General features: G+C 31.8%; 2 protein-coding genes and 1 long non-coding RNA gene across 5 annotated transcripts; all 3 read left to right on the forward strand.

The window, feature by feature from the left end:
* The first annotated feature begins 255 nt into the window (after window positions 1-255).
* Window positions 256-19,230, forward strand: LOC143058852 (transient receptor potential cation channel subfamily M member 1-like). Its single transcript, XM_076232328.1, has 9 exons — window positions 256-499; window positions 1,173-1,346; window positions 2,777-2,917; window positions 5,795-6,040; window positions 6,713-6,887; window positions 7,313-7,469; window positions 15,894-16,081; window positions 17,542-17,659; window positions 18,237-19,230. Exons 1-9 carry the CDS (start codon window positions 302-304, stop codon window positions 18,283-18,285), a joined length of 1,446 nt encoding a protein of 481 aa, XP_076088443.1. The 5' UTR covers window positions 256-301; the 3' UTR covers window positions 18,286-19,230.
* A 14,220-nt stretch (window positions 19,231-33,450) lies between these two features.
* Window positions 33,451-75,778, forward strand: LOC143058662 (transient receptor potential cation channel subfamily M member 5-like). Of its 3 annotated transcripts, none has more exons than XM_076232122.1 (22): window positions 33,451-34,335; window positions 35,899-36,061; window positions 36,359-36,471; window positions 37,178-37,256; window positions 38,303-38,471; window positions 38,849-38,987; window positions 39,999-40,080; window positions 41,406-41,530; window positions 43,250-43,405; window positions 45,799-45,840; window positions 46,662-46,755; window positions 52,605-52,715; window positions 54,366-54,465; window positions 55,205-55,430; window positions 61,309-61,527; window positions 63,376-63,516; window positions 65,890-66,159; window positions 67,062-67,236; window positions 67,833-67,989; window positions 69,194-69,378; window positions 71,038-71,167; window positions 75,387-75,778. In XM_076232122.1, the coding sequence occupies exons 2-22, from the start codon at window positions 36,049-36,051 to the stop codon at window positions 75,565-75,567; spliced, it is 2,907 nt and encodes a 968-aa protein (XP_076088237.1). In that variant the 5' UTR covers window positions 33,451-34,335; window positions 35,899-36,048; the 3' UTR covers window positions 75,568-75,778. The 3 variants fall into 3 exon arrangements, with proteins under 3 accessions (XP_076088237.1, XP_076088238.1, XP_076088239.1); XM_076232123.1 differs by having other exon boundaries at window positions 37,184-37,256; XM_076232124.1 differs by lacking the exons at window positions 33,451-34,335; window positions 35,899-36,061; window positions 38,303-38,471 and having other exon boundaries at window positions 36,425-36,471.
* Window positions 75,779-96,682: 20,904 nt separating this feature from the next.
* LOC143058995 (uncharacterized) lies at window positions 96,683-109,609 on the forward strand. Its single transcript, XR_012973325.1, has 3 exons — window positions 96,683-96,768; window positions 99,812-99,843; window positions 108,224-109,609. It is a non-coding gene; the product is annotated as an uncharacterized LOC143058995 (long non-coding RNA).
* Window positions 109,610-110,291: the final 682 nt, after the last annotated feature.

Below are 110,291 nucleotides of genomic sequence, written 5' to 3' on the forward strand. Positions count from 1 at the left end.
CATACAGGAAACTCAATTTGAAAAGCTCATGATTAGGTAACGAATTAAACTACATGATATACATTTTGAAACAGCAAACATTGCTAAAAATGGCAACATTTGAACAAGGTGATAACCACATTACCCTGTTTAGAACAGATATGGGTACTACTAGTAACTGTTGTAGACATTTATAAGTATTTCTTGCTATTATTATGTACCAACTGAAAGCGAACTGCCTTTCTAGAGCAAGTATGATCTTGTTATTATAAGTTTCAAGAAGATACTTTTCAGGCAATATGAAGACCTTGCATATAATGTGATGACAGAATTATATTGCAATGATAAAAACAGGGCTAGGACACTATTGATGACAGAGGTGGAAGGATATAACTATACCACAATATTGGAAATAGCTGAAAAGTTTTCACTGATGAAGTTTATGGGACATGCAGCATGTCAAACAAGGCTGGATAAGATTTGGAAAGGCGAAAAGCTCAGTTATACATCGAATGTTAAGGTAAATTGCCTATGAAAATGTAACAACAAAAATAAATCTGATAAGCTCTTAAATTATTCTGTTCATTGATGTCATACACACAAATTGTCCACAGAAACAATCCGAGAGTTTATCATGATCATCTATTTAAGTTGTTCTGTTATATATTACTTTAGGTATCTAAGAACAAAATATTAATAACATCTCAAAAAGATGAAACTAGTAAAAGTAAAATAAATGTAACAGAGTCGATAAATTTAATTAACATTAAAATGAATAAGGTCATCACAGTCATGTTGAAAAAAAACCCAAAGCACTACTAACATACAGAATTTTGACATTTCTTTAAATATGAAGGTCGACTTGTCTAAATGCATTAATATTTCCCCAGTTCTTACACATGTATAGCAAGTATAGTTACTGAATACTATCTTAAAAATATGTTTAGTGAGGCTTGTCATTTAAATCTTAATTCTAAGACTAATCATTTGTCATTTGTTATGTGTATCTTATAGTTGTTTTTAATATTATATAAGGGGGATGTTACGGAGATTAATCATTCTGTATTACTGGTGGTCGATATTTAATTTATGTCTTTCATTTAATTAATAAAAGTTGATGTCAAATTGTTTTTAACAAAATTATGTTGTATTGAATATCGTCTATGCAAAAATGGTATGTTTTGTATTCATAGGCAATAGCTGCTGCTTTTATTCCAATGTTGATAATGTGCTTTGTAAAGATAAATGATAATAAGGTTGAATCAATAGAGTCACCTGGAACGTCGTGTCAGCATGAAAAACGGCCCAACTGGATGATAATATATCACTTTTACAATTCACCTAGGATCAAATTTGTTTTCCATCTTGTAAGTCTACATGTTCAAAATGTATAAAGAACGTTTATCATGTTTTTAATTTACAAAACAAAAACAAAATAAAATAAGGTGACTTGAATATAAGTTAATGATAGACGAACACTATCTAGCAAATCCAACAAATATCCTTCAATCATAGCCTTTGTTATGGTCATATAGGTCATTGATAAAAAGATAATATATCTCTATCAACTATATATACACATGATAAAGGCAACAGTAATATATCGCTTTTCAAAACTCGTAAATCGATGGACGAACGAACAAAATCGGGGTAACACACTAAAACTGAGAAAAAACGCATTTGATATAAGAGGAGAACAAAGACACAACATTAAAATGTAACACACACAGAAATGGACTAAACATTAGTCAAAATCCGATGAGAATAACAAATATAACATCAAAGCCAAATACATGAATTTGGAATAGAAAAGTACCGTGACACGTCTTATAGTAATGTGAATTCACACTCAAATATAAGAAAAAACATACGACACAACGGAAATACAACGTTAAAATGTAACACACACAGAAACGAACTATCATCATTGATAATATAACAATGACCATATTCTTGACTTGATACAGGACATTTTTAAAGAAGAAAATGGTGGCTTGAACCTGGTTTTGTGGCATGCCAAACCTCCTGCTTTATATAAACATATAACATAAAAGTGTAATGATTTTGTGGTCTTTTCCAGTTTGCAACAATTAATTTTTTGTTGGCTTTTTCATAATTTATTCCGATTTTTGCTATTGATAAGAATAATGCGATAGGATATTTTCTCCATATTTCCAAATCGAAAATGAACAAATAAAAATTCGTATGAACATATCAAGCCAAGAATTTGACAGTTTGTTTATTTGTATGATGTGTTTTATCATTTGATTTTGCCATTTGATTAGGGTTTTTCCGTTTTGAATTTTCCTCGGAGTTCATTTTTTTTTTTGTGATTTTACTTTTGAAAGGTTTTTTTCTTTAAAATGCACATATAAAACAGAAACCAATGGTGTTACAAAATATGTGCAAACTACATAATTGTTTCTTCATTTGAAAGGATACATTGACCCAACGTTGCATGTGATATATAATGTACATGTATAACATATTTTTTTCATTTTGAATTGTTCAACTAAGGGCACAATAAGACCCACAAATACATATGTCCTCAGCTCATCAATAACCAAATCATTTAAGACGACTTTTGACTGTTGTGGTGACAAACGTTCGAATACATACAACTATATCAACCTTGAATAAACGATTTTTACAGTAATATAACTATGAAATAATAAAGTTGGCTGACTTTTCTTTATGATAAGTGCGTTTCATGCATGAATAATGCTCCTGCTGAACGGATACGCCAACTATAGACTTCTTTTGTAGTTTACAAATGTTCTGTTTGTTCTTGCAATAGATGGCGTATATGGTTATGATAGTAATGTTTTGCCTATTTATACTGACGGATCTACACCCAATGTCAGATACAAATCCATCAATTTATGAATATATGGTGTATGCAATGGCAGGTTCATTAATGATAGAAGAAATCAGACAGGTAATATACTAGATAATCTATGTATTGTTGATAGCGGAACACGCTTTTGTTTTGCGATCAGGGGTTTCGGTGGCAGTAGTCAAACTAATGTATCACTAGCCTGTTGTCTCTTATGCTATGAGTTCTAGGAACAGGTGCTTTTGACTCAATTCTTAATTGACTCGGAGTTTCCTACCGAAAGCAGCCGGTTCGTCTCGAGAAATCCGGTTTCCTATCATCCACTCATTAAAAATTACCACCACGAAATAGCAAAATAGTGCTAAAAGTGGCGTTCTATACAAATTAATTAATCAATCAGTTGTGTTTGATTTAATGTTACATGGTTTTCCGATCCAATAATCTTGAATTTACATATTAGTAAATTTAGAAGTTATTTATTATTGCTAAACATGATACAGGGTTATAATCGCAATAATTAAAACTTGCATTTTGATATTTTTTCTATGAATTAAACAGTTCCTTTCTAAGTATCACATAAAATAAAATCGAATTTCAGTCTAAAATGACTTAATTGCAATTATAAATGCATGCACTAATGTCTGAATTTACAGTATAATACAGTCTGAGAATTAAAAACGGGAAAGCATATGTTAGGGCTGCACCGTTTAAGCTAATCATAATCCTTATACCTCTGATTTTTTTTATAATATACACATGGAAAAAAGTATTGCAACACCAAATTGAAATTGAAATTAAAAAAACACTCTTTATTTTTTTGTGATAAAATTTGGTAAAATAGAACTAGTTAAACATTATTTAAGTATCACCTGAGTTTAATAAATAATTATCGACTATGGGTCATCGACAACTATTAACTGCAGCAAGATGGCAGATTATCAGCATGAGAGAAGCAGGGATGTCACTGTAACATTCCACTATAAGTCAGAAACCAAGCAATAAACGACGTTAAAGACCTTCCGAGATAAAGAAGACCTCCTTTACCATTTGCTAGGGAAAATCAAACATAATGAAGGTTGGTCAGAAGGAAACCCATTGCATACAATACAATCATAAAAAGAGAGTGGTGAGCATACAGGAGTCTTTTAACAAGAACTGTTCAAGGTCGACTCATCGCTACTGGTTATCGTGCGATAAGACCATTTCGGAGACCTTTGCTTACGAACAGACACACAGTTTTCTGTATCAAATGTAGTGCAGAGCTCGCCAAAGTTGGAAATTAGCATCGTGGAGGAAGATCCATTGTTCCAATGGAATTCGGATCGTCTTCCTTGGCCCGATGGTAGCCCGGATTTACACCATATCGAGAATATATGGTACACTATTGGGTGGGAAATGACACCCCAGTTCAAACACATCATGAAATGCCCTTCATCAGAATGGTTGCTGCTACCTTAGCAACAAATTAGTCGATTTATGGCAGGAATCAGAAGACGTTAAGATTGAAATAAACAATTAATTTCCCCATAGGTGACAATGGTAGCCTTTTTCGAGATACAGACTTTAGAAAGCTGATTTTTTTAACGAAACCTTACGAGAATCAAAGAAAAGTTATTAGGACAGTATTTTTTCGGTCCAAAAAATATAGGTTCGTGTTGCTTTTCTTAGCGTATTTTGTACTTATCTTCCATGCCTATCAATTTTGCCCTTAAAAATACGTGTCTTGTCCTAGCGTTGAAAAGTCATCTCAGTGCCTTTAGGGCTACGGAATAATTTTTATTTTGCCTTTTGTTTAAAGCAGAGTGCACGAAGTCCCTTATAATAAAAAATAACGGGCGCACGTATCGACCAATCAGGATTAGCCATACTCTTAATTCTGAATACCATGTTATGCTCATAAAATGGCTGCGCCCATAAAATCTAACGGTGTATTGTAACCTTAAGATGCGGTTGTCTGTTTGAATAGAGGCTGCGCACAAAGTACTAATTCTTTGGCGTATAACGATCAAACATGATGAGCACAGTCATATGAAGATTAATTTTGAAATTTCTGACATTGTAAAGTTCGACTACAGTAAAAATTGTAAAATGCATTTTTTTTGTACAAAAAACACTTCATTTTGTTATCAAAATTGTGGTTACATAAATCATTTTTTTTTTAAACATTTTTTGTTCGTTTAAATGCCAATGTTATCATTAATTATGTTTCAATAATATTATACAAATATTTTACTATATTCTATCCAAAAAAAGAGGCTGATTTTTCAAGTTTAAAAAAATCAAGGTGTTGCAATACTGTTTTCCATGTGTATACATGATTTGCCTGTAGCTAATCACATATCAGTACATAAGAGAGAAAGACTACTGTTTTCACTTTATTTACACATTTTTGCAAATTTTGATAGTGTTGAAGATTATAACGCAATGCAGACTGCTGTACTCTATGTTTGACATGTTTCTATAATGTCAGTTTGTTTTGTTTAGACATGGTTATCAATTTATTGGAATGTTAAGCATCTACTATACAAGTTTAAGGCCCATTATAAAACAAAGTTTCATCCACCATTTTCTATATGAGAAAAAAGTGAGGAATATGATAGTTGTAACTCATTCGCTTGATGTGTTTGAGATTTGATTTTGCGATTTGATTTAGGACTTTCCGTATTGAGTTTTCTACGGAGTTCGTTTATTTTTATTGTTTTACTTTTTTTAGCATATCAACATTTTATTTAACAAAGCGAAAAAAGTAATACGAAATACGTGCGTTTTTACTGAAACACCAAAAACACAATTATGGAAGGACTCCTTTAATGTCGCCTCGTCATGCTATAATATATGGATATAACGAAACGCGTTAAATCTGTTTGGACCCGCGTAACAATTCAATGTGTTTTGGTTGATTGATACAACTGGTTGCTGTATAATCGGCGAAAATTCTACATCTAGTCCAACATTTAATTATAATAAATTTATTTTCAGGCTTTCGTTATCAAGCAAATGTCAAGGAATTTAATGACCTGGTTTAGTTTCTGGACCCTATATGAAATTGTGATGTACAGTATGTTTTTAACTTCGGTATTTCTAAGATTGACCTTGTCAGCGGATAAATTCTACCATACTCGAATGATGTACGCAATAACACTAGGACTATTCATTGTCAACGGTATGCAGTTTTTTCTCGCGTCTAAACATATTGGTCCGAAAGTGATCATGATTGGAAGAATGGTAGGTTCAGATAATAGATTTGTAGGGTTTACTTAGAAAGTAGGATATTCTCAGAAAGTAGAGTTCAGAGGCAACATTACTTCACCTTAACGTTTAATTAAGCGATATGTTGTACTGAACATCACTATATGTTACCATAATATCTTAAATACCTATGTTACAATAATACCATTTGTCCAATAATTTGATACATTGTGTACCATCCATCAGATGAATAAAAGAATGAAATTTCACTTAATTGAAGTGTTAATACACTGATGAAACATGGGTATATTTGATAATTATTTCATAGTTTTCAATTGCTAAATACAACTGATTCACTATGCACTCTTCATGTGTAGAGAAATTTCATTTCTAGAACAGTTATTAATTTATTTACCTCCTAACAATCTTTTTTTAAGAAGAATAGGTACTTTCAGACATATAAATGTAACATGCATACAGTCATTTTAATTCCATTCCCAGATTGTTTTTTTTCCAAAATTTCATAGTCAAAGTGGCACTGTTGTAGCTAAAATAAGAGTAAGTATGGGAAATTGCATTGTCTATATTTAACAGTGCAATTTAAACATTGCTTTACAAGGTTTTTCTTCTGAATTAGGTTGCTGTTTAGCATTCATACTTGTTCTCACATTTTGTTTCGTATTTTTACAGTTCTTACTTTCATTTTAGATGTACGACATCCTCTTTTTTATATTGATATTTGCTGTATTTGTTTTTGGCTTTGGTGTCGTTTATCAAGCAACGATGTACCCAAATTCTAAACTAGGATTTCAACTGTTCAAGGAAATCATTTACATGCCGTATTGGCAGTTGTATGGAGAACTGTTTTTACCGGAATTCGAAGGTAGTTATTCGTTATTATTACTCCAGAACACAAGTTAGCTTAATATGTCGGCGCTGACGTAAGTTAAAATATAATTCTTTTTTCGTTAACGTTTTTGGTCAATTACAAGTTAATTGTACGAGAAAATATAATCTCCGTCATACTAAGTTTACCTTACATTAATCAAAAGGTAAGTCCCTCAGAAGACACGTTTTTATCTTATTTAAATCTTCAAAAACCCGTTTAACTCATCTTATCAGCCACAATATTACTAACTTGTACTCAGTGCAATTAATAGTATTTGGTGGTAGAAATTAATGTTAAAATTCGATTTTCGATTTGCCAGCCTCGAATGTGATTACTTATTTTTTAGTTATGTGCACTTTACTATAGCATTTTTTTTAATTTTTGTAATTGCTAGACACTTTTAGTTGTGGATTTTATAGGAAAAGAACCATCAACCTGTTCGCATGATGTTACAATTTATTCTAAAGGGAGTATTGCTAGATGCCCAGAGGTTAACCAAATCAACACCTTATTGTTGGCTATTTACATGGTGGTAACACACATAATTCTTGTCAATATTCTCATTGCAATGTTTTCGTAAGTATAATATTTCAGAATTATTAGGTCTTTCCACCTTTCTGTGGAAAGACCTATTGTATTTCTTCTGATTATTAAGTCTTTCCACTTTTCTGTGGAAAGACTTATTGTTTTTGTTCTGATTATTATTATTATTAGGTCTTTCCACTTTTCTGTGGAAAGACCTATTGTATTTCTTCTGATTATTATTATTATTATTATTTTTTTTTTTTTTTTTTTTTCTTCCGCCTAATTTTGATATTGCGACAAATGTTTGTTTCGCAATATGTCGCTTAGATATTTCTCATATTGTATCGTACAGTTTATGCGCTTTTACATTTAACCCTGCTAAGCCGAACACTTTTCGTTGTAAGAGTTATCTCCCTATTCACTGTTTATCATCAGAGTGCATCTCCTTTGTAACAAAAAAAGATAGCGACAAAATTCTTTTTACAAATTGTTCGTTACATCCTGAAGAAAATTTGGCTTATTTGGAGCGAAGCAATTCGATGAAATTTTATATGACTTATCTACCTTTACAAAATTATTTTCTCAATATGTGTTATTAACTAATAAACCGTCAACCGTATAACCCTGGAATGTATTTATTTGAGATCCCTAGGCCCTGTATTAGAAAATGGGGTCAAGGTCAAAGGTCAAGGTCAAGTTCTAAATTCGGAATTTTCCATGTTTTTGCATTTTCTCCAACCCTTGAAAAGGTACATATTAAAGAACAAGTGCAAAATGATTGCTATATAGTTATGAAGATATGTTACATTTGGTCTGATACAATTAAATAGCATCTAATAGGAGTTAGTGCCCCTGAAATGTCTTGATATGAGGTTATTTGATTATAACTTCAACTAAGTGCATTTCAATGGCATTTGACCTTGTGCAAAAGGTTGGATGATAAATGACCTTGAAAAATGACTACCGGAAGTGACCTTGAGAAAACCGGAAGTAACCTTTTTTTGCAATTTTTTCGTATAAAAGTACTCAGAATCGATATATTTTGTCATATAGATACATAAACTGATTACTGAAGACTAAAAATGACTTCCAACAAACCGGAAGTGACCATGTATCTCCCATTCTAAATACAAAAGTATATAGAAACTATATATTTTTGGAATCAGTGTGAAAGAAGCTATCATATTAGACCGGAAGTGACATTCATTTCACCGGAAGTAGCATATTATCTCCTTTTTATCACTTAAAAATATGATTAAACCATTATTTATCGTATCAGTATGAACAACTATCTTCTTATCAAAATTTCTTTGATATGGAAAGACCTTCAATTGTTCTCTGAACAATTGGTTTTTAATTATTATTATTTTTTTTTTTTTTTCCGCCAAATTTTGTTCTTGCGATAAATGTTTGCTTCGCAATATGTCGCTTAGATATTTCTCATATTGTATCGTATAGTTTATGCGCTTTTAAATTTCACCCTGCTAAGACGAACAATTTTCTCTGTAAGAGTTATCTCCCTATTCACTGTTTATCATGTGTGTGCATCTCCTTCGTAACAAAAAAAGATAGCGACAAAATTTTTTTTACAAATTGTTCGTTACATCCTCAGAAAATTTTGGCTTATTTGGATCGAAGCGATTCGATGAAATTTTATAGGAGTTATCTATCTTTACGGAATAAATTTGTCGGTATGTTTTTTTAACTCATAAACCGTTAACCGTATAACCCTGGAATGTTTTTATTTGAGTCCCCTGATTCCTAACTTAGAAAATTAAGTCAAGGTCAAAGGTCAAGGTCATATTTTAGATTTTCATATCTCTTTGATTTCCCTATAATTCTTGAATGGTTATAGATACAGAAAATTTAAGCAGTGAAAAATGTTAAATACTTCAAGGGGCAACTTTTTCACATTATGACTATATTGATTTTACCATCATGTAAGGGACATAACTCCCATCGATGGTTTTTAAAAAGCCATTTTTAGGCAAAACTCTTAAACAAAAGGTCCTTGACCCATAGGGTCTTTTGCAATGACCTTGTGGAGCAATGACCTTGACGAAGGTCACAAGGTCAAAGGTCAAGGTCATCAAATTATGTGGTTTTGGCACTATTTAAACAGTTTTATGTGTGTTTGAATTTCAACCAACCAACCAACCAACCAACCAACCAACCAACCAACCAACCAACCAACCAACCAACCAATCAATCAATCAATCAATGCATGTTTCCGTTTCATGTGTTAAATACGGGATCCGAGATGGTTTTTTTTCGCTCGTTAAAATTGAGCCTATCAAACGTGTTTAACCAGCCAACGTGTTTAAACTACGTGTTTAAGCAACATGTTTACAACGTGTTTAACCAACCAACCAACCAACCAACCAATAAATCAATGCATGTTTCCGTTTCATGTGTTAAATACGGGATCCAAGATGTTTTTTTTTCGCTTGTTTAAATTGAGCCTATCAAACGTGTTTAACCAGCCAACGTGTTTAACCAACGTGTTTAACCAACATGTTTAACCAACGTGTTTAACCAACCAACCAACCAATCAACCAATCAATGCATGTTTCCGTTTCATGTGTTAAAAACGGGATCCAAGATGGTTTTTTTTTTCGCTTGTTTAAATTGAGCCTATCCAACGTGTTTAACCAGCCAACGTGTTTAACCAACGTGTTTAACCAGCCAACGTGTTTAACCAACATGTTTAACCAACGTGTTTAACCAACCAACCAATCAATGCATGTTTCCGTTTCATGTGTTAAATACGGGATCCAAGATGGTTTTTTATCGCTTGTTAAAATTGAGCCTATCAAACGTGTTTAAACTACGTGTTTAACCAGCATGTTTAACCAACGTGTTTAACCAGCATGTTTAACCAACGTGTTTAATCAACCAACCAACCAACCAACCAACCAACCAACCAACCAATAAATCAATGCATGTTTCCGTTTCATGTGTTAAATACGGGATCCAAGATGGTTTTTTTTTCGCTTGTTTAAATTGAGCCTATCAAACGTGTTTAACTAGCCAACGTGTTTAACCAACGTGTTTAACCAACCAACCAACCAACCAACCAACCAACCAACCAATCAACCAATCAATGCATGTTTCCGTTTCATTTGTTAAATACGGGATCCAAGATGTTTTTTTTCGCTTGTTTAAATTGAGCCTTTCCAACGTGTTTAACCAGCCAACGTGTTTAACCAACGTGTTCAACCAACATGTTTAACTAACGTGTTTAACCAACCAACCAACCAATCAATCACTTAATGTATGTTTCCGTGTCATGCGTTTAATACAGGATGCAAGGTCTCTTGAGGTTTTTTTTCCCTTGTTCTAAGTGACCCTATCAAACGTGTTTAATCAACCAACCAACCAACCAACCAACAAACCAACCAACCAACCAATCAATCAACCAACTAATCAATCAATCAATATGTATGACTGTTTATTTATGACAGTATATTGAAGGAACAAACTCTCAATTATTCAAGAAAATTTTTATTTTATTATTGTTCTTACGTCTCTTCTGAAAAAAAATCCACATATTCTCTGAAACTACAAGTCCAATCGACCTGAAAATTTGCAGTCAGCAGGGCATACATGTACTGAAGGTTCATAAAAAAACTTTTTGCAGATATCTCTCAAGACTTTTCCTAGAAAAAAGAAATGGCAATGCAGTAAAAATCGCTTGCTAGGTCCGTCAATCTCAGTAAAAACCTACAATAAAATGTCCGCTCCGAGATTGAAATACTAATCTGTGTTACAAACAGGTGCTGAAAAATGGACATTATCAAAAAATAATCATTAAATGTGTTTTAAAGTTACACCGGATCGATTAAATCCAAAACATGCACTGCTGGTGAACTGTGATCAAAATGTCAATTTCCTACAATGACAAAAGAAATTACATTGTGTACATTCCGTCTCTATACATGTTGTCTGTTCAACGTCTCCACCTAAAAAGAAATAAAAAGACTAAGTTTTTCTTAATATAAACCCGCGTCACGTGATGTCTCCTCAATCTTGCGCGCGCGCTGTATCTAAAATAATAGAAAAACTTTCCAAACTAAACATGAAACTTCTCCGGTAACATAATAATATAGACCCCATACCAAAGCAAACAAACAAACAAATAAACAAATACCCCCCCCCCTTTTTCCAAATCAATCAATAAAAAAAAATCAATTATCCATTCATCAGAGGGGATAGACTGCCTAACAATTGTTTTCAAAACAATTGCTTTATATTTATTATTTTTTTTTTTTTTTTTTTTTTCTTCCGCCTAATTTTGATATTGCGACAAATGTTTGTTTCGCAATATGTCGCTTAGATATTTCTCATATTGTATCGTACAGTTAATGCGCTTCTACATTTCACCCTGCTAAGCCGAACACTTTTCTTTGTAAGAGTTATCTCCCTATTCACTGTTTATCATCAGAGTGCATCTCCTTCGTAACAAAAAAAGATAGCGACAAAATTCTTTTTACAAATTGTTCGTTACATCCTAAGGAAAATTTGGCTTATTTGGATCGAAGCGATTCGATGAAATTTTATAGGAGTTATCTACCTTTACAAAATTATTTTCTCAATATGTGTTATTAACTAATAAACCGTCAACCATATAACCCTGGAATGTATTTATTTGAGATCCCTAGGCCCTTTATTAGAAAATGGGGTCAAGGTCAAAGGTCAAGGTCAAGTTCTAAATTCGGAATTTTCCATGTTTTTGCATTTTCTCCAACCCTTGAAAAGGTATATATTAAAGAACAAGTGCAAAATGATTGCTATATAGTTATGAAGATATTTTACATTTGGTCTGATACAATTAAATAGCATCTAATAGGAGTTAGTGCCCCTGAAATGTCTTGATATGAGGTTATTTGATTATAACTTCAACTAAGTGCATTTTAATGGCATTTGACCTTGTGCAAAAGGTTGGATGACAAATGACCTTGAAAAATGACTACCGGAAGTGACCTTGAGAAAACCGGAAGTAACCTTCTTTGCAATTTTTTCGTATAAAAGTACTCAAAATCCATATATTTTGTCATATAGATACATAAACTGATTACTGAAGACTAAAAATGACTTCCAACAAACCGGAAGTGACCATGTATCTCCCATTCTAAATACAAAAGTATATAGAAACTATATATTTTTGGAATCAGTGTGAAAGAAGCTGTCATATTAGACCGGAAGTGACATTCATTTCACCGGAAGTAGCATATTATCTCCTTTATATCACTTAAAAATATGATTAAACCATTATTTATCGTATCAGTATGAACAACTATCTTCTTATCAAAATTTCTTTGATATGGAAAGACCTTCAATTGTTCTCTGAACAATTGGTTTTTAATTTCTGTCTTTAATTGCATTTAAAATCAAACCGAAGTGCTTAAACTTTCTCCTTATTACACTGGATATGTCTTTAATTACGAATATCAATTCTTTGGTATTTACCACTTGGATTTAGTCTGAGGATTAGATAAGGCCAATTAAAATTAATTGATAGATTTTCATCCCCGCCCGCCCCTCTGAAATCTTCCCGCCCCGATTTTTTTTATTTTTGAAAAAATTACGATTTCCGGATTTTGTTCATTTCCGTTACCGGTAACCGTCTATAACTTCGTTTCAATTAAACTTCCTGTTTCACAATTTCGGTTTTCGTATTTCTTAGAGTATTCTTACTAAATTATTAAGTCGATATATTCTGCTGATCTATGATGACAACATCATTTACCGAGAATAGAGATTGATTACGAGAAAGGCGTGAAATATTCGGGTTACGAGTAATACGCTGTGTCCAAGAACGCAAATCGCCGTATGTCACAAATGTCACGTTGTGATTTAATAAAACACCTTGGATTTTATTATATTTATACAATAACTTTGTGTCAAGAAATTTGGACTGTGAATGAAACCCAAAAGCGTAAGAATCGTGGAACACATTGGTACAAAAAATCATGACTGGAATAAAGGAATTGACACAAACATGAACTTGTTAGATTGATGACCGTATATTGAGTTCAGAAAGTCGACAAACATACGCATTTTTAATTTATCAATTTATCGCAAGCCCTTAGATTTAGATTTAGCCATGCCTTTCGATTTTTGTAGACAAACAGCAAACATCATCTGTCCCAATACCCACAATAGTCATTAAACAACTTTGTGTTCTACATTCGCATCTTGCATATTTAAAAGGACCAATCTTATTTTTCAACACTGTTTGAGTTTTCATTTTATTCTGTACTTATAATACTTGTGTTGCATACCAATGCATTTGCTTCATTTTATTAGGACAACAAACGATTGCTTAGAAAGCAAAATAAAGTTGGTGTAGGTAGTCCAACTGAAGAGAGCATTTCTCCATGTTTCTGCTGTTTACTATAAAATAGTTTTCTAAAGCCGCAATTACATGTAGAACAGTGGTGGCCAATCAGAGATATGTATTTAAAGTATTTTGATGTTGGATGTGTACGGATTGATAGTTTAGTGTTATGTAGCAGAAAGAGCCCGTTATTAGTTAATGTTTAGCTCCCTTTGGTAAAACTCTAAATTTCATATTTGATGTATTTCATTGTTAATTAATTTACATGAAGCTTATTAAGGATATATTTGTTAAATTACATAGCTTTTGCTATTTTAATTCATTGGTTAAAGATATTTATTTATATTATAAAGTTTAATATTTGCATCGTTGCAAATTCTTTGGTTACCTTCTGTGAGAAATTTATATATTTTATATAACTAGTTTTAGATTCTTATTATGAATCCTCTAAGGACTGACCTTCAGTCCAATTAAGGAAAGCCGAGCTTCCCAAATCGTTTAGGTTAGTGCATTAGCTACATGCCTCCATAGTGCGGGTTAATTAGAAGTAATTGAATGCTCCAATTCTATTTCACCTTTGGCTCTACATAATAAAAGTTGTACTTTGTTGAATAAATTATATATTGTTTTCAGTTATTGGTTTTCATTTACTTAGATATATTATAGCGCATCACTTTTGTCATCAGTCGTTTTCCGCACACATCAGTTTACAAACTAGAATTAGCTGTGGTCCGCATCCCCGAATCTTAGGCAGAATTGTTCCGGCTACAGTTAGATGTATGATTTTTTTTTATTAGTTGTTAGTGGCTTTGAACTAGCTGTCAGATAACTACGAGTACTCTCAGATCTGTTCTTAGTGTCTTTTTGTTATCGGGATCATAAATGAGACCGTTAGTTTTCTCTTTTGAATTGTTTTACATTGTCATATCGGGGCCTTTTAAAGCTGACTATGCGGTATGGGCTTTGCTCATTGTTGAAGGCCGTACAGTGACCTATAGTTGTTAATGTATGTGTCATTTTTGGTTTCTTGTGGACAGTTGTCTCATTGGCAATCATACCACATCTTCTTTTTTATATTAAGCATTTGAAAAATCATACAAAATACCTTATGCATGTATTTACATGATATAAGCTTATTATTACACTTGCATATATGAATAACACGTGACAAGAAGGTTTCATATGAAATAAAATTTTAAAAATAAAATCCTCCCACCCGCCCCATTTAAAAAAAAAATTTGGATGAAAATCTACTAATTAATTTTAGTTGGCCTAACATACACATTATATTATCTAATCCTCAATATTACAGCTATTGATTAGTATTCGATTACAGCCCTTCATGCTTTCCCCAAAAAGACATATATCAATACCTTCAAGAAGATTGCAAACATTGATTATTTTAAGAATACTGACGATTATCCTGACTTGCTTAAAAAAATCTGTCATCGTTACTCATACATGTGACAAAATGAGTCATTATGATTCATTGAAAAATACACGTAACACATTTTGATATACAATCAAATGTAACAGTCTACACAAAAGTACCTCAGACATTAAAATTCCTAACTTATCGAAATGGACTTAGATAGATTCCACCGACCATTTAGTCCTACAAATGTTATTTTCTTTGGTTCAACCTAGACACAATCTTACAACTGTCAATATAAAGCAGAATCCGAAAGAATATGTGTATTAAATTTGAATATTATAAGTATACTAATCTATTTTAAGAAATAATATATTGTCACATTTGATTTTACCATTTTGTGTTTTCAAAATATAGTAAAGTGAAATTTCCTACATTTTTTTTGTAAATTCCATATGTCAGTATTCAGCTCCTATTATGCGTCGTCTATTCTTCACATTCAAATTGGTTATCTATTGAGAAAGTTGCATTATTGGTTGAAATAAGTCTTTTTTTCCAAATTAATTATTCAACAGTAAGGGAAGTTTATAAAAACAAATTATAGGAAAATAACAACAATTTAGCTCACCTTTAATACTGCTTTAAACTATAAATGTCAAAATGATTTAACGTTAAAGTGGTTTTGATATATTACTTGCAGTATTATCATGATTATATTATATATATATCATGTCTATAGTTAAATGATTTGATTATTTGCTAGGAATACATTCACCAAAGTTCAAAACAACAACGAACTGGTTTGGAAGTTTCACAGATATTCCCTCGTACAGGAGTATTATGATAAATCTATGTTGATACCTCCTTTGATTATCTTAAGTCACATGGTCAGCATGGTTCAGTGTATATATCTTAAGTGTAGAGGTATCACACATAGACATAACATGTTCAGTACGTATTATGTAAATGAATTAGATTTAAAATTAAGTTATTATGATTATGATTAAAAATAATTTTGATATGTTGGTTCAAAATGAACATGTCTGTTGGTGTTGCTAACTAGGACTATAAATGGATTCAGTTTAACAATAAAAAGATGTAAGAAGATTTAATTTGATTGCCAATGAGACAACTCTCAATTCAAGTAACAATTTATAAAAAATAAATATATATGACACTTTTGATTTCATATAAGTTCAGCGAAAGTGTTAACTAGTTCAATTATAACAACAATTGTATAGTCAAAATAGTTTTTCAACGTTTGGTGTAAAGAAATTGATATATATATATATATATAATGCTTAGCTTAGTTAACATAAGATGATTTGCATGGTGGGCCTTTTGAAACCAACTATACGTCAGCTGTATATCTCCCGTTTCTGAAGCTGTTTGGCTGATTATTATTGCTAACAAACGTTTCTTTGTCACGCTAGTGAATACTTGTCTTACTTTCAAACATCCTAATACATTTTTTTCTATTTCGTTTTTGCTGTCTAATCATATTGCAAAATTTAGGGTGCTTTGCTGATTGCATAGTGTCCATTTTGCATTATCATGACGACAGCCATTACAATAGAGTTGTATATGCCCCTTAAATAAAAATGAACATTTGCCTTTTCTTATGCTTTATCAACAGTTTGTCAACAATTTGTTCGCATATAGGTCAATTGTAAAATTGAGAAAGGAAATGGAGAACGTGCCAAAGCGACAACAACCAGACCATAGAGCAGACAACAGCCAAAGTCCACCAATGGTTCTTCAATGTAGCAAGAAACTCCCGTGCCCGTAGGCGTCCTTCAGCTAGCCCCTTAAAAAATATGTATACTAGTACAGTGATAATGGACGTCATACTAAACTCCGAATTATACATTTTTATAGGGTTCTGTTCGTATACCAAAAGAAGATAAAAAAATTTTAGTTTGAAAATGGAAGCGTTAACATTGTATAATTGCTATATAAAATCGCGGGAAAGCAAGGTTTAAAACAGAAATCATAATATCTTCAAGATATTTTACATAATTTGTCCACATATGGGGAAACACTTTGTAGATTGAACTTAAAAGTTAAATAACTTTCAACTTACCTGTTTTCTTAAGTTTTCGGCCAAATTCTTTTAAAAACATGATGATTTTAACCTTCCCTTTGCAAAGTCACATTAGTTTTAGATCCATGACGGAGAAGGACTAGATTATCCGAAAATTTAATATAATATTGTCGATACTAAACTAAGGGAAGTAATTCACTCACAAGGGTCAAGGTCATGTGGTACAAATCATATGAATAACGTGTCTTTGATTTTGCTATATGTATACATAAACACACAATCCTACTTCATTTAGCGCTGTGAAATCAAACAGAAAACTCGTTTATTCTTTGTTAATACTGTCACTATAAACAATATTAAATTTCAGAGATGAAGCGAACCGATTTGTCAAACAAAGTAGAAGAGAAGGCAGTTTACAGATATTTCAATCTGCCGACTCGGATGAGACGATATCATGCCAAAACCATGGAGGCCGAAAAAGACGAGTATTGTTCAATTTTCCTATTTTCTTGAGTGTTTATTTATTTATATTATATTTCTTAACATGTTGAATGTATGTTTGTAATAATAACTGTTTAATCTTATTGATTCTTTCTGATATACATTAGAACCAATTTAAGACAAAGACTTCATATTGATTCGGCCTTCACCTGTTTTAACGGCTTGCATGAAGTGAGGGAGAAATTTATTCCATATGTAAATTATTTATTTTCACTTCGGTAAAACCAAAAAAGCCAAGGTACAAGTGTTCCTTCTCTTTTCAGATTAGAGTAAAACTTTTTGATAATTCATGTATGCCAAAGGTCTATTACTTTCCACAGGATATGTACCAAATAGAAATTTAGAAATAGTTAACTGCAAACTAAAATAGAAATTTGTACTTTTCAAATTTATCAGTCTGTAAACAAATGTCATGACAGGAAACGGAAAACGACGAAGAAAGGAAAATTAATAGAATACAAATCACAAAACATGATAAAATACTTAGTAGCAAGAGCCCCATTAAAACAAAGGGATGATCTATGATGATATTTTGTTTATTTTTGTTTTTGTTTTTTTCAGGCTTGAAGCTAGTTATGAACAAGATAACGAACTCAACTTACAAGAGTAATTTGATTTACTTTCGTCTGAAATGGATTCAATGCAGGAAAATCAGTTCAAAACTTTGCTGGCTATTAACCAATTGAAAGAAAAACAGCAGAAGCTATTGATAGTTGATGTTAATTCCAAAACACATGGCCAAATATTTGTACCAATGGAAGTGTCTATAAAGCGATAAAAAACGTGAGGGTACCCAAGTTGCACCAATGTTGACCTTTTTTTAACCTATGATAATATATGCTCCGTACACTTTGTGTTTATTTTGTAGATGTATCATTATTAACTACATGTTTTCACCTATTAAATTTTGAATCCATATCGAATCATAGGAAAAAATGGTCTGAACTGACCTCCAAACCATAAATGATTCTGTAATAAAGAGTACCTAAATTGCATCGTCAACAGAGCTTTTGTTAAATTTCTTCAAATATTCTGAACAATTGGATATACATCCATTATTACTTTATGTTTCGTTATGAAAATGAAAGCTTGTAACATATTGTATTTAATTATTTTAAAACGATGACGTTTTGATGACGTCAAATGGCGACGGTTTCATACATTTTTTTCAGTAAACACTTCATCTATAGATAAATACTGCGGAAGATTTGTGTATATCTAAATATATATTTCTATGTTTAAAGACGTCATAGTATCAAATCACAAACATACAAATTGTTTAGGCTCTAGGTAATCTTCTTAGATTTCCGCTGCTTCTTGTGCTAAATAGGTGCAATTTGGGTACTCGATGCAATTTGGGTACAGTTACGTTACCCTTTTAACGCCTAAATCTTTAATAACATTTTCAGTTTTTGACATCCAGTTTCAATAACGCAAATGTACATTTTTTACCATACATTTTCTCAAATATTCATATAAAACAATATCAATCAATGTAAATATTAGGTGTGGAATGTAGTTGACCTTTTGTTTTCTACTATCATAGTTTTATGCATTTTAGTTGTCACATTTCAAATTAAAGGCCTCATGACTAGTTCTCATGACTTGTTTGTGATTGTTCTGAGTGGTATCGTTTGCAGTGATTTTTAGACATTTAATTTCTCATGCATCTTAATATGCACTAGTGAATCATGTAAGATCTCAATAGCTGTTAACTAACTATATTTCAGTTGTTGTCGTTTGCTGAATAGGTTCATCATAAGTGTTTCTCTTTTCTAATTTTATATCGATTAGAACAATGGTATTAATTTTTACATGATTTAAGATTAGTCTTTTTGGGACTCTTAATATCTTGCTGATCGTTGTTAGCCAAGACCCGTGTTGAAGGCCTATGTTTAACCTATAACGGTTTGACTTTTTTTACAAATTGGACTTAGATGGAGGGTATCTCATTAGCACTCATGTCACATCTTTTTTATATCTATTAACAGTATATTATTTAGGAAAGTCGAATCGTTCAGACAATAATAAGTCTCAATTACCGCTGTAAATGCACTTCTGTTTGAAAAATCGTTGATTTAATGTTCAGTACATTAAGTAGAAGCTGCTGAACAGTACTGAGTTTATTAGTTCCTTATAGTCTAAAAAGTAATGACTTTGCTTTAGTGAATAAGAGTGAAAGTCCAATAAGAGACTAAACACTAAATGATTTACTATTAACTGTTTTCATATGATATTAAAATCACAACGACCGGTTTAAAGTTAAAACTGTTACTGGTGAATTTTAGGGTGTGGTAGATTTTTTTATTTATTTTCTCTTCTGGTCCTTGAAAAGAAATTCCTAAAGTCTAAAAAGTACTGAAAAAAAGTAAGATCACAAAAATACTGACCTCCGAGGAAAATTCAAAACGAAAAGTCCCTAATCAAATGGCAAAATCAAATGATAAAACACATCAAACGAATGGACAACAACTGTCATATTCCTGACTTGGTACAGGCATTTTTGAACCTAGTGTTTTAGCGCTTAACCTCAAATTCTGTTATTTGTACAACGATGCGTGAATAAAACAGACAAAATCGGTTAAATAGTCAAAATATGGTAACAGCAGTCATCACTTTGTATGTGTGATACAATCTCAAAACAAGCAAACATTAACAAAGAAGCACAGAAAGAATCTATCAAATTAAAAAAAAAATAGGGATGGCAACGGGTACTTGAGTACTCGGGTACTCGCTCGGAAGGTCGAGTCCTCGAGTACAGTTTTAGTAGTCGGATACTCGTTTGCCTGTTATACATCTCGAGATATTTTTCCTCACATTTCCACTTACTTTAGTTCCGTTGAAATATCCCCTTCAAAAACTTTATAAAGTCAATTAACAACATAAATATGTTTATCCTGAGGCTACTATTTGTTATAGTAGTACCAGCAACGTCCTTTCCTTCCGAGGGAATGTTACATGTGCACTACTTGTAACGAAAATAGATAGTCAAACCGTCTTTCGTCTGAAATAGCTGACCAGATCATATTTCAATACAAGAACAAAATCAAAGTGACCTGCAGTGAAAGCTACACAACTGATAAGAGACATTTTTAACGGTGTTTGAACACGGATCAACACTTTCATGGATTAATAATTAACTCATCAAAAGCCTAAAAAGTTACCTTTGTTTATTAATCAAGACTTCTATGTAATCGTTATTTGTATGCGATTTACATTTAAATTAATTTAATTAGCCGGTATTTGAAACTTAACTATAATTGTTTAATTTACAATTTAGAAGTACGAAGCGAAATTCAAACCCAAAAGTCGAAAATAAACTGACAAAAAAAAGGAAATCAGACAATAGAATAAAGCACAGAAACAGTAAGACCGAGCAACACGAAAAAGCACAAATAATTTGAAGTCCAATCTATATTGTTGTGGACAAATTAATGGACAAGTCGTATTATAAAAATACCAACTCCTTAGGTACAGATGATACATATACTGTCTACATTGTCGGACTTTATATGGAAATATTTTTCATTTTATTAGAATGACTAAAGGTTCATGAACACGTACACAAACGATAACTGCTATTAACTGCTATTATGATAAGTTATTTGAAGAAACGGCAGTCGGTAATTCGTTGTTTAATTGACACATCAAACAGAGGTGCAAGCTATGCTATTAGAACGTTCGTCTTTCGTTAATATGTTTACGATAGGTTATAACAAAAACCCTGCATCCCATCTAAAATCTTAATCTTTTTATAGACGTTTAAGATTCATCCGAGTACTCGTGAGTACTCAAGTATCATAACCGAGTATCCGAGTATTAAAATTCAGATCTTTTGACATCCCTATAAAAAACACATTCATTGTTTTGCGTGTTTGCCGTCAGAAAATATAAACAGAATTTCACATTGGGAATCCGGCTTACTATCCTCCACTCATTTAAAATTGCCACCACGAAATGGCAATATAGTGCTGAAAGTGGCGTTTAACACCAATTAATTAATCAATCAATTGTGTTCGTATTTTATGTTTTGTGGTTTTCCGATTCCAATAATCTTGAGTTTACAGATTAGTATATTGTAAATTTAGAAATTATTGCGATGTTTTTATTATTGCTAAACATGCGACAGGGTTATAATCGCAATAATTAAAACTTGAATTTTCAAAAAACAAATTGTGTATTAAACAGTTCTTTTCAGAATATTACAACAACTAAAATAAGATTTTAGTCTAATTGCAATAATAAATGCACGCACTAATTTCTATATTTACAGTATTATAAACATGTAAAAAAAAAAGAGGAAAGAATAAGTTAGGGCTGCATCGTTTAAGCTAATCAAAGAACATAAGATGCGTATTATACATGTTATAACATATGAATTGTCCAGAAATATCTGGTTGCAGGGAAGCCAATCACGCTGAATATACAAATCTACAACATTGTGACATATATCTACACCGCTGATACCATCTCTTCGTTCCTCCCAACAATTATCAGAATCCTTATGATAGACAGCTGTACTAAACTAGGAGCAATATTTGTCTTAGTTTTCTTATTACACTGCCCTATTTTCAATTTTAACAGGATATAATATTTTGTTTACAATGGTTTGCGCTCACAAGAAAGATTTGATATGTAATAGGGCAGTTGTCATCTTAGACGTTGACTAAACTAAAACATCATTGCCGTTTGACATTTTTTTTTTATTTTCACTAGCACGTCTAACACAAATAATTCTGGTGTAAGCTGCTCACAAATGACTCATCTTAGATCGTTTACTTGACAACTGTTATGCTTAGAAGAAGTGTTTGACATCCTGTTTAGTAAATGATACTGGAGAGTCATTCAGTAGAGAGAATTTGATGTGTTAACTGTTTCATACTGTACAATCGTTTCTTTCAATAACACATATTGAACGAAAATCATCCTCTACAGTTTCCCTAAAACGATAACACACTCAGACAAAAACAACCACAGTAGAGGTTTAACTTTTGGTGAAAGAGTTACACGCTTACCTAAGTGCTACTTTTGAAACGCTCGCTTCTGAATGAATGTAAAAAATGTATCACATTTTGACAGTATATGTATAATACCTGTACTACATATTTAGTCATGTACAATCTAATTTGGTGTTTTATTTATTAGATAACAATACTAAATAGACAATTAAATTAGTACTTGATCTATGAATTAAAAAGAGAATATTAAAAAAACAATAAATATCTCTTCATTAAAAATGCATACACTTAAATAAGAAAATGTAGATGTGTGTGGTGACCACAGTATTAAAGATTTCCTTGATTCGAAATCACCTGCAGTAGATGACATTTAATTTCGAAATGTATTAATTCATTAAAAACACAGAAAAAAAAGAAAAAAAAAACAATTTAAAAAAAACATCAACTTCTCTGGTAGTAAGACTGGCTAATCTGAAAAATTGGATAGGCAATGCTCACATTAATTCTGTACCGATACAGTGTGTTAAAAGTCTTCTTGTTTTCTTAAGGAGTGAGATACAAAACATACATAAATTGTACGAAAAAGGGAAAACTTATAGCAATTCATAACCATCAAAGCTGGTATATAGCCCAAATACAAGTTACATTAAATAACAAAACAAAAACATTTCAAATAGTATTAACAGGTCAAATGAACAAGCAAGTACGATTTGAAGTTCACTTAAATCGTTTTGTTTTTGAAAAATACAATATTTTAAATCAATAAATATTTCGAAACAAAATATACTTCTTCAGAATCATTAAGCTGCAATTAACCGTGTGAATGCTTGAATATTGCTTCTTACTTTTCTGACACACCCATCCACTCAAATCAATCAATGTTTTCGTAGATAGTAGATGTTTTTGTGTTCTGTTAAATTGTTCCTTTTAAAATTGTTATACGATGATGACTGATGTACCCATATTTTGACTATTTTATTTATTGTGGTTGTTTATTTAACGCATCAATGTAAATATAACGGAATTTGATGAGACTGTTATTAAAGTGAGAGGGTTAGCGCTATAGAACCAGTTTTAATCCACCATTTTCTACATTTGAAAATGCCTGTACCAAGTCAGGAATATGACAGTTCTTGTCCATTCTTTTTTTATGCGTTTTGTTATTTGATTTTGCCATGTGATTATGGATTTTCCGAATTGATTTTCCTCTAAGTTCAGTATTTTTGTGATTTTACTTTTTACAAAAATAAACGATATATCTTTACATTCTACTGGAATAAATACAAAATATACTGTACATTCAGTTTTATTTGCGGGATATCAGTTTTTGTGGATTTCATAAGTTTAAAACAACGACGAATTGTATGTTCAATGAAAAACTAATTTATGTGATTACGGCTGATTTGCTCATATGATTTAATGATTTTAAGTAATTCCCTTCGCATACTATGTCACACTTAGATATACATTTGTAACAAGTAATTGGATGAAAACTAATAAGTAATATTGTTATTTGATATGGATTCAGACAAATTATTCAGTAGTTTCTGTATTAAAGTGTTTCAACTTTTTTTTTACAGAATTTAGAGTTTCTACGAGATTCTACGAGATTCTTCTATATTATATTTACATCACAACACAACTAACTAAAATTGTTCTTGTAAACGTGGATCTGTTTCTTCCTCGTAACTAGCTGCAAACCTGAAAAGATCACAACAATCAGAACAAACCTTTTAATACCTCAAAGAGTAAACTAGATGATTTATTTATTCTTTGATGATAAACAAGGGGTAAAAAAAAATGAAACCTAATTTGCACTCGATATCAATTTATCCTTCAAATTATTGATAGTTTATTTAAAAGAAAAATATAAATGCTTCAAAACTTTGCATATCTAATGGCCAACTCAAATAATGTTTTTTTTTTTAGTTTATTTAGAAAACAAAACTGGTTGCAGATAAAAATAAGAAAAAACAATACCTGTTTTTTGCAGCCTCCATGTTTTCTGCATCCTGTCTTCTAACATGTCTAAGACGGGCTAAAGCATTAAGATAACTACTAACAGCTTCTTTTTCTAGAATAACTAACTTTTCATTCGCTGCATCACTCCGCTTCTCTTCTGTAATGATATACACACGAATGCAGCGGTATTTCTTTTTCAATTTTGTTGAAAATTGGAGTTTAGTTTTATTTCTTTCAATGTTAAAGAACACACTGAATAATTACATAAAACAAAAAACATCACGACAATACAAGTGGAATTATGTTTATCTAAATGGTAATATAGGTGCAATATCACATGTATTTATGTTCTAACAATAGTCAATGTCTTATATTATATCTTAAAATTGTTGCTTCAATAGTGTAATCTTCAATTGTTTTTGTTTATTAACATCAATCTTGTCATTTGTTAGATAACTGACCTGATTTGTATGCCTTCATCATAACGCTTTGGACTAGATATTTGTATATTTAGAAATAGATTACCAAACACTTAATCTTTTTTCATATTAGACAATAAATGAAATTTATGATTGATTATCGTATAATTTAAACGACAGGGTGTGAGGTTTTGCCATTTTACAAATGACCCCAAAAATTGTATGATTAATATTAGTAAAGAAAGAACGTTATATATTGTTGCCAAACATCTCTTCATGTGTTTCTATATTATTGTATCTTTGGCTTTTTAACATTCGGTTTTGAGGTGAAAAACATTTAAATATTTTTTCTTTTAGTTTTCAACACAAAAATTTGCAAATTTAACAAAAGATACCAGTTATGCATTTTTACATATTCATTACAGCAACCGTGCTAAATTCCAACGGCTAAAACACGCGATAACAAGGAAAGCCGCTTGTAATGCCCCACTTACGATAGTGTTATGTTTTCTGGTCTGTGCGTCCATCTGTGCGTCCGTCTGTGCGTCTGTCTGTGTGTCTGTCTGTTCGTTCGTTTGTTCGTCCGTTCGTCCGTCTGTCCTGCTTCAGGTCAAAGTTTTTAGGCAAGGTAGTTTTTGATGAAGCTGACGTCCAGTCATCTTAAAACTTAGTACACTATTTGCGTATGATATGATCTTTCTAATTTTATAGCCAAATTAAACTTTTGACCCCAATGTACTTTCCACTGAACGTCGAAAATGAAAATGGGAGTTTCAGGTTAAAGTTCTGGTCAAGGTAGTTTGGGATGAAGTTGAAGTCTAATTAACTTGAAACTTAGTACACATGTTCCCTCTGATAAGATCGTTCTAATCTGAATGCCAAATTAGATTTTCAATGAAATTTTACGGTCCATTGAACATGGAAAATGATAGTGTGAGTGGGGCATCTGTGTACTTTGGACACATTCTTGTTTTTACTTTTGTTTTGTAATCGACTACCAGGATAGAATATTATGTGAGTTGTTTAACGCATATAGCCAAGATTCCGACTAGTGACATGATACTGCATATATCTTTGGTTTGCATTAGATTTTAATATTGTCTCACTATGAATTATCGTCCCATCATTACAATTGACCAATATAGTTGATAAAAAAACACTTTACTACGTTTATTCTATAAAACACATAGTCGATAATGATAATCGGTCAGTGATTTGTGCATTGGTTATTGCCACTCATTTTAGACTTACTCAGCACAACTTAGAGTTTGATATATGTCATTTATTGAAGACCATGTTGACTATAATCATCTTTTGTGTATTAGTGTAGTTGCTCATTAACGTATATCTCATATTCGACTTTTAATAATTAAGTACTTACTAAACTTTTTATTTCTTTACATGTATTAAAGTTATAGATAACAACCTTCTTAACATAACTGAAAATAACAATCCATTGTAACAACGAGGATTTATCAAAATACTCCTAAATGAGTGGAAATCTGCAGAATTTCCAAACCAGATCGTTGTTGTGTTGTTCCTTTGCGAAAGTATGCCTAGGTTTAAATAAAGTCATAATGTAAATTCAATAACTCTAATTCAGTATCACTTTAAGTTACCTTGCTTATTGACATTTTGGCGCACAATTCATTTATATATATATATATATATATAAACTTTAAATAATACAAACGAATCGTTTTTACAAAAAAAAAAAAAACATTAGATCAGCTGAGAGTTACATGTTAAAGTGTTTAAATTAGCAAGCTTTTCCAGCAAACATACATGTGTAAGATTATGAAAAGTGTTGGCAATAACGATATACAGTGAAAGATATTGTAAGTAGTACATGTAGTTATAACCTTAATCAAGTAAAATAAAAACATACATCATGGTCAGTGGAAATCAACTAAAAAAAGAACATAAATGACATAACGTGACACCAAATATAAGGTTGAGCACAGCATGGAGCCTATCATAAATCAGAAGTAGCCAAGGGACACTCATGTTACCCTTCGTGTTACTCATTGTGAGTTTAAACATTGTTATGTCTGGATATGTCTGTCACAATCTGGATATAACAAAATGGATTGTGGTTACACTAACAGAGATCTATACTATAACACGACCTCTAGAAGAAAAAACATTTTCGACTTATTGCTAATAAAAGAGTTTTGTTTTTACATTGTTTGATATGTTGGTTAAATAATATTTTATGGTAGTTCTTTCAGAGTGTAAATTTCAGACATCCGGCGAGAATTATTCTAATAACACATGTATACATTACATCAACTGAGAAAAATAATACAGAAACGTATGAAAATAGGTATACTTATAACATGTCAATCCACGGTATGTATGGACGACGACATTAGATATTTGACAGTTTTATAAAAAAAAAACCTGTACAAATGTACATATATTACACATACATAGTGACTGTATTCTAATGAAAGCGTCCTTTACATTTGTACAGTGATGCAACATTGAGGTAGACCTCATTTTCAGTGTCGCTTCTCTTTCTTCCACAATGTGCTAATCGTCATGCCTCTGTGTCTTATATGTACCATGCATAGTCGCATTCGTCATTTATTCTTATGATGTATTCATGTTGAGTTAATTTTTTTTTTGGGGGGGGGACAAAAAAAAGGCGTCTGGTCGTTGTTTCCGTCATCAGACCGACTTTTAAGTTATGAATAAGACTTCCGGTTTTAAAGTTATACACGATGTTCAACAGTACTCGGAAAGAGGATATATTTTCAAGTTTATCTACATGTATACTAGGATTATACAAATATAATATATAGTGCCTGGCTGGTAGTTAATAGCAAATAAACTGTATTTATAATATACGTAATTAACTGTGTTCATAATATACAGAAGGCTTCAGCGACACATTGATTCAATAAATATACATTCTAATAAATTGAGACCAATGAACGAGAACGATTAAATTGTATTTCAACACGAACCACTCTTTATATGCAAACAGACGTTTAAAGAATTAGTCTACAAGAACAAGGTCTTTAAATATTTTTGAATGACGGAAATATGTAACAGGGCATATTAACTGTGATTTAAATAGTCTTACATTATTCCAGAACTATTCAACAGATACAAATGACATTTTTGATTGAATAAGATGAAGGATTGTATTTAACTTTAAATTAACCTTAGACATTGAAGAATAATATTTTGATGAATCCATGATGATGATTTTGTATTCTTAATATCTTCAAAATGAAACAGAGGGCAACACATCAACTTTAAGAAGAAAACAACGAAACAACAGAAACACCTAATTGCAACAAAAATACAGAACAATCGACCATGTAACATACACAAAAACGATCTATAAGATAACTGCCATTTTCCTAAATTGGAACAGGGTATTGTGAGAGAAAATGATGAGTTGAACCTGGTTTTGTGGCTAGCCAAACATCGCGCTTGTCTGACAATATTAGATATAACAATTAAACGACAGCATTACATGACAGGAGTACGGTTAAAATAAATGCAAGAATATTCCGTACAGAGAAATACACAATAATACATTTTGACATGCTAATAGCTATCAAAGGTACCAGGTTTAGAATGTAATACGTCAGAAGTGCCTTATACCTATATAGTACTCATCAGTGACGCTCAGATCAAAATAGTAAGAAGGTCAAGCAAGGTTAAGTCACAAACGCATTGTTTGTGGTAGTTAGAAATAAATGTAATACAGTTTGCTATTTCAGTGCAACATATTGGCGTTTTCCTCTCTCTTAAGCGATCACTCTACTGCTCGCATCTTATACCATTTATCCACCATAGTTTAAGTATATCCTACAAATGTATGACAAGCATTGACGTAAATACGACGAAATTTGTTTCCGTTGTTTGTTTGTTAAAAAATATTATTCTTTACTATTGACAAAAATTATATAAAAGAAATAATAAAAGTTTTTTGTATCGATTTTCACTTATAGTTTAACGCACATGAATTATGTACAAACATTTATTATTTTTTTGATAATCCTTAACCCATCTTGACTTTCAGAATTAGAGAATACAAAACATACATGTAAATTAAGTTCTTCACAAAAAAAGAGTATTATACAATGATGAAATAAATAGACATTATTGTAAATTGAAAGCAATGAACGGGAACGGTTTAAATTCGATATTTACACAAAACACTTTTTTATGTGCAAACAGATGTTTGAAATCTGTGTCAACAAGAACAAGGTCTTTAAATATTTCTGAATACATAAATTTGTTAATAAGGTAATTAACTGTCATTTGAAGTCTTATACTTTTTAAGAACTATTGAACAGTTGCATATTTCGTTAATGGTTTGATCAAACATGAAGGATTGTATTTGATTTAAAATTAACCTTAGACACTTACGAATAATATTTTGAATAATCATTGACGATGACTATTTATCTTTGAAGAGAATACAAATGTTGTATTCTCTGAATCAAATTGTTGTTCTTTCGTGAAACATTTCTGTTTTTTTATTCGGATAGTTAAATTAGGATTATGTCTTAAAAGTGAGTACTATTATTTTTTACTTCAAATAGATCAATTTGTTTGAATAACAGGTTCATGTGTTTATTTCATATTTAACACAATTAAATAAATTGAATAAAAAAAAATCACAAAAATACTGAACTGATTTCATGCATGTACTAATACCTTTTTTGTTGGGAATGGATATCATTTTATTGAGGGAAACACACTAAAAAAATTTGAAATAGTTCTTGTAGTTTTGTAGGTCAGTTGATACAATAATTAATTTTCAACCTCTTATCACTAAATATACTATATGTTGAGCACCGTCATGAACATTGAACATTAGTATGTACCATTAATCAAGCATGCAAAGATTTCAATTTTTAAATGTGATGGGCTCAATGTTTTTTTGTTTTATATACACATTTCTGATGACTAATTGATAAAAAAAATCGACTCTGATATTTGTAATGAAATGCATAACGTCCGATAAGTTCTAAATATGTCACGTGTGATCACTATTATGGAATTATTTTGATCTTATCGAATCTTATTTGCATTGTATCGTTAGACTTGCAACGAGATGCATTAGTATGATGCAATAGAAACTTCAATATCTACAACAAAAAATATGCCAAACATTGTTTTATTTTCAGTAAACTGTTTCATTGAAACCGGATTTGGTCTTCGATTATTTTCGACTATTAACAATGTTATATAGTTGAATTTATATATGAACATATCAGTATGGCAATGCTAACACACAGTTTGACGTTGGTGTGTTTTTAACAATTAAAGATATGAAAAAAGTAAAGCCAAATACATTTGCGTGTTTTTACTTGCAATTAGATTATATGTAGTTAATAATATAAATACCGATCATTTTCTAATTTCAAAGTGGTTTAGTAAAATGTACAAATGTAATAAGGTAAATGTATAGTCATTGACTGCACTCTTTATATTAACAGAAAACATACACATATAAATGAATTATCTAGAACTGTACAAAGCATTTAAAAAACTTCCACCATATATAAAGATTTTTAAAGAAGATTGTGTCAACTCGAACAAGGACAACTATTTTAATCACAGGTCTGCTTTCATTTAAATGACAACATCACAAAATCATGTCTATAATTATTAAAGATCTGTATTCTTGACATCACAATATATTTTTTCTTATGCAGTGGTTTTTTCCAACGATCGATAATTGTGAAACAACGGATGTTGAGTTACTTTGATATACATGTTTTTCGTTTAAGAATTTTAATTTGCTGATTTTTGAAGAGTCATATTATTTTTGTATATTTGAGTATGTCAATTTGAATTTTCGTTTTCGAAAGATTTCTGTTCTTGAATTTGGACATTTAACCAAGGATGATTTGCTATAGGTGAGTATATTTCGTATGCGTTAATATATTTGCGGACTACATACATGAAACTTAATATTTTATCCGCTGTTTTGTGCAACTTCATTATATAGGTTTTCGATACGGCTTGTTTACCAAATCGCCCCTTTTTCTTCTTAAATAATTGATATATGTTTTGGAGTTAGAACGTTATTGTTTGATTCTTCATATAAAACTTTCAAACATTTTTTAGGAGTGATATAATCCTTACTATTGATTAAATCGGGTTTTTTGTAGTGAATATAACTGTACTCTGTACATGTACCTGCAGTATTTTTAATATGTTATGAAGTTTTCATTCGTTTAATTTATATACTAATATGTAATTATACCTTATTGAATGTAATAACATTTAGTTAAATGTATATGAGAATGTTAATATTTTTTAAAAAGGCCAAGTGCTTTCGTTTCATGTTATATTTTATTCTCCTATACTACGCTCTAAGGATTTATATAAGGTACAGTATATTGCACTTATTGTCCTCAATACGGTTCTTTGTTTTTTTAGAGCATAGGTAGCGACAAAAATGCAATTGCCCATACCATATACACGTAAAAGGAACAATGATAATCATACAATTCAAAACGAAAGTAAGCAGGTTTAAACGAACAACAAAGGAGGGGGCATGGGGGGGGGGGGCATAGTATTTTGTACCTCAGATAATCTGATTTACATTTAATTTTATAACTTGCTTACTGAATATTTGATACTGAATGGTGGCATGAACGCAAGTGTCGATATACTAATTTTTTACAACTGTATTTATGTTTTATTTAGATTTTACTAAATTTAATAACTCATGTAATGAGTATGCAAACTAATTCAATATTTTGTAAACGAGTTTAACTCCGTCACATTATGTGTGTATGTCCCAAGTCGTGAAGCCTATAATTAATTAGTTGTTGTTTGTTGCTGTGTTACATATTTGTTTCTCGTTTTGCTCATAATTTTCTCGTGTGACTAGCTTTACATATAATTTTGTGGAACATTAAATGACTATACTGTGTTTATTGTTGAAATGTGACCTATACGTGTTCATGTATGGGTCATTTGGTCTCTTGTGTAGAGTCTTCTTATTGGAAATCAAGCTATATCTTATTTTTTATATTAAATAGAACTATAATACAAAAGGTACATACAGTTTCTCACACTGATCTAGATAACCAGTTGAAGACAATTTAAACTTGTATAACAGTTCACGATCTGAAGTAAGGAGCAAGTGGTAGTAATAACGTAAACGTTATTAGTTTACCTGCATGAAAAGCGAATTTCGAGAATCGATTACACTTCAATTAGGGTATAATGCCCGTATTCTACAAAGATATGGAAGAGCTTATGAACCAAAATTGACAAAATATATCTCCATAGCATGACAAGGAAATAAACATATCAATGCCTGAATGAAATTTTTTTTCTGAATAAAGAAATATTTGTAACAACAATTTAAAATACACTAATCTATTTTTCTGGTAAGTTTGACAAACAGTTTACTGGGTTGGTGAATCTCTAGAGGTGCCGGATCAATGATAGAAACACCATTATTGATGCCAATTTTTAGTCACCATAATTATAATCTAGCAAACATGCACAATATTGAACATATTCCAACCATCAGTTTTAATATGACTATCAAACGATATCATCTATGTTTATTTTGTTTGCTTAATATTGCTATAAATATATTTTTTATAATTTTGAACATTCTACTCAATGATTATTGCATAATGAAATGTTTAATGTTAACTAGGAAATGGATTTTTATAAGTTAATAACTTTTCTCTGGATCCTTCTACTAACTCAATTGTATTGATATGTTAGTGCCAAATTGTGTACATTTTAACTGTATATATAGTAACTTGAATGTAGTTAATAAAATAAGTTTACGCTCAAATATGTTATACATAATGCTTTTAAATGTTGACAAATTGAATGGTATTTTCAGACTACCTGTACTTGAAATAGAAATATGACATCAATGGCTTCTCGTACTACCTCCTATAGGGCAGAAACTCCTCCATCGAGACACAGTTTTGAAAATGGACGGATGAACGAAACTCGAGGAGATGCATCAAAGAAACGAGAGGTATTATCTAAGAGTAAAAAGTGCATCCTATTCTAAAACTTTAAGACTCTCAGAAAATAAAATAACATATTTTGAATCCACTCAAAATGAACTTTGGTGGATAGCTGTGTCATTGACAATTATACCACATTCTCCGTGGAAATACATGTGAAAAAGTGTGATAGTTAACAGGTAAAGTTATACATCTATAAAGCCTTTGCATGCGTAGAATTAAAAAGAAAATTGCTTCTTTATATTGAATAAAACACACCGAACATATTCTGGTTTATTGGTAACACTGATTGACTTTGTCTATATCTGCATAAAAATTGAAACATCTTCGTAAAATTTAAAAACAGAGAGATATATAGATTATCATCATAAAACGTTTTTGAGTTATAAACTAAAGGTAACATTTTAAATTTTATTAATACAGTTTTTCTTTTTTTTTCTTTTTCAGTGAGTATTAAAACAACTATTATACGTGAGTAAGATAAAATAGTAATTAAAAAGAATGACTGCGATTGAGATAAATACTAACATCGTATTTATTAGTCAATCGAACCGATGATTCGGATATTTAAATGACATTATAAGGCTTTTTTGGCAACCTTAATATTATTTTTCTAAGTCATTAATTAATTATAGTGATTTGTATGATACATTGTTTGGTCGATTTTATTTTATCAAAGGTAGAAATTGAAATGTCCCAAAGAACACTAAGAACACTCAAAGAACACTACACTATGGTGTTGGCTCTCTGTTGTCAAGGACCTCACCAGCTCTTAATTTCTATGAAATATAAATGCATTTATTGTTTCCGGAAATGATGTTTATGGTATTGTTACATCTTTGGGCGAATGAGACTTTTGACGTGACTCGGAATTTGTGCATCTAGCTTTAGAGATGTTTACTTAAGACGTTCCTATTGCATGACGTCAGGGTGTTTGCACGGTTTGTTTAAAAAAAATTACGTTGTTTCTATATTTCAATTATAGTTTAATTATATGCAATTGTTTGTGTTCGATAACAGTTATTCTTAGATTAACCTTTTATGTCCAATTTGATTGCATACCTAATGATGTCAATATGGAAGAACAATAAACATAGGTGATAAAGGTGGGAGGTTAGGCTACCTTTATAAAAAGTCACTCTCATATTTTTTGGAAACTTGGTTCAAATATATGTTTGCATTTTTTATATTGAAAGACATAACGCTCAATGTTTTTTTTTTATTTTCATAGGCATTACTGTAACTATTTTTTGTTTGTTTTGTATTTGTTTGTTTTAGGAGAAAGCGAAGGGAAGAATCCGGTTACAATTTACAGAACACATCGGATTGTCCACTTGTACGTATCTTAATATAAAACAAATGATTAGGTCTCATCAATATGGGTCACATCATAGCAATACAACTATCTTATAAATATAACTGTGGCAATGGCAAAATATACAATGTATCATCATAAAAATGTGTACCGAAATCTAGCATTCAATGGATGGAGAAAAGAAGGGGTTATATGAAATGCTGAATTTTTTATCATATTAGAGTAGACAACGCTTATATTTTATATTCTCTTCAATTCAAATCACTGTTCAAAGAACTTCATAAGAGCGTAATCATATCTGACAAGCAAAATCAAATAGGAGTGTTTACATATATATTGATTAAACCTTTCGACAGAAATAAATGATTATACATAGTCACATCACCGGATTCTTTATATCAAGTTAAAGTTACATGACTGTGTGTATGTGTGTATAGTGATAACGATCATAACACAATGTTGACTACTGTCTCTCTATATGTGACATTTTTACCTTATTTTAACTCTATTTTAACTCTACGAAATGCATTTATCAATTGTGAATTTCTTAAATGTTTCCGAAAGATGTTCACTTTATGTTATAGTTCATAATACGATATTTACAGTGAACGGTAACGTATTGTTGCCAGTGAAACCTTGTGAATAGTAAATTACTTGATTTCGGGTGATTTTTTTAAATATTTGTTGGGTTTCCTATCTTTCTTTCTGTCTTTCTGTCAATACAATATGTGTTTGTATCTTCATATCAGTCTATTTTCAATTTTAGAATCATGTTCTTTCATATCCTATTTTTTTATCAGATGTATGGCTCATAAAAATCCCATTTTTGACCAAAACAATGATGAGTTTACACACATTACATGTAGGGTGTACTAATAACATGAACAACACAACGTGTGCAACATTTGAAGTAGGATCTGCTTACACTTCCAAAGCATCTGAGGTCACCACAGTTTTTGGTGGGGTTTTTGTTGCTTAGTCTTCAGTTTTCTATGTTGAGTTTTGTGCACTATTATTTGTCTATTTTTTTAGTCATGATGTCGTCAGTTTAATTTCGATATATGAATTTTAATGTCCTTCTGGTATCTTTCGTCCCTCGGTAAGTTTTGCAGATTTCACAAACTGAAAAGGAAAAAAAAATACCTTCGAACAAGTACAAAATTACAAATGCGGATATTGATTCAATTAATATGTTCTTATTGCATGTCCGGTTTTATTTTGCATTTTTATTGTAACAATACAGTGATTTGCTTAAAATAATGAATACAAAGGGAAATTGAATAGAGGTTCGACTTGTATAATGCACTTGACATGTATAAGGTCATGGCAAATTCAGTTCATATCGGATAGGAAATCAAATTGAGTTCGTCAACAGGCCATTTGAGGACCCAAAGAGTTAGGGATGTCGACCATGCAATTGGATAGTAGCTAGTTCTAGATTAAATCAACAATATACTCATTTAGTTTTCATAAGAGCAATTCCTTGCAAGAAATAGAACGTAAATTAATGCATTATTTTGGCAAATGTATTTTGTTAGTAATTGTAGTCAGTTAATAAGATTAAAAAATAAACTCTTTTTTCAGTGTGTTCGATTACTCAAGAAAACCAAACACTTACTGAAGAACTGGAAAAGAGAAAAACCAGTTGCTGTGTTGTCTATCATAGGAGAGACTAAAAAGTATCTTCCTAATGAAACAATTAAAACTCAACTTAAAAGTGGTCTGCTTGAATTAATGAATACAACAAGTAAGCAAATGTTTTGTGTTATTCATTTTCTTTGACTTTGTATATAATATTTCTCTTCGAATCTTTCTATTCGGTTAAGAAGCGGATATAAACTGTTTATATATTTAAGAAAGAAATAGTATGGTGTGATGTATTTATCTTGAATTAAAAAAAAACAGTGGTTTTATTTTGTTAATTTGCAGTTTACACTCGAAGCCATATTAAGCGAATATTTCTCTTCACACATATTGTCTTACTTGATCTAGACTATATAATTATTTCAAAACTAGAGCAATCATCATTATTTGTTACTTACAGATATATGGATAATAACTGAAGGACAAAATACCTGCATTGGGCAGATTGTTGAAGAATTGATTCGAGAAAACACAGGCAAAAGTCAATCATGCTGTTGCCATAAGGATGATATTGTATGGCATATATTTTCAATAAACTATAGAGTAGCTTATAAAACAATTTGTTTTTCAAACAAACTAAAATTTCTTTCAAGTATCTACAAACAGTAAACAGTTAGTACATATACTTATTCTTGTCTTTATAAATATTTCAATTGACAATTCGGTAGAATCACTTGTATGTCTATATATTTATAAAAAAAAGTAAATTCACTTCTTATAAAAATAAAAAAATACTGAGCTCCGAGAAAAATTCAAAACGGAGAGTCCCTAATCAAATGGCAAAATCAAAGGATAAAACACATTAAGCGAATGGACATCAACTGTCGTGTTCCTGACTTGGAACAGTCATTTTCAAATGTAGAAAATGGTAACTTATTTGTTGTAACGCGTCTTCTGATTGGCTAACGTTAATTTGTTATGAGCCCATAGACATAATTTAGTCATGTGACGGTGACGTCATCAACGTTTTTTCATGGTTTTTAACGGTTTAAAATGGAATTTTGAATTAAATTATAAAAAATGACTTTAATATTTTTTCTGTCTATTCGAAATAACATAAAAAATGTGGTACACACTGTTACATTACCCGCTTCGCGCGTTATTCAGTGTGCACCAAATTTTCTATGTTATTTCGAATAGACAGAAAAAATATTACAGTCATTCTTTAAATGTATCAGAATTAAAAAGGATATTAATTAATGCGTGCATGATATTAAAGTTGCAGGCACGAACCAGGAATGAAAATGGAATCACAAAACTTCAACAACACGAAGGTAACCTAGAAGTCTGCATTAAAGGTGAGGCAACATATTTTTTGATATAAAAGTAAGGAGATGTGATGTGATTGCCAGCGAGCAAACTCTCCACAAGAGACCAAAAAGACACAAACATTAACAATCATAGGTCACCGTACGGCTTAAACTTTGGCAAACACATGAAACAAATAGTCAATTATAAAAGGTCTCAAAAGAAAAATGTTAAACCATTCACACTGGAAAACTAACGGCCTTATTGATATAAAAAAAATGAACGGAACATTAAAATGTTTAAACAGCAACAAGCGACAACCCCTGAATCGTAGGTTTTTGTCTCGGGAGAGGCATATACGGAATATGTCGAGGTTAAAATGTTTTGAAGAAGCAAACTGTCTCCCAACAATAAAACACCAACACAATCATACAAGCAATCCGAGAACTATTGTTGGCAAATGTGCATATGATGAAATCATAATCTTTCAGTCAGTTTAATTGAAGTCTGGAGCTGGCATGTCAGTTAACTGCTAGTAGTCTGTTGTTATTTATGTATTATTGTCATTTTGTTTATTTTCTTTGGTTACATCTTCTGACATTAGACTCGGACTTCTCTTGAACTGAATTTTAATGTGCGTATTGTTATGCGTTTACTTTTCTACATTGGTTAGAGGTATAGGGGGAGGGTTGAGATCTCACAAACATGTTTAACCTCGCCGCATTTTTGCGCCTGTCCCAAGTGAGGAGCCTCTGGCCTTTGTTAGTCTTGTATTATTTTAATTTTAGTTCATGTGTACAATTTGGAAATGAGTATGGTGTTCATTATCACTGGACTAGTATATATTTGTTTAGGGGCCAGCTGAAGGACGCCTCCGGGTGCGGGAATTTCTCGCTACATTGAAGACCTGTTGGTGAGCCTCTGCTGTTGGTTTTTATTTGGTCGGGTTGTTGTCTCTTTGACACATTCCTCATTTCCATTCTCAATTTTATCTTGCAATATTGTTAAACAGATCTGTTCGTTTGACTTTGTACAAAAAAAAATCAAAAGATTTAAACTTTTTGTTAAAACATGTGTTATATATGTTTTACATAAGAGCATTTAGCGATCCCGTTGATAGTTATGCTTGTTGGTGGCGAGGAAGGCTCGTTCGAAGCTGCATTGGTGAATTTAAAAAGGAGTGTTCCTATTTTGGTCATAGATGGGTCTGGGAAAGCGGCAGACTTTATATGTAAAGGATCCAGAATGGGTATGAATATCAGCAGGTAAGTGATATATCTTTAAGTAGGAACTGGTTTTGAACTTACTTTCTGTACCGATGATAAACTGATTGTAATCTGTTATGGATTATTTCTGGTTTTCGTAATTTTGTAGGTTATTGTGCATGTTGTGTGTGCTTTACATGTTCATCCATCTGGTGAGTCAAGATATTAAAACCGATTCCTGAAGTTTGCTAGTTTATAGTGCTCTTGGATTGTTGTCGTGGATACAAATAGGGTTTAGCGATTGAAATATGTTTAATTGTTACAAGGTTTTACTTTTGATGAATCCAAATCCAAACAAATTGTGTCTTTATATATGCATGTATATGTTCATTCGTACGAATATATCCACCATCACTTTGTCTATCGTATATTTGTAGTGCGGAGTTTCAATCTGAATTGATACATGCAGCAAAAATGCTTTATGGTTCAAATGACGAAAAGGAAAATACAATACAAACTAAATGTGAAAAATTAATAACGCAACTTGAGGATGAAATGGCAGAACACCCGAAATCGGTATGCATTATTCATTGATCAATGTCGATATTGACACATACAAGATAACATTTTAAAAAATTACCCAAGCATTAGCATGGGCAAGAATAATTATCATTTTAAATGTAAGAAACCATCACATACTCTCAGTTCAATAAAATAGTTGTTGATATTAAAATTAGGTATTTCGCTATGTTTATGTGTGAAGTAGTAGGTAGAAATTTTGAACTTTTGGAAAGAGCATAGCATTTTGTGATTTTCTAATAGATAACTTTATTGCTGTATTGGCTATTCAACAGCGTACTTTATTTGACATTTTAAACTACAAATGTATCTTGAATCGAGTTTCACCGATGAGTCTTCTGTAACAGAAACGCTAGTCTGTCGTTCACAATTATAAGCTAGGTATGTATGTTGAGTTTATCTATATGGTTTGTTTATCTGCTTTCTTGGTAATTCAAGGAGAGGCTATCAATGTATGTTACATCCAGTTGCATACGAAACAGGCTCGTAAACAAATTTTCCCTTGAATTTGACATTTGTAGAATATTTATGTTACATTTCGTTCAAGTAAAAAAAAAACTGGGTCATCAACATATATCTTGGGTATTTTATATGAACCATTTTTTATGGGGTTTCTATAAAATATTTTGAAAACCTAAGGTTACATGGTTACTTATGCTTGTACACAGGTTAAAAAGAGGAAAACATTTAACCGGTTAACTTCCAGTGATGGTTATTTTCTTAAATAAAGTGAAATGTTATGCCAAACTTTGTTTTTAGTAATTGTCAGGATAAAGATTTACTCGTATCAAGTATTGTTTTATTTAATATACAAATTCTGCACAATTGTTTGAAAAGTGCACTTATAGACGAAAATCCATGGTGGTATTCCACCTATCAATTTTAATAAAGTCGCAGAATGAGAAACATGTTATGACGCAGCTGTAATTGAAAGGGACAATGTTGCTTTATGTCATAGCAAATTTATAGAAAAAATTAAATGTATCCTTATATTCTTATTATTTTCAGATCCATGTGTACTCTGTTCATGAAACAACATATACCTTAGACAAAACAATTCAGGATATATTATTTGACGTCTTTTACTTAGGTTTGATTACTATATTAGCATATGTTTTTAATGAATTGTTTACATCATTTATCATTTATCAAAGTGGAATGCCCATATATTACATTGTATTTATGAAGACTGAAAACATTTTACTGAAAAATACGAAATTCAATATATTTACATACACGTTTTATCTGCATCCCAAATTTACTTATATCATCTTTAAAAGATCAGTAGTCACCCACTAATAAGTATATATATAAAAGGGATCAAACAAATCAATGCAATGCAAAAATTATATGTATAAATAACATAAGCATATGCCTGTAATGAGTCATTAATATGACTGTTGTTGTCTATTCGTTTGATCTGTAGATTATCCCATTTGACTAGGTATTTTTCGTTTTGAATTTCCCCCAGTATTTTTGTGATTTTACTTTTTTCTGCTTTTATACAATACCATAAATGAAAGGATATAATACGTTAGAATAAAGTCTAAGCAACCTAATAGAAAAACAAACAGCGCATCAATTTTTTGACAGTATATTAATTTTACAATGGAGCTTCAGTACATTTACATTGTTAACGCTGACTTTTCATAAAAATCAGATTTGCCAGTCCAGTGATGTATTTTCATTTCAAAATGGAATTATTTTTATTTTGGTTATCTAATGTTAGAGTAAAGTGTTGATTCAAGTACGTTTCTTATCATATTCAACACTTTAACCTTACATTGATACAAAGAAGCATTCAATTCCTATGTATACTTTATCTACAATTATATAATTACGAGTTTAATAAAGTCTGTCAAACGTGTTTCTATAACTTATATGAATGTGGCCAATATATGCATTTGCTTTTTGCATCCACATTGAGTCTTTTCTAAATGTTAACAATGTATTCTGAATGAATAGTTTTGACATCTCAAAAAAGATTGTATTGTATTCAACAAAAGCGGTTTTTATGAGATTTTTAAACCAGGTTTAATCCACCATTGTTGCATAGGGAAATAATCGCACATGTCTTATAGACCTACAAAAAACACATTCGTGAAAGAGTGCATGATTTGCATCTGGAAATAAAACAATTGTTCGCAATCGTTTCTTTGATCGAATTAAGAGGACACATAAGAATATCAATTATCATTGATGTATATATCGTTATGCTCTATTTGCAGAGCGTCCATATATAATTGGGTACATCAGGTCATGAACATTTTGAAAACATTGAAATACGTTGATACACCATGTTTCATTTATACAAATATTTAACCACCGAATCAAGACTCTTTCAAATAAATGTTTAATGTAATTGAACAGATACAAAACATATGATGGTAACATACTAAACTGATTTATATTTAGACGAACAGAATGAAGACAACCTTACCGATAACATATTACATTTTGTTGATTTATGGAATAGACCTGACATTGCAGAGAAGAAAATATTTAAGTTAGAAAACAGTAAAGTTTTGGAAGAATTACAGGTAAATGTAATTGTTACAGTTTGATTTGTTATCCACTCCTCGCTAATAACATCTAATATATATCATGTTCCATCTTTGTAAACTTCTTGTAGCTAGACTGAGTCTGCCTCCTGACAAATAGAGTGGTATTAATTCGGCATAAGCTCAACAGTTTTACTGCTTAATCGTGCTGTAACATCAATCCTTTATCTCAAACAGTGTTTACAAAAGTAATACTATTTGCTCAGTGTGGCAGGCCTTAAAGTGACAATAAATGGTTTGTGATTGTAATTAGTGTATGTTTTTTTATGAACAAAACTTTAAAATTTATTCAATTCGATTTAATCTGCGCGCGATGTTTTGATGAGTAGTGGATTAGTTATAATTTGCAGGAAGATATCAAAGTCATAAACGAAGATATTTGAGCGCAGATATTGATGCCTTGTGTCTTTTGTATATATGCTTTTTGTGTCTGTGCTTCGTGCAAATCTAAGTAGTCTATATTTTCTAAATACATTTTGCATTTCGTTCTTCATCTATATTGCTACACCAATGTCCCAGGTTAGGGAAATGATTGAGCATTCAAAATATATAGCTTACCATATTATTAATGTACTTGAGTCGAGAGCATGTACCTCTGTAATTGCTGTTGGTCGCTGTCTGTGTTTCTTTAATTATTATTTTGTTGATTAGGCCTTTGATTTTTTTTTAATTGTTTTATAATTAGTCATTTATTGATTTGTATAATCGACTCTATAGCATAGAGTTCGGTTATTGTTGATGGCTATACAGTTATCTACTTCTCTTTAATTATACCCCCGCTTTAAAAAAAGGGGGGTATACTGTTTTACCTCTGTCTGTCCTTCCGTCAGTCCGTCAGTCCGTCAGTCAGTTCGTCCGTCCCATGAATAATTTTCGTCGCATTTTTCTCAGGAACTACAATACAAGGATTTCTGAAATTTGGTTTCAGGGTTTATCTAAGTCAGCTATACCGTGTGATGCGTTTTCAGATTGATCACCCGACAACTTCCTGTTTACCGAACACTTGTATGATTTTACACATGATAGCCAAGTTGAAAATTTTCGTCACATTTTTCTCACGAACTACAATACAAGGATTTCTGAAATTTGGTTTCAGGATTAATATAAGTCAGCTATACCGTGTGATGCGTTTTCAGATTCATCACTCGACAACTTCCTGTTTACCGAACACTTGTATGATTTTACACATGACCACTTAAAATTGAGAATGGAAATGGGGAATGTGCCAAAGAGACAACAACCCGACCATAGAGCAGACAACAGCAGAAGTTCACCAACAGGTCTTCAATGCAACGAGAAATTCTCCCACCCGGAGGCGTCCTTCAGCTGGCCCCTAAACAAATATACACTGGTTCAGTGATAATGAACACCATACTAAACTCCAAATTGTACACAATAAAACTAAAAGTTAAATTGCATATTTTTACACTATTAATATTATCCACTTGCGGCGGGGGTATCATCAGTGAGCAGTAGCTCGCAGTTTTACTTGTTTTTAACTATTTTCCAATGCAAGAGATCTCCTAAACCTATCTGTACCCTATTATGTTCTGCTTTATGTAAATGATATTTGGTTTGTTTCGGAATGTTATAGTGTTAAGACTATCTGATTCGAAATACGTGTAAATCATATCCTTAACAATCTATATTATTCATTATATATTTAATCATAAAATAAATGTTTTTATATTTTAATAGAAAAAACTAGGCAGAAAAGGGAGCACACTGTCAAAGCTGTTCACCAATGCATTGAAGGACGATAGGATTGACATGGTTAGACAAGTGCTCGAATATATTTTAGACAAGACCCTCTATAAAAGTTTCTTAGATAACTCACTTGAAGGCTTATATCAGGTAAGTTAAAATTCATGTATTGTTATCACGCTTGTATATCTAAACAGAATATTTTGATACCATTAACAAAAGATGCGCCGCAAAGCACGGCCATGTGTCAAAATGTATACATTTATGTTTTTTGTTGCAAAATCGGTAAATAAAATCAAATAATGTTTTTAAACTGATAAATTCCGATTTAATTATATGCAGAGAACATTTACATGTAACATATTTAAATATTCGTCGATTAAATGATATTTTTAGATTATGAATTCGATAATATTCACAGTTCAAGTATACAACCCACAGTGCTATTATTATTATCGTGTTCTTTTCGTTATGTTGATTAATATTATGATTATTGTAAAACCAAGCTGGAATAATCGTTTGGAGTTCTTCCTATATTTTTTTTTTAGTTAATGTTTTTATCTTTTCCGAAGTAAAGAGAGAGAAAATAAACAGCTGCGCCATGAGCGCATGATACGCCCGACGTCTTGTGTGGAAGTTCTATGCAATAATCATAAATAGTTTCTGAGGAAGTTTTAAGCAATAACCATTTATTGTTTTTGAGACACGGCGGGACATGTGAACCCCCCCCCCCGACCCTGTTTTTTTTTTACAAATATCACTAAAATAAAATATTGAATCAAACTAAAAAGTATACAGATCTTTAAATTAGTATAACAAAGAAGTGTGTACAGTTTCAAGCAATAATCATAAATTGTTTTTGAGATACGGCGCGACATGTAAAAAAAAACCCTCCCCTTTTTTACAAAATACTCAATAACTCAAAAATAAAATTTTGAGTCATCACCAAAAAGTATACAGATCTTTAGATTAATATAACAAAGAAGCGTGTAAAGTTTTAAGCAATTATCATAAATCGTTTTTGAGATACGGCGCGACATGTAAAAAAACCCTCCCCTTTTTTACAAAATACTCAAAAACTCAAAAATGAAATTTTGAATAATCACCAAAAAGGATACATATATTAAGATTAATATAACTAAGAAGTGTGTAAAGTTTTAAGCAATAATCAAGAAACGTTTTTGAGATACGGTGCGACATGTGAAAAAAAAAACACTCCCCTGTTTTAGTTACAAAGTGCCGTAACTCAAAAAGTTTAAATCTTATTTTCACCAAAAAGTATACAGATCATTTGACCATTATAAGAAACAACTATATTAAGTTTCATGAAATTTGGATAAGTCGTTCTTAAGTTACGGTGCGACATGTTTACGCCGGACAGACGGACAGACGGACGGAAGGACAGACAGACAGACGGACAGACAGACAGACGGACGGACGGACACCATATGTCAAGCTAAAACACAAGTATTTCATGAACGTGTGTTCAAGTTGTTAAGGTAGAATCATTACGAAAACTGTTTTGACACATTTCTGAATTTTCACTTGATAATGAAATGTTAAAGTGTGTAAATTTTATTTGTAAGAATGATACATGCACAAACATGTTTATTCCTGTTTACTTGTAAACCACAACGATCATAATATTTAAAATACGTGTACACAGATATTTCCGTAATTTAAGTAAAATTTTAATTTACCTGAAGGATGTTTACTCCTCTGTTAAAAAAATTAAAAACAAAAATTCCCAAAGGTTGTTTCAAATTATTAGTATTCAAAAGTAAAATCACAAAAATCCTGAACTCCAATGAAAATAAAATCGAAAGTCCCTAATCACTTGGCAAAATCAACAAAACACATAAAAAAACTTATTTGTCAACAACTGTCGTATTCTTGACTTGGTACAGGCATTTTTAAATGTAATAACACAACAAAACTTAGAAAGAAGATTAAATATGACATGTCCGTGTTCTAGTTTTTACAATATAACCATATGAAAATTACTCTAGGTTTTGTTTTTAAAATTTTGAATTGGCATATTATCTTTTAAATAAATAGATGAAAAAGTTTATCGAAAATGTCTATCTGTATTTAAATTATAAAAATTAAACGCAGGGGTAAGCAGGCAAAGTGTGTATTGGCACTACGTCATTAAAACTAGAAGACATAAAAAATCTGACGAAAAAAGAAGCGGACATTCTTCAAGTTTAGTGTATTGAAACTGCCTAAATTAAAATCATCTTACATTGGGCTAAACATTTTTTCATACTGAATCTTTGAAAATGTATTTTAAGTGTATTTTGAATACTCAAAATTTTATACAAAGGACAAGTATGAATGTCCTTAAGACGAAAGGTCCCGTAGATATTTTTTTTTTTGTAATTATTCAATTAAATAAAGAAAGATTGACAATAACTTTGTATGTGATAAATGGTACATTCAGTTTGGTTTTAACACACCTGTCTCACAGTGACCGATTGTAAAGTTGATACGGTATTTGCCATATGTCATATTAATATCAATTACCACTTTGTTTCTTTCAGACCGACGGCTGTCTTGGAAAGTATCTTTTCCCAGAATTAAAGGTACAATCATATGATAACCGTAATGTTCTCAAACATGTACAAATAACAACATCATTTTATATTTGATTTGTATTACGTAAGTGTCCTACTAGCAATCTGAATACTACAAAACATATTACGTTTCCACGCTCCATTCACAACTATCTACCAATAATTATTTCTACTTACTTTGAAATTACACAAACGAATTGTTAAAGGCTACAAAATATTATCAGAACAGAAAATAGACGCGTGTGTTGTCAGAATCTTTTAAGCTAGGTGTGGATACAGTTTTACGATCAGATTGTCCTCAGATCCCTTTAAGCTAAGTGTGGATACAGTATTAAAATCAAGTTTGCCTCAGATATTTTTAAGCTTGATGTGGATACAGTAATAAATCAGATTGTCTTCATAACATTTAATGCGTTTCTTTATAAAATATATCTCCTGTATCTATAGCACCTACACGATCTATTGTATCCTATAAACGTGGAGAAATACAAATCATGCTTGTGTGGAGGCGACTTGAATGTTGCTACATAATAAAAAAATATTAATCTTTTTATTCTGAACTACACAGCTTGCAACTATAATTTTCGAGAACATAAAAGATTGTAGCCTGTTACAAATATTGAAGTGTTTGGAAAAAAAAGAAGTATAAGACACTGATAAGAATTATTAAAGGCAGTTTGGTCATCTGTACAAATGCTTAACTATCGATGATATTGTATCAATAATAAAATGCACAGTTACGTTTATCTACCTTTGACTGGAACCTGCTATATTATTGTTATCTGAGAAAATCCTGCTCATGATTAGAGCTATCACTAAATATATTTCAGGATAAAACAATCAAACAAAAGAAAATAGTGGAAATGGTTAATGATGCTGTGGTTAAGATACTCGGAAGCGAAGACATGAAGCCATTTGAGAAAGGTATTGCTAAAGTATTAAGTGAAAATGAAATTAATATGTATTTCCGAAATTTGAAATAATTGTATAATTACTACTAATTTATCATCGACATGTTTTATTTAAATTACATCTCGAGTTTTATAATTAAAAACTCATCTGCTTACTCTACCGGAGCCCGTTATATCACCTCCAGATTTTGTGTTAGTGTTTGTTTGTGTTTGTGCCATGGTGTTTTCAGTTTATGTATGACTTTGAATGTTCAGCTGGTATATGTCACCGTTGTTACACTCATCTTGTAAACGAAAAATCCATGAAACAACCTCGAGCTTTACTGTTGCTACGTATTTTTTACAGCTCAATTAAGAAAAGAAATAGATTGCAATATCCAAACTGATTCCTCTTTTTCAGCGGACTATTACTAACATTCAAGGTTTTTTCTTAAATTTTAATATTATGTTAATTTTTTAGAAGGAAAGATTGAAAAAACTCACCAAGCCAAAACAAATATTAGCTTAATCTATACAAATAATTTTAGAATAATAAGTAAAAGGGAAATCAGCTGTTTTTAGATAAGACATGAGAAATCTGTTTTCTCGGACAAGTTATGATATGTCGTTAGTTCGAATGAAATGTGTACATGTCTAAAACAGACGTTAAAAATAATTGATAAGAGAAAAGATTTATTGTGCATGAGAGAACATTTTGATTCTTTAATAATGTTTGGAAAAGACCACTGTCCACTTTGAATAAAACTCATGAGTATATTTCTTGTTAAGTGCTGATGCAAAATCCATAATAAAATGTATAATTCTTACACGCATAATTTGTTCTTGTTAAGAGGCCGTGCCAATAAGCATAGAGCTTCATACTGTACAAACATGGAATGTGCAAAAATTTAGATTTTGTTTAAAGTGCTCTTAATTGATTTGTTATACCATAAAAAACATGTTAGAGGGAAAAAAAATGTTTTCGATCACATCGTTACATCTCGTATCTAAGGAAAATGTTTCCTTAGTTACGAGTCCAAAAAGCGTACCAAAATTAGACAAAAATCAACACATTTACAGGCTACCTAGACCAAAAGTGTGACTAGGAGTGTGTTTGTTGTTAAAAGTACAAAGTAAGATTACCACTGCAAATCATATAAAACATTTTTATCAGCGATGATGTTTTTGTAATACGTTGCTATGGTAACAGGAAAATGCAAAGGAATTTAAATTGGAAATATTAAGGAATACGACCTGATTTGTATCATATAAATACAAACTTCTGGACTAACAGTGATATGATGTATTATGTAATGCTAATATTAAATATCTATACTGTTAATCAAAAAAAATTGGGTAGACTCTTAAGAGAATGTTTTGCTGACGGTTTCAAAAATTCCTTTTTCACAATTTTTTCTGAGTTTTCTGAAGTGTGCCAGATGTGGGGTGAAAACTTGAGATGACCTGGCGTCACCCTACTGCTAATCTACTAACAATATTTCACTGTTTTGTTTCATGATATGACGGTTTATAGATGGAATATGCCAATTATGAAGTACTGGGGACTAAAAAAGTTGGATTCAGGGTTTGAAAAAAGGGGGGGGGGGGGGTTATTGGTTTAAAATGTCTAAAAATTTTACCATATTCATGGGCATTAAAAAATTCACAATTTTAACCCTGTTTTATTTCACCAACCCTGGTTATGCCCCTCTTATGTAATACTTAGTCCTGAATTTATAAATGATTTTGATCTTTTTAAATATTAAGTTCATTCATTCCAACCTTTCCAATTACACAAATGAGATTTTTTATATGTTCAACAGTTGATAACTTTACAGAGTTTGTCTGATTAGAATTCACTATAATTATTGATCTAACTTCTTTTTCTAATTAAAGCACCCACAACATCCTATTAAAATAACCCAAATGTTAATTATTTGCTTTCTTTCAACTATGGTCAAGCATCTTTAATTCAAAACCTGTTGATTTTTAAAATCAGTCAATTTACATGGTATTTGCTGGAAGTTTTTGAACCAATTTGGTGCAAAATTTACACTATTGTTCAAGACTAGTACGGTTAAGCTTGTAAACAAATTACCCCCTCACCTCACACATAAGGTAAGTGCCTGTCCCAATTCAGGAGCATGCGATTCAGTGGTAGTCATTTGGTTGAGCTAATATCTCTTTGACATATACCCCATTTTCATACTCAATTTTCAAAGTCTGCGATAATTATTATTTCTTAGTTTAAAGTTAAAGCCTAAATCATGCATAGGTTTTCTAATTTATTTGCTTTAAATATTTGTTCATGCTGCTGGTTTTTATCATTGTTTATAGCTTGCTATAGAGTATGGGGTTTGCTCAATGTAGAAGGTTGTAAGAAGACCAATAGTAGACACATCAAGTTTTGTCTTTTTGGCAATTATACCACAACTCTTTATTTGAGTTCATCTGACACAAAAAAAAAATCTGTCATTTTACTGACTCTTCTCTCATTTTATAACTGATATGGTCCCTAGTGTAAACAGTGTATAACTTGCATGTTTTTTTTATACACTTTCCCAATTTATTTCTTGATATTAAATGCATGAAATATTAAATAGGGGGATGTAATTACATGTTAAAAAAAATTGGGTGTTGAATCTTTGTATTAAGTAGTGATTTGGTCCAGTTCAAAAAGGTCAAATTTTATCACGTCTGAAGCTGTCAAACTGAATTTTACACCCCCTTAACACAGAATTGTCAATATTTTGAGTTAGAGCTGGTAGAAGTTCCTATAATTTTGATATTATTTGTCTCACTGGTAGTACACTACACTGTAAAAATCTTTTTGAGAAAGAGCAGGTGCGATTTTTTTAATTTGGATTTATTGTCTTAAAGAAATGCACTACGAAATAACTGTGTTCTCGGGCCATTTATATCCATGGAAGGAATATACCTAAAACTTAAACTTAAACTGCATTAATGTTGTATATATTGTATTAGTATAAAGAGGGAGGGGTAGAAGGGGTCCTCATTCCGAAATCGCTGGCTTAAAAACACGAAATCCTGAGGTCCCAACTTAAAATTAATTTAAATCACGACATCGCGAAATTAGAAAAAAATATTCCCTTATCCCGAAAGGGTAAATCCCGCAATTCCGAGCTTAATCACACTGAAACCAAACAAGACCCAAAGTCCCGTTGAAGGTCCTATCTCCTCGGGTTTTACCCCATCAGGGACAGTTTTGAATACAAGTATTGATAGGTCAAATTTATTCCAATATCATTCTATTCATGTGGTGTCTCTAATTTCTGAGGAGTTAGCTCTTAAAAAAACTCTGATTAAAATATATTTGCGAAGAATACAAACTTTTCATTGCAGTTGCAGTAATTCACAAATACCAAACTAAACATTATACAGACTTTCTGTATATTATACTCATTTGTATAGAGGTTCCATCCTCTGTTTGTCATTTATAACTTTTACAACTAATACAAAAACAATCCTTTGAATTAAACATACATTTTATTACACCAACTTGTATTTACATTTTCATGACTAGAATATACATTTTTACTTTGTGGCATTACTTTGGCTACAGAGTATTTTATGATATTTTGTTGAGGCGTCACGGTGACTACCGATTACCTATACACAATGGCTATCAGCTGACCTATGTTGACATAGTGTCATAAAACCCCTGGTAGTTAAACACGGTTACACCACCACCTACCATGGGGAGTGACCGGGGAAAACAATCGTATTACCAATGCTCCAGTTATTAGTGCCCCACCTGTTGGCAGGTGTAGGCCTCCCCTCCCACAGGAATATTTGATTGAATTAAACCAGATAATTGAAAATATAAAATTTTTATAATCTCAATTATTTTAAATGATAAACACAAGCTGTTTTTCTTTAAATTATCTGTAATTTTTGTTTTATAAACACATTTTTTAAATTCAGGCTCATTTTTTTTTTAAATAACTCATATTTATCAAATATTCATGAATGTAGAAAAAACGATTGTTTTGCTGTTTATTTATTAAATTAAAAAGAAGTGCATTATTGACACTTTCTTGAAACTTGATACACATAATCTTTATACATATAAAACAAACGTTATCAGTTTGAATGATAAAAATCAGTCGAATTATACATCTTTTCCCGATATCTCCCAGTTTGACGTCGCGAAAACAATATTTTACGTTATCAGCGTCAAATAAATGATACCTCCCCTGTAACTATATCGTATGCCATTAATTTTGGACCTTGGTCCAGTCACAACTTCCCACAAGAGCATATGCAATTATTCGCTTATTGCTGTTTCAAAGACAGGTTAAAATCATCGAACAAAGTTGATTCTTGTTGATTTATCATGAAATAATATAATTTAATTACGGGTGCCACATGTGGAGCAGGATCAGCATTCTCTTCTGGAGCACCTGAGATCACCCCAAAGTTGTTTGTGGGGTTGGGGTTGCTTAATCTTTAATTTCTGTATTGTGTTTTATAAACTATTGCATGTTTGTAATTTTCGTTTAAACCCATGGCATCGTTAGTTTATTTTGGATTATGAGTGTGAATGTCCCTCTGGTATCTTTCGTCTCTCTTTTACACCACATATGCTGGTTTCTATGCAATAAGTAGTGTTACATAAGATATTTTTAAATAAAAGATCATTATGCATATGATGCATAATTGATCTTTTTATGTTAGTATAGTTTTTATCAGGTATTTATACTTTTAAATTGTGCTTGTTATCCATGAATTGAGCGTGGGTATTTTCAAGTATCAGTTGGTTACCAGGCATTTATGTCATGAATAAGTGTTGCTAAGGAGAGTTTCGCATCTCGTAACGCACAATTTGACTGTTATTGTGTTTTATTTTATCACCAGCAGGCTTCAAGTGACTTATTTTGTACATTTTTATTAAAAATCATCATTGAATATTTTCAGCCTCAGTAGGTTGCTATGCAAAAAAGATGGTTGCCATGGAGATTTTACATATTTTTCTACTCAATTGAATACACTTTTATGTGACACTTATTTTGTCAGTACAAATTAAATCATATGTGCATTTTTTTTATGATAATGACCCCTATTAGGTGACAAAATTTGTAGTTTTTGTACAAAATTGCTTCCGAAACAGCATAATGTTGGGTAGCTGCCACCAATAAAAATTCAATAGTCTACCCAATTTTATTTTTTCTTTGCATTATATGATAGTCATTTATTTTTGTCAGTACCATATTTTATATTATATGCATCTGGATTTTATACAATTTTGACCCAAAAATTGCTTATTTTTGTGTAAAATTTATAACTTGAAGCCTTTGATTTTCCTGTTACCATAGCAACCATAAATAAACATTTTTTTAACAAAAGATTTTTTTAGCTGATAATTTTAAGGTTATATAATTAAAATATTTACTTGCAATAACCACTATTCTTTATTCTGATATAATATTTCATGTAGAAATATCCTGGTTTTTTACCTCAAATAATGTCTCAGATTCACTAGTTTCTATGGTAACCATTATTTAACTGTCAAAAAAGTTTTTTTCCCTCACAAATGATCGTTATTGTTTGTCGTATGATCTTTTAAGACTAAGATGATTATTTTAAGTAAGGTTTGCTGATTTTTTTGATTTTTTTCACTTTCCAACTGAAGCTCTATGCTTATTGGCACAGCCTCTTAATATCTCCGTAAAATGCAATTTAAAAAAATAACAAGGCTATGAAATAATTCCAATGAGTTGTTCGCTGCAGTAAGAAGAATACTCATCATGGCAATGATATAGTTTTAAACCAAAAAGTAGGGCATTTTAGCTTTACGGTTTACTTAAAGTAAACACACGTTTTCTGGTCGCGTTCATTCATTTGGAAACTTGTCTTTTGTAGAAGATGAAATAGGTATAAACGATATTTTCAAGCACCTTTTTATCTGGGCAGTCCTGATGAACCGCAGAGATTTGGCAATGTTGTTTTGGAAGAGAGACGGTGATTCCATATGTAAGTATTTTACTGTAATTGAAAAGTATATGAAGCAATATCTAAGGTAGTTCATAGGTATAACACCATCTTAAATTGTACGAGCACAGTAAATAATCGGTCTAGTTCTTTGCCCAAATATGCAAAGGATTAGGGGCAGTAAGGCCTAGTTTTTTTTGCCCTAGAAAATAAAGTTAACTTTTTCAAATAGGCACATTATGTTTAGAAATGCATAGGGTCATGACATAACAATGAAAAACATTAAGAGTATTATGTGATGACGTCACAATTACGTCATAATATGTACTGTTTTTACAAAAACGATGAAAAATACAGAATTTATGCAGTTTTCTATTGTTATTTCTGATGTGGAAACATCGTGCACAGCCAAGAAACAACAAAATAATTTAACAGAAGCTTTATTATAACGACAAAATCTCACCAAAAATAAAGTTGTTTCTTGGGTGCGCACAAACTTTTTCAATCTAAACTATTCTTAACAATTTGATGAAAAACAAAGAAAATCACGAATTTTTACAAATTATGCAAATTAAGTCATGATTTATTGCCATGGTAACTTGTTCAATGTCCAAAATTGTTTTGTTTTTCTGAATATCTTGTACCTTAGCTACTGAACAGTAATTAAAAAAAATGTATGACAACTTTTAAATTTGCAGTAATTTTTGGACCAAATAAGGGTCTTATTGTCCCTATTCCTTCGGAGACAGATTTAAAATTGATTGGTTGCACTGTTTGTTTATATATAGAAAACTAAGTTATTCATTGCATTTTCGAAAATAGTTTTAAAATTCAAAATATTTGTGCTTCTAGCATTTTTTTCTTCAAATAAGCAGATAACTCTTTTAGTACAGATTTATACTTGACATATTTGAAAATTTACATATTTTACTTGTAGAATAAAAACAAAATTCGGTGACACCATATTTTATATTTTCTTAAAATGTATTATAAATCCTATCTTTTAAGAATTTATTTTTAAATTCTGTCTTATAGATTTTTTTTATACACAACAATGTGTTTTTTCATGAAAAATCTAAGTAAATTTTGGCAATTTTGAACGACCTTGAAAAATAGCCCTAGACCTACACTTGTTATACTTTATTTTAAAAACATAGTAAAATCTTCATTTTGGCAAAATATAAGAAAATGCTGTCATTTTTTTCTATTCCCCTGAACTACTATAACATTCATAGTGAATAATAAATGCAGATCCAAATGGGTGTCCAAGAGAAGTTGTCATTAAGTGTATACTACATTTAATACTAGCATAAAGCTGTTATATTACACGTTCATTGTATGATGATCTTTTTGTTGACTAAATTTTGCTAGGAATAAATATTCACTGTCTAATGTTTTCTGTAATTTTTTTTAACTATATGTTTTAATGCCATCAACGCTTCGCGCAAAATTGCATTAAGTGTTTTCTGTGATCGTCCGTACTCCCGCCATTTCTGCCTTCCAATTTTTTCGTTCCCATTCTATCATAAAAATTTTCTTAATCAAATCTTTCAAAACACTAAAGGCGCATTAACTAAAAAACATTTGAATAAACAATCGAAATATGTACACTCGACATGGGGTTAATTTGTGTCTAGTTCTATTATGTTTTGTCTGCTTCTAACTGTATGCATTTAATAACAACTCATCTAGATTCTGCATTATTTGCAAGTTCACTTGCTAAAAGGTTGGCTGAAACCGCAAGCGCTGAAGCATTCATGGATGAACAAACTGCTTTATGGGAAAGTTCTAGGTAAGGTATAAGTTACTGTACACAATTTTCATTATGAATATATTTCATATTTAACACTTTAAATACGTCTGATGTAACTAACAAAACGTGTCAATTCACGGATTTGGATTATTCCGTTGCAAAACGATAAACCTCATACTTAGAACATAAAGGAGAATGTACGATCAGAGCCACGTTATAGGCAATTAAACGGCCTTGAACATTGAAAAATCCCCATCCCGTCCAGAAAGAAAGAAAGGCACCGACATGAAACAGAAGCAAATGATACCAGATGGATAGTCAAACTCAAAGAACATAGAAAAATAAGAAACAAAACATTTCAATCGTTCTTGAAGGCCTTACAGTTTTCCTTTATTACTTGCATCTACTTTATATCGTGGATATTTGTCTTCTTTTCACTTAGAAATGTATATCAAAAAGCAAAATGAAAACATCTTCGAAAAGAACATCTCAGACCAACACATTTCCGATGAGTGTATACATATTTCGCCTTTTGAAATACCTATATGATCATGTTCAAATACCGGGAAATAGTTAAAAGTATCACTGACTATTTTTTGTTGACAAAAAGCACGTCACACAACTTTAATCCTGGTATGTATGATGATTTTGTGGTGCATGTTATATGGTTATATGGGTACTTTAATTAAGACTCGTGCTAAACATGCACATAAACACTATAACGCCATCTTGTTTGTTATTATGGTATTCATGCTTCATTCAGTGATAATTTATTCAGACATTACGAAGACCTTGCATACAGTGTGATGACAGAGTTATACTTAAATGATAGAAAGCATGCTCGCCAGCTGTTGGTGAGAGAAGTGAAAAGATATAATTCAACTACAATTTTTGAAATAACTGAAAAATTTTCACTGATGAAGTTCATGGGACATGCTGCATGTCAAACAAAGCTGAATAAGATTTGGAAGGGTCGTATAAAAGGAGATACATCAACTTTAAAGGTAATTGTTTTAAGCTGTGGCTAAACAGATACATCGCTCAATAAAGAATCCATTGAGAGTTACACGTGTTGCTTCTGAAATGTTGATTTTTTAAAACTGTGTAAGAGTATCATAAAGCATTACATTAAAAATTCTACACTTAGGAGACTCTTTTATGAATACACTTCTCGTACGAATGCTGTGTAGTTTAAACATGTTAAACTTAGAAAATGCATCAATGAAATTGTCAAGAATAATATGATAATTGTAGTAATGTGATTCTACATTGAGAAGCGTATAGTCAACGCTTTGTTTCCCTCAGTTTTAGTTTGCTACCCCGATTTTGTTTTTTGTCCATAAATTTATGAGTTTTGAACAGCGGTATACTACTGTTGCCTTTATTTGTGCCTCCGACCGTGCGTGTGTTCGAAGCAAATGTTTTGCGAATAGTAGCTTTTTGGATGACTAGAATGAATTTTTCTGACTATTGTTGATTTTGGGGTTGATTGGTCAATAATAAGGACCTATATCACTAAAACTAAATCGATTTAGACAAGTGGTATTTGAAGATATCGTCTATTTACTTTGTCTCAGTGCTAGATTTATATAGAAATATACTTTCTAAACTAATGAAGAAACTTAGGTGTCGGAGAAGGCAGTTATCAGTTCTTGGATAAATAGATAAACGATCATTGTCACTGTTTTTCCTTTTTTACATTTTTGTTCGAGCGTCACTGGTGAGTCTTTTGTAGACAAAATGCGCGTCTGACGCAAATGTAAAATTTCAATCTTAGTATGTTTGATGAGTTTATTTACTCAAATAGTAAATTAATTATTTATTTTAGATAATTGGCCTGGAAATATAAACAGTTCTATTTAGTTCAAATCGAATGCACACATTTGTTCGTTTGGTTCTAAATACAATTTCTGTAAAACTAATGTTGAGCGGTTGCATCTATTGGTGCAAACTGACAGATTCGTTGCTAATATAAGTCTAAGACCTGAAAAACTTACCAAAAATCTTTTCCAGAGTAAAAAGTTATCAAAAGTACCAGGATTATAATTTTATACGCCAGACGCGCGTTTCGTCTAAATAAGACTGATCAGTGACGCTCAGATCAAAAACAGAAACAACCATTTATTAACACTATAAAATCGAAATTCCTGACGTCATAACAAATTAGCTTTATTTGTATAGTTGTTTAAATAGTTATAAAATTACTTTATTCCGGTGTTTATCTAATAGGTTATTCCTAATGAATTTTATGAATTGTTAAATCGTCGTGCAATCTGACCAATGACGTGGTGGTAATATTGCATTTATTTATTTATGTATTTACAAGATTGATCGTTCATATAAATATACAGTTATAATAAATTGCATTGTTTAACGCGAGCGTACATTTTAAATGAATAAATGGAATGAAAACTACGGTTCCTTATTTGTACATTGTGATTAAAAAATCGTATGTATAATTATTGTCATTTGTTTCCAACTCTGTCTTGTATTGTTCTGGTCGTACTTTTGCAAATATTTAATTCAATGACTGCATCATGTGTTTCTATCAGTTTACCATAGTGCTATCACATGGTAAGGTTAGAACTTAATAAGAATCCCTAGTTTTAACTGTTTATTTGTCTTATCTGACCGTTTAAATTTAGTGACATAACTGCACGGCCTGATTTTCAATTAACAGTGGTAAGATAATCTTTGCAAAGAATTCTGCTCAAACTTTTGTGAAATACGGTTTTAACTTTAAAGTGTTGCGAGAGTTTATGTTCTATGTTGAAGGTACTTGTATATAGTGACCTGCAATACAAGTACTGTTCCATTGAGTTTAGTTATATGTCTTCTGTTTCTGTCCCTGACCCATGTTTTCTGTGTTTGGCATGTGTAGTGCATCATGACATAAAACATTGTTACATGTACCGTGATGAACTTTCGTGCAGGACTGCTTTGTGTATTTTTGACATGGAACTCTAAACCAGACTATGACTTTTTGACTCTTGACCTTTGCACTTTGGGTGTTTCATCATGATACAGTGTGTTCCTTTATATATTACCCTGACCTAGAAGTATAATGCTAAATTGACCTTGCTTCTGAATATGTAGCATGAAGATGTATTGTCATAAGATGGTGAGTCTCGTGGTACGAGAAACTTCATATCAGCTTGACCTTTGTCCTCATTGTACAATTTGTATATTTTGTTTGAATTATATGGAGAATGGTCTGATTGCGCTCATACCACATCTTCTTATATCTATATTAGATATGTTTGTTAGTTGTGTGTACCACGATGACCCTTTCTTCAAAATCTGCTTTGTGTTTTTTTTTTGTCATGGAACTCTTGACCAGTCTATGACTTTTTGCCTCTTGACCTGTGCATATTGGGTGTGCCTCTTGGTATGAAGTCCGTTTCCGGGCGAGAGATTTTCTCACTTTGTTAAAAACCTATTGGTGACCTTCGACTGCTTTTTGCTCTTTTGTCATGTTACTGTCTCTTTAACAGAATTCACATTTCCATTTATAATTTTTGAATTGAAGAATGCTTTGATTAAATGAAAACTAAATCTTTAATTGCCGTGAACAATTAGAGAGAACATTTACTGCTTCAGTAGCACCATGTGCTGTCAGTTGTGATAAATAATTTAAAATGTTTCAATCATTTTACCTTTGATTTCATTTCATGGACATGTAGATATGGATAGTCTTGAAAAATCACACAGAAGGTATACGCATATCAATAAACTGAACTCTGTGCAAAAATTTTTTAAAGTACACTTCGACATAGAGCTCAATCTAGTGAAACACTTTTTTTTATGCTGGTCACTGTCTGTTATCAAACTGCACCGCAATCCTAAAAAAAATATGCCCGTTAATTCAATAGGAAGTAAATAAACTGTTTACTGAAATAAATGTACACTATGTCTATAGGCCACAGATGCCCCTGCTTGTGAATAATACCCACAAGTAAACTTCCACATATAGATGAAGGATTCACGTAATTTTGACTGTTTTATGACCATAAGCATTTTGTATCAATTTCAGTTTCAAAACATTTGGTTGCGGTAAACTAAAGTTAAAGAAACAGAAACAACAGATTAAGCATTTTTCCTATCTTAAAGTGTTGATATTTGTATCATCAGTACTCGTACCAACTTCTTATATCTAATAACTGATGAACAGTAACACCACCCAATATCGAACTTGATAGATCTTTGTTATGGGATGATAAGCATTACGTATAAGGTTTATAACATTTGATTGGGTTAAACTTATTTAAAAGAACGAAAACGAAAAATTCAGCATTTTCTATGGTTTTAAAGGAACATGATAACTCATGAACGGTAAAAGTGACGCTACCAAATTTCAAATTTATTTTTTTTTATGTGGAAATAAGCATTGTCCCAGGTTAGGGAGATGGTGGAGACCCCGCTAACATGTTCTACCCCGCCTTATTCAGTATGCATGTGCGTGTCGCAAGTCAGGATCCTATACATTTGTCCGTATCTTTTCTCGTTTGAATTTCGTTTTACCGTGTGTTTTTCTATGTTGTGATGTTACAATATTGTTTCATCATTATTTCGGTGCATTTTATAGCTGACTATGCGGTATGGACTTTGCTCATTGTTGCAGGCCGTAGGGTGATTTATAGCTGTTAATTTCTGTGTCATCTAGTCTTTTGTGGAGAGTTCTTATTGGCACTCATGTCACATCTTCTTTTTTATTTTGTGTATAAGTTTTGTAGTATTTGGTTGAGGCAATTAAATTTAAGAGAAAGGAACCCTTTTTTTTTTTTTGGACGTTCGGGACGAACGAACTAGAGTAACTTTTCATGCCCCTCCACTGTGGTACATGTACCAACACAGAAGTTCTGACTATTGTGCTGGTCCTACTCATCCCATTAGCAATGTCATTAACATGCACACAATTTTATTTTAAAAATATTCAGTCTTCATTTTGATTTGATTATTTAGGGCTTATAATGATTAAATGCATGCCTGTCACAAGTAGTATCAAATCTGACATTATTACAAAGCAGCTATTAAATAAAACTCAATCGAACTTTAAATGTGCAATCAAATATATATATGCAAGTCGTCAACTGGTCAAGTGGCTATATGCATATTTCGTTGGCCAATTGAAAGACAGGTCCTAATTTTGTTGTTTTAAAACTTCTAGAAATATTAACGGAAATAATTAAACTATGAGTAAAGGGGAATAAATAAAAACAGAACGACTGAATTAAATAAAAGGATGTTCGATATAATCAGAAACATATATACACATAAGTATATATGTTTCTGATATAATGTATATTTCGTTTTATTTTTAAAATCTAAACGATGCTTTATTTTTTATTTTTTTTTTTTAATAATTATTCAGTTTATTGCACTATTGGTTGTTAACAAATACCCTAAAAGGTACAACTATCCCAGATAGGTTTATCCCTGTGTGTGAATTATCAAATGAACCAGGGGATTCACAAGATAGACTTATTATAAGTTTCAAAAGTGGTTAATAAATTATTACAATCTATATAGTTTACAAAATCTGTATAGCAATAAAATCCGGAAAACATGCGTTCTCTCTGTTTACGTTTTTCTACTTATTTTAATTGTATATCACGTGGTATAGATGTTAATTATGCATCTTGAACACGTCTATTTTATTCATTCTTGTATGTTGGAATATTCTTAACTTATTTGGTAAGTTTTAAATTTAATGAAATAACTGTTTTGTTTTCTTTAACGATAACTTGAATGCGCTACAGAATACTGAGAAACTTGATGCATTAGCCTATTATGAGTATCAAACATTGATGACATTCTGATGGTATAAAATTAACATGGTCAAAACATGGATAAAGAATGAGACTTTTTTTGATACTTTGTATAAAGTATTGACAATCGTTTCGTGTAAACAGAGAAACAGTATACATAAAACATCAATGAAAAACATAATATTGCTCTGCGAGTACCAGGAATATAATGTCTTAACTTTCACATAAACAGACACACACACACACATACCTACACACAAACTTGGTCACAAACTGGCACACACACACACTCTCTGTCACACAACTACTCAATCATAAGTACTTGTACGCCTCACCTATTGAATTACATTGTGGTGAATTATATATATTCAAATGTTTCGTTCAAAAATTTACTACATTTTCTTTCTAAGAGTATACAATTTTTATACCATTCTAAGAATTCTAATTTAAAAAGCCTGTATACATCTATGTACTTGTGTTTTAACTCTGATGCATAATTGCTTTTGTAAACACGATGCTTTATTTTTATCTAGTTTCGTAATCTAAATTATTAGAATAAGAAAATGAAAACCTTACAGCTTCTTTTACCGTCGATCCTGAAATGTTTAATGTTATAAAACAATTTTAGCGTCTTTGACCTACTTTATCTTTTTATTCGGATACTTGTGGTTATCTTCTCTAAGTTCTACGGGAATATTAGAATAATCTAGAATAGAACCAAGAAGTCGGGTTGATTTAACCAAACAACCTGGATGTTAAACCAGTTACCATGGTTTCGAACCAAAGAACCCGGATAGAACCAAGGTTCAGAACCAAGCAACCCAGATGGAACCAACATTTAGAACCAGAGTGCCTGGATATAACCTTATTGCATTCGGAATTCTCATGACTTTTTATACCTTCAACGTATTTTCCAAATCATTTATTTATTTAGTATATTTATATATATTTTTGTGTGTGTGTGTGGAGGGGTTGGAAAGGGGGGGTGACGTACGGATTATGAATAATGTGAAATATAAACATTCAAACATTTTTTTTTTACAATTTGTTGATGAAGTGTTAATAGGAACTGTACCATTTTGTTTTATATAATTTTGTACCTATATATTTATAGGTGATAATGTTTGCTGTTACATTTTTCCCTATATTGAAATGGAACATACTGAAGTTACACAAAACTGGCGAGAGAGCAAAAAACAAAGTCACTCAATGGGGCAAGGGGGCTACACAAGACCAGCAGAACATTTCTACATGTTTACAATCTGTGCCTAACTGGATGAGGAAATTATATTACTTTTACAACGCACCTTTGATAAAATTCCTTTTTTCCGTTGTAAGTTGTCAACCATTTTACTCCTATATATCATATAATTGTCATTTATATGGAAATATATATATATATATACAGTCAGGGGCGTTACTTAAACAAGTTATTTTTTTTAATTACTTATGTAAGTAATTTTTTATTTTCAATACAATAAAATTACTTAATAGAGTTATTTTAATTTTCAATAGAAACATAGACTAAATGTAGTTTTCATGATTTTAAACTACATTTTATATCATAAAATAAAGAATTTATCAAATTTGAGAGGAGTATAGAGATGAAGGGTTACTTTGAAAATAATAACAAAAATATTACTTGAATAAGTTATTTTAAACATTTTTGAAAAAAATAGCAATTACACTTATCTAAGGCACATATGTAATTGATTTAGGTTACAAATTATAAATAACTTCAGGTCTTAATTAATTCACAAGTATCTATCTATTTATATCAGTCTACCTTCAAGATTTTAGAGGAAAATGATAATTTAATAGTCCCAAGAGACCAATCTTTGACCCAGAAGCGTCGGTATGAAAGATAAGTGCGTCGGAAAGTTAATTAGTGTTTCTGAAGAATTAGTTTTTATATATCAAGGGAAAAATAACCAGATAACTGTGAAAATTATTTAAAGCTAGTAAAATCTGTATTCTTGGACACCTATAAAAATAATATTCAGAAAAATAACTTATATAAGTTATATTTAAATAAGCCTCGTTTTCAACATTACTTGTATAGGTAATTTTAATTGTTACTTGTTTAAGTAATGCCCCTGACTGATATATATCAATACAAATACATCAAAACAGATACATGCAAAACAAATGAAATGGATGGTTGAGATCCATAACCAATAAAGAGGGGCATATGGGAATTAAAATGTACAAGAGCAAAGCTGGAACGAAATATCATATCTAGATAATGCAATTTAGTTTGTATGAGTGATAATATAAGTGACAGTTGGGTATGTCCAGATCCAAGTGTCACTAACGTTGAAATATAGTGTTCAATACAAATGAAAAACTATAATATTGTGATAAGTGCTATATTGATTCCATTAAAAAGTATATTAACTGTCTGGATTTGTAATTTTAATTCGAGTAAATTAATTATTCTGTTTCACCAGAAATGTAGTATTATATTTAATTAACTATCTTAAAAAAGGCAAAATTTAGGAAACACCTTTGCAGTGATATAACTTTATTTTCGTGATGGAAGGTAAAACAAACAAGGGAATATAATAAGATAACCATTAAATATGCAATATGTTGACATAACATCGTTTCCGCTCATAATCCCCTCCCCCCCCAAAAAAAAAGAAAAATATAAGGTTCCAAATATATCTTATCTAGGGTTGGACTTCCAAACAAAGGATGTCTTTATGTTAGTGCACACATAACCACACCCAGTAGACATTTAGACAGCTATAGCAGGCTATTAAGTTTTTAGAAACTGAGTATTCACGAAACGTTAACAACAGGTCCGACTGCAATTAACATTAATCACTCAAACAGATATCTTCATATAGCAAGTAGGTTTTTTTTCGGATTCAAAATTAGAAATAGGGGATGATGTTTTAAACGGATAATAATTATCATAAGTCGAGACAAAATGCCAATATCATGACAAAAAAGACGAAAACAAAATGCAACACTTCACAAAACAATTAATTAATTAATTAATCCTAATAACACCACCACAACGCAAATTCAAAGGTGTTAACCAGCACCCCAGATTGGAATACAGCATAAACGTGTATGTTTGCGTGTTGCCTTTTGCAAGCCAAATTTTATAACCGATTAGTTATCACAAGATTATTTTTTTTTTCATTTTCAAGTTGTTTTTGTTTTTTAATAGTTAACGTATATGACAATGCTGGTGGTATTCAGTCTGTTTGTGCTGACAGATTTACATCCCATGGAAGAGAAATTTCCCTCAATTTATGAATACATTGTTTATGCATGGGCTGCAACATCTTTAACAGAAGAAATACGGCAGGTAATTATACTAGTGCAATATATTTTTTTACTGCAATAACAAGTCTTGCGTGCAGTAATATGACCATGAGGTTGAAGTTATTTATGGATAATTTGTATGACATTAAAATGAGTAATATTGAGTTATTGGCTTGGAAGTAAATCAATTATGAGCAAGTTGTCATACATCATTGTTAGCAACATGTCCCTCAATGATTTCCATCAAAAAATAATTATCCTGAATTTATTTAATCATTAAGTTTTAAATATGTTAAAATGTAGCCATTGAAAAAAATTCATACGAAAAGAAACTAACTGAACAGATATGCGGGTAAACACAAAAACCGAAAGCTAGAAATATAACATTAAATATTAGATATAGTTTTAATATCAGAAGACAGAATAAACGACCATAGTAGAGAACAATGTCACAATTCTCTAACACTACACCATATCCAACGTTCCGTGTTCAACTGATAGTTAACATTCTTATAACATAAAATGTGAGTTTCCCTTCATTGATTTACTGTTTCCTTGGTATGATTGATCGGCTGATATTTTTTTACTACACTTTAAGCTGTAATGTGTCCGAACATTTTGTTAATCATTAAATGCACATGATACAAGAGGTTCACTAGTAACCATTGTCGGATTACATGTAGTTATAGCATCGCTCCATCTTATTTCTACAGCATCACCGAAGTTGTAATACATAATCAGTTGGTGTTAACAGCGAACAAGCCAATACCGAAATTGAAAGTTTTTAACAGTATAGTAGGTTCAAAGATAATGATAAAATCTTGTATGTTTACTTATATATGTGATATATTGAAGTAATTAAAGTTTTATTTAAAAACAAACTAAGGTTTAGAACTCGATTATGAGCGTTCCGAATTCAGGTAAATCCGTGAAAGTGCTTCTAACGCACGCAATTTATTACGTGTTGTGTTCATTGTTTTTAATGACGCTGTTGAACAAACATTGAGATATCACAAACAGAATTTGAAAAGTGTTTTATCTTTCACTACACTTTTACAGGGTAAAGGTTTGATAAAAAAACTAACGACCATTTGATGCATCTGTTGTTTGAATAGTCTAGGGCTTTAGAATACGTACTTCTATGTATCAAAGTAACAAACTTTTTAAAAGTTTGTTATAGATTGATAGTATATAAATCAAGGAGCTTCAAGACAAAAAAAAAATGGAGGATCCGTGTGCTAATTTTGAGATACAAGGCATTGAAATTTTGTCGGGATATAATTCTCTCTAGATTTTTCATACAGTTCTGATAATCATAATTGTCAATATAATGGAATTTGAAGCGACTGTCATATAATTGAGAGGCTAAGCTAGCTATGAAACAGTTGTTATCCATTTGTTTGATGTGTTAGAGCTTTTGATTTTGCCGTTTGATTTAGTACTTCGCGTGTTGAACTTTCCTCAGAGTTCAGTATTTTTGTGATTTTACGTTTTTTCTGTGAAAAAAAAACAACGCAAAAATAACAAGGATTTTATTATTGTATAGGATTTTTAAATATGTTTTTTTTTTTTTAATTATATGTTATAAAATTATGAAATGAAAAGTAGGGGTTATTGAGGATTCTTCTTAGTGACACTACATGAATAAAACCAGAGGATTCCGAATATCTTGCCAGAACTAAAAAAGTAGCGGAGCAAAACGTTACCTAGCATGATTACTAGTACAAATTATAAGAAAGGTAGCTCGTGTAAGAAAACTGTTTTGCAAAATGATTTTCAATGGAGGTCGTCGATTCAAACATTTTAAAATGATTTGGCTGACCAAAATCATTTTGTTTAATAAAATCAGAAAAATACTCTGTTGCCTGGACGGAGAGTTGTCTCATTGGCACTCATACCGCATGTTTTTATATTTATTGTTAATTTTCAAGATATCAAACGTAATATCTATACTAAAACTCTGTACTACAAAATCGTTTAATCTGAGTCTTACGAACATTTCAATTTCGCAGCTACCCAACAGTATTTTTACAGGTAATATTCTCAAGGAGTATCTCTACGAGATTCTATTTCATTGTAGATAAGAAAACTATACATGTAGAACTATGATAGATGAAATAACAAGGCTAAACAACTTATTGTTGTGTCAAGAAGGAAAACAAGTTCTTTAGAAAAATGTGTGTATGTTACTTGCGAGTATTTTTGATGACCTATCGTGATCAATAAAATCACACGAGGATATACAATGCGCCACATACTACTATCTAGTAATCTGCAATACGGGATAAAGGCAATGACTTAATATTTGGTATGTTACCTTTTACTGAAGACCCTATAACCTTGTATTATGTTGATCTGGTATTGACGTATACCCAACATCAACTTTATCTCTGGTGAACGATACTTTTTCTTTCAGGCTATTGTTATGGGTAACTTTCAAAGTTTCGAGTGGAGGCAACTTAGTCTGAATGCAATGACCTGGTTCTACTTCTGGACACTGTTTGAAATGTTGATGTACTTAATGTTTATTACGTCTGTATTTCTTCGATTAACAATGCCAGCTGGGCGTTTTCATAATGCACGAATGATGTATGCAGTAACATTAGGAACATTTATCATCAACAGCATGCAGTTTTTTCTTGTTTCCAAACAGATTGGACCGAAAGTTATTATGATTGGAAGAATGGTTAGTAAGGATACTGTAGTTTCTTTGTTGACAAATAATTTGAATAATTAATCTTGACGTTAAAATAAAATACTGTGGATTCAATATTATGTGTTGTTTAACAGTTATCGTGGATTTTTAAGTTATATTCAATTCTGATTATTTTAATGGGGTATGATATTGCCAAATGTTTAAGTTATCACTTTGGAAATATCACGGATTTTTCCCTTCAAATCACAAAAATAGGTACCCATGATACAACTGATGATACCGTTTGGAAAAATAAAGACTGAAAATATCGAACCCCACTACAAAGTGCGGGTTATATGAGGTGTCCTGAAGGCTAGCAGATCCTGCTCTACAAACTTTACTTACAAATATTAGATATAGTTTTAATATCAGAAGACAGAATAAACGACCATAGTAGAGAACAATGTCACAATTCTCTAACACTAGACCATATGCAACGTTCCGTGTTCAACTGATAGTTAACATTCTTATAACATAAAATGTGAGTCTCCCTACAAGTTCCTGATGACTCTTTGTTTTATTTTTTTTTTTTTTTTTTATTTTTAATCATTGATTCCAGGATTGCAATTCTGTATTTGCGCCAGACGCGTGATTCGTCTACGAAAGACTCATCAGTGACGCTCGAATAAAAAAGTAAGAAAGCCGACTAAAGTGTGAAATTGAAGAGCATTGAGGACCACAACGTTCTTTATAGTTTTTTTCAAATACAGCTAATAAAGGTAATTTTTTTCTAAGTTATAGAATAGATCCTCTATTCTTATATAACCATACAGATGTTCAAATAATTAAAGCAAAAAATCAATTAAAAACTGTCCAATCTATTTGAACCAAAGGTAGACTGAATCCTTAATTGGTAATTACGAAATACTGTATAAACCTTTACTTCCTTTCAGATGTTCGACGTCATTTTCTTCATCTTGATATTTGCTGTGTTTTTATTTGGCTTCGGAGTAATTTACCAAGCAACTATGTACCCAAATACAGAACCTGGATTTCCACTTTTTCAGAATATCATTTTTTTGCCATACTGGCAGTTGTATGGAGAATTGTTCCTAGAACAATTTTACGGTAACTTATGTATTTATAGTCATTTGTAATGTATACATAATTCAGTTATATCATTATATCAGTCAGTGCAAGTACTGTCTTTGTAAAAAAAAATACTACCATATTATATTTTTAGATATGATAAATTTTATAAATTGAATCATTAAGTACTATTCTTTTCCATTAGTTTGATATGTTTCATATTTTGATGTTGGGGACTTTATGTTTTGTGAATTTTTCTTATAATTCGGTATTTTTTTTTTTTAAATTTGGCTATTTCTTTTAACCTTACCGTTTTAAGCATTAAGCATTAAGCGTACGTGTTTTTATTTCAATCGTATTCATTAGTAATTGTTTTTTTTTCTTTTAAATAACAATTGCACTGCATGGAAATAACTGTATGTTTTTATGCAAATCGTTATTTCATAATTAAACTTACAAGAAAGATAAACTTCAAAATATTCAAGGCAGGATATCTAAACACCTTTGTTACAATATTAATATTATTTGGTATGCTATAAAATGTAAATATATAAGATACTATACTTAGACAATATAAATGAAGATCGAATCAATACAATAATCCTTGTATACGTTGTTATTGCTATTTAATTCAGGAGCACTGCCAGACGATTGTACTGAAAATATAGAATTATACAGTAATGGGACTATGGATAGATGTCCTGAAAGAAACCAGATAAATACATTTGTACTGGCCGTTTACATGGTGGTAACACATATAGTTCTTGTAAATCTTCTTATTGCAATGTTTTCGTAAGTATAATTAATAATTCGGACCGTTCGATGTATAGTTATCTAGTACTTTGAATTCTGTGTTAAAGAGAGGCTAGGAATATTGCATTTCAAAAGTTAAAATAAATTAAAATGACGTAAAAAATACAATAAAAAAGAAGGCGACCATAAGTTTATAAAAACAAAAGATGAAAAACTTAAAACCAAACAGTACAGCCCTTATCAAAACTAGCGGTGTATTATCAGATAACAAAATAATAACGATCGTTTGCATTTTTTTTTGGTTCTATTTTAAATCTTGAAATAATGCCTAGCTAAATCTACCATATTGTATAATTGTTGTAAACATATACAACCTTTTTTTATGTCTTGCAGTAATTACTTATCCAAATAAATTCTGGGACTAAGTTATCATTTTCAATTGATGAATAAGCCAGAAAAAAATCTATATTTATAATTTCCACAAATGTTTAACTGGAATAGTAATTGCGTTTTCTAATTGCATGTTAATAACATTAACAGTACCTATTTTCCTGCACCAGATGCATATTTCGACAATACATGTTTCTTCAGTGATGCTCGTGGCCAAAATATTTGAAATCCAAAGCTTATATAAAAGATGAAGAGCTAGAATTCAAAAGGTCCAAAAAGTATAGCCAAATCCTTGAAATGAATCAGAGCTTTGCATGAGGGAGATACATTCCTTAATTCATAATAATTAAGGGTCAGATTCTGTTTCTGTAAAACAACATTCCAGCAGCGGCTGCATATACAGTAGTTTCTTCTCATCGATACGATATATATGGGTTTGCGTTAAGGAGAGTTAATACTTACATGCATGGTAACGATTTAGTTTGTCCCCTCTTTATATACAGCATTGAGGATTTTAAACAACATTTACTACCCATTAGGGTCTTGAAAATTTGAAATCTTTTTACAGGGTTTTGACAAAACTGTTCTACTTCTTAACAACAATCGATTATACAGGATCTAGGATGCTTACTTTGAGTAACAGTATGAGAAAAGATGTCCCTCATATTGAAAACGTTTTGTGTTGACGATGTAACAATTGGTTTTTGATTATAATTTTTAAAAAGATCTTTATTGTAATAAAGTGAATGTAGATTTACAAATATAAACTTGTATGTAAAAAGGATAATAGGCAAATCAGTATGATGCTCATGTATATTCATAAAATTTGCATTTTGTCTTTATTTAATCCTAGACATACGTTTACAAAAGTTCAAGACAACAACGAGTTGGTTTGGAAATTCCACAGATTTTCGCTGATTGAGGAGTATTATGATAGATCGTCATTCGTTCCACCGTTTATTATCCTAAGTCATCTCAGGATATTTATCTTGTACATCAAAAATAGATGTACTGGTAATACAAGAAAAAACAAGTTTAGTAAGTAATACGTATTTATAACAGGAGAAGAAATAAACGTCAATGATCAACGGCACAAATAAGAAAGTGGTATGAATTGGTCAACATGGTTCTCAATTTAAGATTGAAAGCTATTTAATCTGCCAACCGTTCAATTGTATCAAGTGAGTCTGTTATTAATTGATTAATTATTGTGAATAAAATCATTTACATATAATTTAAAGGCAACAGTAGTATATCGCTGTTCAAAATTCATAAATCGATAGAGAAAAAACAAATCCGCGTTACAAACTAAAGCTGAGGGAAACGTATCTATTATAAGGGAATTACGACACACCAGAGACACAACACCGAAACGTAACAAACAAAGAAACGACCTATAATGTAACAATGTCCATTTTCCTGACTTGGTACAGGTTATTTTATGACAAAATGGTGGGTTGAACCTGGTTTTGTGGCATGCCAAAACCTCTGCTTTAATGGCAGTGTTAAGTATAACATTAGAATGACAACATTACACGACAGGGTTACAATAAATAAACAGATAAATGGGAGAAAATGTAGGACAGAGAAACAAACGAATAATAGCCATCAAAAGGTGACAGGTTAAACAATATTTGTATACGCCGGACTTACGCTACGTTTTAACAAAACTATGCTCAGATGAAAACACTAAAACGTGTTATAAGTGTTAAAAAGAATCAAGTCATCGCTTGTACATATTGTTATGAACAATATGACGGTTTTGCAAATGATTCCATTAAAAAGAAGGTCTTAAATTTTGACTGCTACAGGAAAATGGTTGTATTTTGAAACGTTTGCCATAAAGCAGTTCATTTACCAGATAACCAACATGTTTAAATGCAGTAATCATTAAACACACTCGCATGAGTTGTGAAAAAAAGTTCCGTTTCGACTACACGCATTTACGTAATGATAAATCTTTCACAGCACAAAACCTTCTTCTGTGTGCATCAAGCTACCTCTGATAAGAACAAATCTCTATGGAACATTAGTTCTTTATAGGCGGTTACATTCGGATGTAGCATGTTAGCAAAATATATGTTCCTTATATTACTATCATCATTGATCTCTACAAACGAGTGAGTTTTCTGATCTGTAATTATACTAGGGATGTCAAAAGATCTGAAATTTAATACTCGGACACCCGGTCATGATACGTGAGTACTCGCGAGTACTCGGAAGATTTTTCAACGTCTATTGAAAAGTTTAGGTTTTAGTTGGGTTGCAGTGCTTTTGTAACTGGACAAATGTTCGCTTGTCATGTTTTGGAATTTTTGTCAGATTTTCGAAATCCTCTGTTTGTCCATTTGAATGCCTGAAAATGTTATGCCAATTGACCCTCATGTTTTTATAAATCATGTACATGTATAATTAAAAGCCATTTGTAAAATTCTTATAGAATCTTGTTTATGTTTTAATAGATTTTGAGAAATTGTCAATGATAAAGCTATGAAAAATCAAGAGAGAAACAAGCAAATTGACCTCTATATTTTGTTTTGCTCTTTTTATTCCTTTATTAATTCCCTATCAATATATACTAGTGTTATGGAAAGCTATTTATTTTGGAACTGAGTAGCGAAATTTTCGTGTTTTATATTATTTTTTTAAATATTGAATGAATACACAAATCCTTCTCTATTTAGATATGTTTTACAGAAATTACGGGGAAGGCTGCAGAAAATGAAAAATTAGCTATTCTAGAAAAAGATGCAGTATACAGTCATTTGAATTCGTCAACTCGATTACGAAGACGTCGGGCCAAAAATATTGATGCTGAAAAGGACGGGTATGTTATGTTCTCAAATTTCAGGGGTTTTTTAACGACATTACTTTCGTATTTATTTTTGCTAAATCTATTCGTAAAAATCATTTTAAGTTATGTTCAGAATTATATTAGGAATATTTAAAATAAAAAATCTATATATTTTAGCATGTCTCTCCAGACTTCGGGTTTTAGCAATCAGATAAACATGAAGGAATTGATGAACATAGAATTTAAATTCAGATTTCTTTTCGTTCATGCTACCAATTATGAATATAGTGGAAGATATTAGAAAGCAAAATCGAGGAAATTGTGCAAATGATGATACAAGCATGAAAATTAGCGCGAAGCATCATTATTATATGCTTTTAAAGAAAAAAACTGCTGCAATAAAAAAAAAAACAACATTTTTTTCAAGATGGCCACGGCCTTTTTCAAAAATGGTTATTTTCGAGTTCAAAAATTCTAATTTTTCTGCAAAACTTGTTTCTTGACCTTCTTTTTGTAAAACAGATTCAACTATTTACTATTTACTTGGTGCTTTTGGATTTTTAATGATATTATGAATTGGTTTGATAAAATTTTTTAAGGTTATGAAACAAATCGTTTATCAATTTTGCGCATGCGCAAACTGTTATAGACATACAAATCGATTTGAACCAACTACCAGGGCACACTGATGTAAATCATAGTTCATGTAACAGGGGAGGATTTGAATTTCGTAAACATATGTTGGTCGTCATTTCATTCCTCTTAAAAAATATACTCTTCTATATAAGTAACTGTAACTTCTATAATGCCACTGTTTAAAAACACGCCCATTCCGTTGAATCGATCAATCATACGATGGATAGGTAAAAAAAGTGGTCAAACTTTCAAAATCCCGGCAAAACATCAATTATAGCTGCAGATCAACCACTTTTTGTATTGGGTAAGTAAGTTCAGTATGAATGGCCAGATTTGTACGGAGAAGATATGTTTATCGTTATGTTTGGTAGAAAGTACATTAAATGGCTTGTTTTAAAATTCACGGGGATATATTGCCTGAAAGTGGATGGACTTGTGCCCTCACAGAAGCCGACATTGCAACATCTAGAACGTCATATTATTTTCATATATATTCAAATGAACCTAGGTCTAACCATGCGAATCAGATAACTGCGTGTGTTTTGCTTGAACCATTAATGTCTAAACGCAGAAAATATATCTCATGACTCTGTGTAGTTCGATTATTTGATAGATTAGTGCAAGGAAAGAGAGTCATTTCGACCACAGTTTAATATCTGTTGTTCAATTAATTAAGATTTTTTTTGTTCTTTCGGTGTACGCCCATTTTATGAGTCAGATATCGTACATCACAAACAGTCCATATCAAGCATGATACCGTATCTTATTTGGCCAGATCATGAAAATTATTTTCGATGGTAACGGATCCATCTTTGAGATATGACTTCCCTTCACGAGCATCACCAACAATGTTCCAATGGTAATTTCACTGTCAGTAAGACCAACAAGGTTTTTTTTTCTAATATCAAATTGATCAGACACAAACACAGAATAATGCAATTGTGAAGGGTGATGTTGGTGCCTTCGAAGAATAACTTGAGACGCTGGATGGATGGATGGATGGATGGATGGATGTCAGTAGACTGGTAGATGAATTTGAACAAAATAGTGGTTTAAGTATCCAAAACAGATGGACGACATCATAAAGGCTCTACGAAAACACAAAAAGATTTTTCTGAAAAGAGTCAAAGGCTTTCTTAAGTGATGATCAAATTTTGAAATCCATCTTCTGATTTTACTTTTTTCTAGAACAGTCGTAAGACTTGTTCAAAATTGATTGTTTTAAGGAAATTATTGACTCGGGGCAGGTGAGATATGTGTATAAACTCCAAGATATTAGATCCGAACAATACGGAGATCTTTTAAAGTAAATGCAACAAGAAGGAAAATCTGCTTTTTATAACCAGATAAAAAAGAACAATTTCCAATTGTAGCCGAATGAAACTGGAAATGGCTATGTCAAAAACCAAAAGCTGAAGAACATGAAAAGCGATTGCGATCTCTTTCCTAGACTTTTCATTTCCTGTCAAAGTAGACAGTTTGACTTGGAAGGTTTAATATCCATGAAATCCAAATTACTTCTCTGTTTTTATCTACGGATGTCATGTTAAACAGTGTTATTAAATCGCAGCAAATGGGTATACTTGAAACATTTTGCGATTTGCCATCAACTGATCCAAATTCTGACGCATTTACCGTTTGCATTGGGAGGGGGTTCAGCAATGGTTAATGCCAAGCCATCACGTGCAAAACTATTTGATGATTATGCAATCGATATCATACTGCCTCACATGGAATATAGCACCGATAAGTATTGAAGAATAGACATTGTATTTGAAGTTTACTAAATGAATAATTTAAAGGCTCGACCGAGAAAAAAGGCAAGGTGCTGGTGCTAAATTGTTTGTTCTGATAGAACGCCAAGGATTTGGAGTCGTTTTCTTTGTGGAGATGACACCAAAACGGAATGATTCAAGTTTGTTGCCAACAGAATTACTTCTTTACAGACTTATAAAAATGTTTATGTTACGCAAGGTGAAACATTCTTTGCAATTTCAATACTGATACTTCCAAGCTATCCCTTTATAACCAAGAACAAGCAGATACTCGTATGTTTGTCCATGATAAGCTTGCTGCTAAAAATGGTTGATAAAAGCAATTTTAAGTAGTACTGATACAGATGTAGTAGTTTTAGGATTGCAGCTCTTGCAGTATTAGGTATGGACAAAGTGCGGATAGGTTTTTGAGGGAATAACGACTTTTGATGGCTTCATGTATATGACATATCAAATGTGCTTGGTCCTCGTGCAACTGCTGTTAATTCCTTCCATGCATTCTGTGAATGTGACACTGTGTCAGCATCTGGTGGGAAAGTGGATAGGTATGCTTGGCAGACATTGGAATTATTTCCAGATGTAATGGATGTTGTTGCTCGCTTTAGTTTTGTATGAAGATAGAGACATGGACATCATAGAAGCATTAGCTTGCATATTGTACGGCAACATCAATATTTGCTGTAAACAAGGCACGATTTGAATCATTTTTCGGGAAGCAGCGCCCTTATGATGCTGTCCCCCTACAAGAGGTTCTCTTCCGGAGCACATCGAAAGAGAAGCATATCAAGTCTTTAACACTGGGTTTAGATGGGAAAAAAAACCAAAAACTGACAGTTGGAAACCAAAATGGACTTTTTTGGCTGCATTTGCACTCTCGTATCAAAAACTTTTGAAAAGCGGATACAAAAAATGCAGCGTAGTTGATAACTGTAAACGATTCCGTTCTGGCCTACCTCGTACGCTATTGTGTGTTAGCAACAGTCAGATAATTATACGGAATGCAAACTGCCTTTTCTAACCAAACTAGGTATTTAAACTTAACAAATCAACAAATTAAGTGATATCTCTTTTAAATTAGAAAAATATGAAAAAAATAATAATGAAATTTTAAACGTTTTTGTCGCCATTTTGGAACCGGAAGTTAGTTTTTCGTCGTGTATGTATTGTGTAATCATACGTCAGGATCGGTAATTTACGTTTTATTAAAGCATTGGACTACACCCACAACACAGCTTTCAAGGGACTTACGAAATGTCATTTTTAACGTTTTTGCCACCATTTTGGAACCAGAAGTAACTTTTTTATGTTTTAAATATTGTTTCATCGTACTTTAGAAACTGTTATTTTCGTTTTATCAAACCTTACTTTGGATTATACGTGTACCAAAAACACAGCTTTTAAAGGATTTACGACATGTAACCATTTTTAACGTAATTGCCACCATTTTTGAACCGGAAGTTACTTTTTCACCATTTATGTATTGTTTTATCGTACTTTAGGAACTGTTATGTACGTTTTATCAAAATTGTCTTTGGATTATACCTGAAACACAGCTTTCAAAGGCTTTACGAAACGTAGCAAATTGGATATGACGCCATTTTTAAAATGAGCGTCGGCCATTTTGAAAAAAATGAAAAAAAATTTATGACCAGCAGCTGATTTTTTTTAATTATCGTTTAGTCAAACTCTATACCAAATTGCATGCTTGTATCCCGATTTGCACAATTACCCCACAATATCTCCCACTAATAGGAAAGACTAGATAAAGCTTGTTTTATTCACGTTATATGTTTGTAGAACTTTAGAAATAGTATTTCAGATTCCTATTATCAAACTTTCAGGTTTGAAGCTATTTATGAAAAAGATACAGAACTCAGCTTGCAAGAACAAATTCACGTTTTGTCGTCTGACGTAGATTTATTGCAGAAGGATTTGGAAGAGACGTTGAAGACTGTAAAACAGATAATGACAACAAAACAGAATGTATTGATAGTAGAGGTGCCTAGGGGTCTACACAGTTAACATGTGAACCAATGGAAGTATATGCCGGGCCCGGTGCTTTGCTTTTGCGCCAATTGGCATTTCATTTCCGCCAAAAAAATCTTTCAATTGCGCCATAAACCATATTTCATTTGCGCCAAAAATAAAACCTTTCATTTGCGCCAATAATACAGGTAAAAAAAGGTAAATATTATTATTTTTTTTTCTTTCTTTCAGGAAACACTTTTTTTTTTTTTAATAATAAAACATATTCCTCAGAATTCAGTCATCTTAAAATCATACATAAGGTATGTTAAAACTTCGGTAAAACACAGTTCTGTTACTTTGAACATATTTAAAAAAGTAGTCAAATTGCAAAACAATCGTATGCATTATACACTAAAGTAAAGTTATAATTCTGTCCATATTAGTTGTTATTATGGCTTTGCAAGTTTTATGGAACACTTAAACGATTTTTAATATGATGCATATGCTAAGCTATATACCGTATGTGTGATCATAAAAAAATACAGACTTGTTTCCTCTATTGGGCTCTGAACTGACAATGTCCATCTATATACCTCAAGCATATTAATATTTTATAATTTTAAACCTCAGTTTTGTATTAGAAATTAGTATGAACAGTCATCCAGGAGAAATACTATAAAAACAATACAGCAAAGAATATTCAACTGTTCGGTTCTATTTGATTTGAATTACCTGTGAAAAGGCGCAAATGACGTTTTTTTTTTATTTGGCACAAATGAAAGATAAGAATGTGGCGAAAATGAAATATTGATTTTTTTTTTAAATGGAACAAATGCAATACGCCCGTAAAATAAACCATATGAACATGCCATAATCAGTTGCAAATCAGCAAAATTAGCTGAAGTCACACCATGACAAATTTGAGACTCTTCAATCCATTTATATTGGACCCGGTATTGTTCTAATATGATTGTTATTCTCAGTTATTCTTTTATATAAGAGTCACCGTCGGTAGATTGGCATCTAATCATTTCGTTTGTAATGTTTTCATAAATCCTAGGCAGAAAGGGACTTCGATTTTTATTTTATTCTAAAACTAATTTTAGCTTTTATTTAAGTTGAAGTGTATAACATTTATACATTGAATTGGAATGATAAGATATTTAGCTATCAATGCATTATAAGTATACATATTGGAAAAGAGCAATATTCAATTTTCAAATGGTTTTATGTAGGTATAAATTTTAGAGCAATATTCCATATGCAAACGACTAATCAAAACTTTGATGATAGAAAAGATGTAAATGCATTTCGAAACATTTTTTTTTATTAATTTTATTATATTATGTTTTTCATTAACAGTGATTTTAAATGTGCTTTTTTTAGAAAATATATTCTATCTCATTTTTGTCTGTACTTTTTTTGTATTTATTAACGATGGGATGGTAGCTGGCATTTTTCAACACAATAATTTTGAAAATCAGTTATGGTGAAAAAAACAAACTTTTATTTTATGAATTAAAACAGACATTTTATAAGGTTAAACAGTTAAAAGTTTGACTCCGTAAACGTAGGTATACATCAACATGTTTTAACTTAATCCCTTAGCAGATCGAATGAAGCCATCAATTCCTTCTTTTCAATCAAAATCTCAAAAAAAGGAGTAAATACGCCTGTTTTCAATAAGTCAACAGAAAATTTCATCTCGGAATGGTATGAATGCAAATATAATTGCACAATTTTTCAAACGTGTTTTTTCTGACTTAATTTTTTCTATGTGTTTTTATTCAAAACCTTTTTTTTTACTTTCACAATTTTACAAATTATAAATCATTTAGTTTAATTAATATCAAATTTAACATTTTGAAGAAGTATATGTTCGTTTTGGTAACCAATAAAATGAGAATGAGAATGGAAATGAGGAATATGTCAAAGGGACAACATTTAGTTGGGCATATATCATTGTATATATTGTTTAAAAAAGAGTTTAGTACGGTGATATTTGCATGTTTATCATATCTCTGTAATTTACTTTGTTATAATGTAATTTTACCTTAACAATGTAGTATTTCACCTGTCGATGTAGTTTTGCGTTCAAATGAATATAAATTAACATATTCAGCTGTTTATAATTCAAGATTAAGTATATGCATTATATGGAATGATATCAAATTTAACGGCATTCTTTCTGACACCAATAAACTAGCAGTATTCATATCATTTAAATGTCATATTTGTCTTTAATAAAGCTTTTAATTATGCTCAAACTACACTGAGGTTTCACTCGCACTTCTAACGTATACTCTATACTGCGGTTATTTTGGTCTAAGTGTCCTGTCAATGATAGTATTGGTGTTTCAGGGAAACAGTCTAAGAGCATTTGCGTTCCTTCGGTGTTATCGTGTGAACTCACATTACTATAAGACGTTTCACGGTACTTTTCTATCCCAAAGTCATATGTTTGGTTTTGATGTTATTTTTGTTATTCACATCGGATTTTGTCTAATGCTTAGTCCATTGTCGTGTGTGTTACATTTTAATGTAATGTCGTTGTTCCCTCTTATATTTAATGCGGTTCCCTTAGTTTGTTACCCCGATTTTGTTTTCTGTCCATAGATTTACGAGTTTTGAACAGCGGTATACTACTGTTGCCTGTATTTATCGCAAATACTAGTAACAAAATAGTCAAAGCATCATTGCTCTAGATAAATTGTCCAATCAAAATGACTTTGCGATCTACTGAAGTTCACAGCATGGTATACGCTTCTATCAAACGGTGTCAGAGGAGTGAGGTTAAGAGATGGTGTTTAAAGTATTGGAAACAAAATTAGAATATAAATATATTCTTCTTAAACTTATTATAAGCTATAATTCAGACAACTGCATGTCCTAATGATGACAACATTGATTCTTGAATCTTTACAGAATAAGGAATTGTTTTCAAACGATGTCTTTATGTCAACATTCTCAGCAAATAGCAAAGCATACATGTATATCATGTGAAATATTGTCAGTACAGGTTGGTTTTGAAACCTGCTCTTATATTGACCGTCATGGTAAGAGTTTGCTTTGAGGAAGCAAAATTTTAAAACATGATACGTGTTTTAAAATGCAAACACAATTCAAAAAAGCATACAAGCTTATTTTATATATCAAAGGATATATGTACACTTAACATGCTTAATGTTACATTAATTGTACAATTGAGGAAACTGTAGATAGAGAGGGAGGTGATACTTGTAGACACTCAGATCAGTACTTAGTGTATATTGGTTGTTGGGATAATGTACATGTACAGGTACATGTACCTTGCCACGTCAACTCTGTGCTTTTGTTAGGTGTACTTCTATCCATCTGTTGAGTTAAGCTTTTTTCAACTGAGTTTTATAGTTCGTTCTTATGTTGTATTGTTACACCACTGTCCCAGGTTATGGGGAGGGAAGGGATCCCGATAACTTGGTCTCCCCGCCACATTCTGTGTGTATGTGCCTTTCCCAAGACATGGTTCTGTAATTCAGTGGCTGTCATTTGTTGGTGTGATACATGTTTGTTTTTGGGGGGGTTTTTTGTACATAAACTAGCCCGTTAGTTTTCTCGTTTGAATTGTTTCACACTTGTCATTTCGGGATCTTTTATAGCGTAATATGTGGTATAAGATTTACTCATTGTTGAAGGCCTTACGGTGACCTATAGTTGTTAATGTATGTGTTATTTTGGTTTCTAGTAAAGAGTTATCTCACTGGCAATCATATCACATCTTTGTTTTTTATACTTTTAACAAATATTCCCAATTCGAAGTTTTAACAAAGTAAAAGAATGTGTCATCGTTTCATAAAAAAAATGCTAACGTAGAAACATAAATCTATATTAGCGAGTTAAAAACAATTCTTCTCTGATTCACACAAAATATAATCTTAATCTGACATTATCAAGATGTTTCATTTCTGTTTTTACAACGTATTGTTTAACGTTTGGATGACCCGTTTTGTAACAAACAATAGGCAAATCAACAAACTGTGTTCCTCTACTTGTTCGACTTGTCCCGTGGTTGATATACGGTTGATTTCAAATACGACCTGCTATTAGTACGGTGACCAGACCCAATATTTTTTAGATTTAATCGTCAGACATACTATATGGCTATATCATATATCATTGGATTCGGAAAAATGAGTACTATTGAAATATCGATGTCGTCAAAAAGAAATGTGGTAACAGTTTTGCATAAAATGAGGTCAAAGATCAAATTCTGTTTTTATTTTTTCTTCTTCTATACTTTCAAAATTTGAAGAAATATACAACAATTTAGGTTAAATTCTAGATACATACATTTTCTTATATCAATTTTCAATGAATCATCTCGAAAATGTTAAAAAAAATGAAAAAGAAATCGATTTATTCTGGAAATTGGCGTTTTTCAAATATTTGTTCTATTACACAAGATCAACACATATTCTGTTAAAATTACTGTAGTTACCTTGCCGGCAAACATCCAACCTCATCAATAAATGATGAATATTATTTTTACCTGCATCCTTCTGTCATGAAGGCATATTTTGCATAAGACCATTCATGAAATTCATTAAAACTAAAAAGCACTCAATTATTCGAAAATAGTTATAATTCAACATTCCAATCAAAGAGATCCACACAACAGAATTATATCTTCTGGTTAATTGTCAAGGAACATGATTTGAAATTTCTACATAATTCTGACCCTTTACAGGACCAAAGCCCCGGACATGTAAGGTTTTGTAGTGAACAAACACATGACTCTTTCACATGCAGATTTTCCTTCAATGAAGACACAAGATCCTGCAAGAATTCTGCTGAAATATGCCTTTTAAAATACACGGGGTGTAATGAATCATTTTACTCTCGCCACCCGTATTCTAAAGGTGACCGGATAGGGGTTTAGCAATGTGTAATGCGTTTCAAATTTTTAGTTTGAAACGAAGTACTTAAAACAGTCTGTTTCAGTGCCGTCTCGCAGGAAGGTAACCTGACTAAACTTACATCTTACTTGTGGTAAACTTGAATAATTATTATGATGGAGTGGTTTTAAAGAGATAGTTCTGATCATAAGCCTTTGAAATTATCTTTCATGCCAAAACAAGGGCTTCATCATTGTCAATATTACCGAAACTCTAAACACAACTGAAATAGTCGTGCGTGTCCTTCGAAGTCTTGTAGACAGTTTGTATACCTACTCCAAACAGAGACAAAGTTGCGTCGCATCCGGTAAGTACATGTGCAGCAGGCAATAGTTTACAAATTGTTGGGGAAAGACAGACACATAGTTATTGATGGGTGAAAATCTCCGCCCATCATTTACACTGCTAATGTTCCACATCTGCAACCACAACTCGCTTGTATGTGTCCTATTTTTATAGTAGCGAACACACAAAACAATTACAATTGTATAAGAGGTCTGTATGATTGTTCTTCCACTCTTTCACATTTCCCTTTACTCCGTGTCAAAGTTTAAGGCATTGGGTATAGGCCTTCTCTTGAGTGCTGAACAAGTTACGACAGCCATGAACAGTGTTGGTATAAATAACTAAGTTTCAAACGTTCTGACTATATAAAGCTCACATCAGGTGGAATCTTATCGGATTTGTCAAGGTTTTCCAGTCAGGAATACTTCTCCGCTCTATAATCTGATACACTTTGATGGGAGCTGTAGTCGCTGTGCGGCGTTCCCATTCGGCAGACTTTATAGAGTTGTTCGTGTCGTAGCGGTCAAAAACATGTGCTACTATGTGCGCCATAGAAATTCATTGGGACATATTTTTTTAATAGTAAGCTGCAAGGTCGCCGCATGTTTTACCTTTCTTAGCATTAATAAATTGAACCAATGCCATACCATCTCTTATGTAAGTTGTGTGCGATGATATAAAGGAAGGTAGGGAAAGTGCACAAGAGACTTAAGATTCGAATTGCTTCACAAAATCCGACTTGCATGATTTTCTCATGGTACCGTCATTTTGAAAAGGGGATATCGGAATGGGTGCGACAACACATGTTCTATGATAACATCATCTCTACATTTTGCCGAAATTAGCGCACGTCTAATTACAAGTTATAGATTTATGCGACCTGAAAGTATTTCCCCCGATTTATTTTTCAGGTTTGTGTTTGACTTTGATATTGGACTATAAAAACTCCTTGTGATCTTAAGAAAGAGCACTAGTGATAAAATGTTTAAACATTTTCAAGCCTTCCTGTGAGCAAAGAACCTCGAATATGTCTTGAAACATGCATTTAAGAAGAGATATTGATAAGACATTGAGGGTGGGATTCAACACCAAAGGGATCAGTCGTGGATCATTTAGATGGTTCACAATGGCAATAACATGTTCTTCATCTCTCTTCATTGCTGTTGGCTTTGTTTCTTACTGTGAATTTGCATAATTTTCAGCATTTCCATCCCTTTTCAGTATTACACGACTAATGGATTCTATGAAATGTCTAGTAAGGACTCATCTAACAAGCGCAGACTTTTGAATTGTTATGCCTACAGTGCCACCTAATCACCTTGAGGCTTTTATAACGGTCTTTACCATGTCATAGTACTTTTAAAATGTCCAGGAATCTGTCTAAAAAGCAAAGTAGCCATCTATAAAAGGTGATCAAATGTTCACAGAAAATTGAAGCATATCGAGTATGTAAAATGACATCCACCTTCGTGGAGTACGGTTGGTTACAAAAATATAATTTTACATTTGAGATGACGATCTCAAGGAAGAGACCAATTTCCCTCTCGTTCTGCTCTAACATTTGACAGCTTAATGTCTACTGCTTCAGGGAACATACCCCAGTATGTAAATGTAAGTAATACATCACATCCCAATAGCGTATATGTATCTATAAGAGGCTGTATATGAGCTTTGAATAGCTCCGTCATATGAGCGTTATGAATTTTGTCTGGCTTGAATTGCTGAAATAGTGCTTCTGAGACAAATGAATTTGATATTATTGATTAATAAAGGTACAAATGTATGAAATAACATATAAATGTTAATTATTTTACATTTTGCGTTAAAAAAATCATGAAATTAAATTGGAACGTACTCTATTAAATGCAAAGTATTCGCAGTGTTAAACTTTTATAAAAACTCTTTAATAACGAATTAATTTTGCTAAACTTTCTTTGAAATCGTTAAAATAATATGAATAAGGTGTAACAACAATGTATATAATAACAGAAATCATATCACGGATGTTTTTTTACAATGTTGACCTCGAAACTTTTCTTAGTCGATTTTTCGTTCAAGTTAATTAACGTACTTCAAAGCCCATTTTACGAAAATTGCACCGTACGATTTTTAGTTTTATTATGTTAAGTTTAACCTTTGAACTACCAATACTGTGATTTATAGCCGTATAGTCCGAATGACAATTAAACTCCTTAAATAAGCGACTTTTCCTTACTCGGTCACCGTACTATATGTGTTCTCAGGCGAAAAACAGATGCTAGCTAAATTTTTCATTTCTTTTTTGTGTCTTTTGCTTCTATTTTTACTAGTATATTAAAACGTTATGTTCCGTTATATGCGCAATGAATTTTCACTAAAGCGTCCAAAGTTTGGTGCATCTATTAAACGGAATTATCCCATCAAGCTGAGCACGAAGAATAAAAAATAGACAAATCTTGCATTTAACCCTTATGGTATATGTCTAGTTTTGACTGCCATCTTGGTTGGCAGGTGGTTTCATCGGACACATTTTTAACCTACACTACAGCTCGAGTGGATTTTGCTTTGTCCACAGTGGGAGTGGGCAAAATTTCTAGCTTATCAACTCTGCCCACACATAGGAGTGGGCATTCAATTTCTTTTGTTTAATCAAAAGACTGGCAAGTACAATCAATAGAAAAAAGCAGATAAGCATTTGTAATCAATATTTTTTCGAAAAAAAAGATTATAGCTAGAGTGGGCACGGTTGGGCCGGTGGAAAAGGCAAAATCAACACGAGCTATTGTATATATACACCAATAATGATTGTGCGCAAGTGGGATTACATTTAGTCCTGGAGGTTTAGGAGAAGATTTTTGTAAAAGTTATCAGATGACGGAACCAACATGATGAGAAAAGCCCACTTGGTCCTTTGGACATGTTAAGTTAGAAATAGACCTGTTCATAAATATCATAGCTCTTGTTTCTAAAAAAAAATTAATTTTGCTAGATGATAAAACATGTAAGTGTTCAAGGACTTCATTGTTCGTTTATTAATCATTTAATAACACCATTTGTAAGGTAAAAAAATCCGTAAAATTATACTTTACTGTTTATAATACCTATAATATCACGCTTGCTAATTTCGTTATTTTAGGGGTACTGTTCACCACATTACCACTCTAAATGATGTACACATCTATGATGCAATGCTTATATTTAACACCATTTAAGGACAGTTTATCTGACATAATAATTTCAACGTTAAAGAAAATATATGAACTGTATAATTTTACAATGATTTTTTCAATGGATTTACGAGATTAAAATATCGGTACTAACAAAGTCTTTGATCAATTACCGATTTAAATTTTCCACAGTTCTACATGCACATTGTTGTGCATATTTTTAAACTCATAATTAGGTCTTTTCACTTTTCCTTAACTAATTGGGCATCTTATCATTACCACATTAAATGTTGCGTATTTCTATATGCACATATTTGTGCCTATTTCAAAATCCATTCATTATAGTAGACCTAGTGTTATGATATTGTAATTATTGTATTTATTTATGTTGGCCTAATTTGTGTTGTATGGCCTGATAGTTGTTTACAGAATAATCTTAGAACTGTGCAGTTTAGAAATCACTGGAACAATTACAGAATGATTGGAACTTTCCAGAATGATCCTAATAAAAGATGCGTTATATAAACTTCTACATTTTACTAGAAACTTCTGTTGTAACTTTCCAGGATGTTCCATTATAGACTGTTCTAGAATCTTCCATGACAAAAATTATATATATGCAGACACTAAAGTTAAACGCTCACTCTTGGACTTACTCTTGGACTTGGACTTAGACATCGATAGACATTAGCATTCACATCATTTGGATTGACACTTTTATTCTACAAACAACGTCATACTGGATTGTGACCTTAATAGTGAACGTAATATTCAAATTGGATTCCGAAAGATATCCGGATACAGATAAAGATAAAAGATTGGACTCATATTTTGACAGTTAAGTTGACAGTTATATTTGTGTAATACTTCTTGTAAACTTTTGTATAATAAATATTGTTAAATTTTACTATTGATTTGTGTCTTTTGTTGGCTACAATTTAAAGGCGATTTCTGGCCGTAACAGAAATTGGGGGGCTCGTCCGGGATTACGAAAATATCTTATTCAAAATTTATTCAGTATTTTAATTATAACTAGCCAACAAAATTCTACAAAATGGCATTTGATGCCGGTAAATTTTTGAAAACGCCAGACCTGGAGGGGTTTGATAATTTAAAGAAAGAGGAATTAGTGTTGCTTGCTAAACATCTGAAATTAGATTTTAAAGTATCTATGAGAAAACAAATTATAAAAAATTTGGTTATAGACAAATTAGTTGACGCAGAAATTTTAGGTGAAGAGGCTCTTGAACTTAAGGTCGAAAATGTTGACGCTTTTAAATTAAAACAGCTTGAATTAGAACATGAACTTAAATTAAAAGAACTGGAAATGAAGGAGATGGAGAAAATAAAAGTAAAAGAACTTGAAATGAAGGAAAGATTGGAAATGGATAAAAAGGAAAAAGAAGATGAATTTAAATTAAAAGAACTGGAAATGAAGGAGAGGGAGAAAATAAAAGAACTTGAAATGAGAGAAAGGCTAGAGATGGAGAAAATGAAAATTGAAATGGTCAAGGAAGAAAGCAACACTAAAGTCCAGCCGAAATCAGAATATTTTGATGCAGCGAAAAATATACGTTTGGTTCCCAGATTTTGTGAAAAAACAGTCGATAAATATTTTCCACAGTTTGAGAAAATTGCTCATAATTTGAATTGGCCAAAGCCATATTGGACTACAATGCTACAAAGTGTTTTTGAGGGTAAGGCCGCTGAAATATACTCCGCACTTCCATCAGAAAAAAGTTCCGATTATGACACGGTAAAACAGGAAGTTTTGAAAGCTTATGAGCTAGTACCAGAAGCATATAGACAGAAATTTAGAATTTGCTCGGGAAAAAGAAGATCTATTTGATAAATGGCTTACTTCAAAGAAAACAGATAACAATTTTGATAACCTAAGACAATTGATGTTATTAGAAGAGTTCAAACAATGTGTTCATTTAGACTTAAAAACACATTTAGACGACAAAACTGTTGGGACAATATATGATGCAGCTGTAATTTCAGATAATTATACCCTTTCACATAAAAGAAGTTTCAAGGGTCAAAATGTTAATACTTCAAGTGGAAATTACAAAAATCAAAGCACTGAGCGTACTGATGGTAAGCCTGTTGCACAGAATAAGAGTCAGTCCAGTTTTAATATGTCTAGTCCAAAATTTGATACTTTTGAGAAGAAGTCACTGATTTGTGCTTATTGTAAGAAGAATGGTCACCTGATGGCTGATTGTTTTAGACTCCAGAAGAAGAATGAACGAGATAATAAACCGAAGTCCAGTGCGTGTACGACACCTTATATTACCAGTACGTTGGAATGTCCTGCGAGTCAGGCTTTTAAGTCCAGTTTTTGTGATTACATGGAGGAATATAAACCCTTTATGTCTGATGGGTTTATTTCTATTGTTGATGATACCACTCTTCAGCCTATTAAGATTTTACGGGACACTGGAGCTTCTCAGTCTTTATTGTTAGAAGGTGTGTTGCCCTTGTCCGAGAAGACTTCTGTTGGTGCCTCCGTTTTGTTACAAGGTGTAGAGTTAGGTTGTATAGATGTTCCTCTCCATCGTATTTATCTGAAGTCAGATTTGATAACTGAACCAGTTATTGTAGGTGTTCGTCCTAATCTCCCTGTAGAGGGTGTTACATTATTGCTAGGAAATGATCTAGCTAGGAACAAAGTGGTTGCTGAACCAATTGTTACCAGTGAACCCGTGGTGGATGTTAAATCACCTGAAGATGATGCTGAATTCTATCCAGCTTGTGTTGTTACTAGAGCGATGGCTAGAAAACAACAAGATGAGGATTTGCAAGAAAACCAGTTTGATTACATGGACCTTTCTGACACTTTTCTAGCCGACATTGATGGTCCTGGTAGCTCAGAAAAGGCCATAATAAGACCACCTAATGTTAACAAGAATGTAATTATGCCATGGCCAGACATAAACAGCCATTCATTAAACAGAAAGAACCTTTTGGAAGAACAAAATGAAGACCCTGAGGTTCTTCAGCTCTGCAAGAGGGCTCAACCACAGGAGGAAGCAGACAAAGTGGCTGAATGCTATTTTCATCAGGACGGCATTTTAATGAGGAAGTGGAGGCCTCCTGATGCTACCCCAGAAGAGGAATGGAGAGTGGTATACCAAGTGGTGGTGCCTAAAGTTTATAGGCAAGAAATTATTGGTCTTGCCCATGACACCCCCTTGGCTGGACACTTAGGTATAAGAAAGACTTGCCTTAAGATCTTGCAGCATTTCTACTGGCCAAGACTTAGAAATGATGTCGCAGAATACTGCAAATCATGCCATATATGCCAGGTTGTTGGTAAGCCTAACCAGAAAATACCACCAGCACCACTTCTGCCTATTCCAGCCTTTGACGAACCTTTCAGCAGAGTTCTAATTGACTGCGTTGGACCTTTACCAAAGACCAAAACTGGAAATGCGTATTTATTGACGATCATGTGTACATCTACTCGCTTTCCTGAGGCTATTCCGCTAAGAAATATCAAGACACCTACTATTGTCAAAGCTCTTATCAAATTTTTCACATTAGTAGGACTTCCTAAGTCTATACAGTCCGACCAGGGATCAAATTTCATGTCAGGTTTATTTCAGCAAGTCATGTACCAGTTAGGGATTGCTCAGTATAGATCAAATGCGTACCATCCAGAATCTCAAGGTGCTTTAGAACGTTTTAATCAAACATTGAAGAACATGATTAGAACTTTTTGTCTTCAATTTGACAGAGACTGGGATGATGGAGTTCACTTTCTACGTTTTGCAGTTCGAGAGGCTGTTCAAGAATCCCTTGGATTTAGTCCCTTTGAGTTGGTATTTGGCCATACTGTAAGGGGACCGTTAAAATTGATTAAGGAAAAGTGGCTTACTGAACATACTGACCTGAATCTTTTAGACTATGTATCTAGATTTAAAGAAAAATTGTATACTGCTTGTCAAATTGCTCAGAAAAACTTAAAAAATGTACAGAACAAGATGAAAATATGGTATGATAAAGATGCTAGGACAGAGTTTTTGAGCCTGGTGATAGGGTACTTGTATTTTTGCCAGTCCCTGGACATCCTTTACAGGCTAAATATTGTGGTCCTTATACAATAGAGAGTAAAATCAATGATTTGAATTATATTGTAAAAACTCCAGGTCGGCGTAAACAAAACAGAGTGTGTCATATTAATATGTTAAAACCATATTTTGAGCGTACTAATGAATGTGAGAGTAAACCAGTTGCCACTTTAGGCATGGTTAAATTTGAGAACAATCATGACAAACCAGATGTAATTGAACCACCTTTTAGTTCTAAAACTATGGAAGAGACAGTTAGATTGAAAAATTCAGAAATTTTGTCAAATTTAGACTCAAAACTTGCACATCTGTCTTTTGATCGTAGAGAAGAAATAAAAACTTTGGTATTTTCTTTTACAAATCTTTTTCCAGATGTGCCAAACAAAACCACTGCTGTTTGTCATGATGTTGATGTAGGAGATGCTTCTCCAATTAAGCAACATCCTTACAGGCTCAATCCACTCAAACTTGAAGTTATGAGAAAAGAAATTAAATATATGCTTGACAATGATATTATTGAGCCGAGTAACAGTGAATGGAGCTCTCCTTGTCTCCTTGTGCCAAAACCAGATAAAACTATTCGTTTCGTGACTGATTTCAGAAAAGTAAATTCAGTCTCAAAATCTGATTCCTATCCGATTCCAAGGATAGACGATTGTATTGACAACATTGGTCAAGCAAAATTTGTGAGCAAATTTGATTTGTTGAAAGGTTATTGGCAAGTTCCACTGACACAGAGAGCTCGTGAAATATCAGCTTTTGTTACACCAGATGGCTTATTTCAATATACTGTAATGCCGTTTGGCATGAAAAGTGCACCAGCTACATTTCAAAGAATGATAGATTGTCACAATCAAATTTGACTATAAACCTTGGTAAAAGTGAATTTTGTCAGGCCACTGTTGATTATTTAGGGCATACAGTTGGTCAAGGTCAAGTGAAACCTATTATGGCTAAAGTGGAAGCTATTTCCAAATTTCCTGCTCCTACAAATAGAAAACAACTTATGAGATATTTAGGCATGATTGGATTTTACAGAAAATTTTGTTCAAATTTTGCTACTGTGGTTCAACCACTGACTCATCTTTTACGAAAAGATTCTAAATTTATCTGGAGTGAAAATTGTCAAAACGCTTTTGAAAATAGCAAATCACTTTTAATTAATAGTCCGGTTCTGATTACTCCAGACTTTGAAAAACAATTTAAACTTGCTGTTGATGCAAGCGATGTAGGAATTGGAGCTGTTTTATATCAAGAGACAGATGATAATGTTGAGAAACCTATATCATATTTTTCTAAGAAATTAGATAAACATCAGAAAAATTATTCAACTATTGAAAAAGAGTGTTTTGCAGTGTTGTCAGCACTTCAACACTTTGATGTATATTTGAATCCCACTGTATATCCTATTCTTGTTTGTACTGATCATAATCCTCTCACCTTCATACATAAAATGAGAAACAAGAATCAGAGGTTGACTAGGTGGAGTTTATTGTTACAGGAATATGATGTAATTGTAAAACACATTAAGGGTAAAGATAATGTAATAGCAGATGCTTTATCTAGAGCTTATTAAAACACTTTGTATATACTATGTATTTTTGTTCATATTATTCATGATAAGTTTTTGTTACACTAAAACTTCTTTTAAGGGGGGAGGTGTTATGATATTGTAATTATTGTATTTATTTATGTTGGCCTAATTTGTGTTGTATGGCCTGATAGTTGTTTACAGAATAATCTTAGAACTGTACAGTTTAGAAATCACTGGAACAATTACAGAATGATTGGAACTTTCCAGAATGATCCTAATAAAAGATGCGTTATATAAACTTCTACATTTTACTAGAAACTTCTGTTGTAACTTTCCAGGATGTTCCATTATAGACTGTTCTAGAATCTTCCATGACAAAAATTATATATATGCAGACACTAAAGTTAAACGCTCACTCTTGGACTTACTCTTGGACTTGGACTTAGACATCGATAGACATTAGCATTCACATCATTTGGATTGACACTTTTATTCTACAAACAACGTCATACTGGATTGTGACCTTAATAGTGAACGTAATATTCAAATTGGATTCCGAAAGATATCCGGATACAGATAAAGATAAAAGATTGGACTCATATTTTGACAGTTTAGTTGACAGTTATATTTGTGTAATACTTCTTGTAAACTTTTGTATAATAAATATTGTTAAATTTTACTATTGATTTGTGTCTTTTGTTGGCTACAATTTAAAGGCGATTTCTGGCCGTAACACTAGGAAATAAAACATTGATACGATTTCGTTCAATTTATAGTTAAGAAAAGTAAAATTCCAAAGTAGGTATTTCAAAATTTTGAAAACTTCGTAGGCATTGCGACATGATGACAAAAAATGGAAAGTGTTATCGTTATACAGAACCCAACCCCCGATCTTGACTCTCATCTATGGGTCTTTGGCCTTATCTTACTTTATAAGACATTGCAATTATGTCGACGTATAATGTAAGATAAGGCCAAAGACCCATAAACGAGAGTCGTAATCGATGGTGGGGTTCTGTATTGAAAAAAAATGTAATTGTCATTTTTTTACTATTCTTTATAGATTGTGTACATTATTCTCTATTCTTGATAGTGTAGCTATCCTACAGTTTAAATTAATGTTTTGGTCTATTTTTCTGTATTCTTGTAGTTTTTTGGCACTTATTTCTTTAATACTCCCCATAATCCTTCATTCTAAAAAAAACCCATCCAGACCCTCCTAAGTTAAAGTGTCTATATTTATAATTATGTATTTCCTCTCACAGCTATAAATAGCTTTCTAATACTGTGAGTCAGTTTAATAAAACATATAAATCAAATAAAAGTACTAAATTTTACTATGTGACCTAAGGGAAGATGCTACGTTAATCTCGTATAGCAGGATAGTCATTTGACTTAATGACTTTAACAAACGATAACCAAAACGTTAATATGACAAAATTAATTACAGTGGACAATACAATTACACTTGTACATTATGTTGTTCTGTTACACCACTATCCCAGGTTAAAGGGATCCCCCAAACATGTTTATACCCGCCACATTATGTATGTTTGTGTCTGTCCTAAGTCCGGAGCCTGTATTTCAGTGTTTGTCGTTTGTTGCTGTGTTACATGTTTTTCGTTCATTTGTTTGTACATAAATTAGGCCGTTAGTTTTCTCGTTTGAAATGTTTTACGTTTTTTATTTCAGGGCCTTCTATATCTGACTATGCATTATGGGATTTGTTCATCATTAAATGCCGTTCTGTGACCTATAGTTAACTTGTTAATTTCTGTGCCATTTTGGTCTCTTGTGGAGAGTTGTTTCATTGGCAAGCATATCACTTTTTTATATTAATCGTGCATGACAGACTGACGAAAACAGGCAGTTAACGTTTTATCCACTCCCACAAACTCCGTTTTCCGTAGAGATGATAACTATAAATGAAAATATCAAACTGGGTCTAGAAAGAGTATTTTTTTCTCCTGAAGGTTTGTATCTCTATATAAGGCTGTTGATCATATCTAAGAGACAAACTGCTTGACGTACTAAAAAGCTTGTCATAAATTTGGAATACTTGATGTAAAGTTATGTTAAACACATACAATTGATGCTTTAAACTGCATTGTACATATCTGTTAGATGTTATCTGTAAAAATGCAAAAATCTGAAAATCGATGCCAAATAATGACTCTATCATGACATATACACTAGCGTAATATGGGACTTAGGTCTTATAGAAAGCTGATTATTTTATTTAAAATGTATTTACGCTTTTTTAAACTGAGTACTGACTATAAAGTGGCACCTTGCTAAAGTACTTCAGTAGGAAATGAACTCGAGGCATATATCATACAAAGTTCCCTTCGATATTACATTAATTGTTTTCATTATCTAACTTACAATATGCCATACGTTTTTCTTACGACGAACGCTATACATTTATTCCCCGTTCCTGAGGGAGATATGAAGATTTGTTCACCCAAGAATATTCATATTTCACGAGGGCGGTGCCGGAGGGAAATGTGATTTTTTGAGAGTGAACAAATCTTCGTATCTCTCGAAGCTAAGGGGAATGAATGTGGTATTCCACTGCCTATGCTTCGTTTACTTACTGAACATACATGATTTGTGTACGTTTTTTTTTTCTTATCTGCTTGTTTAAATAGCTAAACACGCCATAAACAGTACGGTTCAAAGGTAAATTAATAGTCTTTAACACGGAAATGACTTATTTAACGCGTTTTTAATTAAACGACATTCAAAACGGTATGCACATTAACCGTGCGTAACATCGTACATGTACTATGAGGTCCCGATCTGAAGAGGGGAATATGATGTTCAGAGGGGAATATGATACTCAGAGGGGAATATAAAGTTTTGTTCGACGTCACGTGTGATTGTTTCAACCAATCAAATGTTGATTTCACCATCAAAATCAACATGCAGAGGGATAAAACTATTTGATTCCTTTACCTCAAGATTGAACGTTCCATAAATTTATAAAATCATGTCTATCCAATTTTGCAAACAATAGTATAGCAGGCGGGTTTTTTTCTGATAAAGTTTTCAATCGAATTGCCTTGATAACATGACTACCTCAGCTATTTCAATTTGTTTGCGCGGATTATCAATTATGACTGTATTCGGTAATTTCCGATGAAAAACTCCAAAGTTTACCGAATCTAAACCACCAACATCACATACATCAATCATCATTATCCATATAACTGATCATCACCTTCATCGACAAAAAAAAAAACTCCCCTTTTTTTTCTTTCCCAACTACACCCCCTTTTTCCAGAATTTTTGGGAAGAAAAACACATAAATAACTATTGAGAATGAATCCCACGGCAACATTTTTTTTTTAATTTTAGACGTGACTTTATCGGACAAACAAATCCAATTGACATTTGCTGCATGTGTTAGTTTATCTGGAAATCAAATAGTGTAACTATTGATTGACATATTGAAAAGTGCAGTTGGGTTTTATTGGTCAGCGTTTAACCTTTGGCATGTGTCGTGGCCCATTAATGTTACAAAGCATATATTGACACGCCTTACTCATTAAAAAAAATAATCCACTCAAAGCTACGATTTTTGTGATCTAGATATTAAGTTAATTCGTAAAAGGCGTGGCATATATATATATATATATATATAACGTAATGTATTGCTTCCCGAATAAAATCTAAAAAATCATTGAATATATTGAAAGGAGACTCGATCTAGTGGGGTATATCTATATGTCATACATTTTTTTATTTCTGTGGAATTTTCTAAAGACATAACCTGGAGATGTCGTAACTGTATGATTGACTACTATCCACTTAAGACTAAACGATAAAGATGCTATCAACTAAAGCTCCCTGAACAGCATTTAAAATATAGAAAACCAATTCCATATAGTAAGATATAAACGTCATGTTACACAAAATGTTTAAAATAAACAGCTAACTGTCACATTCTTAATTCAAACAACAAAAGCCACTTTTCTGCTTACAATGGACAGGCACAGTAACAACATGGTGTGGTTATTCATTTTTGTGAGCGCTCAACCCTTTCATCATGATCTTTATCTCAGAACATCTGCATGCTCATGTTTTCCAAAACATACCTTTTTTTCAAAGTGTTTTTCTATGAAATGATCATACATGTAACATAGACCTTACAGTACATTTGACGTAATATGTTTATGCTGTAGTGCCTCAAAACAAGAATATCTGTATAAAATCTCATTTATCGAATAATTCAGCCTTTTTTCTCAGTAACGTGCACGTGGTCCTTCTGTAAAAAGATCGCCACATCATACCTAAAAGAACATTTGGTAAACAAGAATTGAATCATATATTTGGAGATAATTTTACTTAAATCATACGTCTAGTCTCGTGTTTACAGTCACATGTACATTCTATGACGTGATCGTTATATCATCACCCTTATAGCATCGTGCTGTAAACTGTTGATTTTGTTGGTCTTTTGAATAACAATTTTATTAAATATCTGGATAAAATCACATTAATTAATCAAATGTTGTGGTCAATGTTACAGTTACTTGCACGTGTTCTTTACATGCATGATACATAATAGTACATGTATTGCCTTACAAAAAAAAATATTAATATGTATATCTGGAGAAAATCTTATTAATCAAATAATGTTGATCATTGTTTAACAGTCTATAACGTGATCGTATGTATCGTATCTCACAGCACCTTGGTGTTAAATTTTGATTTTGTTGGTCAAAATAAGAATGTAGTTATATTTCTGGAAAATCTAATTAATCACATATATTGGCCATTGTTCACAGCTATGTAAACATGTACTTTCTATAAAATGATCGGCACGTAATACCTTATAGTACATGTGGTGCCTTAAAGAACAAGAAGGGGCCTCGGCGACCAAGTGGTCTAAGTAGCTGCTACTGTAATTACTAGCCAGTCAACACTGAGGTTGTGAGTACGAACCCATCTCGTGCGGTTGCACTCGACTCCAATCTAATGACGGCGTCACACATTGGCGTAAAGACCAGCGTGCACCAGATGTACAGAGAAAACAAAAATGATTGACAAAGTCCGTATACGTTAGTTGCGTGCTAAAGGAATGCTAAGCAATCGTTAAACGCGCATTGAGTAAGTTTGAAATACGTCGAAATGCAAAGATATACACTTCGTGAACGCTATAACTCAAAGAAATTTTTATGCAGCATAAACTTTTTCATCCTGCTTACGCGTTTGTCAAGTGTATACCTGTACGCTTCTCGCACATACCACATACGATACAAGCGCGTTGAAAACACTACAGATAAGTTTGAGACACGTTTAGGCACGTTGTATACGCTTCAAGATCGTTCGACTATAACTAAAACATATGCGGGTAAGTTTGTAACAAACACCCCATAATTAAACGTCCCAGATACGTCTGGGACGCGTCTCAAAAACCTTCAAGAGACTTTTTATCTTTCGTAGAGTGCATTCCATCTACGTTAGAAAAACACCAGACATACGCCAATATGCGTTACTTGGACACCGGATAAACGCTTAGGTACTCTTCTCGTTCGTCCAATACACGCCTAAAACTAGTTGTGCACACGATACAGTTATGATTGACAGGTTGAATGCATCCAAAAATACTAGCGTATTGGCAGCGTACATGATTTTTTACCACGCCCGGCGTACGTCGGAACTATACGCTGATGTGTGACGCCAGTATTAAACGTATGCGGATGTGTTTGTAACAAACATCCCATTATCAAACCTCCCACACACTCCGAAAGCATGGATCGTCTCAAATACGTTCAAAAGACTTATTTTCCTTCGTAGCGTGCATTATATCTACGTTATACTAATGTCTGACATACGCCAACTTACGTTACTTGAACACCCGATAAATGCTGTGGTACGCTTCTCGTACGCCAAATGCACGCTTAGAGCTCGTTGTGCACACGATACAGATATGATTGACAGCTGGTTGAATGCATCCAAAGTTACTAGCGTATTGAAAGCGTACACGATGTTTTACCACGCTCGGCATACGACGAAGCTATACGCTGATGTGTAACGCCGGTATAATATTAATTGACTAGGATTGTTAGTGTTCCTATCGGAGGTCGTTGGTTTTCTCCTGGCACTCCGGTTTCCTCCATCAATAAAAACTTGAAGTCACGACATAGTCTTAATGAGGTGCTTAAAAAATGGTGTTAAAATACAAAAAATAATAACTTAAGAAACGAAGAATAAGAATTGGAATACATATCTGGGGGAAAAAATGATATTATAATTGTTAACAGTCACATGTACTTTCTATGATGTGTTCGGTATATATCACCCTTGTAACAGCATAATGGTGTAACATTTTAATTATGTTGTTCCCTTAACATAAGAATTGATTTATTTATCTTGATAAATTCTCATAGTAAACTTTTGTGCCTTATATATAAGAATAATCTATATCTTTAGAAAATCTTTTAAATTTAATACTTTTGGTATTTTTTTTTCGGTCCCGTGTACTTTTTATCAAACGATTGTCATATCATACCTAACAATACCATCGTATACACTCGTTCATTTTGCCGTGCAGGATGTATCAAGTTCGCAGTCACGTCCGGTCAGAGTGGGAACGTTAAATCCGATGCTTCATTTAAAGAAAGTGACACGCTCTTTGCACGTTAAGAACCCTTGCAATAACTCTTTGAGGGGTCCGTAGGTGGCCTGTTGTAAGGCAATATTTCTGTCCCTATCCAATATACATTCATTTTCCAGTGGCAGTCAAAATTTCCCCAACCATCATCCTGAATTGCCTCTATTATGACAAGACCTACCTATTGTATTTATTGTTACATGTAGCGTGTTCTCGTCCTGAAGATGCATGAAATAGTTGCCATTGGACGTTAATCAACCAACAATCAATAATTCAATATATCTGGAAAGAACATTGCTTATCAAATATTTTCACCATTGTTTTTTCTGAGCCACGTGTACTTTTACATAACGTTCATAATATCATACCTACCAATAGCTTTGTGTAAAATGTGTGTGTTTGTTCCTATAAATAAGAATTTAATAATGAACCTGGAGAAAATCTAATTAATCAAAACAAAAATGATTTTTCAATAATTAATTATTTGTTACACGAATTGTTACTATGGCAATGCGATATTTATCTGTATTTATTCTGCATCATTTTCAACATTTATCATCAAATTATCAACTATTTGAAAGACTATTACGGATTTACCTAACAAAGGATATTATTTGCAGCATCCTTTGAAATCATCAAACAACACGACGATTCAATTGTAAGTAAACAATATAAATATTACAATAATGATGTCCTTTGTTTTTTCTTTTCTTTTATGTTTACATTACAATAAAGGGAATGTGGTTCACATTGTTACAAAAATGTGTATGCTTTGTTTTCTGTTATTATCTTTTGTCGGTTTTAAACGGTCTTCAGAACTTATGTTTTTGTAATAGTATTGATTATACTGTATCTAAATAAGACTGTACATGTATGTCTTATGTCTAACAAACATTCAGACGATACGAACGTGAGTACAATTTATTCAACTATTTTCATATTACCGTCTTTTGACTCCGGATTATAAAACGTTACGATATGTAACCTTATATTTGGAAATACATAATAGTATCCGGTAAAAAAAGAGCAACCAATAAAGGTAAAATCAAACATATTATCGGTGCTACTAGTATTCAAGGACAAATTAACGGTTTTCCGAGGATTTTTTTTGCGTGTTTAAAACACACAGAACTGTGAACTCTCACTAAAAAAAATGAACTTGTGTAAGCTTCGTTTTACTACTTTAATATGCCCTCTTCACACACAAGGACTTTTAACGAGTACTTAATAATTACACTAACTCGCGAACCATTACGATCTTACGATCGATTTAAGGGAAATTTCAAACATAATCGATATCCAACCTATGTTTAGGGTCACCGCATTAATTTCAAGTATGTATGCGTTTATTATATTAATGATTTACGTTCTGAATATACATGGAGCTACACTCATTTATTAAATATAATACAAATGTATAGGTAAAAGGTAAAAAAAAAAGGGAACATGTTTTTTATATATACACATCCGTACGACGAGAAATTAAAACACTTATATCATTTACAAACGGATTAAACTCATTCATAACAGCTTGGTAATATTATCTGCGGTCACAATTTCGACTTTTTGAAATATATTAAGGCAACAGTAGTATACCGCTGTTCAAAAATCATACTAATAGATATTCGTTGATTCTCATGGTCTAAATCAATTGATAGTTGTTTTTTTTATATATATCGCGTGGGAAACCTCATGTTTCAGTTATTCAAAATTAGAAATCAGAAAGCATAAATTTTTATTTTCTAAGTATGAGTTTTGCAAAGTTTTAAAATACAAGATTAAACCTTAACAAGTCTATAATGGTTTAAAATTAGAAATAACCTATTATATGAATGTCAGAGACATACATGGAGCTCTAGACAATTAAATTTATATACAACAGAAGTAGCACAATAAAGCCAACAGTAACATACCGTTGTTCAAAACTCGTAAATCTATGGACAAAAAACAAAATCGGGGTAACAAACCAAAACTGAGGGAAATGCATTAAATATAAGAGGAGAACAACGACACAACATTAGATGTAACACACACAGAAACGGACAAAGCATTAGACAAAATCCTATGAGAATAACAAATATAACATCAAAACCAAATCCATGAATATGGGATAGAAAAGTACCGTGACACGTCTTATAGTAATGTGAATTCACATTAAAATATAAAAGAAAACAAACGATACAACGGAAACACAACGTAAAAATGTTACACACACAGAAACGAACTATGATATAACAATGGTCATTTTCCTGACTTGTGGCATGCCAAACCTCGCACTTTAATGGCAATGTTAAATATAACATTAAAATGACAACATAATATTACAGGACAACAATACAAATAAATAAGAGAACGTATTAGACAAAGAAACACATGAATAACAGATAACAAAAGGCATCAGGTTTAAAATTCAAAACGCCAAAAACACGCCTCGTCCACACAAGACTTACCAGTGATGCCCAGATATAAAAGTTCGAAAGTCAATTATAACATACTTATTGTTCAATACAAAAGATAAAAATATGAAAAAAACATTAGTAGTTGTCGTTTCTTAAGACTGATAGCCCAATAGCTATTGCCTGCATGCGTGACTTTTTATTTTAGTCCAATAGTGTAAGTTTTCTTTGTCATCAGTTCAATTTACACAGAAGCGCAGCTCTCTTGATATGCAATGAATAGGCCCAGTCTTTGTATATTTTTACAACAAAACAAAGTGAGATATTGGTACAGATGTTCCTGTAGTTACGTAGTCACGTGTGGTGTGCGATACTTACGGATGTGCACAACATTTACACGTTACTTACGAAACATAAGATTCATGGACAATCGTTTTGTTATTTCACGGATATTTCGGAGTGTTTGCGAGTTATGAGTTGTTAATTACGGATACCAGAAAATTAATCTTGCGGTTCGCTATGTTGTGTTCACTTGACAACATGTAAGGACTGGTAAGGAAAAGCCGTGTTTGTGAAGTCGGTATAATTAAATAACAAAATATATATTAACACACCAACTGATAAATTAATACATAATAAACTGATAAATAAATGCATTAGAGAAGTATAATGATTCATGATACGTTATTGATACTAATAATATACGGAATATAGATTTAAACTGGTTACATTGAATTATCTCTTCTATATTTTCGTAGCTCAAAATTGTACGAGTCTAAATGATGATGGACGTCTATAATATTAATACAGATATTGTCTCCATGTTTCATTTTAACAAGCACACTGTAAAATGAAAAAATAATTGTCCTCGCCTTTTTATTTAAACTACAGATTTGTTGCTGATATATAAATGGGTGATAAATATAGACCTTTATTGAAATAGTGGCGCCTTTCTGTTCTTTCTATTATTTCTTTTACAGTATACAAATTGTTTTGCTTATATTTGTTGATACAATATTATTGAAACAACACATACTCAGACAATTTAAGCAGGAGTATTATAATTGATGTAGTGTATGGCCCTTTTTTCCTTTACAGTAAAATGAAGTCAAAACATTTACTTAAATATAGCATAACCAAATACATCAAAAAACAAATAAGATTTTGTCTTTTTTTAGCTCCTTCTTTCTTTCTGTTTTTGTTTTGTTCTTTTTTTTTTGTTCCTTTACAACAACAAACCTTTAGACGATTCTAACATTGAGGGCAGACATTGGTGTAAAAACGTTTTTCTTTATTTGTTTACAGAACGGAAAATGGACGATCATGCTGCTATGAATGTAAGTTAAAATATTTAAGATGTGAATAGATTTATTTTATTGTGTTGTACCGTTTAATAAATCCTTTTAAATGATAATTGCACTTTGTCTTTTTTTGGAGCATTTAGTTGTATAAGAGGTAGTCCTTAAATGAACTCAAACCTATGTGCTCCCATGCTGAACTTTGAGCATTTTAAGATAAAACTTTGTATCTGCAGGTTGCATCATTTGTGTCTTCAAGACAGCATTATATCTCAAAAAAGTATCACTGACTTTGTTATTATACAGTTGTATCAGAGTGGAGTGGGGAAAAAGGGGTTGCATAACTTTGTCTAGTTTATTAATTTGCTTCTGATTCTTCTGTCTTTTGTTTCTTATTGTAATCTTTGAGTATCATTCTTTCAATTAGTTTAGCATCGAAACGTTGGAAAACCGTTTCTTTGTCCGAAAAAAGGTCTTGGTTTTGTTGTCGAGCATTTTATCGTGAAAAAAAGTAAGGATATACATGGAAATAAAAAAATGGGATATCCCCACACTACAAATGACAAACACATATGAGTGTACGTAATGATAACGCTCACAGTAGCTCGCAAATGTTATTTGACGAATGACAACACAGACTTATTTGACGCTTTTCAAAGATATGTAGAAAGTTGTGTACGGTATACATATTACGTCATCAGGCAGGATCGCATTTTTACAGGACGTCACAATAGGAAATTCAAAGAAAGTCAGAATTAAATTTCGACTAATCATTTGCTTAGAACAGATATTTCACTTGCGAGGAGAAATATTTTTTCCACACCGCTCAAGAAATGTGCAAAGCACAAAGTTAAGAGAAACGGGCATATACTCCGTATATGCCGATCAACATAATCAATAGTCTTTATTAAACTTGATTGCCTTTTCGTTGTATTTCTTAGTAAGCTAAATTATCTCAGCTTACGAGTTCAAAAAGATAAAATATAGTAAGCATACTGCATCTTCTTATATGTATTGCAGCCTGATATTTCTTTTATTTACACACAGATGTCGTTAAATGGAATTGGATGCCCTGTTTGTATCATGCTTTTCAATCATACGTGATTATAATTTTAAATAATTAAATTATAATTGTGCAATGACAACGATAATTATATTGGTGTTAATTATAAACACCTTTTTTGCACTTCATTTCTGTGTAGCTTTGATTATTTTTTTTGAGGGGGTGACTATTTCTACGTTTTCATTATGAAACACAATAACATGTTATAGAAATTGAACATGCTTGTAAAGCTAGTTTAGTTAATATAAAATATATTTAACGAGAGTCTAAAGAATATCAACAAAAAATTAAACAAAAATTAAAGACTTAATTATAATTGGATGTTAGTAAATAAGGAATACAAAATAATGGGGAGTAAAAATATACGTAATAGAATAACATAGGCAAATGATAAAGAAAACTTGACCGTTATACAAATACCGAAAAAAGCATAATGAAGGACCTCCGGTTTGACCCTCATACAAAATAAAAACGTGCATTAATGTCTTAGGTAAAAAAAAAAAAACTATATATACACGTTCTCAAATAACCAAATAAGAGTTGATTATCAATGACAGCTATCTAATAAAGATCAAATGAAGTAATTCAAAGCAAATGTAAGCAATTCAAAGAACATGTGTTGTACCTCATATCACATGACGCATACGGTAATCCATTAAACTACTAAGTTTGCAGGTATAGGAAAATTATATAGCATATACTTAGAATAAATAAACTCATCATAGATACCAGGACTAAATTTAGTATATACACCAGACGCGCGTTTCGTCTAAATACGACTCATCAGTGACGCTCGAATAAAAAAAAGTTAAAAATGCCAAATAAAGTACGAAGTTGAAGAGCATTGAGGACTAAAATTCCTAAACGTTTTGCCAAATACAGCTAAGGTAATCTATGCCTGAGGTAGAAACGCCTTAGTATTTAAAAAAATTAACTATCGTTTTTACAGAATGATAGAAGCATTAAATGCACATAAATTCCATATTTTCCTAAATGGTCATTAGCGGGATGATATGAACAATTATCACATTCTTCCGACTGTTATCGGATGGAAAATCGACGTTTTATAAAGTTTTTATGAAGATATAAAATTTTGACTTTTCAAACAGTTTGCATTATGTTTTGTTGTTGTTTTCTTTTTTTTTTTTTTTGTCGTCAATATAAAAATATATTTTACTGTTGCTTTTTCGTCTGTTGATGCATATGATAAAAAGAAATCCCACCGAATGTTTAACATTTGGTGTCCGTAAGTTTTTCTCTTTTTAAAAACCAACTTGAGAATCACTTAAAAAGATCATATTAACATAAGAAGAAGTATGAGTATAAATGAGACAACTTTCCAGTTTATTAACATTTTCTCTATTATCGAGGCTTAAACGATGATAACACAACATTTGACATATAAGATGTATGATGAGCCCTCGGTTAATATAATCTCTCGAGCCTTCGGCTCTTACGCTGATATTAAAACTTGGACTGATAAAACATCTGATATGAAAGATTACATGTTATAATCTGATAATATCAACTAGGCGAAACCACGGTGACCCATACGCCGTTTTGAATCACCTCGGTTTGATCTGGTCTTACAGTGTAGCATACAAGGCTTTATGAGAACTACAATTAATCAAAAATACTTAGTCACATTTTACTTGTAATTCTCTACCCTTTAGTAAATCTTTGCTGAACGACTACTAATTATATCGGTACAGTTTTTTTGTGGTATCCTCATGTCTTGTTTTAGTACTGATGGCCTTTGGGAACTTATATTAAAACTAGATCTTAAAATCATTCCTTTTTTAAAGTTAAAAATAGTGATATAATAAGTAAAGGACGTTCTTTAACAATATATTCATTAAGAAAAAGTAAGCATTTGATGTCAAGACGATCTCGATAATAAAAATTATTGACGAAATGGTGTCTTCATTGAAAATTATACAATTTTAGACAAGCTGATTTATAAAACAGTGTATGTTTTTAAGGGACGTGAAATGAAATGTGTATTTGTTATAAAAGTGTACCAAAAAGCAGAAAATATTTTTCATTTTTGCATAATTTGTCATTTTCTTTCTAACACAAAACTATCTTAAAAGTTATTGATGATTTTTATATCATTTAATGTTCTACTTAACATTTTTAAAATTTGAAGTCTTACTAAGCTCATATTCTTCAAATTTATTCTATGAAGTTGATTTCATAGAAATACAGGTTTTACTTTTCGATTTATATTCAAGTTATTTTTATTTTTATGCAAAATTGGTATACAGTAACTGTACTTATTATGATTATTCCAATAGGAGAGACTAACTTTTTCAATGTCACACGAAGGTGTGAATATGTTCTAAAATTATCCTAAGCTACGCCTCGGGCAATACATCTTCCTAAAACATGACCAAGTAGTAATTAACCTTTACCTTTTTGTATCTGAATCTTAAATATTGTTCTAATATGTCTTCAAAATTAAAGTTTTTATTTATTAAATTATAATTTATTGACGTTACTCACGATATTAGGTCTATCTTTCATTTGACAATTTCTTGATGCATAATTAGGACAAAAACAAATCAATTCTACGTATTATCAAATAAATACTTGTCTTGGTTCATCAGTTTAATCGATATTAAATAAAACCTAATTTTAATATATTTAATTTTATGTATTATTACATAATTAAGCGATAAATCCCGTGTTCATAATGTAATTTTTGCCGTGTAAGACGTAACAACAATAACTAAACATACAAATATAAACGAAAAAAAATCAAAAACTACTGAATGGATTACGATGAAATTCAAACAGGTGGGAAATAATATCATCATATGCATGGTGTGAAACGGTTACGATAAATATCATGTCAGTTCGCATTCAAGTGGCCATTTTCGAAATTCCATACAGCTGTAAAATTTGAAAATTCGAGTATACAAAAATGAAAGCAAGCACATCGATATTACAATATTTTCAAGTCATAGAAAAGGTTCGCCACCTTTACATGCAAATATAATTTTATTGAATTTTACGAACACATATTTATTTCTAACATAGGTTCTCTCATTTTATATTTTTCAGTGTTTTCCGTGTTCCCTTTAAATGTTACAATAGAGCCATTGTTTTTGATTTTTCAGTACCATGCTAATTTAGAGTATTTTAAATTTGTGACAGACAAATGAACTATGAAAACAAATGTTACTACTGAAATGTGATTTTTTTTAAAGATTTGTTTAAACCTTCAATGTTAAGGAAACGCTAATTTTTTTTTGTCCATGTCTCCCCAAAATGTTACCACGTCCAAATTGAACATATTTTGCAAGGTACGTCAATGTAACGTATTATATATATATATATATATATATATAATGATAAATGACTGAATAAATAGTCAACGATCAATCTTACAGGGCGATGGATCATGTAATATGATTCTGTACACTACAAAATATAATATATAACAAGTCAAAAAGGGTACAACATCACCATTAAATAACTATAAAATATACAAATATTAGATATTTCGGATAACAGATATCCTTCTTCGGTAATTGCACAATGACAAATGAATCATGTCAATTCAAATTGAGACTCTATCAAAATCTTGATTTATACAATTTAAGCGAACGCTGGAACAATTTTAAAATTTCCAAACACACCGCAAAGACTACAGAAATATGCCAAAAATAAAAACAGTTATTTACGATGTGAAATGGCACAACTCTAGATTTCCAAAGGTTGTGACAGTTGAGATGTTATAACTGCATTGAGGGCAGTCCTCAAACAAAAAAATCAAAAATGTCCTAACCGATCAAGGATGGTATAAATTAGACAACGGTAGGGCAATTACAACAGAAACTACATATTTAAGCCTCCCAAACGAATATCAGTATAATACTGATTGAAAAAATAAGTATTGTATAATGAGGTAAAATAATTGAACGTGGCAACGTACTTATACATCATCCCGAATCAATGAAAACCTGTAATTTAAACTGTTATTTTAAAAATAATTTCGAACTGTAAAGCCAGTACTAAATCCGGCGTTGTTTGAAACAGGTAGTCACAGGAAAATGAGGGACTCGTTCTATGTTTTTTCATTTATACCCTCTGGGGAGACTGTCCGTAACTTTCTTATCCAAAATCTTTCCCGAGCGACTCTGTCGACCTTCGACCAACCCTCGTTGTGGTCTATGATCGTGATGGTAAGGTTTTTGAGATCAATGAAAAAACATAGAACGAGTCCCTCATTTTCCTGTGACTACCTGTTTCAAACAACGCCGGATTTAGTACTGGCTTTACAGTTCGAAATTATTTTTAAAATAACAGTTTAAATTACAGGTTTTCATTGATTCGGGATGATGTATAAGTACGTTGCCACGTTCAATTATTTTACCTCATTATACAATACTTATTTTTTCAATCAGTATTATACTGATATTCGTTTGGGAGGCTTAAATATGTAGTTTCTGTTGTAATTGCCCTACCGTTGTCTAATTTATACCATCCTTGATCGGTTAGGACATTTTTGATTTTTTTGTTTGAGGACTGCCCTCAATGCAGTTATAACATCTCAACTGTCACAACCTTTGGAAATCTAGAGTTGTGCCATTTCACATCGTAAATAACTGTTTTTATTTTTGGCATATTTCTGTAGTCTTTGCGGTGTGTTTGGAAATTTTAAAATTGTTCCAGCGTTCGCTTAAATTGTATAAATCAAGATTTTGATAGAGTCTCAATTTGAATTGACATGATTCATTTGTCATTGTGCAATTACCGAAGAAGGATATCTGTTATCCGAAATATCTAATATTTGTGTATTTTATAGTTATTTAATGGTGATGTTGTACCCTTTTTGACTTGTTATATATATATATATATATATATATATATATATATATATATATATATATATAAGTACGTCTGAGTCAGTGACAACCCTACAACAGATGTATCCATCGGATCGCCATCAATGATGGTGATACATGGCTGTGTACATAATGTATATACAACTCGTCTAAACATCAACCCAACAATGTTAGATCTGTAAATTTGCTTTCGCAAATTTTTGGTTCTTCCCTCGCCGGGATTCGAACCCATGCTACTGTGATATCGTGACACCAAATCGCCTGCACTGCAGCCGTCCCGCTAGACCACACGACCACCTGGGCAGGCGATTTGGTGTCACGATATCACAGTAGCATAGGTTCGAATCCCGGCGAGAGAAGAACCAAAAATTTCCGAAAGCAAATTTACAGATCTAACATTGTTGGGTTGATGTTTAGACGAGTTGTATATATATATATATATATATATATATATATAATTTTCCATAGACTAAAAGTTTAGCATTTTTGTGTCTTAAGCATTTGAAACGTTCTTTTTAATGATATATATTTGGAGAGAGTTTTCAAAAATCTATTCTAAAATATAGTAAATCAACAAGAAATTTGACTTCCATCAAAGTGTAGTAAAACCATCTGCTGATCTTAAAGGCGTCGAAGTTTTTGATAAATGATAAATTTTCTATAATACCGAACCTTTAGACTCTGGGACCTATAGCAAAAGATATGTTTCCGCTAGTACGAATATTTGTTGCATACACTTACAGTTATTTCCACGCATCCGACAAACTGACGCATGTGAAAAATACTCATCCTATTTCAAGCACTGTAGATAACTTTTTAATCTTAATCAAATGAGCAATTTCAAACTACCGTTTTCTTTCAAAAAAGCTGAGGATGAAATTGAAATTATAGATAAAGCAAAAAGAGGAAACATATAGTAGCTGTTGCTGTTATTGACCAAAACGAAGATTGGTTTGCATTATAATCTTCTCGAAAGACACATATTTGGGATGTTGGTAGTACGGATAGAAAAACCCTAAAAATATTCGCTAATTGTAGTTCGAAAACTATAGCCAAAGGCTGGTTGATAACATTTATGCTCTTTCAGCACTAAACATCTGTGGTACTGGCTGTTTCTACGGGATATCATGATATATATCTATGTTTAGATACTTATGATGACGGAGTTTTGATCATCATCGAGGATATATGCATTTTGCAACACTTGACATGCTTGGGCAATGACAAATATCTGAAATATAAACTTTCAATAAGTTAAGACTATGAGGAAATAAATAAAATCGAGAATGGAAAGATTATTTGTCAAAAATATATAATCAGTCATGTTCACAGTCTATAATGTTTTTTAAATAAGTAGTCAAACATCAAAAAGCCATATATATTAAAAAATAGTGCAAAGCTTTAACGTTTTGTACAGAAGTCGGTTGAAATAAATAAAAATTACGTCGATTAACGTTACCATTACTAAACCGAACACTGTGCGTAACGTCATTATAAATGACTTTTAAAAACCATGTTATCATGTTAACGATGCACTAATAAATCAAGTTTCACAACTAGTCGTTTAAATATTATTATATACAAATATAACATAGCAAGTGTCTCTCACTGATCATTATCCATAATTTACAAAATTAGACGTATTCCAACTTATTTCCTTAATATATCTATAATACTAAAATAACGAGGTCAAATTTGTCCGCCGTCATGGGGTTAAATCGGCAAATCAAAGAATTCAATTTTATATATAGCCAATATAGGACAATGCTGTTGATTAAAAATTACACGACTCCAGACCCTTTTGTTTCCACATAATTAAGGTTGCCAATAACAGTTCCTGGTCGAATCCGATACCCATACCAATAGTATATTCGCCTGTTACCTATTACCTTATCTGTACGTTCCGCATCTGACAGGCGCACCACCAAACGGTGTATTTCGGATTTTGCTATATACACGGGTTATAATCACAGGGTTGACACTACTAAATTCAATCATTGTCAAATTGATTCTTATTGTATTATTTTAATCCGTAAGACTTTCTAATATGACAATACGAATACTAAAATTATGGACTTAAAACAAGGCGTTTAGGTACAGTTTTCAATTTGTTAGCGGTCATGACGTAAAATAGCGAATCAAAGAATTCAACTTTATTTATAATTAATATAGGACAGTGCTGTTGATTAAACGATACTCCATTCCAGGGCCTGCTGTTTTCTAAATAATTAATATTACCAATAATTGATAAGTTCCAGGTTCCAGAAAGATTTTGAAAGCAGAGGAAATTGTGCGTCTTATAATCTGAATGACTCTATCATTACTTTAATTCAGTCACGAACCCGCGATATCACGGGTGTGTTCTAGTATTATATGTATGTGACCGACATGTATATCAAAATTAAACCTTATTCTGGGTACATAACTGTATCAAATAGAAAAGTCGAGATCAATCAATATCTGTTGTTCAAATGTAGACAAAACATGTATTTTCTATTTTCAGATTTCGTCTGGCAATTTCTCAGTGCATGGTACCGAAACACCACCAGCTGCAAGCATCGCCATCTCTATTTTAATGGCATTTTCTATTACAATCAACGCAGCATGTGCCATAGCATGCTTTAGAAAGATGAGGAGGGATTTTTACTGGCTTTCCGTTCTTTTACTTCTATTAAGTGATGCTTTTATGGCATTGTCGTATATGTGGTTTGGTCTCTCTGAATTATTTCAACCTTTAAATCAACTAGTCAGCATGTGTTTGTTTCAGATGTTTGCATTCTCCTTCGGATCTTTGACGCAGTACATCATACTATTTTTTATTAGTTTACAAAGGTTATTCACAATTAAATCATACAATTTTGGGACCAATAAGATCTTTAAAGAGTATAGATATCTACTCCTGGTAGGCACTGTATGTTTTTTGTTTTTGTATTCTCTTGCAGTAACTCTATTCACGCCATTTAAAAAATCAATAACTATGTGTTCATCAAATGAGATGTATGGACATAACTTTGTAATCTACTTCTCCTTTATTTTCGGACCAGGAACACTTTTGATGTTTACTGTTATTTCGATAACAGTTATCACGGGAATTCGTATCTGGAAAATATTCTTTTCAAGTCATGTGCACCCAGTTAATATCAGAAGAAAACAGACATGTAGCAGTCATGATAAAGAGGCCGAATTCTCAAGCGAGATCATGCCCAATCAAGGAACAAGATGCCCGCAAGATAATTATGTAGGAAATGACGTCATTGAAAACATAACCAACATGCAAACGAACGACTATAAAGAGAATAATGGTGTAGTTATGAGTTCTAAACGCAAACGCAAAGTGTATTCAATATCGTCTGAACCACTAACACGATTTAAAAGAATGTCTTTAGCCTGGAAATCTGACCAACATCTCGATAGAAAGGCATGGGAAATCCGGGCATTTTCAACATGTGTTATACTAGTTATGACGTCAATTATTTTCACTGGTCCGTTTGTTGCCACCTTTTGGGTAGAAATATTGACAAGTACAGTTGTAAAAAGGAAAACACAAGTAGTTTTGTTTATCTTACACATGTTAAACGTTGTTGTAGACCCCTTTATTTATGCATGGAGAATACCAGAAATCAAAGCCCAATTAAAGCAATGTTTGAAAAGTAGGAAAAGGAATTCGAAGAAAGTTCTTGAAAGTTAAGTCCCGAAGAATGAAGAAAAAAATTCTACAGGCTTAATAAATAATTCAAATCTTGTTCATTACTGACAAAGTAATAGATTGTTATAGCATATTTTAGCTTCCTTACATGTCAGTAATTGCATCATTTGTTTTCATAATGAGAAATAGAAATCAATCATATTTAACAAAACTTAAATCTGATTTCAATCATTTGCTATTATGTTTGTGTAATAATGTATGTGTACAATGTTGTGTTGAAAGAATTTTTGCTATAATGTATCAATATGGTTTGTACAATAAACTTTTCATATATATACCAGTATTGCAGTTCGCACGTTTGGTCTACAATTATGCTCATCAGTTACGCTCGAAAAAATAAGGTTTAAAAGCCAAAAAAAATTACAAAGTAGAAGGGCATTAAGAACATACCATACCTAAAGGTTTTATTCAAATCTGCTACGACAAACTTTTTTTTGTCTCTTTGACACAATCCCCATGTCCATTTTCAATTTAAACATAATTGTCAGACATACTGGTAAATTCTCTGGCTTTATATTGGTGATAATAGTTTTGTGTTTTCCCCTTATGATCCACATCAACAAATTAATACGACAACCACTGAAAATTAGGATTCTAACTTAGGACAGATGCCTAAATGTATAAGAGAAAACATAAAAATAAAGACGCTGCTGATTGACAATATAATTTCCTGTGATAAAAACAACCCAGTTATTTTGACTGATATAATTTCTAATTTTCGAAATTAGGTTACTAAACGAGTGGTCTTGTCATACCTCTTCCGTTAGATTGAAGGAAGCAAATACCTACCTTCATAAAAAATACAATTTTAAAACACATACTCAAGTTTATTTTCATAAGTTCATCACACACATCACAAAGTAAC

The sequence above is a fragment of the Mytilus galloprovincialis genome, chromosome 14 (assembly GCF_965363235.1).
Source record: "Mytilus galloprovincialis chromosome 14, xbMytGall1.hap1.1, whole genome shotgun sequence".
Classification (NCBI taxonomy): domain Eukaryota; kingdom Metazoa; phylum Mollusca; class Bivalvia; order Mytilida; family Mytilidae; genus Mytilus; species Mytilus galloprovincialis.

Bases quoted from the DNA above. Each gene is read 5' to 3' on its own strand.
- LOC143058852 (XM_076232328.1), top strand. From the start codon at position 302: ATGACAGAATTATATTGCAATGATAAAAACAGGGCTAGGACACTATTG. The intron at 6,888-7,312 runs GTAGTTATTCGT...TGGATTTTATAG, and splicing joins GTTTTTACCGGAATTCGAAG to GAAAAGAACCATCAACCTGT. The intron at 16,082-17,541 runs GTACGTATTATG...ATTAAATTTCAG, and splicing joins ACATAGACATAACATGTTCA to AGATGAAGCGAACCGATTTG.
- LOC143058662 (XM_076232122.1), top strand. The intron at 43,406-45,798 runs GTAAGTTAAAAT...TGTTTCTTTCAG, and splicing joins CACTTGAAGGCTTATATCAG to ACCGACGGCTGTCTTGGAAA. The intron at 61,528-63,375 runs GTAAGTTGTCAA...GTTTTTTAATAG, and splicing joins TAAAATTCCTTTTTTCCGTT to TTAACGTATATGACAATGCT.